General features: G+C 42.6%; 5 protein-coding genes across 7 annotated transcripts; 4 read left to right on the top strand and 1 right to left on the bottom strand.

Annotated features, from left to right (window-relative positions):
* The first annotated feature begins 47,667 nt into the window (after positions 1–47,667).
* Positions 47,668–62,348, top strand: osbp2a (oxysterol binding protein 2a). Its single transcript, XM_062478525.1, has 14 exons — positions 47,668–48,046; positions 50,635–50,840; positions 53,826–54,076; positions 54,285–54,453; positions 54,685–54,811; positions 54,948–55,014; positions 55,241–55,378; positions 55,472–55,717; positions 59,436–59,556; positions 59,811–59,914; positions 60,289–60,384; positions 60,555–60,739; positions 60,888–61,108; positions 61,201–62,348. Exons 1-14 carry the CDS (start codon positions 47,886–47,888, stop codon positions 61,341–61,343), a joined length of 2,235 nt encoding a protein of 744 aa, XP_062334509.1. The 5' UTR covers positions 47,668–47,885; the 3' UTR covers positions 61,344–62,348.
* Positions 62,349–74,328: 11,980 nt separating this feature from the next.
* On the top strand, positions 74,329–87,159 carry slc35e4 (solute carrier family 35 member E4). The gene is made up of 3 exons (XM_062478666.1): positions 74,329–74,473; positions 75,678–76,285; positions 82,527–87,159. Exons 1-3 carry the CDS (start codon positions 74,469–74,471, stop codon positions 83,072–83,074), a joined length of 1,161 nt encoding a protein of 386 aa, XP_062334650.1. The 5' UTR covers positions 74,329–74,468; the 3' UTR covers positions 83,075–87,159.
* Positions 75,681–94,933, top strand: smtna (smoothelin a). Of its 2 annotated transcripts, none has more exons than XM_062478668.1 (8): positions 75,681–75,811; positions 88,662–88,805; positions 90,295–90,370; positions 90,694–90,774; positions 90,958–91,003; positions 91,179–91,296; positions 91,416–91,567; positions 93,143–94,933. In XM_062478668.1, exons 2-8 carry the CDS (start codon positions 88,662–88,664, stop codon positions 93,288–93,290), a joined length of 765 nt encoding a protein of 254 aa, XP_062334652.1. In that variant the 5' UTR covers positions 75,681–75,811; the 3' UTR covers positions 93,291–94,933. The 2 variants fall into 2 exon arrangements, with proteins under 2 accessions (XP_062334652.1, XP_062334651.1); XM_062478667.1 differs by lacking the exon at positions 75,681–75,811 and adding an exon at positions 87,312–87,849.
* A 13,535-nt stretch (positions 94,934–108,468) lies between these two features.
* On the top strand, positions 108,469–112,003 carry LOC134033874 (FAST kinase domain-containing protein 5, mitochondrial). The gene is made up of 2 exons (XM_062478160.1): positions 108,469–108,630; positions 109,130–112,003. The coding sequence occupies exon 2, from the start codon at positions 109,138–109,140 to the stop codon at positions 111,583–111,585; it is 2,448 nt and encodes an 815-aa protein (XP_062334144.1). The 5' UTR covers positions 108,469–108,630; positions 109,130–109,137; the 3' UTR covers positions 111,586–112,003.
* Positions 112,004–114,413: 2,410 nt separating this feature from the next.
* LOC134034259 (inositol polyphosphate 5-phosphatase K) lies at positions 114,414–128,800 on the bottom strand. 2 transcript variants are annotated; one of them, XM_062478664.1, is made up of 13 exons: positions 121,620–122,254; positions 119,853–120,464; positions 119,302–119,409; positions 119,013–119,121; positions 118,749–118,865; positions 117,727–117,902; positions 117,531–117,642; positions 116,742–116,851; positions 116,402–116,612; positions 116,081–116,221; positions 115,916–115,981; positions 115,669–115,773; positions 114,414–115,523 (listed from the first exon to the last, which is right to left on the bottom strand). In XM_062478664.1, exons 2-13 carry the CDS (start codon positions 120,458–120,460, stop codon positions 115,074–115,076), a joined length of 2,313 nt encoding a protein of 770 aa, XP_062334648.1. In that variant the 5' UTR covers positions 120,461–120,464; positions 121,620–122,254; the 3' UTR covers positions 114,414–115,073. The 2 variants fall into 2 exon arrangements, with proteins under 2 accessions (XP_062334648.1, XP_062334649.1); XM_062478665.1 differs by lacking the exon at positions 121,620–122,254 and adding an exon at positions 128,778–128,800 and having other exon boundaries at positions 114,415–115,523.
* Between the last annotated feature and the right edge of the window lie 15,379 nt (positions 128,801–144,179).

Here is a 144,179-nt window from a genome sequence, read left to right as displayed (position 1 = left end):
TCACCATCTGGTACGCTGCTGCCACTGCCAAGGACAAGAGCAGACTGCAGCATATCATCCGCACTGCTGAGAAGGTGATCGGCTGCAATCTGCCTACCCTCGAGGACCTGCACACCTCGAGAACCCTGAGGCGTGCGAGGAAGATTGTGGCCGACCCCTCCCACCCTGGTCACTCCCTCTTCCAGCTACTCCCCTCTGGCAGAAGGCTGCGGTCCATCAGGACCAAAACCTCACGCCATAAGAACAGTTTCTTTCCATCTGCTACTGGCCTCTTCAACATGGCCAAGGACTCCCATTGACATTCATTCACTTATTTAACTATTATAAGTCCATCTAATGGCAATTCAGTATGCATAAGCCACTTTATCTCAGTATCCGATTGCACTATGCTGACCATTCACGCTGCTCATTCTATTCTTATTTTTATATATATTTTATTTTATATTTAAATTGTTGTATTCTTAGATTGTTTAGTTCTTAGAAATAGTTAAACTTTTGTACTTTTACTTAATTTAAGATCCGTAATTCCTGTGTCTTAGACTTCTTTATCAAAAAGCAATGCTTCGATGCGTTACACGGTTTATTAAAAGATTGTTACAAGATAGATAATCAAATAGGCAGATATTAGCTCTACTTACCTCTGATACTTTGGCGCTCGCTGTTGTCTCCAAAGCTGAGTGCGGCAAGACAGTAGAAAGAGCGGGAACACGCAGTGGTTGCTACTAGATGTCGTCATACACACGTCTTCAAATCAGATGTTTTTTTTTTATATATACAGTATACATGTAACAAACTGAGATTAGGAGCACTCCATTTAAGAATGTGCTCCTAATCTCAGTTTGTTACTTGTATAAAACATCTGTTCACAGAAGCAATCAATCAATCAATCAGATTCCAAACTCTCCACCATGGCCAAGACAAAAGAGTTGTGCAAGGATGTCAGGGACAAGATTGTAGACCTACACAAGGCTGGATGGGCTACAAGACCATCGCCAAGCAGCTTGGTGAGAAGATTGATGCGATTATTCGCAAATGGAAGAAACACAAAATAACTGACAATCTCCCTCAGTCTGGGGCTCCATGCAAGATCTCACCTCGTGGAGTTGCAATGATCATGAGAACGGTGAGGAATCTCCAAGAACTACACGGGAGGATGTTATCAATGATCTCAAGGCAGCTGGGGACCATGGTCACCAAGAAAACAATTGGTAACACACTACACCATAAAGGACTGAAATCCTGCAGCGCCCACAAGGTCCCCCTGCTCAAGAAAGCACATGTACAGGCCCGTCTGAAGTTTGCCAATGAACATCTGAATGATTCAGAGGAGAACTGGGTGAAAGTGTTGTGGTCAGATATGAGACCAAAATCGAGCTCTTTGGCATCAACTCGCCATGTTTGGAGGAGGAAGAATGCTGCCTATGACCCCAAAAACACCATCCCCAACGTCAATCTTTGAGGGAGGTGAAGGTGTGAGTTGCCAAACGTCAGCCTCAAAACCTTAATGACTTGGAGAAAATCTGCAAAGAGGAGTGGGACAACATCCCTACTGAGATGTGTGCAAACCTGGGGGGTATTCCAGGTAGCGGGTTTAACAAACTCTGAGATTAACCCTGAACTCAGAGTTGAGTTACTCTAACATGGGAAACTCCGAAAATACAGAACACCTGATATGAATTAGTTAATTCGACTCGGAGTACGTCAACTCTGAGTTTAGCGCGTGCACGAGTTCTACTAAAAGCCAACATCTATGGAGCTCCGATACTAGGATTCACCATGAAAAAAGGCGACAAAAAAATGGCGTCCTATTTAACCGCAATGGAATTGGAAATTTTAATCCGTGTGTATGGCGAGTCCGAGCACATATTTCAGAAAAAAAGTAATACGGCTGTAGCTGCGAAGGACAGACAATTGGCGTGGGAAAGAATTGCTGATCGAGTCAATGCGTAAGTTTGAATTTAGTCCATAAATCGAACATTTAATGTCCGTTAATATTACAGGTGAAAAAGTGTTGGAATTGTAATTTAATCAAATACAATGTTCATATAGGTGCAATCCCACAGGCGTGAAGCGCACTTGGCAACTGAAAATGAAATATAAAAACGTAATACAAACAGGTAAGGCATATTTAGCCTTTTGGCCTATAGGTTCATGATTGTAGCTTCCATCACTTTGGTATCATATTTGACATACAAAGTGAATATCCTCATTGCCTATTTTATCCTGTAGTGGCGGAAACACACAATGTCCTGTCGCCTGATATGTTGCTTAAATTAACACTGAGTTCAATTCAGCAAATAGAAAGAAGGCAGAGGCACGCAAAACGGGTGGAGGGCCACCACCAGCACCTCTGACCTCTGCAGAAGAGCTGGCTCTGAGCCACAACATTGGCCGTCCAGTGGCTGAAGGCATCCCTGGAGGAAGCTCATGTATGTGCGAGTATGTGTGTGAATGTGTTTTCATTTTCCACTCTGGTCCACTTCTAGTCACTGATGGTGTAATCTCAGTGGTGAAACCTCCTGCAAGCCTTTGCACAACGGTACCACTTGTAAGTAGGCCACTCAATACTCCATTATGCATAGTAGTGTTGACTATCCTGAAACAATACCTTTCATCACAGGATGAGGATGATGATGATGAGGAGGAGGATGAGGACACATTGACTGCTGCCACAGACGGGGTTGCAGTATGATAGTTCTCTCTCTGTGTACTTTATTTACAGTCTTGGGTGTAATTGTCAGTTTAAAATGTACACTGAAGTGATGAGAGTAATGAATGTAAAAACTAAATGCACAGTCCGATCCTGTTGAACAGAGCATGGATGAGCCTTGCCAGGAGAGGGGTCCATCAACCTCCAAAGCACAGCTACAGACAGTGAGATGTTCAGTAAATGGCAGGTGAATTCTGTGTGTAGAACTGGGATTTAATGTCACCCTAATGTATTCCCAGTTACCAGTTAAGGACTTGTACAAACTCCATTTGTTAAAACAAATGGAGAAAACTGACCAAGAGATGGTGTATTTGGGGCGGAAGATAAAGAAGACGGATCTAGAAATTGAATTGCTAGAACACCAGCTGCAGGTGGGTGCATGGTCACAGGTGAGTGAGTGTTAATTGTCAGAACAATATATTAATATTAATTGTTGCATTTCTATTTGTAGGCAATAAAGAAGACAAAATGAAATGGTAATGATTTGTCTTTATTTCAGTGTCAGGGTTGGTGGAAGTGTGTGCGGCACAGTATGTCTCTGACTTCTCTCCCATTTTGGACATCTGCAGGTTGGAGGGGATGGTCGTCCTCAGGGTCGTTTTGTACGGCAGGGTGTTGCTCTCCTCTAATAGTGGCAATATTATGAAGAACAACACATGCCACAATAATATCACATGCCCTCTCTGGTTTTACCCTCAGTCTACGTAGGCACTGGAACCGGGCTTTGAGAATGCCTATGGTCATCTCCACCCGGGCTCTAGTCCTGCAGTGGGCCACATTGTACCACTGCTGAGGGCCCGGCTCAGGGTCATGGTAAGGGGTCATCAGAGTGGGCTGGCATGGGTACCCTCTGTCACCAAGCAGGTGGCCATGAAACTCTCCTGTAAGTATATAGTGGGTATATTGTGAGTGTGGTAGAAGAGGGAGACAAGGGAATGTTATTTGTTCAAAGCTTAACTTACCATTTGCAACACTGTTGCTCAGGGTAGACTCGCGATATATCCTTGAGTCATGTACCGAGCCAGGCCATTTGGCCTCCACATTTGAGATCAAATGTGCTGCATCACATATAATCTTGCCAGTGCAGAGAAGAGATATTAGCTGCAATATTTTAAAGTTGTGCTGTAGTCTTTATTATTGTAAGACAGTAAATCTACCTGCACATTAATGCTGTGGAATTACTTCCTATTCACATAGTCTCCTTCATTAATGGATGGAGCTATGATGGGGATGTGGGTGCCATCAATGCAGCCAATCACATTGGGAAATCCTGCAAAATGGAAAGGATTTACTCATCCCAGTCTGAGATTGCAACATTGTCATTCATATGATTTCAAATGTCTTCATTGACTTAAACTGAATGTGTGCTACATCAGTCACCTGAAATCATGTGAAATTCCTCTTTGATGGTCCTTAGAGGTTTGTGCCCAGGAAAGACTACGTAGGTCTGCAGTAGGCCTTTCAGTGCCAGGGCCACTTTTCTTATGGCTCGGCAGACTGTTGCTTTTCCGAGATGTTCTGCATCGCCAATGTTGTATAGGAAACTCCCGTTGGCAAAGAAACGGAGAGCACCGCATATCATTTGGTCTGTTCTGAGAGCACGTCCACGGTGTGTTACATTAGCAATGTATGGATGGAGAATGTTGGTGAGATAAATTATTGAATGTGATGAAAAACGGTAACGTTCGCGTAGGTATTCATCGGGGAATGAAAGTACATCCAATCGCGGTCTTAAAATCCTCTCCTGGCGTAAGGCTATGCGAATTATATTTTGCTCGTAATCGATCAGCCGACCCAGGAAAGGACACCCCATGTCTGCAAACTGTTTCAAGATCCGAAAGTGGGTGGGGATTGCTAGGAAAACGCAGAGTTTTTCATAGAAAACCTGCTAGCGAGCAGGTTAGTTTCACAGCGTAAGTTACCATGGCAAGTTACCAAAAGGTTTTGTTACCTCTCTTTCTGGAACGTGGAACTCGGAGTATTCCTCTTTTCAGGGTTAAACAACTCAAAGTTTTCACAAACCCGCTACTTGGAATACCCCCCTGGTGGCCAACTACAAGAAACGTCTGACCTCTGTTATTGACAACAAGGGTTTTGCCACCAAGTACTAAGTCATGTTTTGCAGAGGGGTCAAATAATTATTCCACTCATTAAAATGCTAATCAATTCATAACAATTTTGACATGTGTTTTTCTGGATTTGTTTGTTGTTATTCTGTCTCTCACTTATAGACTGATCCTTTCTTTGTCAGTGGGCAAACGTACAAAATCAACAGGGGATCAAATACCTTTCCCCCCTATGTGGCCCACTTTTTAACACCCAGATTAGCCTTCATCGACTGTGCCACATCTTCACCAAGTGGCCAACATTTGATTTGTGATATTTGGGCCACATTCGCTGTTTAACATGTGGGCCACTTTAGGCTCACATGCTGATACACATTGCTAAGAGAACCGCATCTTTGCCAAAAAAGGCCACATGTGATTTGTGATATTTGTGCCACATTCGCTGTTTAACATGTGGGCCGCTTTAGGCTCACATGCTGATACACATTGCTGAGATGCACCGGATCTTTGCCAAAAAAGGCCCACATTTGATTTGTGATATTTGGGCCACATTCGCTGTTTAACATGTGGGCCACTTTAGGCTCACATGCATTTTGTCCGGGACAGAAAAAAGCCAGCAGTGCCTGAAGTGTCCCACATCCGTACGCTATCTGGGTATGATTGAATTCAATTGAATTGCTCCATAGCGCGCGTGCTCCAAATTCTCAGACTCATCCTGCCCCTTGACACTTACTGTAAGTCGCTCTGGATAAGAGCGTCTGCTAAATGACTAAATGACACTAGGGTGACCACCTGTCCCGCTTTGTGTTGTGTTGCACAGCATTTTCACCCCTTGTCCCGCACATCCCATATTGAAAATGCTGTGCGATGCAGCGCAAAGCGGGACAGGTGGTCACCCTACTTGACACATGCGCGAGCTTGGCGAGACGCACACACATCCTTTCTGGAAATTGTGTGCTGACCAAGCCCCCACCCTCGGTTTTTAGCTCCTATGTCATTTCGCTTCCAATCGCAGCTCGTCGTTACGAATATAAATTATTATTCGGCGGCCATTGTTGTTTTCAACTGGAATCGCCTGATAGTGTTGGAGGCAGCCACGTTCGGTAAGTCATATCACCTATTTTTACACATTTTAAGCTAGAATCAATGATTGGGTTCGTGAAAGTACACTACTCTTGAATTATGGTGAAGGTTTTAGCACTTTTAGACCTTTAATCATTTTGCATCTCGGCGAATTGTTCATCAAAAGGGTCGAGGAGGGCAGCCTGTAGGAGAAAAAGCAATTCCCCACAGAACTGTCGGCTCAGAATTTTGATTTGGGGCGTGAAAGTCTTTGTAATAAGCCTATGCGCCAGGGAGACCGCATAGGCTTAGGCGGCAGCCATGTTTTGGTCGGGTCATGTTGATAAGTTCACCATTTTACAGTTATGTCTACACAAAAAAGGTCGAGGAGGGCAGCCTTTAGGAGATGTGGGAATTGTGCTTTTATCCAGATGCTCCGATTATTTTTGTGATTTGTGGACTTGCAATTGGAGTGATACTGCGTCCCGGGGGTACATCGTTTTGATGTTAGCCTCAGAGTCAGACTCGGCTCGCCCACTGGCAGTGTGTAAACAATTTCGTATTTCACTCAATTATACTCCAAAAACGTCAGAGAGGACTGCTTTTTGTAGACACGGGCCTGCTAAAGATAGCCAGGATATCTGATTTTTCAAGGCGAGCCTGTTTCATTCGTCATATGCCCTGAGAAAGCGACCTACGTTAGCCAGGCTAGTTTTGCCAATTTCAGTAAGTCAGGCTATTTAAAGGTCTCTGACAGTCAGAATCACTGTTTACAGGCAAAGGTCGAGCTGGTCTTTTGTCAGATGTGTATATATTGACCAGTTTAGAGCTAAATACTCTTGCCAGAGCCTGGAATCGAACCTGTGTTTTGAGTGACTTTGCATGGGTCTCCATCAGGTCAACACATTTGGATTCAAGTTCAAGTAATGCCATTTCACAGTCAAAACTGTAGTTTATGTCAAGTGTAGATGGAAAAACTGAACTGACATGGATCTTTTCTTCACTTTTACAGGTCTGGAGGGTCATGCTCCAGACCTGGAGGCCTGGAGGCCTGCTCAACAGAGTTCAATAGAGGATGCTGAAAGCAACAACAGAGAATGCTGAGAGCATCACAGACCCCTTGCTGGACTATCCCTCTCTAGCTGGACAGCTTCATTCAGCTGCCCTGCCCCTGCCCTCCAGAGACAGACAATCACCCCACAGACACAGTAGCTCTGCAGACTGCTTTTTTGAGGACATTGATGAAAAAGGACAAACCAGCATTTTTTACTTTGATGAAAGTCTAAATGTTTAATCCTTTCCATGTCCCAGTATGCCAAGCTGCTGACTGAGTGTCTTAAGTGATGAAACCAGTTCAAGTGATAGACTTTTGACCTGAATCCAATGATTATTCATCTGAATAAAAACCACTCAAGAGAAGTACTGCTTCTTTATTAATAGTTTTTATGTATATATAATTGCGCAGCTCCCCCTGTCAATGATCTAGCACCTCCTCAGCACCTGTATTAACCCTTTCAAACGTACGTCCTAAATTTCTTGAGTGTCCCCCCAGCGTGAATTCTTTTTGCGCGTGAGTTTGGATCAATCTCAACGTTCCAGAAATTGATTATGACATATTAAAATCGAATTGCTATACAATTTCAGCATTTCTCGGTTTGCGTTTTCCATTGACCTAGTTGCACCCCGTATTACTGACGACTACTCGATTCATTGGTTATTTTGTTTATCCCACCTTCTCGTTACGTATTTCTTCCGCTTCAGGGGGCTGGCGGAATCCTTCAAAGTAGATATTTTGGCTATTATTCTGGTGACTGAAGTAATTGTATAACTCAAATTATATCACCCATATATATTTTGCACAATACTGAGATGAAAGCATGAACTGCTGTATTTCACGAGGTGATGTTTTTGCCAAACTAGCTAGCTCGTAGTGTAGTAAAGAGTCAAATCAACAAGTTAGCTGTTGCTAATTTACTAGGCTATGTTACGTTGTTTGTGTGGTCGGATTATAACGAATACAAAATAATTTGGATACATCCAGTCAGTCTAACTTGATTGCTATGCATCGTTTTGTTTTCTCTTGCTGGCTTCCATCTCGTAAACCTTTGGCCGTTGGCAACGCAGCCCGTGTTCACAAAATAAGTTACTGGATGGAAGCCAGCAAAACGAAAACAAAACGATGCATTATAATCCTAGTAACAAATTAGACTGACTGGATGCACTTGCATTATTTTGTTATAATCCTACTACACAAACTACGTAACATAGCCAAGTAAATTAGCAACAACTGTTGATTATCAACCAAGCGAGACTGGAACATGACTCCCAGACACCTCGACGATAGGCGATCAAGCAAGCTCATGCTGCTTGCTTGGTTATCTTCAAACCTTTTTGGTTGGCTTCAATATATCTGGGAAACTTTTTTGGTGATGAAGGATTGAAATTCTTTGTGTCTATTCCAATATGTAATGATAGTATTCAATGACACAAATCTGTGTTCTAGAAAGAGTGGTCTGGAGTCGCAGAGGTCCGATAATATCAGCTTTAATGCAGCAGTTGGAAATCAACAAGTACAGAGCTCTGGGGTTGTCTAAGTTTCCCTACCCGCAACAGAGTTTGGGCTGGTTCACGAAGTCCAACTGGCTATCTTTCCCTGCCCCAGCATATTATATACAATGCAATTGAAACACAAGTATCAAAAAGGGTTCAGCTTGTTCTCTCGTGCGTCAGGGAGTTGTTCTTGCCTACGCGTCCCACCTGCTCGGGTGCCATCTCCACCCAGTTTCAAGGTTGTTTCTGAAAATGAAGAGATAGAGACACAAAGAACAGCCTGCTTCCCACACCCTGTGTGAGACACCATGTTTAAGCCTGAGCACACTTCTCAGATCATAAGACAGAACTTTAATAAGCACAATGCATAACTTTACTAAGCACAATATATTCTTTAGTGAGTAGATTATTTATACCCACAAAATATACACATACCTGTGGCATGATATTGAGACGAAAGCATGACCTGTTGTTTTCCACTATCCACACGATGTTTTTGCTAGCTAGCTCATAGTAAAGGGTATTATTCAGGTAGCGATTACTAACTTGACATGTTTAGTCAAATTAAAGCAAACACAATAATTCAGACATCCATTCTATATTGATGGCTATGCTTTGTGATCTCTTGCTTCCATCTACCGTCATTCATTTACGTGTTGATAGAACATTTATTCCTTATTTATTGTCAGGCCACAGTTCAAGTATTGCAAAAATGAGTGGCAAGTGTGATTTGTTTGGAAAATCTGGGCTAGGGCTAGTTGATGGACGACATGTAGAATAAACCAGACTTTATGCTTATTCAATATAACAACCTATTGAAATGACAAGACGGTAATGTATGACTAATGTTTCATAGGGTAATGAACACACCTCTTGTCATACCACTTGATTGCCTGCTGTTGACCGTTTTCTATATATTGAACATCTCCCTTTCTAATTTTACAGGTGAATGCTGGCACGCACAGGCCCCGTTCCAAGAGACAGAAAATGTTGAAAAATGGTTGCACTGCTGTACAAATTGTCCATGTATAGTACATGGCCTTCTCTCAGGTGTCGAGCATGTAAGGTCAGCACAAAGTGACCATTCCTTGCTGAACATCAACAAGACCATCGAGCACCTAATTCCTTGATGTATCAGCAGCGTGTTTATTTTTTGCAAAGGCTGAAAGCCCATCTCCCATCCCACATCCTCACCACATTGCATAGAAGGACTATAGAGAGCATCCCGAGGAGCTGCATCACGGCCTGCAGAGGACAGTGAGGACAGCTGAGAAGATAGTCAGGGTCTCTCTTCCTTCCCTCACAAACATCTATACCAAACGCTGCATCCGCAAAGCCACGCGCATTGTGGACAAACCCATGCACCCAACACGCTCCTGTACATCATAAGACTCCACTGTGGTCTCTGCCCCCACTGCGTTTGCTGCACATGTGTAAGCTGCTTTACCTCTAAAGACATCCTCCTCACTGAACAAAATGGCCTCCTGACGCAGGGCTAAAAACTTGATTGTAGGATCCTGTCTAATAATTTTTTTAAATTCTCTACGGAGGGCCGGGTCCCTAACATTTTCAGCAAATTGACTCCCCACTGCTTGTTCCCCACAAAGTTCAATGCCATGATTACAACGGTTTATCAGTTCCGCTAATGACAACAAAGCATGGGAATATTCTCTCAAACTCTCCCCTTCTCTCTGCCTCCTGTCAAAAAAACGTTTCTGGGCCTGAGTTAAAGAGCAAGGGTGTCCATATGCTTCCTTCAAAGTTTCTAAGAGCCTCTCTGGATCCTTCCTCACCTCTTCTGAACAGTGCTTTATTTCTTGCTGTGCTTCCCCGTCTAGATGGTCATAAAGATAGGCTGCCTGTTCCCTAGGCTTATACCTGCACAAGTTCACAGAATTCTGTACATCATCTACCCATTCATAATATGTCATAGTACCCGCATGCCCAGAAAACCTAGCACCCTTCTTGTCTTTGGGTATATACACAAGTTCAATGGTAGGGACCACTGTTGTAGAAACTGACGACCTAGTTGGAGATGGGCGTTGTGGTTGCGGAGACGTTTGCGGTGGCATCTGTGTAGCCGCATATAATTTGGATGCCAGGTCTTCATTTTGGTCTTTAAGGAAAGCCATCTGTGTCTTTTCAGACGCCAACCTTTCCTTTAAAACTTGCAAGTCCATTTCCAACTCCTTGACTGTCATGGTGAGTCCGAAGATCTACCACTTCCCCGCTGAGGTCTTCAGCCTATGTCACTGTTTCCTTTCCGAATTGCCCTAATCCCGATCTACTGTTTGACCCTACTCGCAGCGCCAAACTGTAATGCCCAGTACACCCAGGTTTCCCTCACTAAAGAGGCACTGAGAATTACTATAAAAATATTGATTTTATTATAAGGCTCAGTAGTAGATCGGGTATTTAACAACAGCGTTTGACCACCCCAGGAAACAGTGACATAGACCACATCTGGGAAACAAACAATTTGAAATAAGACAAGGCAACAATACAGCACATATAGCAACCATACATAATTAAAATCATTATAGGCAAACACCCACCCATATCACACTTGGATAGGCTGGAACCAGCGCAGATGTTTAGTTTCAGTGATACTACATTACTTTTTTATTGGATTATTTTTTACATAAGGACATTCACTTGACAACAAACCATCTATGGCAGTGGTTCCCAACCCTGGTCCTCTGGGCACCCTGCCTGTTATAGATGTTTCCCTGCTCCAACACACCTGATTCAAATGAATGGTCATAAGCAGGCTTCTGCAGAGCTGGATAACGACCCTTTCATTTGAATCAGGTGTGTTGGAGCAGGGAAACATCTAGAACAGGCAGGACAGGGTGCCCTGAGGACCAAGGTTGGGAACCACTGATCTAAGGAACATCCCGAAAACAAAGCAACTAACGTTTCATCTCTGGCATGGGACAGTGCAACCACTTGATAGGACTGCTATAAACACCCACTATATTAACATGGGGTACACATCTGTCCCCACAACTCAAGCCTGGCATGTTCCATCCAAGACATAGGTATCAGCCCAAGAGCGTGCCTGCCTTATGCAACAAAAGGTAAATGAAAAACATAATATATTAATGAAACAGGTCTGTTTAATAAAACTTTATTTTTCACAGGTTTTGTGACATTTATAAGCAATAAATTCATAAGTAAAAACATGGAGGGGGAGGAAGCAATTGCGTGGCAATTGCGTCATTTCCCATTTTAAACTTCTAAACTGTCTACAAAGACCTGTTGTTTTTTTTTTAACAGGGGCCCTTGGAAGTTACTTAAGAGGACAAACACAGTCATCAGTTTGTGTCTCTCACCTCTTCAGGGCTGAAATGTAAATTGTAGGCCTAAAAGTGTAATCACAAGGGAAACATTTATTTCAGATAGACGGTCCTTGATGACAAAGCTTTGGCTGATGCCAATTAGGCCCTTAAAGGTGGTAGGCTATTACCTTTGTGGTGAGAATACATGTCAGTATTTCAATGTTAATAACTTTTGAGCTAGGCCTCCATACAGTGAGCCCAATAAAACTTGTGTAAGTGGGAAAGTACTTTGGAAACAAGGAGGCATAAGCTAGTTTATAGTTTCTCTTGAAATCAAAATTGAAAGTGAACCCAACATGAAAAATTGTAAGTTTGTCCAGGTTATACAGACCCTGCTGACAGTTGACTGACACATTGAAGCACACTGTAAGGTCTTGTACAGCTTCAAACAATTAAGAAAAGGGAAAAATTGGTCAATGGTTGCCAGAATGCGAAACCCTTGCCTTATAATGTCATCATCCCCTTTTTACTGTGCCTGACTCTACTCTAAAGTTTTTCTGCAGTGGGCTGTAAACACTGCTTTGGAAATCCTGTGTAAAACATGATGTTCTTATTGATACCCTGGAATCTTGAAAGGAGGAACTGGTTCTCTTGAAGCTCTGTTAATTCTTGATCATTGATGGTCTTGTGGACTTCCTCAAGTTGATCCTTCAGTGGCTGGGGCAGTTCAGCATAATCTGGGAGTTTCCATCTCTTCACTGGAGTGCAAGGGAAAGAAAATATTAAGAGACTCATTTTTAGGAGAGCACAATTTAAACTAGTGGTCGATCTCTAATCTGAGGTCATTCAGATAAATAAAAAAAAGATTAATCTTAACCCTAACCCCATATAGAATTATACCTGGATCTGATTTATGATTTCATTTATTTTTAAGAGTGGTGACTATAAATCCCCATAGTGGTCAATATAGGTTCCAATGCATGAAAATATAGTACCTTGATGTGTTATTATCATTGATCTTATATAGTGCTTTCTACTACTCAAAGTACTCAAGGTCGCTTTACAAAGTCCAGTATTGTAGTCCAGAAAAAATATTAATAGGAACTAAAAAGTACCAGCAAATAAATTACACTCAACTAAAGCATTCAAATAATATTGATGGTAAAAGGAGTAGGGAATTGGAGTAGACTCCTCTTCACATGAAAATCTGCCAATTCTAAATGTTTTACAGACTTGGATTTTAACTGCACAGAAAAGTACCTTGTAGTTTCTCTAACAGCTCTTCTGCCAGGCCTCACAGTAGATGAAGGAAAGTTGATTAGATAGTTGTAAATATCTGGATACTGAAGGTCAGGGAAGCTTTCCGTTTTACTTGTTAAGGTCGTAAAAATAACTCTGGGAGCATTATATGGATCACTAATGTTTAATCGATCAAGTTTTGCTTTATAGCTGCCTATGTCTTTTGAATTAAAGTGCGCAGTGAACTCGGACTGGTTTAAATCCGTGCTGGCGCCGTTCATTTTTGCCACTACTTTCCTGCCAAAATGACGGCAAAACAGTAAAGTCACGTGACGTCCGGAGCTCTGGTATTGAAAGTAATGGCAGAAATACACATCTGAATTGCCACAGCAGGTAATAGACATGTTTTTTAAAGATAATCGTTTAATGAAACTCGGAAACACTTAACATAGGCTACATAACCTACAGACACTTAACTACGATAATTAAGTTAGACAAAAAAAATACTAATTTAATCATAATTACCCACAAGCTGTCCATTACAATTCCAATACTTTTTTATTATTTAAACTGCACTACATAAGTCAAACATGCACAATTCAATATACATTTTAATATGGGATCTTCTGTATGCAAACCACTAGGCAATACATAAATATAGAAAATAATGTGTCACTTTACTCATATGGTAATATTGGCTTATTGCTATGGTTAATTGCTTGAAATCATAATACATTATAGTTCTCGATGGCAAGAGTTTAACAATATATGCTTTTTTTTCATTTTGCAACTTCTGTATTTCCGGGTGGATGTACTTTCTGAAGATATAGCATACAGTGCTGGAAGATTTGACAGGATGTACAAAAAAAAGGTAGGATAATACTAGGATAATAGTCTCCATCACTGACAGACCTGGCCGCAACATCGCCCCAGTCTCCGTCACTGACGCATCACCTCAGTCTCCATCACTGACAGCGCTGGCCGCAGCATCGCCCCAGTCTCCATCACTGACAGACCTGGCCACAGCATCGCCCCAGTCTCCATTACTGACAGCCCTGGCCGCAGCATCGCAACAGTCTCCATCACTGACAGACCTGGCCGCAGCATCGCCCCAGTCTCCATCACTGACAGCGCTGGCCGCAGCATCGCCCCAGTCTCCGTCACTGACGCATCACCTCAGTTTCCATCACTGACAGCAGTGTTTCCTCTAGGATTTTTTTTTGCAGTGGGGGCAGGTCTGTCCGCCCCCCCGGTGGACAGACCTGCCCCCCCTGCCCCCCGGCCGAAACAAAGTGCTAACCCTAAGCCTATATTTCGGAGCAGGTTAATGTAATAGTCTAATAGCTAATGTAATATTGCACATATTTTTGTCCTATTTCCCCTAAAGAAAAAGTTAGGCTACTTAATGACATCTTACAGTCATAAAGTATGTTCTAAATGGCATAAATGCTGCCAATTAATAATTGACGTTATTGTAAATGGTCAGTAGCCTAGCCTATCGATTAAGGGGCCACTCGGAAGCATGTACGCTGTCTGCTTCATTTGATCTTGATAGGCTAAGCATTCTGTAGCTAATAATAACAATATACCCACTATTTATTAATTAAAACTACTTCAGCATAATAATGCACCTAAAATACAAACGTGAGCAAGGGCAGCAATCGCTATCGAATCGACATGTGCAATTTCGCTAGCAGGGGGAAAAAAGCCTACAAACAACGAAAATCACCAGTTAACTTAATTTAAATTAGCAAGAACTATAATACAATAACAACCTTAAATTAACTGACAACATAAGTTATACGACTTAGCTCTACAGTTCTCAAGGACGCACACACGCAATCTCAACTGCGCTGTGAAGCGCGTGTCCGTGCAATCCTCCGATACGCTTTCTAACAATCACTGCTGATAGACGGCCCATCACTGACAGCGCTGGCCGCAGCATCGCAACAGTCTCCATCACTGATAGACCTGGCCGCAGCATCGCCACAGTCTCCATCACTGACGCAACACCTCAGACTCCATCACTGATGCAGTCTCAATCAAAATGTCTTCATACTTCAGGTTCATCGTCTACAGTTTTCGGTGGTGCATTTTATCGAAGAAAATGAAGTAGACGTGGCACCATCATTATGGTTGAAGAGGAGTAATGGGGTAAGGCGACTCATTGAAAGTTGCATAATATTTTCAAAATTGTTCAATGACGGTGTCATATACAAAAAAAGCATACACAACAATTGCAAATATCTTACACGTTCTGAATTGCTATTGGCCTCAGAATAATGCCAGCGTTCTGGCAAGACGCTATGCTCTGCCAGATAAAGCACAGTGGAAGAAGTACCAAGTCAGAGTGTTCTCTACAACAGGTAAAATGTGTTTCACCCTGTAATGACAAATAGAGACAATAGCTCTAATAACATAACTGATAGCATAGGCGATTTTACCACACGTGCAGGGGGTGCATTTGCGCTCTACTTATGATGAAAACATTTACATTTTCAAATTAATGTAAGAAAACATCCATCCATCATCTTCCGCTTATCCGGGTGTTGGGTCGAGGGGGCAGCAACCTAAGCAGGGAGGCCCAGACTTCCCTCTCCCCGGCCACTTCCACCAGCTCTTCCTGGGGGACCCCGAGGCGTTCCCAGGCCAGCCGAGAGACATAGTCCCTCCAGCGTGTCCTGGGTCTTCCCCGGGGCCTCTTCCCAGTGGGACGTGCCCAGAACACCTCACCAGGGAGGCGTCCAGGAGGCATCCTTATCAGATGCCCGAGCCACCTCAACTGGCCCCTCTCGACGCGGAGGAGCAGCGGTTCTACTCTGAGCCCCTCCCGGATGACCGAGCTTCTCACCCTATCTCTAAGGGAGAGCCCGGACACCCTGCGGAGAAAACTCATTTCGGCCGCTTGTATTCGCGATCTCGTTCTTTCGGTCACTACCCACAGTTCGTGACCATAGGTGAGGGTAGGAACGTAGATCGACTGGTAAATAGAGAGCTTCGCCTTTCGACTCAGCTCCTTCTTCACCACGACGGACCGATGCAGAGCCCGCATCACTGCGGACGCCGCACCGATCCGCCTGTCGATCTCACGCTCCATCCTTCCCTCACTCATGAACAAGACCCCGAGATACTTGAACTCCTCCGCTTGGGACAAGATCTCCTCCCCGACCCGGAGATTGCACTCCACCCTTTTCCGGTCGATAACCATGGCCTCAGATTTGGAGGTGCTGATTCCCATCCCAGCCGCTTCGCATTCGGTTGCGAACCGCTCCAGTGAGAGCTGAAGGTCACGGCCCGATGAAGCCAACAGGACCACATCATCTGCAAAAAGCAGCGACCCGATCCTGAGGTCACCAAACCGGACCCCCTCAACGCCCTGGCTGTGCCTAGAAATTCTGTCCATATAGGTTATGAACAGTATCGGTGACAAAGGGCAGCCCTGGCGGAGTCCAACCCTCACCGGGAATAAGTTCGACTTACTACCGGCCAGAGGTGGGACCAAGTCATTTTTTTGCAAGTCCCAAGTAAGTCTCAAGTCTTTGCCCTCAAGTCCCGAGTCAAGTCCCAAGTCAAGACAGGCAAGTCCCGAGTCAAGTCCAAAGTCAAGACTGACAAGTCTCAAGTCAAGTCCAAGTCCTGCAGTTTGAGTTTCGAGTCCTTTCGAGTCCTTTTGATCACAGAGTAATAATATATTTACACAGATCATGTATGCTTTTAAAATCTGTATTTATTTATTATAAGTACAAGTATAACTTGTATAAGTGCAATTGAAATTGCAGAAAAAAAATTGTGCTGACATTGCACTATTAACCAGTCATTTTTAACATTTAACTCATATTTTGAAAGAATATTCTTCATTTTAAACCACTCCTTTACAGAATGAACACATTTGAAAAAACAAGTGCAACTGTAATTATTTGTACAAAAGTGCTAACATTGTATTTTGCATTTTAACTAGTTCCACAGCAGTTTCTGTCCTGTATTTATCTCATCTCATTTATCTCACCTCATATTGTCTGTGTGTGTGTGTGTGTGTACATGTGAGAAACGTAACAAATACATGAACATAACAATGAACAGGGTTGTGCTTTTTATATGTCAGGGCCCTATGCTGCATTGCATTTGCAAAAGACCAGATTGGCCAAAAGTCTGTCAGTCATTTGTGCACGATGGGGACGTAGTATGATTCCACCATGGCTGAAAACTCGCTCCACTGGAGCACTGGAGGCAGGCACTGCCAGGACTCTGATGGCCACTCGGAACAGTGAAGGAAGAGTCTTCATGTTCAATGCCCAGAACAAAAGCGCGTTCTGTCCTTCGGCTATGTAAAGGTAGTGACTTAGCTGTAGTGCTGGAGTGGTCCCAACATCCGTCTTCTGCCTCTTATGGTATGCAGCAAACAGCCCTTCTCCTCTAAGGTCCTCTTGCTCTTCTTCATCAACAAGAGGCACAGGTTGCTCAGTCAATGCAGCATCATGCAAGATCAATTCTGGCAAAACATGTAAAAACAATAGCATAAACAAAAGAGCCCTTATTACCATTTGTGTTGGTGATGCAGTGTGTTAGACTGAAATACTTAATTATTGTTGCAGTCAATTATATCAGATTATGTGGGAAAAAGGTACACTAGACTCAGTAACATTTACCTTTAACCCTTGTGTTCTCCTCGGGTCGTTCTGACCCATCAGTCATTGTGACCCACCGTCGTATTGCGACAACTTTACCGCATACAAAAACAAAGTGAAGCATTTTCTTTTAACCGTCGGGCTGTCTCAGACCCCCCACATTGCGAAGGTTAAAAGAAAAGTATTTTTATTTGTTTTTGTATTGGGTAAAATTGGGTAAACACAATGATGGTTCGTTATGAACCTTTGGGTCATGTGACCCGAAGGCAGCACGAGGGTTAACACGTTGTACCACCTCTGTCTTGGCGTCACGACTGACCAGGACATGGGGCTCCACCCACAACAGAGAAAAGGCTGGATCCAAGGCAGCTGCTTTGAGGTAGACTGGATCTGAAAAGGGGGCAGTGATCCCATCTTGTGTCCTGGCCATTTTCATGTTGATGAAGATTCCAAGAAATCTTTTGTTCAGGGATGCCTGGAGACTTCTGACCAGGCCACTCAGGAAACAGACTTGAGGCTTCATCTTCTCAAGGTGGTGGTTGAGGGACAAGATGGATGGAACAACAGCACTGATTGTGATGACCTTCTCCCCCTGTGTCAAATCAGTCGCTTCTCCAAATGGCTTCAAGATGTCCACCAACTCCTTCAGCAGATTCCACTCCCGTGCTGTGAATGACAACTCCCTGTGCCCAGCCTTTTCTAGAACAGCACCAAGCTTTAGATGATTGCACTGGAGAACTGCCTTCACTTGCCTCAGTGTTGAGTTCCATCTTGTGTTGACTGCAGCAGGGATGCCTTTCTGTTCCCCAAATTCAGCATCAAACACATCTTTGAATGTTGTGCTTGTGTGCAGCAGTGAGCTGAGTTTTGATAACTTTGAAAGAGGAGATGCCACTTTTGTTTCTTTCAAACCATCTCCCACCACCAGCTGAAGAGTGTGCGCAAAACACTGCAAGCGCTGTTTCTTCGCCATAGCAACATCTACTGTTTGCTGATCTTCCAGGGTTAAGTCACACCAGAGCTCAGGGTCATCAAGATGATCTCCGTCATCCTCTTGTTCACTGGGGAAGCACACAGTGAATGCTTTTCGCATGTTAGCAGCATTGTCACTAATAATGTAGTCCAGTTTATCTTTAATGTTGTATTCATCACATATTGCCTCAAATTGGTCACATATTCTTTCAGCTGTGTGTGAGCCTTTGAAGCACTCACAGGCCAAGAGATTGGACTTTAGCTGTATCCTCTCTGCCTCTTTCTCTATCCAGTGCACAGTGACACCAAGGAATCCCCTCATCTTTCTGTCAGACCAAATGTCCACAGTGACTGAAACATGGTCAGTGTTGCTCAATTGAGTTTTTAATTTTGAACGTTTCTCTTCAGCGAGGTTCTCTGTTTTTGATGTCAGTGTTCTGCGACATACTGGGCTATACTTGCTGTCAAGCACTGTCAGAAAGTGCCGAAAACTCTTGTTTTCCACAATAGACAGGGGCAAGTTGCAATCAATAATCAAGTCGGACATTATTGCATTGGTGATAGCTTTCTGCTTTGGATGGCTCATGCTGTAATGCCCTACACGATTGTCCAGGAATTGCGAAATTGAGGGCTGCTGTGGTTCATTTGGGATGCTTTTGTTCATCTGGTATTCTTCAAATCTGTAAGAGGTAAGCATATTAAAACGGATGTCAGAAAATCCCTTATAGCCACAAATGAATTGTATTGAAACTACTCTTTATTACTCATATTATTAATATCAATCTTAACATTGTGTTAATATGAATTGTATTGTGTGTGTGTGGTAAACATCACGTTAGAGTTGCTGCTGTAGCAGATTACAGCACTGGTCATGTATTGTAAAACTTATTTCGGGATTGGTGAAGTTGGGTTGTATGAGGGACTACTGTTCTTTGTGCAACTTCAAATGTCAAACGAAGTTGGAAGTTGTTGCGTCTCCGTCTGAAATCTTCGTCCCGCATGTTTTGCAGACTGCACTTCGTTTTCTGTTGACCACCTCAGAGTTTTTATACCCGAACGAAACTATATTTGGTATCACTTTTTCCCTAACTGGCGCGTTGTTTGACAGTTGCTCTTCATTGGTTGACCTGCAGTTTGATTGGATGGATGCTGTCGCTTCAAAACAATGTGGATCTAATTTGATTGGATCTTGTGCCGACAGCACGTACACACACACACACAGACGCACACACACACAATGAAAGATACAGAGCATTCCTTAATAACATACTTTTTAATATTTGGGTTTTGGGGAAAGGAGCAAGTCTTATCAAGTCAAAAGGCTCAAGTCCAAGTGAAGTCACGAGTCATTGATGTTTAAGTCCAAGTCGAGTTGCAAGTCTCTTTACATTTTGTCAAGTCGAGTCTAAAGTCATCAAATTCATGACTCGAGTCTGACTCGAGTCCAAGTCATGTGACTTGAGTCCACACCTCTGCTACCGGCAATGCGGACCAAACTCTGGCACCGGTCGTACAGGGACCAAACAGCCCCGATCAGGGAGTCCGGTACCCCGTACTCCCGGAGCACCCCCCACATGAGCCCCCGAGGGACACGGTCGAACGCCTTTTCCAAATCCACAAAACATGTGTAGACTGGTTGGGCGAACTCCCATGCACCCTCCAGAACCCTGCCAAGGGTATAGAGCTGGTCCACAGTTCCACGGCCAGGACGAAAACCACATTGCTGCTCCTGAATCCGAGGTTCGACAATCCGACGGACCCTCCTCTCCAGAACCCCTGAATAGACTTTCCCAGGGAGGCTGAGGAGTGTGATCCCCCTAAAGTTGGAGCACACCCTCCGGTCCCCCTTTTTAAAGAGGGGAACCACCACCCCGGTCTGCCAGTCCAGAGGCACTGTCCCCGATGTCCACACGATGTTGCAGAGTCGTGTCAACCAAGACAGCCCTACAACATCCAGAGCCTTAAGGAACTCCGGGCGGACCTCATCCACCCCAGGGGCCCTGCCACCGCGGAGCTTTTCAACCACCTCGGCGACCTCAGCCCCAGAGATAGAAGGGCCCCCCCCAATGTCCCCAGACTCTGCCTCCACGTCGGAACGCATGTTGGTGGGATTAAGGAGGTCTTCAAAGTATTTCTTCCACCAATCCAGGACGTCCTCCATCGAGGTCAGCAGCACACCATCCCCACCATATACAGCGTTGACAGTGCACTGCTTGCCCCTCCTGAGTCGCCGGATGGTGGTCCAGAACCTTTTCGAAGCCGTTCGGAAGTCATTCTCCATGGCCTCGCCGAACTCCTCCCACGCCTGGGTTTTTGCCTCCGCGACCGCCAAAGCCGCATTCCGCTTGGCCTGCCGGTACACATCAGCTGCCTCTGGAGTCCTACCAGCCAACAAAGTCCGATAGGCCTCCTTCTTCAGCTTGACGGCTTCCCTCACCTCCGGCGTCCACCACCGGGTCCGAGGGTTACCGCCGCGACATGCACCGACCGCCTTGCGTCCACAGCTCCGGTCAGCCGCCTCAACAATGGAGGCCCGGAACATGGCCCATTCGGACTCAATGTCCCCGGCCTCCCCCGAGACATGATCGAAGCTCTCCCGGAGGTGGGAGTTGAAGCTCCTTCTGACAGGGGATTCTGCCAGCCGTTCCCAGCAGACCCTCACATTACGTTTGGGCCTGCCAGGCCTGACCGACGTCTTCCCCCACCATCGTAGCCAACTCACCACCAGGTGGTGATCAGTTGACAGCTCCGCCCCTCTCCTCACCCGAGTGTCCAAGACATTCGGCCTCAGATCCGACGACACGACTACAAAGTCTATCATCGAACTGAGACCTTGGGTGTCCTGGTGCCAAGTGCACATATGGACACCCTTATGCTTGAACATAGTGTTCGTTATGGACAAGCCGTGTCTAGCACAGAAGTCCAACAACAAAACACTGCTCGGGTTCAGATCGGGGGGGCCGTTCATCCCAATCACGCCCCTCCAGGTCTCACTGTCATTGCCCACATTGAAGTCCCCCAGGAGGACGAGGGCATCTCCGGGAGGAGCGCTTTCCAGCACCCCTCCCAGAGACTCCAAAAAGGGTGGGTACTCTGTGCTGCCGTTTGGTGCGTAAGCACAAACAACAGTGAGGACAGTGAGGAACCGAGGGGAAACAAGTATTCCCACCCCAGCTCGACGCCTCTCACCGAGGGCAACTCCAGAGTGGAAGAGACTCCAGCCCCTCTCAAGGAGACTGGTTCCGGAGCCGATGCTGTGCGTTGAGGCGAGGCCGACTATATCTAGCCAGAACTTCTCTACCTCACGCACCAGCTCCGGCTCCTTTCCCGCCAGCGAGGTGACGTTCCACGTCCCTAGAGCTAGCTTCTGCAGCCGAGGATCGGACCGCCAAGGCCCCCGCCTTCGGCCGCCGCCCGTCTCACACTGCACCCGACCCCCATGACCCCTCCTGCGGATGGTGAGCCCACTGGAAGGGGGTCCCACGTTGTCTCTGCGGGCTGTGCCCAACCGGGCCCCATGGGAAAAGGCCCGGCCACCAGGCGCTCGCCATCGAGCCCCACCCCTGGGCCTGGCTCCAGGGGGGGGCCCCGGTGACTGATAGTGATGGTAATTATGTGTCATTCATTGGGTGTGCTCAAGCCTTCGGCGAGAGCACAACCTTTGTTCTCTCACATATATATTTATTTATTTATTATTGTTTATTTTCGCCCCCCTAAGGATCAGTCAATATTTGGACTACATACACAACGGCGGTGTCAAAAGGTTCGTCTTGGTAGCGATTGCGTTGGTTGTATTTTTATTTACGTTCCGTTGCATGGTTTAAGTAGAAATTAAGTTTTTGTGGTGAAAAGTGAAGCTAACGGTGGCAAATTTGCTAGCCACAGTCACTGACGTTACTAACGTCACTACGTCACTAACGTCACGAAAACACACGTGACTACCTGTAGCAGAACATTCGTTTCACGTCTGTTAACATGGGGGATAGCTAGGCTAACTATAGCTTTACTGCAAGGCAGCTGCAGGAACGCCACAAGCAAAGAGGCCAGGGTGATAACTATTTACTCATTTTACTTTGTGATGTGAAACACAATTATGAAATGTAATGTACAATATTAGCTGATATTATTAAGGAAGGGGCCCACATCTACTTTTGGAAACGGTAGTCTACTATTTCACTGAAGCATTAGCATCATGATGCTAAATGCACCAAATTGGCCTCTGTTGCCCGGGCAACACATACTACAGTGGTCTATGATGCATCTGTTTTCAATCTTTAAAATAAACATTCCTCACAAATACATTTTCGTTGTAGGATTTATTATGACATTACATTACAAGTAAACGATTTGTGGGTGAAATTATCATTACCTGTGGTTTCAAACCAGTGTAGCTCACTGCAACGCTGTAGCCTACGCGAGACACTACAAAAACATCTACACAACATGTTCGGCACTCCCCTTACTTAAATCAAAAGTCTAACTACTAACCTGAACTTCATTGCCACAGCCTAAACTTTGTCAATCTGTTCATGAAAATAATTAATTTCAGCCTAAACCGTACAACTGAACGTTAAATCCAATTCAACCAACACAATCGCTACCAAGACAAACACAGCAGTAGTCTAGTACTATACTGTAGTAGTAGAATTTACCGGGGCAGCTTCTCCACACAGGGCTATATCGCATTTTGCGTTGTTACTGACAATGATCGCTACCAGTGAGCTTTTTATGAATGAGCGATTTTCCACTAAATAAATGTCAAGCTTATTTACGTTTTTGGGGGCATATTTTCAGTTAGCAGATGGTACTGTTTGAATCGCGATTCCATCTTCTACTGCCGGTAACGTCGTAGAATAATCTTCAAAGGGGGTTCTTTATTAATGAATGAATGCAATATGAGTAGGCTAAATGCCTGAAAATATCACGAGAAGGGAAAACTTAAAAGGACATTTAAGTCATAGAGATTAGGTCCATTTTTACACCGGTCTGCCAAATTTATTCGTTTTGATTCAGCTATGAGGCTACCTCTTGCAGGGGAAATGAGATCATATTTAATTCTACACTTCACTCGTATTTTCAGTTGTAAATGAGCAGCACAAAAAAATGCTTTTAAATCTATGTAATGTTTATAAATAATAAGTATGCATTTTAATATAAAATATACAGATATATCAGTTGTAAAAATGTCATTCAAAAACGGACCCCTGTGCAACCGACGCAAGCAAGCACACCCTACAATTTCCCCAGAAATTGTACCCTCTCTAGTTCATATATATTATTTCTCTGTTGAATATATTGTAAGACTCATGTTATTAATAGTTTTCTTTTTCATACATGTCTCCTGAAGATGAGGATGAAGTCATTCCGAAAAAGAAAAAGAAAACAGTCAAACCTAGAGTGTTGCCAAGAGGGCCTGCGTGTAAGTATATGCAATAGTAGCTATGGTTGAAAAACTAAAAAGTTGTTAAATTCTGTTTGCCAACTGTTTCTTTTTCTTGTTCAGTCACATCGCCACCTAAGTCCACCACACCTGTCAGGGCAGATGACGAATTGGAAGGTATGGCTGTAATTCAATCAAACCAAATGCACTTATAGACTCCTCTTCACACGCCTTGCATGGATTAACAGGCAGATTAACTCCATCCCCAATTGACCTTTCGCGTAATAGTAAAAGTTTGTTAGTTGGTAAAACTAGTTTGTTGGCAATTATTCAGAGCTAGGCTACCTAGCCTACATCACAAGACCTAAATGAACTATAACCCACCAGCTGGGACACTGATTTTTAAAAATAGATTTGCCATATAAAATGTCATTATTAAATAAACCATCAAGTCATCTTAAATGCTGATTCGTCACTCAGCTAATGTTAGTCCACCGGTAAATAAAAACGAATTTGCAGTACTTGACTCTACAAACTGTAACTCAAACACTAGACTTAAATAAGCAATATGTGAACCAATGAGCTGAATGAGTGGCTATCAATGCACATATTTACACTTTTATAGTATACACCACCGATTAAACTGCTTACCTTAACGGAGTACAAACGAGCGTTTTAAACAAGCGTGGCGACCTACCCAGATCAAGTACAAACTACGGTGGCTCGTAAGGTACAAAGACCGCCACCTAGTGGCCTTCTTTAGGTCACTACCTTACATCTGCCACTGTTATGAAATGAACATATTAATAATACACTTTTTTTTTGGCATAATTGTGAAATATTTTAGGTTGTACTCCAATTTAATTATTCGTTATCAGAAAAATACACTTCCACTTAATGTTCTTTGCATTTGCTCTGCAGTTACTCCATGTGAATCCTCACATACCTCACATACCTCCAGATCTGCTGAGGCCTTTCAAGGTACCTCCTCCATTAATACACACACATAACTACTTTTCTCACTATATAAACCTATTTGTACCTGATTCCAGTTTAGTCCTGCATTTACATTTTCAATGACTTGATTATTGAATCAATTTGGTTTTAGGGAGCCATCAAGATGGACCAGCTACGTTGAACCAGCTACGTAAAGGTATCTCTAAAAAAATCAACCCTTCCCATTGATTATTACAACGACTAAGGAAGCATTTTGTGAATCTTGATTGTAATGTTAATTATTATGCTTTTTTCAACAGAGATTTTTGGTTTCCTGGAGGGTGTTGAGAGGAGAATCGGGATCAAAATAGAAAGGATGCAGGAAGAGTTCAGGAATACCATTGGCCATGTGATGGAGGCTGTGGAGTCCAGGCCAATGAGACCTTCTGAGGCAGCAGATGTTGGAGTGTCCATGCAAAAATGTCAGAGACTTGGAGGACCTCTAATATGTACAACTTGTTAAATGTGTCAAATATGTTGTTTGAAATGAAATGGTTTTGAGGTGATTTTTGTTATTTTATTTCTTTAGATTCGATACCTGAGCCTTCTTGGAGGCAACAATATTGGAGATGGTGTTAGGAGAATCCTTAAAAAAATCGGGACTAATTAATTATGGAAGGGGTTTAGTTTGAAGGGGAGAAAGGGGAAGAGACCCTTCAACCATTTATTAATTTTTGATGTGGTGATACGTAAATTAAATCTCACACACACACACACACAAACTAAACATTCACTGTAGGCTACAATGCTTTATATAATACACTGGTTCACCTGGTTTCACTCAGGTGAAAGAAAGCTGTTTTGAGTTGAAATTCAAATCTGAGTCCAGGATTACACCGAGACTCGTCACTTCTGGTTTAAGACAGGGGGTTAAGCCTCCAAGATTCTTAATAAGCATCTCTCTTTTGGATTTGGGGCCACATAGTAGGACTTCGGTTTTGTCTTCATTTAATTTAAGAAAGTTATCATTCATCCATTTGTTTATTGCCAACAGGCAGTTGGTAATGGAATTGATGGCCGTTGCATCGTTGGGTTCAGTGGATATATATAGTTGTGTGTCATCCGCATAGCTATGGAAATCTATGTTATGTTCTCTGATTATGTCGCCGAGTGGTAACATATAAAGAGAAAAAAGCAATGTACCTAAGCAGCTTCCTTGAGCAACCCCCGTAGCAGTTCTCATGTTTCTTGGACCTATGGTCACCTAAACTAACATAAAACTTCCTTCCTGTGATATATGATTTCACCCAGTTCCATATACTATCCGTGAACCCAATAAGCTTTTCCAGTCTATTGATTAGGATGTCGTGATCAATGGTATCAAATGCTGCACTGAGATCTAACAGGATAAGGATAGAGACTTTATTTGCATCAGAGTTTAGTCTGAGGTCGCTAATTATTTTGGTGAGAACAGTTTCAGTACTATGATATTTCCTGAAACCTGACTGCGAGACTTCCAGGATGTTATTTTCTTCAAGAAAATAGTTTTAGTCCAATTAAATTATCTTTTCCAGTACTTTACTAATAAATGGAAGGTTTGATATTGGTCTGTAATTTACAAGTAGACTGTTATCCAATTTGGGTTTCTTTAATAGGGTCTTTACAACACCTGTTTTGAAGGCATCTGGGAAGACACCAGTTCTAAGGGATGTGTTTATAATCTCTAGCACCGGACCTGAGACACTATCAAACATTCGCTTAAAGAATGTTGTGGGTATAGGATCAATATCTGAGGTTGTGGAGTTAGATTCGTTGACAATTTTGGAAAGTTCACTAAGTGTGATACAGGTAAATGTGCTCATGGTTACGTTGCAGAATCTACTGATGTCAGTTTCGACCCCACTATTAATAATACTAGCTCTGATCAAAGTTATTTTGTTCTTGAAGAACAAAGCAAGCTCTTCACATTTAACTGCTGAGGATGGAGGTGGGGCAGGGACAGTGTTTAGCAGCTGGTCAATGGTGGAGAAAAGAACTCTGGAATTTCTGGCATTTTCTGTAATAATGTTGGAGAAATATTTTCTCCTTGCTAGACGGATGGTTTTGTTATAGGTGGTTAGTGTATCTTTGTAGATATTGTAGTGGATAGTGCTCTTTGTTTTCCTCCATTTTCTCTCTGTTGCACGGCATTTTCTTTTCGTTTCACTAACATTTTTATTTCTCAGCCATGGGGAGGTTCTGCTTGTGTACTTCTTTTTGGTTTTCAGTGGCGCAACAGGGTCTAACACAGATAATAGTGCATCATTGAGTTCTCCGAATAGGGTATGTAACATTGGTTGAGCTGAAAATGCCCCGGGTGCTGTTCTATGCCCCCTGATACATCCTCTGAAATTTTCCCGGGAAAAAACGCTAGTTTTTTTCCTTTTATGGTATGCTCATGAATATATAGATGAGCTGCGCGCTGATTGGTTGGTTTACAACGAGTGAAGCTGCGGAGCAAAGACGCAACACGGCCACATCACTCACTGAAACAACGAAGATGGAGACTTGAAATAAAAACGTACAAATAAATCTATTGTGTCTACACAACACTGTTTTCAACAGATTGACTAGATATAATTTCAAATGATTGTTAGTTGTTTCCACTTCTGTGGTCGAAGCAAACAGGATCGCCTTAGGTGGGTAATGTTAGCAGTACAGCTTAGCAAACAAACTATCGTGATTCAACTCAGCTTCAGTTAGCTCTAGCTATCTTTCTGAAAAATAGATCTGGACAAACATGCATCTTGAATTGTAGATTTACATGACAACACGGGTTATTTATTTGAATGAAACACAGTCTTCCTGTGTGATGATTTAGCCTAGTCTAGCCCCATTGCCAATAGACTAGGCTAAATCATCACACATTCTACCTATGCTCTTGCGTCAGCAAGCTAAACTAGTTTACATGCCTACAGTCTGTTTTCGCTATCTAGCATTCCTTGCAAATCAGCGTTAATAAAAAGCAGATGAGCTAGAGTCTAGCTAACATTGACTAGACGGGCATGGCTGATGTTTGTCTATACCGTAGCGTAGAAGATCCCTGTGCAGTTCGACCCTCGACACATTTGCACGAACCATTTCACCAAGGACGGGTTTGAAAACCTGGGACAATGTAAAGCAGGATTTTATGGGGTTCCATTTGTGCCAAAAAAGTTGATGCTTTTGTACAATGGATCTTGGCGATTGCTTTGCTCTCAGTCGTTTACTTTGCAGCAGTTCTTGTGATTTGCAGCGTACCATTTGTTCCAAAAATAAGTCGATGCTTTTCTACAATACGTCTGGTTATCTTGGCTATTATGGAACGCCAACAGGGTCAAATGTACTCGTAATTTAAACGCGTATTTTTGATTGGACACCCGTTTAGGAAGCGCCTGCAGCTGTTTCATAAGCGGCTGCAGCCGTAAATGTGCAGGCGAAAATTACACATGAATGTACGCGTTAGTTAACGCTTGCAGGCGTTAAATAAACGCCTGTATATTTACACTGCAATTGCAGGCGTTAAATAAACGCCACATGCAAATCACTGCCCACAATTTCCCTAGCTCCTCCTGCAGTTAGCTGGGCTAGTGTGATTGGATTCTTCCCTGCATTTTCAAGTACCAGCTCCTCCCCACTGTAGAAGCGGAAGATTTCGAAACAAGTTTAGTCCAGCACAGTCAGAAGTTTGAAGGAAGATGGCAAGAAGGAACTTCCTACGACACTGTAAGCAGACTCTTAATGACTGCACTCGGCTTTTGTTATCGGATAACACTGGACACAACGACCTTCAGTCCACGTTGACAAAGGTACAGTTTTTTCGAAATCATTATTTGTGACTTAATCGTAATCTTCGGCTAGCTAGGCTAACAGGGGTTTAACTTGGTCACTCGCTGTGCGGATAGCTTTTGTTTGTTTGTTTTTTATCAATGGATTGCTACTGTGATACTTCTGCATTGCTAGCTAGCCAGTCACTGACTAGTCTAGACTGTTGGATAAAGACTATCTATTTGCTATCCTCAGTAGTCAGTACAGTAGGCTCCAGTGCTGCACATTCTTGACATTCATTTTTTGTTGTTACCTAAAGTCGATTAGTCTAGCTAGCTGGTATTTTGAGGCAAAACCACTGCTGAAGGCAAGCAAGCTCAACCTTCAACCTAGGCGATGTATTCGACTATTTGTTCACGTTCTTATGAGATACATATGGTCGATAAATTATTACTGGTTTAGATACAACAACAAAAACTCTAGCCTTGTCTACTTTAACACCATTGTCTTCTTTCAGGCTGGAAACAATGCAGCGAAGCCTAGAGTGGGCAAAGGGGTATGCTCTTAAATGTTGCTTCAGCAGACGGCCTGATAGCTGAAAGATCCTGTAAAGTAAATTCCGTGTTTTGCTTCTAAGTACATTATATACGTGTGAAATGAGTTCCTGAAAGGATGTGCAAAGCGCTAAAACTTTGTCACACTGAAATGTGGAGTTAAACCGAAGAACAGTTTCTCTTCCGTTTTCAGATCAGGTTTTAATGGGTGGAGCCAAAAAATGCCCTATCTACGTCATTTCGCCCCATCTACGTCAGATCACTGAATGGCTCTCCTGCTGTACTGTTATTGTAGCTTACATCAGCTAGCTAGCTAGCTTCAGGATGTCTCCCACCACCTGCAACTGCATCTTGCCTGGATGCAAGAACTCCAGCTGCGCTGCAACGCCATTTAAGTTCCCTATTGATAATGAAAGGAAAAATAGGTGGATAGATTTTGTGAAGAGCCACGCTCATGGAAACTCCAACAGCCGCCTCTGCGCCGCTGACCATTTCACGGCGGACAGTTTTAACATGGACCAGAGACAGACGGGGTTCACCAACACACGGCTTCTCTTGCAGCGCGGAGCCGTACTGAGCATCGCCCCCCCGGCCGTTCATCCTCCGGTCGCACCTGGACCATCCACCGCCGCCAGCAGTTCATCACTCAGTTCTGTGTGCTTGTTATAATTATACTAGATAACTTTTCCAGAGGTATCTCTGCTATAATTAGTGCAAACCGCTAACTTGATATTAGGCTACTCGGTGTAGAATGATGGTATTTTGGTGAAATGGTAGCTAATGTGTTTGTGTGTGTGTGAAGTAGCCTAGTTGGAGAGCTCCATTTTTACTGCACAGCTCAGGGGAACATTTCATTTATATGCATCTGTATGTTTCACTCATTGAACAAATAAATTCAAATTCTATACGGTTTTGTTCGGCTTGACATAGCGTCCATTATCTGGGTCGGAGGTAGGCACTAGGCAGCGAGGGGCGGAGCTTCAGCTCCTTCAGGCGACACGCCCCCCCCAGTCTCAAGCAGAGAAGACTGCTGATTTTTTCACGATATCAAAGCCTAATTTAACATACTTGTCTGTGTTATTTTTTAATTCGAATTTGGATGGGTAGTTAATAAGACATTATTCTGTGGTGTGGCGAACTTAAAACTCATTTCCAGGTCCACTTTACAGGATCTTTAAGTGTCCGAGCTCATGCAGGAGAGTCGCACCCATGGTCGGCATGCACAACCAGGTGGGAACCATTTCAGTGGGGGTGGGTGCTCACAGCTCAGATAGTCCTTTGAGTTGTTTCACACATCGTTCACTTGCTGCCCATTGCATTTTCCCTTGTGTAGTATTTTTTACTGCCCTTGTTCAGTATTTGTTGTTAAATTGCAGTGGTATTTAACAGTGCATGCCTAGAGCTTGTGCAAGTTACAGTCTCTTAAATGTTGTAAGCACAGCATTGTATTATTGTTGCAGCCAGTTCCGGTTACCAGGCTCCATTGACTTGGAGTGGAGCTAGAGGTGCTCCTCATTATCACATCACCGGAGAGCAACTGAGGGGTCTGATGAAAGATGGCAGATATTCTCCACGTGTTCCATTCTACACTCAAACCACATCTAAGGTCAGTTGTGCTTGGGGTTGAATGCTATGAAATGCAAAGCTTTTAAATGCATGGTTTCCACAATTTTGGCATGAATGGGTTGTCAATAATCAAGTACTCTAGTGATACATTGTTTCATCTGAGCATTGTCAATCTTTCTGTCTTGTCAGGCACTTTGCATTAACCTGAAGGCAGCTGCCTTCCCATCAATGTTGCAGAGGCTGCTCTGAATTCTTTATAACACATCGATGGAAACTACAGACTGAAGGTAGATGCTCGCTCACTCACTCACTCACTTTCTTGGTATATCTTGGTTATTGAAACTGTAGGTTGTAACATCTCAAATGCTATCAGGTAGCTCACTTGTTTATCAATTAGAGCAAGAACTGACATGGATATGTGGATAAGAATAGTTTTATGATGTTGCTGCTACTTTGGTTATTGATACAGTAGTAGCACCTTGAAATATACATGCTTATAGTGACAAAGGCCAATGTTATGTTTTTTGTGATTTCAGGTGGAGGATAGTCATCCATGGTGGCATTGATGGTTACAGCTGCCTTGTGTTTCTCCACGCTTCCAGCAACAAGTGCAGCATTACTAAATGCTGAGGCCACACAGTCCATCCAGGCTTAGAACAGGTGATTGCCACCTATTGAATTGGATAACCATGGACCGGAACAGATAATCAATATTTTCCTGCAGTAGTGAATGTAGGTTACGGCTCGACATTAAATTATAACGAGAAGAAGAAGAAGTGAATGTAGCTTGTTTCATAACAACATAGGTTGATGGAGTGATATGGAGGGGTGATTGTCATTGTTTGTTTACTAATTGTTAAAAATAAACTTGAATGAATCAAGGATTTACACGTTTAGTATAGTATTCCCAACAGATGTGGTTACATTCTGTTAAAGGCACTAGAGATATTCCACAAACACAAGCCTAGCCTTTTAGTTTTTCAAGATGGGAATGTACATGATGCAGCAATGTAAGGGCAGCATCGTCTAGACTTCTACTCTTCATGGAAGCAAACTGGAGTTGATCTGCCAGGTTCTGGACTGTCTCTTGTAGTTGCAAAAGTATCAGACATTCAAAACTCTTCATCACCATTGATGTAAGAGCTACAGGTCAAACATCATCACATATGCTGACAAAGCCTCCCCTGCCTCATCAAGTGTGTTGTCAAAAAACACTGACCAGTCTGTGTTATCAAAAGCAGTCCGAGATATATGATTGTCTTTACCTAACAATGAGCTAATTGCAGTAACATACAATTGTTAACAACAAAGTTGAAGACAGAAAGTACTATTTGTGGGGAATACTGCTTTGGTCGCACTCTTTTTGGTCTTTTGGTGGTCGCGAAAATCTAGAAATCCTAGAAATGCGGTGCTGAAACTTCAGCTTCAAAATGTTGCTCTCAAGAGTGGTTAATGGGGTGGAGGGAATGATGAAGAGTTGGATGGAGCGATGCAGGTGTATTTGGTGGAGGGGTGGATGGATGTGATACTGCGATTGTTATTGTTTATTATTGTATATATATTTTAAATATATCCATATCTGAATAATCACATTTCCCAGAGTTTTCCTTGTTTCTTGCCTCTCAAACCCTTCAAATATCTTGTTGCGATCTAGTGACACTGCTTTGTTGAGATCTAGTGACACTGCCTTTCGTCATCCAATTCGCTTAATAGAGTGAAACTGCCTTTCGTCATCCAATTCGCTGTCAGGTAAAACTAGGGTCCTAGAACTGCGGTCCTGAAACTGCAGCCTCCGGTACTGCAGGCACATACTATTGATAATTCTTGATAACCACAGAAACATTACATAATATAGGCTTAGACCCTGCATTTCTATCACACATTATATATATATATATATATACATACATACATACATACAATTAAGTGTCATACATCTGCCTCTGACTGCATTTTTCTGCTGTTTTTTTTTTACAAAATTTCACGGCATTTCAACATCCAACATCCAAACTATTTGTGGGATTGAATCAATAAAGGAATAACTTGGTGTTAAAAGTATCAGACTAGATCAAGAGGTTTTATACTCAAATCTCATTACTTTGAATGCAAGCATCTGCCAAAAACCTACAAGAAAAAGACAACATAAAATACAAATTTATCATTCTTTATTACAAACAAAAAAATTCACAACAGAATGTTATCAGAAGGTGTAAATTACAACTAGAGAGGGTCCAATTTCTGGGGAAATTGTAGGGTGTGCTTGCTTGCGTTGGTTGCACAGGGGTCCGTTTTTGAATGACATTTTTACAACTGATATTTCTGTATATTTTATATAAAAATGCATACTTATTATTTATAAAGATGACATAGATTTAAAAGCATTTTTTTTTTGCTGCTCATTTACAACTGAAAATACGAGTGAAGTGTAGAATGAAATAGATGTCTTCTCATTTCCCCTGCAAGAGGCAGCCTCATCGTTGAAACAAAACGAATAAATTGGGCAGACCGGTGTAAAAATTGACCTAATCTCTATGACTTAAACGTCATTTTAAGTTGATCCCTTCTCATGATATTTTCAGGCATTTAGCCTACTCATTGCGTTCATTCATTAATAAAGAACCCCCTTTGAAGATTATTCTACGACGTTACCCGGCAGTAGAAGATGGAATCGCGATTCAAACAGTACCATCTGCTAACTGAAAATATGCCCCCCAAAACGTAAATAAGCTTGACATTTATTTAGTGGAAAATCGCTCATTCATAAAAAGCTCACTGGTAGCGATCATTGTCAGTAACAACGCAAAATGCGATATAGCCCTGTGTGGAGAAGCTGCCCGGTAAATTGTACTACTACGGTACAGTACTAGACTACTGCTGTGTTCGTCTTGGTAGCGATTGCGTTGGTTTAATTGGATTTAACGTTCCGTTGTACGGTTTAAGCTGAAATTAATTATTTTCATGAACAGATTGACAACGTTTAGGCTGTGGCAATGAAGTTCAGTTTAGTAGTTAGATAGACTTTTGATTTAAGTAAGGAGAGTGCCGAACATGTTCTGTCGCCGTTTGACTTCCTACAGTTGTGTAAGCTAGATGTTTTTGTAGTGTGTCTCACGTAAGCTACAGCGTTGCAGTGAGCTACACTGGTTTGAAACCACAGGTAATGGTAATTTCACCAACAAATCGTTTACTAATGTCAGAATAAACCCTACAACGAAAATGTATATGTGAGGAATGTTTATTTTAACGATTGAAAACAGATAACGCTACATCATAGACCACTGTAGTATGTGTTGCCCGGGCAACACAGGCTAATGTCATGATGCTAATACTTCAGTGAAATAGTAGACTACTGTTTCCGAAAGTAGATGTACTTCGTTAATAATATCAGCTTATATTGTACATTACACATCACAATTGTGTGTCATATCACAAAGTAAAATTATTAAATAGTTATCACCTGGCCTCTTTGCTTGTGGCGTTTCTGCAGCTGCCTTGCAGTAAAGCTATAGTTAGCCTAGCTATCTCCCAGAAGTTAACGAGCTGCTAAACTAATATTCTGCTAGAGGTAGTCACGCGAATTTTCGTGACGTTAGTGACGTAAGTAGCGTCATTGACTGTGGTTAGCAAGTTAGCCACCGTTAGCTTCACTTTTCGACACAAAAACGTAATTTCTACTTAAACCGTGCAACGGAACGTAAATCCCAATACAAGCAACTCAATCGCTACCAAGACGAAACTGTTGACACTGTCGTGGAAATTTTAGAATACAGTTATAATGTGTGTGTTTCATATATGAGGAACGGAAGTCTAAAGTTGATTAAGAAGAGTCAACTCCATTTGGTAGAGATGCCATTTGCAGTTTATGACACCTGGGGGGAAGAGACAGCTGGTCTGGAGACAATGTGGATTCAACTGTATTGTTATTGTGATCTGCTGCTCTGACCCTTCCTGTTGCATTGGGTGGGGTTAATCAAATACTTGTTTGAAGTGCCCACACAAAGGACAGTTGACCATTTGACTGGTGAACTCCTGTGGTTTTACTATCTACTGGTTTGGGAGAGAGGCCACATCCAAGGACTGTGGGACAAATGGTACAGAGATGTATTGTTTCAAACTGTCACTGAATTGAGTTAGCCAATCATAGACTTGGTTACATTGATGGATTGACCTTATAGAATACCATTTGATCTAAAGTTTATATAAGGCAGGGTTTTAGGGTTGTTCTGTATCACTCTGGCAAACGACCTGTGGCTAGCACCTCCTTCGTTATGACTGATCACAAAGTACTTTGTTAAATCTTGATTTGTACAAGCAAAATAAATTTATTGTAACCGCCATCTCTTGACTATTCAAATCTACACAGTGCCGCTAGAATTTTTCCATATCACTTGGTGGCCTGTGGGGAGATCCTCGTCTGCTCAGCGTATCTCCGACAAGTACTCCCTTAGAAAAGGTGATTTGATCAATCCGGCATAGCTTTACCTCTATCCAAAATTTTCAGAGAAAGCGGGACCGATTCGGGGGAGTGCTTGGCTGGTTGCGCTGTTGCTGACGCGGGATCCTGAAAGAACCGGTAAATATTCTTTTTTGGCTTCTGTGTAATTTGAGTTGTCTAAATGTGTGTTGTTTAGACTATGGTCAATAATTCGGTTTAGTTAGTAATAGGGCAGAGACCGGAGGAGAGCTGTGTCCTGTGCGAGCAAGTCGTACAAATTGGGAGAACGTTGGAACGTTGGTCCCGTTACATTAGAGTCGTACAAATTGGGGGAACGTTGGAACGTTGGTCCCGTTACATTAGAGTCGTACAAAAAAAGCATGCAGGAAATGTGCTGACGAGCGCATAAAGGGTAATAATTCACACGTGATATCGTGCTGTGTGTCTTTAAGGCCCTGGGAAATTGGGTCAGGAAATGTATTGATTTCTGAGTCCCAAGAGTAAAATGGTAAAAAGTATACTTTAGAGGATTGGTAAAGATTAAATTGGTAAAGAGTAAATTGGTAAAGATTAAAATTGGTAACCAGCTGTGTGTTTAAGAAAAAAAAAGGTTAGGAAGTATAGGCCTGTGAAATTTCAAAGTAGAGGATTTAAGTTTGCAACACGCGTGTTCATTTTTTGTTTTAATTGCAAGTTATGTTTTTTTGAGGTTAAAAGAAGTATGAGTAACTAATGGTGTCTATTATTCAACCTATATACAAATTACAAAAATCAAAATGTTAATTATTTTTCAAAACTTTAATTATTTTTCGGTTTGAATATTTGTAATTCATGATTGTGCAGTTATTTTCATTGAAAGTTGTGAAGTCGGAATTTAATTGTTTTTAGAAAAGAAAAGGGGTAATTGTGTCTTTATTTTCCGTCGTTGGTTATTGTTTATGGATTGTAATTCTAAAAATGAATGGTCTGGAGGCAGAATTGACCTGTCCAAACATCGATTACATGAAACAAAAGTATGGTAACGATAGTTTATTGCAAATGCAAATATGGATTGATAAATGTGGATTTTCGATAGTGGGGTCGTTTTGTTTTAAGGACCTTATTGTATTGCGAAATAGGTTCGTGGAGAGAAATAGATACACGGTTTTTTTTAAGTGGAGAAAAGAATAGATTTTAGCCTGATTGGAGAGCTTTTTCTGATTGGATGGAGATAGGTCAGATATCTTCTGACATCTGCCATCTTTATAAATTTGCTTTGGATTCCCGCAAAGATTGAAGCTTGTGCTTTGACTTGCAATTGCCTTTGTGTTTCAAAGAAGGAGAGGTTAAAGTCCTCTCCGGTACAAAGGGTTTGAGTCCCTGTTGTGTTTGGAATCTATGTTGGTCAAGGCTAATGCAGAGCGTGTTGACATGCTGTTGAAAAACATGTAGGCCAACACGAATTGCTAGGTCAATCCAAAATGCGTGCTTTAGTTGTGGGAATTTGAGCAAAATGTACGTGAATGTCCGGAGATGTGTCATCTTTGTTGAAAAATTTCTGGAAATTGTGAGCGAACTCTCAAATCAGAGGGGTTCGTGACCGGAAGTTGAGTTCCGAACTGGTGACGTACAATGTTTATCGGTTATGACACTGTTGGTAGAGGAGAGACGATTGACTTGTTATATTGTTTTACAACTCTGTGTTAACCATTATATATTTGATGTTAGACTTTACATCGGTCTGATTACCGCCAGAAGGCATTTGTTTTTGAAGACGGAGACATTCTGTTTTCCACTTGAAAAGAGGCGCATGCGCTTGAGCCTAGCGGAAGTTGATTCTTTCAGTGAAGCTCATTCTGCGTGCAGTGGCCCACACATGAGTGCAAAAAATAAATAAATAAATAAATAAAAAATCACTCATTTTATAGAGAATTTGACGTTGAATTGAGAAGTATATTGGTTGGAAAACAGATGTGTGTTTCTGTTTCTTTGTCAAACTTAATAAAATATTGTGATTTGCCATACTCTTGATTTGGAAATTATGTACAGACCGATTTTCTATATTATGAGCTTGATTCGTTATTGAATAATGCGCTGGAAATTTAGTTTTTGGGTAGGATAATTGGTAAAAGGCCAGTTTTGGCAACAAAAGCGATATTCATTTGAAGAATTACAATCCCGGGGTTATTGAAACTTTTATAGAAAGTTATGTGTTCAAACGGAAATGTGATGTTGTTTAAGGAATATTTTTGTTTATGTCTGGAATGTTCGATGGTTTTATTTTAAATTTTGTGGGAGTTCACAGATGTTACTGTTGTTTAAAGAAATATGTAAAGGGTTATGAAGAAGTGATTAGAAAGATTGAGCCAGTCCGAGGGACTGAAGTGTATACAAGGGGAACTAGTTAGAGAGACTGAATTGCGATTGTTGTTAAGGGCAAAGGTACTACATATGTGTGTTTATTGCTGCTGAGATGATTTGTTGAAATGTGTTGGGTTTGGTGGTATTCATATTTACCTATTTAAATGGACTTGAAGTTGAAGCTTTGTCCAACCAGAATGCTAATACATGGGTAAACTGTCATTCTCTGACGAGTGATATTAGGTGCATATGTAGATTTCGGAGCCTAATTTTTATGTGGAAATTGAAATAGTACTAATGGTTGATAGACTTGTAAAGAAAATCCAGGCTGTGACTGTTGGTTAATGGCTAATGGTGAAAACGTGGAGGAAGTGCATTTTGTTCTGTCCTGAGACAAAGGAGAGTCCAGGAAGTTAGATTTGCAACTATGGCAACGAAATTTGTAGCTAACAAACGTACAGACAGACTCAACAGCGATGGCGGCGGATACAGGCTAGTAAAGGAATTGCAGCTTGATATTTGAGATCCAGGATGAGTAACCGCATGACGCATGCGCAGATGGAAATTGAGAAATTGACTAAGACGAAAATTTAGAGAAATAGATACATTTGGAGCGAATTTTACATATTAATTTGGTTATTTTTGAAATATGTTGGGTGATGAGTATTTTGAGACATTTGCTAACAAGGTTTTGTTTGTTTGAGGACATTTTAAATGAGTTTCAGAAATTCCGAGGAAAGGTGGGGGCTACAAAAAAAATGTCCCGTTACGATGAGTTTTACAAAGGTGATCCCAGAGGGTGTAATTCTGCATACTTATGTGAGTATTAATGGTGAAAGATGTGTCCGTTTAGATGAATTCGAAGTTTGGTGGTTTACGAATGTATGATTTAACATTTGTTCTAAATTCCTAGCCAAACAGGGAGGTAGAAGCCTTTCAGACCAGAACTTGTATTTACGAGCGGAAAATCTGTGATGTGTGATGGTATCCATAAAAATGCAGAAATTAGACCCCTGGTTCATAAATGAGTTCTAATTGGATTGGAAAAGTTATACTTTAGCAAAATTAAGTGAATAGATGGTAAACGCCAACCATCTGTGTTGTTTAAAAGAAATGAAAAAAGGTTGAGAGTTTTTGCTTTGTTCAGAGGGCGCTGTTTGTTTGATTCGAGTTTTGAAATGCGCGATTTTTTATTTGAGTTGATTCACTAACAAAGAGTAATTGAGATAGCTGGTAAATATAGGAATATTCAAAGGTGTATACATTACATGCTTTGATAAAACTTTTGAGGAGTTAAAGAATAAGGTTTTGTTTTACGGGTTTATGTTAAATTGTGAATTTAAAGGTTTAAAAGAAAAAGGGAGAGTTTATATTTTCTTTTGTCTTAAGGGCATGGTACAATGTTTTGGGATAAACAGTTAGGCTGTGATGAGGTTGTATCATTATGGTATTGGTTCATAAAGAGGGTTATGATAATTTGGTTTTGAAATAATTTGGGAAGACTCATTAAGTCTGAAATTGTGGTGTGATGGTTGGAACGAAGTAGCTTGTTCTGGACTGCAGCCAAAGCAAGTTATGAAGTTCTACCTATCTAACCTATATAGAAATATAGATGGGGTATACGTTTGGTTAATGGTTACATTAAGAACATTTTATGGTCTATGTTTTATTTTGGAATCATACAGATTAAATTCTGGTTTAGGGTAGTGATGTTGGTTTTCTACATGTCTTGGAAAAAGAGAGATTTGATTTGGTGAATTTAAATACAGAAAAAATTAAAAGGGAATCTGAAATTTAAAGGTATTCATTTGAACTGTTCCTAAAGGTTTTTATAAGAAAAGATAATATGAGACTAAAAGATGGGGTAATTTGGTTGTTTTCTAAAATAGTTTTATTTCATACAAATTGGTTCAAAAGTTGGTTGCTTCAGTGTAAGCTTGTTAATTCATAAAAGGGAAAAGAGTTAAAATATTTACTGATAGTTAAATACATCATTGGTGTTACATATGATTTGGGGAAAGGTATGGAAACAGGAAGTTTCTTATTTTCACTTAGAGAACAACTTGCTGTATGCAAATGTGGAATTCACTCTAACAATTATGATTATTCCACAGGGAAAATGCTAGTGCTGATACTAGCTGGAGCAGTTTCTAGATTGCCTGAATGCATTGATGAACTAACTAGAATATGTTTTTGATGTTGATATGTTTACAGGAAGTGATGAGATGATGTTGCTATGTCCGGATGAGCCTAAATTGACAAATTTGGGCTTACAGGACTCTTTTGAGGAAAATTGTTGTGTGAACTTGATACAACATTTGTTACAGATTCTTTAAGGGAAGCGCAGGCTTCTTAGAGAGGAAGAGATGACGTTTAGGAATTTATGACTGACTGATGACTGACTGATCCAAACAGAGAGTGACTATGGGGGTTTTATGGTTTTATGAATTTAGTTTCAGTAGTTTGGATTTGTGATAGGATTGTGAGGGTTTGATATGATATTGCTGAGTTGAAAATATTGGACTGTATTTAACCCAGAGTGAGAATTTTGTTTTGTTTGAGTATATTTGATAAGAATTACAGAATATAGCGGACAGATGGAGAAAGGAATGGTGGAATGGAGATTCGAACTTGGACTAATCCACAACAAAATGCGTTTTGGAAAAAGGAAGGATATGAGAATAAAAATGGAGGTTGTATGGTCTGCATAAAACATTTATCTTGAGATTTTGCTAAGTTAACACATGGAAAGATCATGCCTCTACAGTTTGTGTGATATCAAGAAGAATGCATTATTTTAGCATACAAGAGGATTTGTAATGGATGCATAGTCATTTTTTGTCAGTTCTTCATATGTGGGACAAGTATTATGAGAAAAGGAATTTAAACACGATAAGCTTCACAGTTAAGGTTAGAGAAACTATTTGGGTATTGATAGATGGATTTTGTAGAGTTCAATTTTTGGAGAAGTGATACTGTTTAATGATTGTTGATGGGAAGAAGTTTTAGACTTCTCAGGGGCTCAGTGATCAAGCTTTTGTTAATTTAGATTATTTTCGATGGGATTTTTCTTTGAGGTTATGTAATGATAATGGGTCACACTTGTTTATGGAAGTTATTTTGGTGTTGATAGGATTCAACATTGTGTTAATCACTTCAGTTGAATGAGAGAACAGAACTTTGAAGACTAAGTCAGACGACAAGAAGTCAGTTACCTTTAACTGACCTCTGTGAGAATGTGCTTGTTTATCACTGTGCAACCTTTTTGGAGTCTTTTGTGTGAGATTCACAGGCAGGTGAAGGAGGCTATTCCTATGACTGGACCGCTGCATGATTTGATACCAGATGACTGGATCGTGGTGAAGGACCTGAAACGCCTGGTAAAACCCAAGGTGGACGGGGCCATACCAGATTCTCCTGACGACTAATCCGGCGGTTAAGATCGAGGGGAGAGCAACGTGGATACACGGTAGCCATTGTAAGCGTGCACCTTGTCTGGTGACGGAAGCAGAGGATACGCGTTCCGCGTAGTACCAAGGAAATTTCCGAGCTGTACGCGAAGTGCAGTGTCGTTGAAAGTTGCCCTGAGCAATTTGATCGTCGTTTGAAATTGGTTGGACTCGACTACACTGACTGAAAGAAGTTTGTCTACAAGCCAACTGAAGATGGCATCCGTTCCGACAACCTGGACTTTGTGGTGTACGGGGTACAATGGGTTTTGTCTTGAGACTAGCATTTCTTATGTTAATGTTTGAATTTAATTTTTCTTGATTAATTGTTTGGGTTTATGCTATTGTAAAACAAAAACAAAACAAAATTGTGGAATTGTCGTGGAAATTTTGGAATACAGTTATAATGTGTGTGTTTCATATATGAGGAACGGAAGTCTAAAGTTGATTAAGAAGAGTCAACTCCATTTGGTAGAGATGCCATTTGCAGTTTATGACACCTGGGGGGAAGAGACAGCTGGTCTGGAGACAATATGGATTCAACTGTATTGTTATTGTGATCTGCTGCTCTGACCCTTCCTGTTGCATTGGGTGGGGTTAATCAAATACTTGTTTGAAGTGCCCACACAAAGGACAGTTGACCATTTGACTGGTGAACTCCTGTGGTTTTACTATCTACTGGTTTGGGAGAGAGGCCACATCCAAGGACTGTGGGACAAATGGTACAGAGATGTATTGTTTCAAACTGTCACTGAATTGAGTTAGCCAATCATAGACTTGGTTACATTGATGGATTGACCTTATAGAATACCATTTGATCTAAAGTTTATATAAGGCAGGGTTTTAGGGTTGTTCTGTATCACTCTGGCGAACGACCTGTGGCTAGCACCTCCTTCGTTATGACTGATCACAAAGTACTTTGTTAAATCTTGATTTGTACAAGCAAAATAAATGTATTGTAACCGCCATCTCTTGACTATTCAAATCTACACAGTGCCGCTAGAATTTTTCCATATCAACACCTACGTTGTCTATGTAGGCTAAATATTGACTGAGTTTTAGGGGGGCAAAAAGAAATAATATTAATAATAATATATATGTGAGAGAACAAAGGTTGTGCTCTCGCCGAAGGCTTGAGCATACCCAACTAGAGAGGGTACAATTTCTGGGGAAATTGTAGGGTGTGCTTGCTTGCGTCGGTTGCACAGGGGTTCGTTTTTTAATGACATTTTTACAACTGATTTCTGTATATTTTATATGAAAATGCATACTTATTATTTATAAAGATGACATAGATTTAAAAGCATTTTTTTTTTTTTGCTGCTCATTTACAACTGAAAATACGAGTGAAGTGTAGAATGAAATGGATGTCTTCTCATTTCCCCTGCAAGAGGCAGCCTCATCGTTGAAACAAAACGAATAAATTTGGCAGACCGGTGTAAAAATTGACCTAATCTCTATGACTTAAACGTCCTTTTAAGTTTTTCCCTTCTCGTGATATTTTCATGCATTTAGCCTACTCATTGCATTCATTCATTAATAAAGAACCCCCTTTGAAGATTATTCTACGACGTTACCCGGCAGTAAAAGATGGAATCGCGATTCAAACAGTACCATTGAACAGATTGACAAAGTTTAGGCTGTGGCAATGAAGTTCAGGTTAGTAGTTAGATAGACTTTTGATTTAAGTAAGGGGAGTGCCGAACATGTTCTGTCGCCGTTTGTCGCAAAAATAAATAATAATAATAAATATATATGTGAGAGAACAAAGGTTGTGCTCTCGCCAAAGGCTTGAGCACACCCAATAATATATATGTGAGAGAACAAAGGTTGTGCTCTCGCCGAAGGCTTGAGCACACCCAATAATATATATGTGAGAGAACAAAGGTTGTGCTCTCGCCGAAGGCTTGAGCCACTGGTTGCAGAAGTCTGCCATGTCTCTGTTGATTCAAGGCAGATACACATAATGTCTATCCTCCACCTGAAATCACAAAAAACATAACATTGGACTGTCAATATAAGCATGTATATTTCAAGGTGCTACTACTGTATCAATAACCAAAGTAGCAGCAACATCATAAAACTATTCTTATCCACATATCCATGTCAGTTCTTGCTCTAATTGATAAACAAGTGAGCTACCTGATAGCATTTGAGATGTTACAACCTACAGTTTCAATAACCAAGATATACCAAGAAAGTGAGTGAGTGAGCGAGCATCTACCTTCAGTCTGTAGTTTCCATCGATGTGTCATAAAGAATTCAGAGCAGCAACTTTACTTTGCAGCGTTGCATTTACAATGTGCCACTTCACCTGTCGTTTGCTATGGAAGGAAATCGTTACCAAAATGCAAATGCATTTCCAGAAATGCATTTGCATTTTAAGAATGTGGCTGCACTATTTGACTCATAAATTAAATTAGTAATCAATCATCCTATTTGCATTTTAATTTTCTTCTTCAAGAGTGCTCAATATTTCACTTAATTAAAATGAAAAAGAAATAGACATTTGAGATTTAATTTTCAAAACATGCCCCAGCAAATAGATACCAAAATTCAATTTGAAATGTAAAATTTGAAAATTCAATGTAATGCAATGCAGATGTGCACACTGCCCCCTACCGAACAAGATGGGTAGCTCGGTCAGCAGGGAGCTGAAGAAGAGCGGCTACTGACGTCACTCTGCTGCGCCGCTCAGAATGCTTTTTCGTTCATTTTGCATTTCTGCAAATGCATTTGAATTTGAATTGTGGTCACGATTTTGCAGCCACGTTCTTAAAATGAAAATGAATTTCTGGAAATGCATTTGAATTTGAATTGTGGTCACGATTTTTCAGCCACGTTCTTGAAAATGAAAATGCATTTCTGGAAATGCATTTGAATTTGAATTGTGGTCACAATTTTGCAGCCACGTTCTTAAAATGAAAATGCATTTCTGGAAATGCATTTTAATTTTCAAATTTTACATTTCAAATTGAATTTTGGTATCTATTTGCTGGGGCATGTTTTGAAAATTAAATCTCAAATGTCTATTTCTTTTTCATTTTAATTAAGTGAAAGATTGAGCACTCTTGAAGAAGAAAATTAAAATGCAAATAGGATGATTGATTACTAATTTCATTTATGAGTCAAATAATGCAGCCACATTCTTAAAATGCAAATGCATTTCTGGAAATGCATTTGCATTTGAATTTTGGTAACGATTTGCTTCCATAGTTTGCTGTGGTCGTTGCTTTTGTCTTTGCATCTTGACGATCACTTGGATCCTTGCAGTTACGTAGCCTACTTGTTGCTTTTGACATCGGATTTCTTCCGCTGCCGATTTCATTGGTTTGCAGCGCTAAAACTATTTTTATTACGGGAGATACCCTTTCCAAAACTTGTAAGGGCGTAATAGTTTGTGAAAGACCCAGAAAAAAACAAATATCCGACGAGACAAAATCCCGGACAATTTTCGAATCCCTGCCGGACGCATTTTTTAGGTCTCGAAAAGAGGACATGTCCGGGTAAAAGAGGACGTCTGGTCACCCTAATTAAATGTTATTTGTCTTAGCCTCCAATCATCAAAAAAAAAATATGAGTTTAATATAACAAAAAAATCACCAGATTTCTTATGGATAATGTATGTGTTATGTATCATGTTACATTGTTATGTACACGTAGCCATACAGTGCTTATGTCAAGTTTTCCAAATGTTATGTTTCAGACTCATCTTAAAATTGTCTCAATTCATTTGTGAATATTTCAACAATTACACACAATACACAACAATAAACTTTGGAGTGTTTTATAAAAAGAATATGACTGAAAAAAGTATCCAGACAGAATATGAAGACAACCTGCCAGCTCCTAACATAAATTATCCTTACCTTTGTATTAGTTGATATGTGATATCAGTTTTATTTTATACTCAGGTGTAACTGCATAATTGAAACACTATTTGACTCAACAGTCAAAGTTTTTATTACAGCAAAACCATCCAAATCTAAACAGCTTTCAAATACTATGTTAACACACTTACTTAACATAAATTTTTTATTATAATAAAATCTGTTAAAAACAACTAAAAATGGTGACACTAACTAAAAAAAATCCACACAACTGTGGATTGAAGGGCAGATAATAGGTTGTAATCCAATTTGTGTACCCACAAATAATGCTGGTAATGATCTATCTAGACTTTGGACAAAAGTGTGTGGACATTAATACAGAGCTGAAGTGAAAAAACATTACTGGCCTGCACAGAGCCCCAACCTCAACACCACAAAATGTGGGATGAATACTAGGCTAGATGACAGGTCTTGTCAGTGCACGAATACACTGATGCTGTTCTGGCTGAATGAAAGCAAATCCCATATAGGGAGGAAGCTGATGTTCAGTTCCCACTTGAGGTCCTGGGAGAGGATAGTACCCAGGAAGCGGAAAGACTCCACAGTGTTGACTGGGGAGTCGCACAGGGTGATGGGAGTGAGTGGGGCTGTATTCTTTCTGAAGTCCACAACCATCTCCACTGTCTTAAGAGCATTGAGCTCTAGGTTGTTCTGGCTACACCAGGTCACCAGGTTGTCAGCTTCCCACCTATAATCAGACTCGTCCCCACCAGAGATGAGCCCAATGAGGGTGGTGTCGTCCGCAAACTTCCGGAGTTTGACGGAGTGATGACTGGAGGTGCAGCTGGGAGAAGAACAGAGGGGAAAGGACGCAGCCCTGAGGAGATCTGGTGCCGATGGACCGGGAGTCAGAGACTTGTGTTCCCAGCTTAACGCACTGCTTCCTGTCAGACAGGAAGTCTGTGATCCACCTGCAGGTGGAGTCGGGCACGTTCAGCTGGGAGAGCTTGTCCTGAAGAAGTCCACAAACAGGATCCTGGCGTAGGATGCCGGAGAGTCCAGGTGCTGTAGGGTGAAGTGGAGGGCTATGTTAACTGCGTCGTCCACAGACCTGTTGGCTCTGTAGGCAAACTGCAGGGGTTTCAGTAGAGGGTCTGTGATGGATTTGAGGTGTGCCAGCACCAGGCACTCGAAAGTAGTGGTAATGAAGTAGACCAGTACTATAGTTATATAAATCTGCAATGATTCTGTGTTCTAGAAGTGACCAGGGCAAGTGCTGCTCCCTCCAAGAAATGACGCAGTCAGCCAAAAAGAGCCACAGAACCTGGACTTCCAGTTCCTTCTCTCCTGCCACAGGATTATTTGACAATAATCAAATTGTTATTCGAAACAATTATTTGAATAATTGTTTATCTCAAATACTGTTAATGGAATGTTTCAGTGAAGCTGAACCACTAGGTAAAGCAGGTGATCAGGACGAATACTGACCGTCATCCTCTTACATTTTCTTTTTAGTTTATTGAAAGATTTTATTAAAATAAAAAAGGTGTGTTGTATGTTTAACATAAACTAAACTGACTGTTGAGTCAAATAGTGTTTCAATTATGCAGTTACCTCAATAAACCCCAATAAAACTTATATCAGATATCCACTAATACAAAAGTAAGGATCATTTATGTGTTAGGAGCTGGCAGGTTGTCTTTATATTCTGTCTGTATACTTTTTTCAGTCATATTCTTTTTATAAAACACTACAACGTTTATTGTTGTGTATTGTGTGTAATTGTTGAGGTAGTCACAAATGAATTGAGTCAAGTTTAAGATGAGTCTGAAACATTGTCTTTATAATCTGTCAGGATACTTATGAAAATTGATTTTTCAGTCATATTTACATTTATTAGATGCTCTTTTCCAGAGCGTCTTACAGGAAGTACAGGGACATTCCCCTGAGGCAAATAGGGTGAAGTACCTTGACCTAGGACACAACGTCATTTCTCCAGGCCTGGAATCGAACCAGCAACCTTCTGATTAATAACCTGACTCCCTAACCGCTCAGCCATCTGACCCCCTCTGTAGGCTACTTTTTTATAAAACACTCAAAAGTTTATTGTTCTGTATTGTGTGTAATTGTTGAGGTATTCACAAATAAATGGAGTCAATTTTAAGATGAGTCTGAACATATTTTTTTGAAAACTTGACACTGTAGCCTATATAGGCTGTGTGTAGGCTACATAACAATGTAACACTTACATTATCCAGCTATCTTGTGATTTTATACTGTTAAAATTAGTTTTTGATGATTGGAGGCTAAGACAAATAAAATCTAAATACAAAATAGTTTTAGCGCTGCAAACCAATGAAATCGGCAGCGGGAGAAATCTGATTTCAAAGGCAGCAGGTAGGCTACGTAACTGCAAGGATCCACGTGATCGTCAAGATGCAAAGACAAAAGCAACGACCACAGCAAACGACAGGTGAAGTGGCACATTAACGCAACGCTGCAAAGTAAACGACTGAGAGCAAAGCAATAGCCAAAGACAAAAACAACGACCACAGCAAACGACAGGTGAAGTGGCACATTGTAAACGCAACGCTGCAAAGAAAACGACTGAGAGCAAAGCAATAGCCAAGATAACCAGACGTATTGTACAAAAGCATCGACTTATTTTTGGCACAAATGGTACGCAGCAAATCACAAGAACAGCTGCGAAGTAAACGACTGAGAGCAAAGCAATCGCCAAGATCCATTGTACAAAAGCATCAACTTTTTTGGCACAAATGGAACCCCATATTTTTGGCACAAATGGAACCCCATACGACTCTTTTCATCAGCATTGTGAATGACTCGCGCTTATTTATCCTTGTTCGCGTGCTGGTCTCTGCATCTCTCGCAACAGTTCTGGATCTGTAGTCCACGAGCTAGGTCTAACTAGATACAGGGCTGCTGGCTGTTTTACCTACTTGCTGTGCTTCATGGTCGTTCCGGGTTCCTTGCAAAGCTGAATGACTGCTAGTCAGCATCAGCAGCATCCCTCCAGCGGTTTCTAGCAGCTACAGCTGTTGCCTCATCCGGCTCCGACCGAGACCGTTTAATGTGCGGGGCAAATGAGTGAACTAGTGAAGAGTTTACCGTCCCCTACTCTTTCATGGGTTCAGTCCCCTGGATCGGACACCTACAAAGGTTATCTCTTTAAATGGACCAACTACTTGAAGGGCTACCAACGTCGTTGGTTCGTCCTTAGCAACGGCCTTCTTTCATATTACAGGTAGGATACTGTAATTGCTTGCTAGCTAGCCAGCTAGTCGCATCATCACCATGCTTGCTGGCTAGCTAGCAATCTTTAACTGCTAGATTAGTAGTTATCAGTTTGAGTTATTCGGTGTGCTGACATAATACTGTATAATTACATTGTACTACATTAGCAGTACAGTAGGCTACAACGTAATGTTTCATTTAGGTGCATCTCATTAGCATTTTCTACACATGCCCGTACAGTCAGTAGCCTATCAAATAAAATATTTTGAAAATGTAAGTTCCGCAGCTTTGACGTGCGCACTGTCGCTTTCTAGAAATTGTTTGTGTTTTTCAATTGGTGCTTATTGTTGTGTGTAAACGGAGTATTATGAGTATTCACGTTTATGCCCACACCAAGCTTGTGTTGAAAAGGCATAAGTGAGGGCATTGAAACAGTCTAAGAAAGGTCTGGCAAAGCAAGGACTATGGCAACTGTAAGAAAATAAATTCAAGCAAATACAGTTAGGTCCATAAATATTTGGACATTGACACAATTTTCATCATTTTGGCTCTGTATACCACCACAATGGATTTGAAATGAAACAATCAAGATGTGCTTTAAGAGCAGACTTTCAGCTTTAATTTCAGGGTATTTACATCCAAATCAGGTGAACGGTGTAGGAATTACAATACATTTTATATGTGGCCCCCCCCTTTTTAAGGGACCAAAAGTAATTGGACAATTGGCTGCTCAGCTGTTCCATGGCCAGGTGTATGTTATTCCCTCATGGGAGTTCGTTATTTCATTGACAAGGAGCAGATAAAAGGTCTAGAGTTCATTTCAAGTATGGTATTTGTGTTTGGAATCTGTTGCTGTCAACTCTCAATATGAAGTCCAAAGAGCTGTCACCATCAGTGAAGCAAGCCATCGTTAGGCTGAAAAATCAAAACAAACCTATCAGAGAGATAGCAAAAACATTAGGTGTGGCCAAATCAACTGTTTGGTACATTCTTAAAAAGAAAGAACGCACTGGTGAGCTCAGCAACACCAAAAGACCCGGAAGACCACGGAAAACAACTGTGGTGGATGACAGAAGAATTCTTTCCCTGGTGAAGAAAAACCCCTTCACAACAGTTGGCCAGATCAAGAACACTCTCCAGGAGGTAGGCGTATCTGTGTCAAAGTCAAAAATTAAGAGAAGACTTCACCAGAGTAAATACAGAGGGTTCACCACAAGATGTAAACCATTGGTGAGTCTCAAAAACAGGAAGACCAGATTAGAGTTTGCCCAAAAACATCTAAAAGACCCTGTACAGTTCTGGAACAACATCCTATGGACAGATGAGACCAAGATCAACTTGTACCTGAATGATGGGAAGAGAAGAGTATGGAGAAGGGAAAGAACTGCTCATGATCCAAAGCATGCCACCTCATCAGTGAAGCATGGTGGAGGTAGTGTTATGGCGTGGGCATGTATGGCTGCCAATGGAACTGGTTCCCTTGTATTTATCAATGATGTGACTGCTGACAAATGCAGTAGGATAAATTCTGAAGTGTTTCTGGCAATATTATCTGCTCAGATTCAGCCAAATGCTTCAAAACTCATAGGACGGCGCTTCACAGTGCAGATGGACAATGACCCGAAGCATACTGCGAAAGCAACCAAAGAGTTTTTTAAGGCAAAGAAGTGGAATGTTCTGCAATGGCCAAGTCAATCACCTGACCTAAATCCAATTGAGCATGCATTTCACTTGCTAAAGACAAAACTGAAGGGAAAATGCCCCAAGAACAAGCAGGAACTGAAGACAGTTGCAGTAGAGGCCTGGCAGAGCATCACCAGGGACGAAACCCAGCGTCTGGTGATGTCTATGGGTTCCAGACTTCAGGCTGTCATTGACTGCAAAGGATTTGCAACCAAGTATTAAAAGTGACAATTAGATTTATGATTATGTTAGTTTGTCCAATTATTTTTGGTCCCTTAAAAAGGGGGGGGCCACATATAAAATGTGTTGTAATTCCTACACCGTTCACCTGATTTGGATGTAAATACCCTGAAATTAAAGCTGAAAGTCTGCACTTAAAGCACATTTTGATTGTTTCATTTCAAATCCATTGTGGTGATATACAGAGCCAAAATGATGAAAATTGTGTCAATGTCCAAATACTTATGGACCTAACTGTATGTGTCACACCTCAAACCTGTCTCCATCTATAACCCACTCTAGGCTCCAAGGGAGGGTCCACGTGCTGATAGATCACCTCAAACCCTAAGCCTAATGGATGACCTGTTGTGTTCTGGGCTGTTTTTATGCATGAGCATTGGTAGAATTAGTACAAAGCTTTTTGCCCATACACACCACTCATTAGGCCTACTTCTTTCCGCAGCGTGTTTATGTAACTTTACCAAATCAACATTTCATGCTCAGTCTAGCCTAATGCATGCAAACACTAGCACTTGCATGGATGATGGACAAGATAGCTACATTTTTGTTGAAACAAACTGTGAGAGCCATTGAAAGAAATACTGTGTGTGAAATGGAAATGCATGCACAGGACTAGGGAACACTATAGTTTTCAGCATATTTTCTACAACCTGTGTTTCTTAACCTGTATGATAGGACACAGGCAGAAATGGCACACACCTGCCGGGGCACCATCACCCTTGCAACAGCACACATCGAAGTGGGAGACACTTGCCACTTGGTGTTAACCAGTGGAGGACGCAGCTACCACCTGAAGGCCACGTCAGATGTGGAGTGTCAGCACTGGGTCGCTGCCCTCCAGCAGGCCAAGGCCAATGCCACCCACCTGATGCATCATTCAGGTGAGAAAAGAGATGACCACATTTCTGTTAACTCTGTTAAACAAATTGCTGCAAAACAATGTATTTAATTGGTCATCCTCTCCCTGTGAACAGAATGTCTAGAGAATGGTGGGTTTCAGGTACACCCTCTCACAAATGAATCAGAAGTTGCCTGGTTATTCATGGTCATTTTCAGACATATCACAAGGCAGCCTAAGGCTAAATTTCAAAAGATTGTAACCAGGCCAGCAAACAATCATGGTTGGTTGAACTGTTTACAAATATTTTCTTTGGTGGGACATTAAATGTCTTAAAATATCTGGGGCTATTTGGGCCTTGGTTATATTCAGAATTACATGACATTGTGGTACAGGATAACATTTTGAATCAACTGGAACCACTAATAATATGCTAATATGCTTTGTTAGCCTTTTTCTTTAACTCAAGGTTATGGTTAAATTATTCCAGTGAATGTTATCCATGCCAAGGTTATCTGAGTATTTAAAATGACAGACCACAAGAGGGTGCCCTTGTTTTTCTCTGACTCAGATAAACAAGGTTTAAGTTGAATAAATTGAAAAATGTATTCTATTGGATATTATCTCAGTCAATAACTTAAGGTTCTGCAGGAGAGACCTGTATTTGTATTCCTTTGCTCTACCTTTATATGCTATGATATAACCTTTATATGTATTGGCCCATTTTCCATCCCCCTATTTGCCATGAAGCTGGTTATTTGTCAAATTACTTATCAAATTACCAGAGTTTAGGTGTTGTACTGCCAGATAGTGCTAGGGTAGGCCTTGTGATGGTAGCACATTCTGTCTTTACACTTCCTCTCTATTTCTTTCTGTCTCTATACATCCATTGTTCTTTCTGCCTCCTTCCTCTTTCTACCACCCTCTCTTCCTCTCACACCTCTATAATTGTCATATTTTCTTACAAACTTGCTCCTCTCTCCTTTCCTCCTACTATCCCAGTTTTTTACTTACTATGATGACAGTCAGAGCTGACTGAGTGACCTTCCAGCATTTAGACTCTGCCTCCTCCCACTCTGCAAATGGGAGAGGGAGAGGGAAAGAGGGGAGCAAGCAAGTGAGGGTGAAGGAGCGGCAGGTGGAGAAAAAGAAAGAGGGAGAGAGGGCAACATTTTCCCTCCGCGGCACTAAGGATAAGAGAGAAAGAGAAATGATTGCTGCCTCCTTATTATCTTTTCCTTTGTAAGTATCAATTACCTGTAATTGTTCTGAAGATAGGGTTACTACTGAGCTAATAAATTATTTTAACTGTATAAAATAATTACGACAACACACTAGTCAATGAAAATATGTGGGTGAGTGTGTGGTCATGTGTATTGCCTGTGGGTATTTCCTCAATAGAGACGGCTATTGTTCATTTCTGTCCAGTCAGGTTCCTCAGTTTGAAGAGCTTGGCTGAGATTAGACTGTGTGTGTCAGTGTCTGAGTGTTTATCTGTTGCTTGTCTATCTTGTGTGACTTATTGACTGACTGACTGACTGACGATTATAAACAGCTTTAGTAGGCTATACTGTACTGTACTCTTCAGTGCTGATGTATTCGGGGACAACTGGAATTGTGTCTAACAACCTGCTTTCATGGCACATAAAAGACAGACATACACTGAGGTACCCTTGTGTGAGACTACTTGAGGGAGACTGACAGCCCCCTCCATATGACATTTACATTTAGTCATTTAGCAGACGCTCTTATCCGGAGCGACTTACAGTTAGTACAGGGACATTCCCCCCGAGGCAAGTAGGGTGAAGTGCCTTGCCCAAGGACACAACGTCATTTGGCTCAGCCAGGAATCGAACCGGAAACCTTCTGATTAATAGCCCGATTCCCTAACCGCTCAGCCGTCTGACTCCCTATATATGATCCATATATAGGTATATGGATCATACCCCAGCAGATGCCTGGAGGTGTTTTTAACGCTACATTTAATCCCCACCCCCCTGAGAGCTCATTAATCCAGTTTTTCCTAATTGATCCCCCTCCCCACAGAAGTCTCTAATAAATTATTTCGATAGTAAAGCAATGAGCAGCTCGGACACTGGCCTAAATCTACTACAAACAACTTGTTCGGAAATATTTTCTATATTGTCATAAATTCGGCGTTCAAGTCTGTACAATGTTTTCCAGCAATGTGGTCTTCTCATTAAGGGTTCTTCCATTCGAATTAAGCTCCATGTTTTACCAGAGAGTGTAGTCCCATCGATATTAACACTGTACAGTGTGCCCCCAAACACTGGGGTGTTAGTTTACACTTCTGCTTACTGTGAAACTGGTCTAAGGAGTACAGCTCCTCTGTATTTGTCTGATTTACGTATGGGTCCCTTGTGACGTTGATGATCTCTCAGTAGCAGGAGCCGGTCTACAAAGGATGTATCCCCTTGGTGGCAGATGCCTGGGCGTTCTTCTCCCTTCATCCCTTCCTCCACAAAGCTCCCTGAAACAAATGGTCCAGCTCATTCCAGCTCAGGAAAAGGGGCGGAGGGGGAAGTGAAGTGCGTCATAATTTTTTTCTCACACTGCAGCTAAAAAAAACCCTGCTTTCCCATTTGTGTGAGCCAGTGTTTCCATGGCAACCATTTTTCATTCACAGTTTCCTGCTGGTAGAGCGGATGGGAGCTTTGAGGAACTCTTACTTACTCTCTGCCTCCTGGTCTCTTCAGCTGCACATTTGTGCTGCTGGCTACCTTTTTATTTTATTATGTAACGGAAACTGGGTGAGAAGAATGACCACCATCACAAGAGCAGGAGAGCATCCTATCATACTTGCATTGAAACCTATACAGCACAGAGGCAGTATGAATTAAGCACTTACAGTCTGACTAATGAAGGTGTGTAATGTTTTCCCCCTGTCAATTTATTTATTTATTGAATCTAACCTTTATTCAACCAAGCAAGTCATTAAAAACATATCTTATACAATCATACAATCTTATTTACAATAGCGGCTTGTCTTTCCTGGCCGGTGTTGCAGATGACTCAGGAGACGAGTGTCCCGTGCCTCAGCAGGATCGAAACCTGACCCAGGGGGCCCTCAACACCCTGGCCAGTAAGCTGGACGACCTCAACACCTGCAACGAGCTCATTGGCAAGCACGGTGCTGCTCTGCAGCGCTCCCTCAGCGAGCTTGAGGACCTGCGTGGCCACAGCGACGGCACCGACAAACTCAAGACTGTCAACGAGCGTGCCACGCTCTTCCGAATCACCTCGAATGCTATGATCAATGTGAGCACTGCGGCTCTCAGCTGTCATTGAGTCGTTTTTATTGTTTACCTGAGTCCATCTTACTGTGTGACTAAAGCCAGCCAGCCACTCTGATCCTCTGATCAATACAAGTATAATATTAACATTAGGTGTACTTACTGTATGCTTTACTTTAATGTAACTGATGTTGCTTATTTAATCTATGTGTTATTGGCTTGCGGGTGTGCAGGCATGTCGAGACTTCCTGGACGTAGCAGAGACACACAGTCGTAGGTGGCAGAGGGCCCTGCAGTATGAAAGAGAACAGCGCCACCATCTGGAGGAGACAATCGAGCAGCTAGCCAAGCAGCACAACAGCCTGGAGCGAGCCTGGAGAGAGGCTCCCAGCGCACACACAGGTCAGACACACATAAGTCGGACACGCACAAGTTTGACACACAAATTCCTTCGTTTGACACACGTTCCTTCGTTCCTTCCTTTGACACACGCACACACCCACCTGTTGTAATTTTTGGTAATGCACTAAGATTAGTGGGATATGTCTTTCCTGAATATCAAACATGAATATAATCCAAAATTGTATTGTAGAAGTGCCGACTCAGTAAGTGTGTTTGCGTACATGTTTGTAGCTGAGGGAGCTGGGAGCAATCAGGAGAGGGATGACAGTGACGAGAATGAAGACACAGAGTTCTTTGACGCCATGGAGGACTCTCCCTCCTTTATCACAGTGACGGCCACTGACCACTCTCAGCACAAGTAAGTCAATAAAGAGGAAAGCACTGTCGATGGGCGCATCCAGTCATGGTTAAAGATCTCAGCTCCACTGATCCTTACAGGCATTCTTACTGTTGATATATAATTGACGTATATAACAATTGTGTATCGTTCCCAGGCGTTCAGGCAGTAACCAGAGTATTATGAGTGGAGGGGTTCCCACTGAATGGAGCCACGATGACAATGTGAGTCTGCATGATCATGATCTCAGCCAGAGCACTTCAACACTCAAGAGAGACAAGTCTGCAGAGGGATAAGACTCCTTCACCTCTCTCTGAGACTATATGAGCAGTAGCCTAGTCAAGATTGTGTACATTAACATACAGTTCATTTAGCAGACACTTCTATACAAAGCAACTCAAAAAATGGACAATATCTAACTACTGTTTCATTATTATGGATGTTTCGCAGGACTTGTCAGGTTCTAACCACCTGCAGCTACGTAGGACCCGACGCAGCCGCATCCCAGATAAACCAAACTACTCCCTCAACCTGTGGAGCATCATGAAGAACTGCATTGGAAAGGAGCTGTCCAAGATCCCCATGCCTGTGAGAAAAGACAGAAATGGACATGCTGTCATTCCAAAAAAATATAGTGCTATTTTTCATTCACAATGCAAAAAATGTTTTCCCCCCCTAAAGGTCAATTTCAGTGAGCCGCTTTCGATGTTGCAGCGACTGACTGAGGACCTGGAGTACTGTGAGATCTTGGACAGGGCAGCTCGCTGCGATTCTTCTTTGGACCAGATGTGTCTGGTGGCTGCCTTTTCTGTCTCCTCCTACTCCACCACTGTCCACCGCACTGCCAAGCCCTTCAACCCCCTGCTGGGGGAGACATATGAGCTGGACCGCCTTGATGAATACGGCTATCGCTCCATCTGTGAACAGGTTAGACAATCAGATGCACATACGTTTTTTGTCTGTTTCTCAAATACTGTATGACCTGCCCGTGATTCACAACACACAAAACATATTTACAAGTACATCAAACATATTTACACAGACACACACACACGTGTACACACACACATACACCGATCAGCCATAAACATTATGACCACCTGCCTAATATACCTCTGAAGGTGTACTGTGTTATCTGGCACCATGATGTTAGCAGCTTATCCTTTAAGTCATGCAAGTTGCGAGGTGGAGCCTCTATGGATCGGTGTTGTTTGTCTAGCACATCCCATTTGGAGGCCGATTCAAGGTCTAGTCAACACCTTCAACTCCTTGTTGGGTTCCTCAAACCATTCTTGAAACATTTTAGCTTTGTGGCATGGTGCATTATCCTGCTTAACCCTTGTGTTATCTTCGGGTCATTCTGACCCATCAGTCATTGTGACCCACCGTCGTATTGCGACAACTTTACCGCACACAAAAACAAAGTGAATCATTTTCTTTGAACCGTTGGGCTGTCTCAGACCCCCCACATTGCAAAGGTTAAAAGAAAATTATTTTTATTTGTTTTTGGATTGGGTAAAATTGGGTAAACACAACGATGGTTTGTTATGAACCTTTGGGTCATGTGACCCGAAGGCAGCACAAGGGTTAAAGATGTCACTGCCATCAAAAAATACAGTTTCCTTTGTGAAAGAAATTGGGATTTCCTGTGTGCTTACATTATTCAATAATCAATAGAACTAGTCATTGGATACTAGTTAGTATGTTCTCATGTAAGCTTGCTATTAATAATCCTTGTAGTCATGACAAGGGACATTTACCTAGTACTTTCTCCTGACCCCGAACATCTATTAACCCTGACACAGACACAATCTACTCTTATTAATATCAAGCTTACATGAGAACATACTAACTAGTATCCAATGACTAGTTCTATTGATTAGTGAATAATGTAAGCAGAGAGGAAATCCCAACTTCTTCCACACCATGAAAGGATTTTACATGGTCTGCAGCAATGCTTAGGTAGGTGGTACATGTCAAAGTAACATCCACATGAATGGCAGGACCCAAGGTTTTCCAGCAGAACAATGACCAAAGCATCACACTGCCTCTGCCGGCCTGCCTTCTCCCCATAGTGAATCCTGGTTGCCATGTGCTCGCCAGGTAACCGACGCACACGCACATCAAAGTGCTTCACCAGACCATGCCACCTTCTTTCATTGCTCCGTGGTCCATTTCTGATGCTCACGTGCCCATTGCATGCGCTTTTGGCAGTGGACAGGTCAGCATGAGCACCATGACTGGTCTGAGGCTACACAGCCCCAAATGCAACAAACTGTGATGCACTGTGTGTTCTGACACCTTTGTATCAGAACCAGCATGAACCTTTTCAGCAATTTGAGCTACGGTAGCTTGTCTGTTGGATCTGACCACATGGGCGAGCCTTCGATCCCCACGTGCATCAATGAGCCTTGCCTGCTCATGACCCTGCCAGTTCACTGCTTTTCCTTCCTTGGACCACTTTTGATAGGTATTGACCACTTCAGACCGGGAACACCAGAAAAGCTGCAGTTTTGGAGACGCTTTAAAACAACCTGAAATTACCCGGAACATTTAGTCCCAGAAACTTTTTAAAGGGACCATTAGGTTCTTCCAGACCTTTGTTGTCTGTGTTTCCATCGCAGTCTAAAGTACTGGGAAGTTAGGCAAATGGTCCGGTGACGTATGACTGCGTGCGACTGCTCCTTCTAGTTCAGGAGGGGATGGTAATGTAGAAGACTATACAACAACAATAATGTCATACAAAGCAACAGACATATTTGTGCAACAACAACAGAGACTTGGGGGGAAAAAAGGGTGGTGGAGTACTCCAAAAGTTCCTACTTCCTGGGCATAGTTCCTGTGGTGGAAACATGGCTTTTCATGCCTAATATATCCCACCCACTGACAGATGTCATGATAATGAGATATTCAGTGTTATTCACTTCACCTGCAGTGGTCAAAATGTTATGGTTGATCTCTACTCACACACACTTGGAACACTTACACACGCAAATTCACACACACATAAATACTAGGGGTGGAACGGTACACTGAAGTCAGGTTCGGTTCATAACGCGGTTCAGACATCACGGTTCGGTACGAGTTCGGTACAACGGAGGGAAAAGCAAAACAAACCAGGTTCATCTACGAGTGAATACGGCGCATTGAAGATGACATGTAAATTCCGATTGCGTGAGTAATTTATTTGGCCCAATTTCTATGTGTATCTAATGTCTGGTTAAGCACTGTAGGGAGAAGTTTTTTTTTTCTCGTTCCAGTGATTGGCACACCTGGGTGATGGCGTCGGATATTTAGCACACGCCAGATGCATTATATGCGTTAGCATGTTAGATGTATTTCCACTCACATACCCCACAACCAGTGACGTGCCGTGATGTGAGGCTAGGCACTTTAATGGGAAAATGTGTCCAAACTTTTAACTGGTACTGTACATGTTGAAGAATACAGGATCGAAGTGCGCAAGTGAGTTGTTCGCTTGTTGTCCGCAGTGAACGGACAGTAAAGGCACTGCTCCGGGAGTTGACGTCACGCAATCCCAGCATGCACCGGTCATCGCCATTTTGGCAGTAAAGTGGAGAGCCAAGTGGAGCGCCAGAGTGTACATACATATATACTTACATACATATTATACATAGTTTAATTTGCTGCCTATTTCAGTAAACGTTGATTTAACATGGTGGATAGCTGCTGTGCGCCGGGATGCCTGAACCATCGGGGAAAAGATTAAGGGAGAGCATTTTATAGGATTCCTAAGATCCAGAGAGAAGAACCCCATAATTCCTGACAACCACCCATGGCTTCAACTGAAGATCATTCAGTCTCTTGGAATGGCTTATCTGTAATGAATGTTATGGCATTTTTGTGATGAAAAGTGCACTGATATAATGAATGTTAGCCAAAGTTAGTAGCTAACCGTTGACGAACGTTACAGACTAGCTAACACTAGCTAGCTATAGAAGTTATAAAACTGACTGCATTAGCTAACGTTACACATAGCAATTTGTAGCCGGTAGACTTCAAAGCTGAATATTCATCACTAATCCCGCTGATTGCGTCCATTTATATCCCTCCAGGCTTTTGTAGGCTTTCAAAGATTCTCCAGAGTAGGACGAATGAAAGTTGATAGTTGTAAATATCTGGATACAGAAGGTCATGGAAGCCTTCCGTTTCACTCGTAAAGGTCGTAAAACCTTTACCTTGCCTACCCAGACTGCACGTCACTGCCCACAACTGCTGAACAACGCCGACACACAGTACTCGTCTTATCCACCACTCTCTCGCCTGTACTACTGTAACTTAATAGCAAACCAAAGTTTTCCCAAACTTGCAATCTTAAAAAGGCCGGCGGGTCCTCTATCTCTCTTGGGTCGCCATACTCGTCCTTAGTGCTGCTAGCTAGCCTATCTCTGACTCACGGCGGCGCTAAACCGGAGCTTCAGAGCTACAGATTATATGTCCCGAAAGAACACAAGTATCTAACAGTAGTTCCGCATTACATTAATTAATTTGCACGCGAGTTTTATTTATTTTTATACCGTGTATTCTCCGTGTAATTTCATGAACCGTACGGTTCGGTACGAATACATGTACCGTTCCACCCCTAATAAATACATATGCATGCTGTGCTTATGCTACCGCTCAGGTCAGCCACCACCCACCAGCTGCTGCCCACCATGTGACATCACAGCGAGGCTGGACCCTGTGGCAGGAAATCACCATTGACAGCAAGTTCCGGGGAAAGTACATCTCTGTCATGCCATTAGGTGAGCCCCAAACATCATCCTTTTAACATCAAACACTGATTATATCCAGAGGTACAAGTAGCAATGTGAATAGGCTGTTTGATACTAATAGAGTTCTTTGTTATGGTTGATACCATACCAAAACCAGTTATGCTGATCATAGGTGCAGTTCTATGGAAAGCCCTCTGTGACATTGCTATACATGCTATAATGAGGGCATACAAATAAGATTTGATTGTGTTCTACTTCTCTTTCCTGCTCTCTTCTCTCTGTAGGCAGCATCCATCTGCAGTTCCACTCCTGTGGGAACCACTATGTGTGGAGCAAGATCACCTCCACAGTGCACAACATCATTGTGGGCAAACTGTGGATTGACCAGGTGTGGGCGTATTGCACGTTAAGTGTCTGTTTGTTTGGTCCACTCTGTCTGTTTTGTCAGCCCGTTACAAGGCAGAATCAGCGTAGTGGCTTCCCCCAGACGGCATGGGTTACCCATGACTTATCAGTTCACCGTGTTTGACAGACAACCAATCCAATATGGGTGTCTTATGCTTAATTTGTACTGCACTTTGTCTCTTAATCTCTTTCTCTCCATCTCTTACTCTTTCTTACTCATGCAGTGACCTCAACAGTACTTAGCAGAACGATGAATAACAAGTTGACCATGGCATTTAGTTTTTCATAGCATTTAATGACACCATGAATGTTTTATGTATGAAGGTAGTTTTTAACTTGAGATCTCTTTTTCTTCAGTCTGGGGACATTGAAATTGCCAATCACAGGACCAAGGACACCTGCCACCTCAAGTTTTCTCCCTACAGCTACTTCTCCAGAGACGTCCCTCGCAAGGTACATTGTGTACTCTCTATTGGACTCAGGTGTACCTTTCTGTATCCTCACTGCGGAAAACAAGTTATTCTCTTGTCTTCCTCCTATATTTACCTATCCTCTTCTTCCTCTTTTTGTCTCCCTCTCTCACTTCCTCTCGATGTTGTGTCTTGTATCTCCCCTATCTCCAGGTAACAGGGGTAGTGGCCAACAGCGAGGGGATAGCTCACTACATCCTGTCAGGCACGTGGGATGACAAAATGGAAAGCGCCAAGATTGTGGAAAGCAGTCGGGGGTGTGGAGGATCAGAGGGTAAACAGAAGACCGTGTACCAGACCCTCCAACCCAAACTGCTGTGGAAAAAATACCCTCTTCCGTAAGAACAGCTGGCTAGTCACTCCAGCACACTCACTTTAGGCTTTCTGTAGACCACCCAGCCATTAAGTATTATCAGATATGCTGTCAATCTATATTTCCACTCTCTCTTATTTTTCCCTGCTCTTCTTCTCTGTCCACCGCAACAGGGCTAATGCTGAGAACATGCACTTCTTCTCTTCCCTGGCTCTGACACTGAATGAGCTAGAGGACGGAGTGGCCCCAACAGACAGCCGCCTGCGGCCTGACCAACGCCTTATGGAGGCGGGGTTGTGGGATGAGGCCAACACCCAGAAACAGCGTCTGGAAGAGCGTCAGAGACTAGACAGAAGGAGAAGGGAGGCGCAGGCCAACCAGGCTCTAGAGGAAGGTGAGAGAAAGAGAATTACAATTACACTGTCAAAATAGAAAGTATAATTTTATGCATGTTGATCAATCTCTGTATGTGTCTGACGCCCTCAGGCCAGGAAATAGAAGGCTACCAGCCACTGTGGTTTGAGAGGAAAACAGACGATTCTTCGGGAGAGAGCAGCTACGTGTACAGGGGAGGGTACTGGGAGGCCAAGGACAGACAGGACTGGAGCCAATGCCCAGAGATCTTCTAAATCCCCCCCCCAGACAGTGTGGCCCTCCCTGAAAACATTTAAGCACTGAGATAAACACACTTTCTTCTTCTTTGTTCATGTACCACTCAGAACAAACTAACTTTTTTTTTTCTTAACACCTGTGTATGAAGGTCAATTTGTGTCAAAATTCATATTCAGTTTTAAACTTGCTAATCTTTTTGACACTTATTAACCTTCCTACAAGTATGTTTCCCCTAGCATCGCCTTAATGAGTACTAAGTTTGTGTGTTTGAGATCGTTTGTGTATGTGTGCGTGATCAATAGATTGTGTGTGTCAGAAAGAGAGTGTCAGAGGAACACATTGCATGGAGCCAATATCTATTTCACAAGGTTCCTTTGGGATGTCAGGTGTATCAGTAGTCATTTAACAAGTGAATGCAACTCTTGTGTTTTAAAGGCTGATGGGCTCAGTTAATTGGTTAAGATAAGTAGTCAAGCCTTTTAACTGGGGGCAGTGTATGAGGGAGGGAAGGCTGTGTGTGTGTGTGTGTGTGTGTGAAAGGTGGGTGGGTGAGGTTGATGTTCGGAGCCAGTTTAATGTCCTGTTCTTGGTTTTGAACAAAATGTTCCTCCTACCGGAGATTTCAGAGGTTTGCATTAACTCTGCATTGTGACTGACCAGAGCAACTACTAGAAGGCAGAAAAACAATATATTAAAAACATAAAAAACTACAGTAAAGACAAAACTACAACTTGAATGGCTCCTGGACATAGTAATATACATAGCAAATATGTCACATGAATGGGGTGTGTTTTGGGAAACTCAAACTTTGGTGAGTGTTCCAATGCAGCGTGAGTGCACTCCTGGTGTTTTTGTTCATGGTGTTTTTCCTAGCTGAGCATGAATAAGCACATGTGTGATGGAGGCTGCTAACACCAGATGCACCTTTGGTTCAGGACTTGTTCAGTTCAAAATCATTACATGAGTTTTGTGGAGAATATATTAACTTGTAACCCACACAATTGGTAAAGATATTGATTGTGTTACATCTGTTGACTGTGTTCCTATTTGGGGTTGTTTAATTCTGTGTGTGCCACCCTTAGTCACACATCCTAGGTCCAGGTTCTTTTGTACAGATGTTCTTTATTGCGCCGACAAAGACAGACACCAAAACACCGTAGAACTATGCAGAAATTAATAAAATACATACAGCAATCAATCATACGTTCATAAACACTCAAATGTCATTAAAATAATAACCAAACAAACGCAACATACCACTTTTGCCTGCTTGTGGACTAAGAGTGGATGGATATACAGCTTGCACCGTCTTCTCCAATTAGCTCAACCTTAGCTAACTTAACCCTTGTGCTGCTTTCGGGTCACATGACCCAAAGGTTCATAACGAACCATCGTTGTGTTTACCCAATTTTACCCAATACAAAAACAAATAAAAATAATTTTCTTTTAACCTTCGCAATGTGGGGGGTCTGAGACAGCCCAACGGTTAAAAGAAAATGCTTCACTTTGTTTTTGTAGGCGGTAAAGTTGTCGCAATACGACGGTGGGTCACAATGACTGATGGGTCAGAATGACCCGAAGATAACACAAGGGTTAAACACGCGGACATCAATTATTTTATACGCTCAACAGGAAGTGACATGCCACATGTATGATAGCTCAAGATGCCACATAGTGGAGAAACAATATAAAACTTGTGACCGCAATTACACTCCCACCATCACACAAGGTGTGATCTTAAATACCCAAAGGTTAGTTCAAACATATAATTCTTCAGTTAACAAAACACAGTACATGAACACATTTCAGTTGCATTTGAGAAACATTAAACTTTCACTTAAATCAGATTCAAGTAAAGATACTGTTTTGTGTATGGGTCTGTCTAGATATACTGGCTTAGTGGTGCGTGCACCTTTGCTGTCTAGTGTTGCATCACTGACCAAAAGTTTGACCTTCCTGACCCACCCATCAGATCCTGGGAAGACTTCAACCACTTTAGCAAGCTTCCAACGGTTCCATGGTGCCAGGTCATCTTGAAGTAGGACAACGTCATTGACATTTACGTCTTGGCGATTCTTATTCCACTTACTCCTTTGTTGCAAATTCAAAATATACTCCTTCTTCCACCTGGTCCAGAACTCATTAGCCAGGAATTGAACTCTCTTCCATCTCTTCTTTAGATAGAGATCTTCTCTAGAGAACTCTCCAGGTGGTGGTGCAATAATCTCAGACTTCATAGTTAAGATATGATTTGGCATTAATGGCTCTGGTGCCAATGGATCGTTGAGGTGTTCAGAGGTCAAAGGTCGACTATTCACGATTGCCATGGCTTCGTACATGAAAGTTCTAAGTGAAGAACTGTCCAGGGTTCTGGCAGACTGATCCAAGATGGCTGTCAAGACACTCCTCACTGTTCGGATCTGTCGCTCCCAAACTCCGCCCATGTGACTGGAGGAAGGCGGATTCAGGATGAAGCGACAGCCTAGCTCTTTCACGCGCTCTTGAGTGAATCCTTTCATGAGTTCCATGAACACTCTCTTCGCACCGACAAAGTTAGTGCCTTGGTCGCTATGAAGCTGACTTACATTGCCACGGATGGAAATGAAGCAACGCAATGCATTAAGAAATGCGTCAGAACTGAGATCATCAAGCACTTCAATATGAACAGCTCTAGAACACATGCAAGTGAACAGAAGGCCATATTGTTTCAACTCTTTTCTTCCATCCTTCACATAGAATGGTCCGAAACAGTCCATTCCACTGTATGTAAATGGAGGGGTAGGTTCTAATCTTTCAGGCGGTAGATCATCCATGATTTGTTCTTGAATGCATTTACGATACTTCCTGCATTTCACGCATTTGTAGATGATGGAGGACACTTCACTGCTACATCCCAGAATCCAAAAGCCATTAGAGCGGATCTCATTCATGGTCATGCCACGACCTTGATGGCAAATCCGTTTATGAAAATGCTTGATGAGTAGACGAGAAACATGATGTCCCTTAGGAAGAATAGCGGGATGCTTGACATAGGGATGGAGTGCTGCGCGAGTCAATCTTCCTATCACCCGCAAAATATCCTGGTCATCCACAAATGGACTTAACTTGTGCAGTCTGGAAGACTGGTTTGATTTCACCTCTTTCCTTTGCTTAAGAGCCTTGATTTCTTCCCTGAAGACTTCTTCTTGGACTAAGCGGATTATGAATTGTTCAGCATCTCTTCTTTCATCAAGTGATGTGGACTCTGATCTTCCTTCCAGCCCTTTCATATTCCTTGCACAGCGCTTGAGTCTTGCTACGGCCTTCGCCATTTTACTCCAGTCTGATAACCTTTGCAAGCAATCCAACAGAGATATCTTCTCCGTTACTTTGGTTGTGTGGACTTGGCCCTTTTTGAGCTCTGGGTCACCATCACTCACTTCCACCTTGACCTCTTCTTTGGAGAGTTCTCTTTGCCACAGGAAACTTGGCCCAGTGAACCAATTTGACTCCATGAGCTCCTTTGCTGTGAGCCCACGAGAGGCATGGTCAGCTGGGTTATGTTCTGTAGTCACATGCCTCCATTGATGAGGTTCTGTGCTTGACTTGATCTTCTGAATTCTATTGGCCACAAAGACATGAAACCGTCTTGCCTCATTGTTAATGTAGCCCAGAACGACCTTAGAATCGGTCCAATAGTATTCACTGAGCTGACTCAATTCCAGTTCTCTTTTAAGCAGATCACCTGTTCTGGTGGCGATGACGGCAGCAGAGAGCTTTAATCTAGGGATGGTTGTCACTTTCGTTGGTGCCACTCTGGCCTTCCCCATGACAAGCGTGCAATGCACCTCACCAGATAGGGTCACAGTCAGGTAAGAGGTAAGAGCAGACTCCATAGCCGGTCGTGCTGCCGTCAGAAGAATTGTGCAATTCATGACACTGAACATCTTTAAATGTTGGTGGCACATAGCAGCGGGATATCTTTATTGCTGACAGATCAAGGAGGTCTTGAAGCCAAGCTTCCCAATGAGGCTTGAGGTCATCTGGAAGTGGCTCGTCCCAGCCCACCTTGTCTCTACACATGGTTTGCAGTATTCTTTTCCCAACTAGAATGAAGGGTGCCACAAATCCAAGGGGATCAAAAATTGAGGCCACTGTGGACAGAACGCCTCTTCTGGTGAATGGGTTTTCCTTCACGGTCACTCGGAATTGTAATGTGTCGGATTCCACACACCACTGTACTCCAAGTGCCCGTTCTACCTTGGACTCTCCTAGGGTAAGGTCAAAGTCAGCTGCACCTTCAGCACATTCTTCTCTTGGGAGAGAAGCAACCACCTGCTTACTGTTGGAAATGAACTTGTGCAGGTGGAGCTTCCCAGACTTCTCTCGAAAGCTGGATAGTCTCGGACTCTGTCGACACTTGTCAGACCGTCGTCGACATAGAAGTCGCGTTGTATTAATCTTACTGCAGCTTGACTGAACTTGCCCTCACCTTGAGCAGCGAGATACTTGAGTCCAAAGTTTGCGCATCCAGGCGAGGAGGCAGCGCCGAACAGGTGGACTCTCATTCGGAATACTGATGGCTGAGCTTCCAGTTCACCCTCTTCCCACCACAAGAATCTGAGGTAGTCTTGATCTTCCTGTGTGACATGGAACTGATGGAACATGCGCTCTACGTCGCACATGATGGCCACTTGACCCTTACGGAAACGACACAGGACTCCCACAAGGGTGTTTGTGAGGTCTGGTCCAGTCAGTAGATGTTCATTCAGGTAAGTACCATGAAACTTTGCAGAGCAGTCAAAGACACTGGCACTTTGACTGCTGGCTGGACCAGACACTGGCAATATCCTACACGGATATTGCCAGGCTTCTGGGGGTGATAAACCCCATGGTGAGGGATGTACCAGGCTGGCCGACTACTAATCTCCCACTCCGGAACCTTTTCTGCATTGCCTCTGGCAAAAATATCCGCCATGAAGGCCATGTAGTCTTTATAGTACTGTCCATCTTTCCTGAAGCGTCTCTTTAGACACTGAAGTCGATGTTCTGCACAAGCCTTGTTGTTTGGCAGAATTGGCCTTTCTTCTTTGAAGGGCAGTGGCATCACTAAATGCCCGTTCTTCTGCTTGATACCTTGTTTCAGCATGGCTAAAAAAACACAGGTCTTCTTGGGACATGGCTACATCTTCGCCAGTCCTCTCTGTGAAATCCGACTCAAAGATCGATGTCTGCTGGAGTAAGTATTTCCTTCACTTTAGTCCGGCACACAAAGTGGACCTCAGTCTGAGAGGTGGTTGAGTGGCTGGAAAGACTTCTCTTGAGATGATTCGATGACTGACTCCGATTTCATCTTCAAAATCACCATCAAAATCACTGTAGCCAATGATGCTCCACCCCAACACAGACTTCTGGGCAAATGGCTGGCCTTCTCCGCCACTGATCACATTTCTTGGAAGCAAGACTTGGGGGCAGTTATAGCCAATCAGCAATCCCACTTCACAGTCAAGTTCAGATGGCATCTCATCAGCTAGATGTTCTAGATGAGGCCAACCTTTTGCAGTTTTGCATGTGGGTATGTCGGATTTATTGGCAGGTATGTATTCTCTGGTGTATGTTACTGGGAGCTTGATTCTTTCTTCAGACATCAAGCCTCTTACTTGTAGTCCATACAACTTGTGACTCGACACAACCTTTGTTCTTGACGTGATTGTGGAGATCTTGAGTCTCACAGGGTCTTGCTTGACGTGCAACAGATCAGCTATATCCTTTAGAATAAAAGTGGTGTCGCTCTGAGTGTCGAGAAAGGCATACACCAAAACCTCTTCCTCAAGATTAGCTGCTGTTGACACGTACAAAGGAAGGATTGACGAGGTGTGAGTGCTTTTCTTCTTCTGAATGACTCTGTTGGAGGTTGCTTGCTGCGTCTCTAGATGGTCATTGGGTTGCTCAGGCCTTCTTTCTGCAGACCAAACACCAGGGGCTGTGTTTGGTGAGTTCTGAGTCTTGGGTTTCTCTCCCAATCTTGATGCAGACAGGTTGGATGACGTTTGTTGCATTTCTCACAGACGCTTCTTGAGATGCAGCACTTGGAATTGTGACCGATCTTGAGACAGCCAAAGCACAGCTTCTCTGATTGAACAAATTTCACTCTTTCTTCAACTGGCTTTTCCATGATCTTTCGACATTTATGCAAAGTATGTCCATGCCTTTTGCAAAAAACACACACAGAGTTGCTCTTCTCACTTGAACTTGTGGTAAACGTCTTGGCGCTTGAGTTACGATTTCTGTGAAGCTTGTGATCTGGATCGCTTTGTCTAGACCCTTCTTGTTCTGTTGGCCTTAATGCTTGCAATGAGGTGATAGGATTACAGGCAATCCTGGCTTCTTTGTTGAGAAAATGAACGAAGTATTTGAAGTCAGGAAAGGCTTTGCGTTCATCTTGAAAGATTGTAGCTGTTCTGTTCCAACGGGAACTCAACCAGTCAGGCAACTTGGCGATGATTCTCTGATTTTCAACAGTCATTCAGAGTTTGCAAGCCCTGAATATAAGGCATGGCGGTTTCAACGCTCATTAAGAAGTCTACAAACTCACGAAGATCCTTACTGTCTTTAGAAGCAATCTTATGCCATGACTGTATTTTGTCTCTGTATGCTTTGCCAACTATGAAGGGATTTCCAAAGCGGTCATCAAGTATGTCCCAGGCATCACGATAGGCATCTTGTGTTCCGATTAGGGAATATCCTTCAATAGCTCGTTTGGCCAAGCCGCCTACGTACTTGCGTAGAAAAAATAGTTTTTCTTGGGCAGGCAAATTCTTACGATCTATTAATGTCTGAAAGGACAGCTTCCAGTCTGTGTACTGCAAGGGATCTCCGAAGAAGACAGCAGGTTCTGGAATCGGAATCCTGTTAGCTGTTATTGCCTCTGCAAGCATTTTCACAAGGTCATTGGTAGCTGAAGGTGCAGTAGCTAGTATGTCTGCTTGAGGTACAGCTGCTGCATGACTGGGGCCTTGTAGGAGGGGAGAGGATGGTCTAATTGAAGGGACCCTACCTTGCACGGACACAAGTGGAGGAACAAGAAGGCCAGGCAAGTTGAGTGCGGTGACACGACTGCCTTGTCTATCTAGAGAGGCTAAAGCAGGGAGGTCTTCTGGCTCTTCCCCAGCATAAACCTGTAGTCTGGCCTGTGCAGCATTATGCTTTTTCAGTTCCTCCAATCGCTCCACTTCTTTTCTCTTTTCCTCCAATCTCCTTTTTCTTGCAGAGCTTTCTGCTACAAACAGAGCTTTTTGCCTTGAATTCTCTCTCTTTATTTGCCATGAAAGTTTGCACAGACAAGGAATTTACTTTGGCTGGAGAGCCTACCTAGGCAGCCATTTTCGGCGCCAACTAGAAAGTTACAGCATAACATGAGGAGAGAAAAAGGCAACCCCCAGACAATGCTCCTAGAGGAGTACAGTGTGGGAACAGACAAAAACCTCAGCACATAAGCACAAATTTACAAAAACACGTGACTTGCAACGGGGAGTGGGGGGAGGTAGACAAGCAACATCTGGACCTGCAGCCATGGTAGGCGCTGGACACAGACCCGCCAGCCACCCTTGGGAAACAAGCAGGCGAAGGCGTTTGATGGGGGTGGGGGGGTGGTGATATCTGTAGTAGGTGAAAGTTAATGTGTGAGTAGGTCTGGGTTGGCGCCCTTGACCTAGGCCACAATCAGTATGATTTAATCTATGCAGATTGTGTTGGCCAGGAGACATCCTTGGTCATGACCCGGGCAGAGACCAAGAATGACGTTAACATCAACTTGATGGGCATTAAGGGCAGTGACAACTTCAGAAATAAACTCTGGAGCTTCTTTGTGTTTAATGGATCTTTTTAATCCATTGATATGTTACTTCCACCTTGTATACATGCATCTTCAAGTCTCTTCTTAGATCATTCAGTTTAGCATCTTGCAACACCTTTCCCTTTTCAGTGAGTGTGCGTGTGCGTTGACTTTTACGAACGCCTAGGGTTTCAACTGAATCATCAACATTTGGGCTTTTGTGTGCCTGTTGAATTTGTGTACTCTTCAATTTGTTTATCTTCGTCAACTTGTTCCTTATTCGTATCTTCTGGATGAGGAAGATTTGTCTTTTCACTAGTGTCTGAAATGTTAAATTACTATCTGGTATCAAAATTATGCTTGAGGATTAAGCTAATTTGCTATTAAAATAGCCAGTGAAATGTTGCATCAGTATTCAGTAAACTGCAATGTTAGTGTTTGAACATTAAACTTAATGTGTCAGTTAAGGCGAATGTGAATTGAAATCTAAATGATATCAGAGTTAGAATAGTCTATAGGTACAGGAGCAGTGTTAGACTAGGTTACAATGCAATATCAAAATTGAGATGTTAACCTTTAACATAGCATTTAGCATTTAAGTCCGACTAGGCTACGATGCAAGTCAAGTGTAACACAGCAATAGCAACTAGCATTCAATATTCACACAACATTAATCAATGCAACTTTCAAATGGGCAAATCCTAGAAATACCCTTGAAACAATTCGATGAATTCGATGTCCATAAATCTTTAGAACGCACGGGAGGACGTGAGATTGAAAGTTCCAAAAACAGTTCACAGAGGCTACTTGCGCGACTTCCAAGACACCAACTTTAAGTGCTTGCTTGTTTGCTTAGCCTTACTTGTCTGCTAGCTGCTTTACGCCTGGGACACACCGGACCTGGACGCGCCGCGCAGCGCCACGATCGGCTACGATCGGCTACAACTGAGCAAAAGCTGTTCACACCAGACGCGCATTTCTCTGCGCCGGTCACCAAGCCTTTCAGCTACTCTGAGCTTTCCTTTACGCTGACATGGTACATAAACATGGCATTGGCTATATCCCAGCATTGATCCTTATCTACGTTGTCCTTGTAAAATTGTTGCTGACATACAACAACTCCCTGTGCTTTTCGACTTCGAGAATTCATTTGATGCTGATTTTAGAAATCTACTTGGGGGTTCTCTCTCGGTAGGCTATGTCTGCTTGTGTGTTGTGTGCAACGCGTGACAACTCGTTTCTCTCAAACAAACAAAACAACTACGGGCATGCTAGCTCAACGGATCTATCCGTTTATTTTCATTCGTTTTCATCAGGGTAACCACATGTAAAGGATGTTCGTTACCAACATTGTGTAATTATAAAGTCTACAACTTTACAAATGTTCACCGTAGTCTACAATTAATGGAGTAAAATCTTAACATGTTTTTTTATTCAAATATATCAACTAATATGGTGTATTTCATCATCCTGCAGCCGATTTCGCAAAAATTAGACCAGCTGCCGAAACAATCGCTGCAGATCGCAGGCGATCGCAGGTGATCGCAGGCAATCGCAGCGCTTCGCAGCCAGTGTGGTCGGTCCCATTTGATAACATGGGCGCCGAAAGAAAAAAGGAGGCGCTTCCAGGCGCGTCGCAGCAGATTGCAGCCGATCGCAGGCAGTGTGTCCCAGGCGTTAGTCCTTCAAACGAAATCGATCCCGGAATGCGTTACTTCTTTGCCGAACACGAAAGGTCTCTTATTTGCTTGCCGACCTCAACGTGCAGGTAACTTCTGGTCCTCGACTTCACCGATGCAGCAAGTGTTCTACTGTGCCGCCCTTAGTCCTAGGTCCAGGTTCTTTTGTACAGATGTTCTTTATTGCGCCGACAAAGACAGACACCAAAACACCGTAGAACTATGCAGAAATGAATAAAATACATACAGCAATCAATCATACGTTCATAAACACTCAAATGTTATTAAAATAATAACCAAACAAACGCAACATACCACTTTTGCCTGCTTGTGGACTAAAGGCCGAAATATGCTTCTGCGTCTCCGTTTACGGATGGGCGGGCGCACGGATACGCACGGATACGGACGGATAGACTTCGTTTATGGTTCTCCGTAGGCTGTGGGTGCTGAAAACAATTCACAGCCAGAAGAGTAGGTGGCGCAACGTTTTTTTGTAAGTCGTCGTGGAGTGTTTATTTACCTAGGTTATCGAGAAGTCGGAGCAAATTTACAAATTAGCCGTTTCATCAATAAAATACGCACATTTTCAGCAACTACACTGCCCATTTCTCGTCACATTTTAATTCAGATGCTGATTTACATGTACAGTTTAGCTGAAATATGAATTGTAAAAACTTACAGCAATGGCGGTCAAAGGATTCTGTTCGTCCTGTTTATCACGGCAACCCCGCCCCTGACGCAAGCGGTTCTTAATACTGACCAATCACAGCCAAGGGGGTCTACGTAGCTCTCCGTCGCTCTCCGAAATTACGACGGATAGTTAGAAAATTCAGGAGGTGCACGTTGAGCTCTCCGGGGCTCTCCGAGGGCTGACGGAGAGCTCGTAGAGGGCGTTCCACGGAGACGAGGGCGTTCCCATGTGTCCGTTTTTCGAAAAACGCAGAAGCATATATCGGCCTCAAGAGTGGATGGATATACAGCTTGCACAGTCTTCTCCAATTAGCTCAACCTTAGCTAACTTAAACACGCGGACATCAATTATTTTATACGCCCAACAGGAAGTGTCATGCCACATGTATGATAGCTCAAGATGCCACATAGTGGAGAAACAATATAAAACTTGTGACCGCAATTACACTGTATGCAGAAATAATCTTTCAGGATGTAAACCCTGTCTAATGAAATAACATATATGAATTACAGTATGCAAAGGTTTGGGCAAAATGTATGTTTCTGTGAATAGTTAAAAGTGATTAGAAGATTATCTGATCTTCCAAAGGCATATAGTTGAAGATGATACATTATTTTCAACATTTTAGGCAAGATTAGTGTATTATTTTGGTTTTGTACAATTTGTGAAAAATGAGTTCACAATTAGTAAAATGAAGAAAGGAGCACCATGCAAAGGTTTGGGCACCCTCCAAAATTTGAGCTCTCAGATAACTTTTACCAAGGTCTCAGACTTTAATTAGTTTGTTAGTGCTATGGCTTGTTCACAATCATTGATAGGAAAGGCCAGGTGATGCAAATTTCAAAGCTTTATAAATACTCTGACTGCCTAGCTGCCTAGCACTCTGAAAATAAAAATAATCCACAAAGCAGGTAAAAGGATATAAGAAGATAGCAAAGCGTTTTCAGGTAGCCATTTCCTCAGTTCGTAAGATAATTAAGAAATGGCAGTTAACAGGAATGGTGGAAAACCAAGAAAACTTTCATAGAGACTGCTTTAAGGTTTGCTAGAAAGGCGAATCAAAACCCCTGTTTCACCTTCAGGAACATTTTGCAGACTCTTGAGTGGTGGTGCACTGTTCGAGCAACACCTCAGTCATCAGAAGAAAACCTTTCCTGTGTCCTCACCACAAAATTCAGCATCAGAAGTTCGCTAAGGAACATCTAAACATGCTGGAATGCATTTTTGAATGCAATTTTTTCCTGTGGACTGATGGAAGTTAAAATAGAACCTTTTGGGCACAACAAGCAAATGTATGTTTGGAGAAAAAAGGGTGCAGAATTTCATGAAAAGACCCCTTGTCCAACTGTTAAGCACAGGGGTGGATCAATCATGATTTGGGCTTGTGTTGCAGCCAGAGGCTCAAGGAACAATTTACAGGTAGAGGTAATGGATTCAATTAAATTCCAGCAAATTCTGGAAGCAAACATACCATCTGTAAAAAAGCTGAAGATGAAAAGAGGATGGCTTCTGCAACAGGATAATGATCCTAAACACACCTCAAAATCCATAATGGATTACCTCAAGAGGCGCAAGCCCAAGGTTTTACCATGGCCCTCACAGTCCCCCGACCTACACATCATTGAAAATCTGTGGATAGACCTCAACAGATGGCCCAAGAAACTCACAGAACTAGAAGCCTTTTGCAATGAAGAATGGGTGAAAATCCCACAAACGAGAACTGGCTACAAAAAGCGTTTACAAGCTGTGATACTTGCCAAAGGGGGTGTTACTAAGTACTGACCATGCAGGGTTCCCAAACATTGAAACTGTATAAAATGAAAATAATTAAAAGTAATCTTGCCTAAAATATTAAAGAAAGTTGTCATCTTTAACTTCAGGTCTTTTGGAAATCAGGTAATCTTGTTTTGTTCGCTTAGCAAATGAGTTTGATGTGTGTTTAATTATAGTACCGTATTTTTCGGAAAATAAGATGCATTTTCTATAAACCGCACCCCACCAGAATGGGAGCTTTGAGTCTGTAAATCTGAGTATAAACCGCACAGGAATATGCCGCACTTGATACGGGAACAATGAAACCAAGCAATGCACGAGTATGGGCGATCTTACAGCATGCCTTTGCAACACACTTCAAAAACTAAAGTAAGTGCGTAATGTATGTTCTATATTGCCCGGGACCGAAAGAACGAGATTGCGAATACAAGCGGCTGAAATTAGTTTTCTCCGCAGGGTGTCCGGGCTCTCCCTTAGAGATAGGGTGAGAAGCTCGGTCATCCGGGAGGGGCTCAGAGTAGAACCGCTGCTCCTCCGCGTCGAGAGGGGCCAGTTGAGGTGGCTCGGGCATCTGATAAGGATGCCTCCTGGACGCCTCCCTGGTGAGGTGTTCTGGGCACGTCCCACTGGGAAGAGGCCCCGGGGAAGACCCAGGACACGCTGGAGGGACTATGTCTCTTGGCTGGCCTGGGAACGCCTCGGGGTCCCCCAGGAAGAGCTGGTGGAAGTGGCCGGGGAGAGGAAAGTCTAGGCCTCCCTGCTTAGGTTGCTGCCCCCGCGACCCGACCCCCGGACAAGCGGAAGATGATGGATGGAAATAAAGTCTTACTTACTTACTCATTTTGCCTACATATGAGTTCAGTTACCTATTATTATCATGTTAGAACTTCCTGTTGATTGAATACTTAATTCCTGTAACAATTTAGGCAGCTAAATAGTTCACCTTATCTTTACCCTTAGGTTTTTTTGGTACCTGTGTCTGTTAAATTTGACAATGTCCTTGACTAGAAACTGGCAAGGAGTCATCTTGACCTGTCCCAGTGACTGAAAAGAGAATGCGGTGACGTAGTAGCCTCATGTCATGAGCGGCAGGGCACAGCTGATCGAGTGATAACGAGGCGGTGTGACACAGGGACTGTCTGCGTCGAAGTAACTAACAACGACGGTAGCAAGACAAAGATAATTAATGAGGTAAAGGCGACATGCTGTTGTTTAAATGGGAAGAATGTTATTGCTAGTCGTACTGCTTGGGCCATCGCTTAGGTTTTACAGCATCTCAACACAAGAACAGTACGTTAGCTAGCTATACAGAAGCCAGTCGACAAGAGCTAGCTACGATTTAGTTTGGGGATAGCTAGCTTCGCAGCTAGCAAGCCAACGTTTCAGGAAAAGCGAATCACGTTTGGTTGGACTGAGGTAATTAAATAAATACAGACCACGTCCTTAGCTGACTGTTTAGCACACTACGTGCCTTTTTCACTGAGAGGTATAGCAAAACAAGTATCAAAGAAAAACTATCTACTACAATAACACAATGCTTTTCATTCTAGGTTTACTGACTGAGCGCAAGCGAGGTTTCGGCTCAGGCAGTGCGTGGTTTCCGCGCAATCAAACTGGGGCCTAGCAAGGCAGCTTGGTATTACTTTCATGTAAACAATATCAAGCTGTCGATGTTGGGGAATTAAGTGAGGTCTTTAGCCTCCGAAGAAGTTGAACAGGTCGCCATAGTTGCATTGTTAAATGACATGTATGCAGAAAGCTTAGGCTTAGACCAGGTACACGGACTTGTTGTATTTGCAGGGCAGTCAACTTTGTTATTGTTTATTTTCCCCTCGATGCAAACCGATAACCTTAAGACATCACCAATCAGTGGCCAAAGAGCCTATATATTATATATGTGTGGCCTATTGATATACGTTAACGGACTACCTGAAATTCTGTTTTAGATTGTATATGGCTAGTCTTCATCTAACTATATTTTCGGAATGACTCCATAACCAATCACAACAGGCTATTGCCTGCAGTTTCCAGCCTCCTCCTACCCGCACTGACTGAGCGAGCCAGTCAGCCGACTCCTCGTACTTCCTTGTACTCGGGTTCTAGCTTGCATCTGTCAGGTTACTCGTGTGGGTGGATTACACAACCAGACTGGTCTGATGTAAAACACGTGTCTGTGTCGTCAAGGAAAGTATGCAACTAGATAGAAAGAGACAACACAGAGCCGAACTAAGTACATTTTAGGCGAGAAATGGCTGGATAGGGATATCGAAATTCTACATCGTTCTATTTGAAACATATCCATGAAAATCTAGCGAGTCAATCTTCAGTGGTATTTTACTTGCATACATTTATGGTTGATGCAGCGTTACGAGTTCAGGATGTGTTTGCCTTACAGAAGTGAGGATGAAACGAACATGACCAGCACCGATGGCCTCTCTAAATGCGAGGCGACCCGGCGGGAGACGAGGAGACGGGCACCTGCCGAGATGCTTCACCTTATGTTCGCCGTCATTGTGTGGCTCGTGACGGGTACTACCATCTCCAGTCTTAACAAATGGATTTTTGCCGTGTATAATTTTAAGTATCCGTTACTACTGTCTGCTCTCCACATGCTGACAGCTATAGTGGTGGACTATGGTCTTATAAAACTACGAGTAATCCGACACAAAGGGGCTGGCGAGCAGGACTTGACCACCAGTGCCAAATGCAAGGTTTTCCTATTGAGCTTGACGTTTTGTGCTAGCATTGCTTTTGGTAATGTGGGTCTGAACTATGTCCAGCTGTCCTTTGCTCAAATGATCTACACCACCACGCCAATCTTTACCCTTGCCATTTCCACTCTAATCTTGGGAAAGCAACACCATATTCTCAAGTACACGGCTATGATGCCCATCTGTCTTGGAGCCTCCTTCAGTATCATGGGTGAGGTCCAGTTTGACCAGATTGGCTGCTTCTTTGTATTTGCCGCTACCATGCTGAGAGGAGTCAAAACCATCCAGCAAAGTGAGTACAGTCACAGTTTTCAACCCTTGGGAAAGCTTATTCAAATATGTTTTATTTCATGGAGGCAACATTTTGAAAATGTACAGTTGGAAGTGTTTTATAGCTTTGGAGAACTTGTATTGCTTAATGTTCTTTTCCCCCTCTGGAAAATGAGGTTTCGAAGCAAATGCCGATGAGATCCTAGTATATTTTGGTGTTACTTTCCCTCTAGTCTCCTAATGTGGCACATATATCTTATTAAACCACTTAGGGAATTGAATAGTTTATAAAGTTTTGATGCGCTTGTACATGTAGTAGTATTATGTGTTCTAACATATCTTTTCTAAATTTCCATCAAAGTTTGTACTCACAGGTGAACGGTGCGTGGCAGTTTATTGATCTCCAAAACTATTGTCCATTACAAGTCAGGGCTCGACATTAAGGCTTGTCCGCTTGTCCGGGACAAGTGGATTTTTTTGTAGGGCAAGTGGAAGAGAAATGTACTTGCCCCACTGGACAAGTTAAAACTCAAACAAAATAAAATGCCATTTTACTTTGTTATGTGCCAGTCATTACGTCTATTTTACTGATTTTATTTTACGGAATTCTACATTAGCAAAACACAAAGTGGCTTTGTCCCAAGATCTCTACAGACTGTGCAGCTAATTTAATGCTCAACACTTGAACGGGGGCTTATTACACGAGAGGAATTGTTTACTGTGTTGTTTCAGTTACACTATCAGGGCTTGGAAATACTGTGACTTGCTAAAGTAGGCAAATGGCTAGTAGAACATAACATTTCGTAATAATTTCTGTAAATCAAACAGCTGCAAGACCCAGTGAAATGTTTTAGCTAGCAAACTAACGTTAGCTAGCATCGCTAACGACATTGGCTAACTCAACTTGGGTAGGCTATCCTCAGTATTTGCAAGCCAGCTAAACTTATACTATATCTAAAATAATTTTGTAGACATAATGGATTTTACCACTAAATGTTGGTGTTAACTTTTAATTTTTTCTACAATTTAGCTTTCTACCTGGCAGATGCTGATTTACCAAGGGATCCTTTACAAGGTGTATACTTGACAGTTGAATATTAGCTGTTATTTAACTACGTACATTTAACCGATACAAATGCTGCTAATGCTTGCTAGGTACACAGCTGCGACGCTAGCAAGTTAACGTCAACACAAAAAAAATATCTAAAATGATCAATCTTTACCCGGACAAGTGACTCAAAAATATGGAAGCAAATCGTTACCAAAATTCAAATGCAAATGCATTTCCAGAAATGCATTTGCATTTTAAGAATGTGGCTGCATTATTTGACTCATAAATGAAATTAGTAATCAATCATCCTATTTGCATTTTAATTTTCTTCTTCAAGAGTGCTCAATCTTTCACTTAATTAAAAAAGAAAGACATTTGAGATTTAATTTTCAAAATATGCCCCAGCAAATAGATACCAAAATTCAATTTGAAATGTAAAATTTGAAAATTCAAATGCATTTCCAGAAATGCATTTTCATTTTAAGAACGTGGCTGCAAAATCGTGACCACAATTCAAATGCATTTCTGGAAATGCATTTTCATTTTAAGAACGTGGCTGCAAAATCGTGACCACAATTCAAATTCAAATGCATTTCCAGAAATGCATTTTCATTTTAAGAACGTGGCTGTAAAATCCTGACCACAATTCAAATTCAAATGCATTTGCAGAAATGCAAAATGAACGAAAAAGCATTCTGAGCGGCGCAGCAGAGTGACGTCAGTAGCCGCTCTTCTTCAGCTCCCTGCTGACCGAGCTATCCATCTTGTTCGGTAGGGGGCGGTGTGTGCACATCTGCATTGCATTACATTGCAAATGTGCCGGGAAATTGATTGAATTGCCGGGTCTTTAGAGCAGCGTTCCCCAACCGGTGCCGGTACCGGTCCGTGGGTCACTTCGTACCGGGCCGCACAAAAAAGAATTAATAACATTATTTCCTTTTAATTGATTATCAGAGTCTGAAAGACGTTTTATTCTGAAAAATGACCTGATTCTCTCCTTCTCCGTGGGCCTTTTCCCCTGAGCAAAAAAGCTCTGCAAAGACGTGTGTTTACTCATTTTTTAGCAAGTTTGTGGGCTTTATTGAACGGTATCATGCGCGTCTCTTCCTCTTGACACATGACAAGTGATAGTTACCACTCAATGAAGCCTGTTTGAGACAACAACTCTTTCGGTGTTTTGGATGAAGGCTATCCTGAGATCGCCACTAAAGCACTGAAAACCCTGCTTCCATTTCCAACATCAAGCGGGATTTTCTGCCGTGACAGCAATCAAACAAAATTTTGGAATAGGCCTGAACTGGATATAAGGAACGCACTTCGGGTGTCACTGTCGTAGCTTATAGTCACACACAACAGTGGGACTGACACATCGAAAGCTAGCTAGTAACAATATAACGATGGAAAACCAGGCTAAAAAGATGGGTCAATTGAAAAAACGGCTGTTTATTTTACATAAAACTCCAAAAACGACATAAAACTTCCACACCTAATGCGAGCGCACTCCGCGCGCTCGCATTAGGTGTGGAAGTCACTAACTAGGATCACATCAAACCCGGAATGTGCATGCATTAGCAGCGCAGCTGTCCAGGGCCTATCTTTCCTCCCAGTCCGTCCCTGCCGGTCCGTGAAAATAAGTCTTACATGAAAGCGGTCCGTGGCGCAAAAAAGGTTGGGGACCGCTGCTTTAGAGGACGCATCACAGATCATGGCGCTCCCTCAAATTGTGCAAACACTGTTAGAATTAGCTGAGCAGGTAGAATCTAATAATATATCTGAGTCTGATGCCCGTGACCGAGTAGAACAAGTCATAGAGAGCTTGGCTGCATACTCTGCCGTCACAGATTTACACATTAATAGTAGCTCTGCCACTGTTTTAGTCATTGTTTGACATCAAGTTGCTCAGTCTGTGATGCGTCCTCTAAAGACCCGGCAATTCAATCAATTTCCCGGCACATTTGCAATGTAATGCAATGCAGATGTGCACACCGCCCACTACCGAACAAGATGGGTAGCTCGGTCGGCAGGGAGCTGAAGAAGAGCGGCTACTGACGTCACTCTGCTGCGCCGCTCAGAATGCTTTTTCGTTCATTTTGCATTTCTGCAAATGCATTTGAATTTGAATTGTGGTCACGATTTTGCAGCCACGTTCTTAAAATGAAAATGCATTTCTGGAAATGCATTTGAATTTGAATTGTGGTCACAATTTTGCAGCCACGTTCTTAAAATAAAAATGCATTTCTGAAAATGCATTTGAATTTGAATTGTGGTCACGATTTTGCAGCCACGTTCTTAAAATGAAAATGCATTTCTGGAAATGCATTTGCATCTGAATTTTGGTAACGATTTGCTTCCATACAAAAAGTTAGTCGAGCCCTGCAAGTCAAAATCCAAAGAAAAAAACAACGTCCAAAAGAATCCTTTTCTTTTAATAAACATAAAATCCACTTCAGTCTTTGCTTTATATTATGTATACATACAGAATGATGTTTTTTTGCTTCCTTCTAATAACAGTTTCCTTTGTTTTAGTATTTAGTAAAACCATTACTAAATAATGTTTGTATAATACAAAATGCTCATGTGCCGTAACCAATGACAGACACCAATCATAATAATCAACTAAAAGCATGGAATTAACTTTACTTTATCCAAAAATTTCACAAAATTATTATTTTCTTATCAAAGCACAAATAATCAATACAAAATTACCAATAATTTAGATTATAACTATAAAACCAAATATTACCATTGAATAAACAATACAAGGTATTTGTCTTTATACCCCCTTTCCACCAAAGTGAACCAGGAGCTGGTGCTAGAGTCGGTTCAGAGCTGGTTAAATTTGCGAGCCTTCTAAAAGAGAGAGAGAAAAAGATTTCCCATTAATCTGTCACATCAGAATTTTGATTTGGATCACGAAAGTCTTGAAATTTGAGTGAGAATGTCGCCCGGTAGACCGCATAGTCTTAGACGGCAGCCATGTCTTCACGTCATGTCACAAAGTTCATAACTTTACAGTCAATTCTACACCTAAAAAGTGGAGCAGGGCAGCTTTCAAGAGTTATGGGAATTCTGCTTTTAGCCAGCTGGTCCGATTATTTTTGTGATTTGTGTAAAACTGGCAATCTGAGTGAGATTGCGTCCCCGTTACACTGGTTTGACATTGTTAGCCTCAGTCAGACTCGGGTCGCTCACTGGCAGTGTGCACAATGTTGTATTTCACTCCATTCTACACTATACACGTCAGGGAGGAATGCCTTTTGTAGATACAAGCCTGCTGAAGATAGCCAGCATTTCGGATGTCTTTAACCAAGTCTGTTTCATTCATCATTTGCCTGAGAAAGCGACCTCCGTTAGCCAGGCTAGTTTTGCCCGAGCCAGCCTAGTTTTGCCTGTTCACTCCATTCTACACAAAAAAACGTCAGGGAGGACTGCCTTTTGTAGATACGAGCCTGCTGAAGATAGCCAGCATCTTGGATTTCTTTAACCGAGCCTGTTTCATTCGTCATTTGCCTGAGAAAGTGACATCTGTTAGCCAGGCTAGTTTTGCCCGATCACTTGGTCAGGCTATTTAAAGGTATCGGGGTCAAGTGACTTTTGTGCATGGACAAATGAAACGTAAATGTACTTGTCCAAAGGACAAGTGCCACAAAAAGTTAATGTCAAGCCCTGAAATTCAGTGGCCAGAGATATATAATGACCTGATCGACGCTCCAAGCGTATTATACCCGGGAGAAGTTCGTCTTTTGCATCCGACATGCGCAGTTGAGCATGCTTGAAAGTCGTGTGATGTAGGGTGATAATTGGTCTCATCTCATTTTTCCCATCAAGGCTAGCGTGGCAGCGCCAAACAGAAAGCAGAGCACCCGTTCTAAAGGCCGTTTATCAATCCGAAGAACGCTAAAACGCAAGGTTGAGATGCGTGTTTTCTTGGCTACTGCGCAATACCCTGGACTTGCAGAAGTATGACAACACTGGCATTGTCAGCGCAACATTTTATAAACTTTTGCTGTATAGTGCTTTGTCATTTCACTCATTTGATAGGATTATGATCAAATGCAGCAACTAGTGTCTGCACTGCGATGCTAACTAGGTTATCTAAAAGTCGGAGCAAATTTACAAATTAGCCGTTTCATCATCAAAATAAGCACATTTTCAGCAACTACATTGCCCATTTCTCGCCACATTTGAATTCAGATGCTGATTTACACATACCGTTTAGCTGAAATATGAATTGTAAAAACTTAAAGCAATGGCGGTCAAATGATTCTGTTCGTCTTGTTTGTCACGGTAACCCTGCCCCTGATGCAAGCGGTTCTTACTTGGTTCATACTTACATTTTTAGCTGTTTGCTGATTCACTGCTGTAGCACTCTTTCTACTTGCTACTTAAATTGTTCCTACACATACTATATCACATGTTGCTGAATACTTAAGGTGATCTCTCTGCCCAGCTAACCGGTTTTGTTGACTTTGTCAGCTGGGTTGTGTTAAGTAGTACCCTCACTGGAGTCATTTGGCCAATGTTCTCAGTAGCATGCACAGACGGGAAACATTTGACTCAGGGCTGACCACCACATATTTCCTCTAAGGGTGGTTTGCCTGTAAATTCCGTGCTGGAGATTACTGATGTCATAAATCCACATTATGAGATAATTGTTTAGCAATGCTGAAACCACCCAGTTAGTAGAGACCTTCTGAAAATAGCATATGTTCAGAAAAAGTGCTGTACATAACAAATGAACAGATGCTAGTATGAACAAGTGTGTTCTTAATTCTTGTTCAGTATTAAGTTCTTGTACCCAAAGCAAACTCAACACTACTGGTACATTTACCAGATGGAGATTTGACACACACAATTCGGATGTAAGATATAGGGTCTGGAAGTGTCTCCTCACCACCGCCCTGAAATGCCAAACTAGTTCAACTGTGCCGTGTCCTGTTTCAACAGGCTATTTTCAACCTCTCCCTTGTAGTCGTAAAGGGCCTACCTCAGTTGTTTACATTATCTGACACACATCGGCTGTGCACATGCTCTTGTTGGATTTCCAGGTAGCTTACTACTAGTTTGCAGTCATCCTACCGTTTTCTCTGTGTGTAACATTATTTGTACAGTAGGTATCTTATTTTTGAAAGTGTTAATCAAGTTTTATTTGTGTGTATTGTTATTTTGTCTCTTCCAAATGCACTTATCTCTCTTTTTTTCTCTCTTTCAGGCATCCTTCTCCAGGAAGAGAAGATTAATTCTGTGTTCCTTCTCTACTTGATGTCCATCCCCAGCTTCCTCATCCTGGCTGTGGCCGCCCTGACCTTGGAGAACTGGGCAATGCTAGAATCTCCACTGCACTATGACTGCCACCTGTGGCTCTTTATCCTGCTCAGCTGCCTGGGCTCTGTCATGTACAACCTCGCCAGCTGCTGTGTCATCACACTGACCTCCGCCGTCACCCTGCACATTTTGGGGAACCTGAGCGTGGTAGGGAACCTGCTATTGTCACAACTTCTCTTCGGCAGTGAGCTGTCGGCACTCAGCTGTGCCGGTGTGGTGCTCACGCTCTCTGGCATGCTCATCTACCAGAACTCTGAGTTCATCGCCAGCTACCTGGATGCATGGGGGACCAAAACCAAGATGGCAGGTGAGACAACAGAGGCCAGCAATACTGTGGGCGGCGTAGTGGACCGAAACAGCGAAGGGTTGGCGGACCCTGTCCCGCAAGATCTGCCAGAGAGGATAGATGGAAAGAGGTTGGACAAGATTGACTGAAAGAAGGGAGAGAGTGATTCAGAGAATGAGACTGTTGACACTTATCCTGAATAAAGGGAATATGTGTCAGGTCAGCCTGGACTGTGGAGAGGATCAAGATATGGTCTGGGACATGAGTGCATTGTCTCTGGTGATGTGACCGAACCTGTTGTGGTTTGGTCTGTTTTTTGCCTCTTCTCTGTGCCAAGTTAGTTACCTCAGCCAGGGTCTCTTTAGAATGACGGAGGGGTCTGAATGATGGAGAAAACAGATGCCTTTAAAGAATGTGACAGTTTAAATCCTATCCTTTACCAATACATGCACATACATACAGTACAAAGCCTCTACTGAAAAATGCATGCATGAGCATACAAACAATTTGATACCTCCTGAGATCACGCACTATCACTCACAATACTCCACTGTGAAAATGTTCTAATTTTGAGGGTGCTTAGTGAGATGGCTGGTGTGGCTGTAACAAACAGCTTATGCTATGGATAGCCCACGTCTTGGACAGGACAGGGAGCATCCTCCTAAAATATAGATGGGCACAAATGGAAAAAAGAAAATTCTAGTTACTGTTACCTAACCCTCCCCTGGTCTAGTTATCAGAGGATAAGGGTATTTCTGGCAGCTTTTTGTGGGGTGGACTGAGGTTAATTGTTTTTTTAAATGGGTATGCTGTATTTGTTTCTATAGAGTAATAGCTCTTGTCTAGATGACATGTACAAGGACTGGGAGATATGAGCAAAATATATTTAAAAAAATGCCATAGAAGCCGTTAATTCAGTTTTGTAGGAAGACACTGCTTTGTCCTGTCTAAGGTAGTCCATGACCTTTTCCTTTGATCAGAAAATTATTCACAATTTAGGATCTTTGATTTAGTCTCTCGACTGAGCTTAGTTACCTCCTCTTCTATGTAAAATGGTGCACACTGCAGCATACCTCTATTAATATAGTCCTCTCTAAGGAGTCTCACTCATATTTAGCATGGCCTTTTCCCCATGGAAAAGATCAGAAAATTGATTTAGCCTTCTTCCTCAATGTCTTTAGTTTACACAGTGGAACTGACTCGCCCTGTCCCCCATTCAACAGGGTGCTGCATTTTGTCTCTGTTAAATAGTTTTTTTATAGTAGACCTGCTGGACAGTGCTATTTTAACTCCATGTATGTTTAGTGGTTAAGTTTTTTATATATTGCAAAAGTTTTCGAAGATTTATTTTATTTGGTCAAATTAATATTTATTTAATCATTTGTGAGGGGAGGGGGTGAACTTAATTATTTTCTTTTTTTTATAGAAAGAAGGGTATAATTGTCACCATTAGGGATGCTCATAATTAACCGTGTAACCGTTAGCCGACAGTACGAATGTTTACCGGTTAATACTACTGGTTAAACAGTGTTACCAATCTAGCAACAATGTCTTTTCACTTTCAGCAACTTTTCACTTTCCCTAGTGACAAAAAAAGTTGAATCGAGCAACTTTCTGCTCCTTTGGCAATCTCAGTATTTGTTGAGCAGCAGCAGAATAACTAATTGTACTTCCATGTTATAGCCATGCTGTTTTGTCAATCTGTTGTTGTTTATGCTGCTGCTATAGCTTAGCTATGCTACTATTTAATTAATCAATCCCTTATGGGGGTAAAAAAAACATTTGTTGTATTGTTTTTTTAGATTTTATGGGTCACAGACACTCCATTCTATATTTTTTGTCCACGGTTAATGGTCCACGGTTAATGGTCGTTAACGAGCATCGGTTATCGGTCAAATTTGTATTTTCTAAATGAGCAGCCCTAGTGACGAACCATAATTCAAATTAATGACAGTAAAAGTCAATTGATCTATTTACATTTACATTTATTCTTTTAGCAGACACTTTTATCCAAAGCGACTTCCAAGAGAGAGCTTTACAAAAGTGCATAGGTCCCTGATCATAACGAGATAGCCCCAAAACATTGCGGGTAGCCAAAACATGAAGCATACATTGTGAAAAGCAAATAAGTGCAAATGGGAAGAACCATAAGAGCATGTAGTTAAACAAGTTACAATTAAACAACATGAACCTCAAAAAGTGCAAGAGTGTACCTGTAGAAAAAGCAAGCAACAATAATATAATTCACAGCGAGTACAAGAAGTTAAATGAGTTACAACTAACCAACAAGAGCAACAAGTCCCTCAATAAGAGTCATTGTGTTCCTGGAGGAAACTAACATCAGGTCCAGCAAATCATTCCTAAGTACCGTTGTACTCCCGGAACAAGTCCGTCTTAAGCCTTTTCTTGAAGGTTGGGAGACAGTCAGTGTCTCTGATGGAGGTGGGGAGGTGATTCCACCATTGGGGGGCCAGACAGGAGAAGAGCTTGGGTTGGGAGCAGGTGCTCTTGAGAGGTGTCAGTCTTGAGAGGTGGACAGTTGTCAGAAGAAGACCGTAGGTGGCGGATGGGGGTGTAAGGCTAGAGGAAAGACTTGGATGTAGTCGGGTGCAGTCCCGTTCACCGCTCGGAAGGTAAGTACCAGGGTCTTGAATCTGATACGGGCCATGATGGGAAGCCAGTGGAGGAAGATGAGAAGTGGGGTAACATGGGAGCGTCTGGGTAGATTGAAGACCAGGCGGGCTGCTGTGTTCTGATTCCTCTGGAGAGGGCGGGTTGCGCATGCTGGGAGACCGGCGAGCAGCGAGTTGCAGTAGTCCAACTTGGAGAGGACAAGTGCTTGGACAAGCAGCTGGGTGGAATGCACAGACAGGTATCTCCTGATCTTCCGGATGTTGTAGAGGGTGAATCTACACGACCGGCAGTGGTAGATAATGTGGTAGATCCATGGTAACCTCAAGGTTACCATGGATCTACCACATTATCTAAGTGTCTGCTATCTATCTACTATTGCTCCCAACTGGAAGAAAGGGAAACAATTTTCCGCTGTCACTGTCTGCAGGTCAGGTTATACAACTGTCCAGCCCAGGTGTGGGATTGCATGCAAGACTTCCCAAAGGAACTTATGTTAGTGGAAGTCTTTAATCTTCCCTGCTTACTCAAAGGGCCTATACAGGTGCCAAACAGTGTTCGCTGAGAGCATCTGATAAGGATCCAATCTCTCACATTACAATAGGTCTTGTTCTCTCTGTCGCTCACACACAGCTTCAATCGTTAAAGCTTCAATGTCAGAATCTGACTAACCAGGTTTATTTGAGATTCATTTAATTACTACAACCTGCCATGTTTTCTGTATTGTGCCACAAGCACAGCAGTAAGCACAGTAGGATGTGCTGCCAAATGAGTGGAATGGCAATAAAATAATTTGTTGCCAGTACCAAGAACTTTTCTACAATTTACACAAGAATTCTAAAGAAGTGTGTTGGAGTTATTAGTTGAATACCTCAGTTGACAAGGCCTTCAAAGCCCAATTGTAAAAAAATAAAAAAAATGGATTGAGTAAGCTGCTAAAGATCAAGCAGCTTTTTGTGCTGTCTACCCACAAACAAGGTGTGCACTAGTCCCTTCAAGAGTTGAATTCTAGTGAATGATCTCAAAAGCTTAATTTGAATCGATCATGGATTGTTCTAACAATGCTTTTTATTTACAGGGACCAGTTCCGCATCAAGTTTTGGTTGGTTAGACTGAGTGACCGTTGTTGGGCACATAGTTGAGGGTGGTGGAACGACGCTCTTCTTGCACTGAGTTACGTAAATGCTGCCTTTCAGTCATATTGGCCCCTATATACAGTTTTTGTTGTCTGCAAAGTCAGGTGTAAATTATTATTTTATTATATTTGTCTTTTACAATCATGGAAGGCTTGCTTAAATATATTGGTTCAAGAACTCATGTTTCCTGTTTTATCTCAAAATGAAGAACAAACTGAATATTTTCATGTATACACATGGACAGAATAAGCAAATCAAAGAGTACAACGATCCATCTCAACGTTGCTAGAATATTAGTGCTATTTTTATTTGTATGTCCTGTGAAGCCTGATTGTGAACTGACTGAATTAACTGTCAAAAATATATTCGCTTTTTCTTACCACTAGGTTGAGCCATTACTCCAACTCCATGTTTGACCTCGAAATGCACCAGTCTTAACTTTGTAGCAAATATTAACTCGATGACAACACACTGTTTTGTGGAATCCCCTACTCTGCCATATATGTGTGTGCGCAACTGTGTCCTGCTTGTCTCCATACAGGGTTGTCTGCTCCCTCTAAACAAGCTGATGTCGAAGTGCTAGGCAGCTTTTTGCCTGAATAAGGCAGTGTTGTTTACCTCCCCCCTTTTTGCCGAAAGCTTAACCCTTTCCCTTTTGTACCAAGTCATTTGTGTGTAGGGCTAACTCTCCAGGAGAAGGAACAAAGCTTGTGTCAGAACAGTGTAATTACAAAGACAGAACTCCCCACAGCCACGCATTATCCTCGTTCCTCGTGACATCATCTAAAGTCAATGGTGATGGAGAGTGTTGAGTAAAGAAGTGAGGAGAGGACAGATTGACTGACCTAGGATTCTTCCCAACCCTCCCAGAACTATGTCCCTTTTTCCTCTACCTTCCTATTTGTACGCAAACAATGACTGGTCCTCTCCCCCGCCATCCCCAACATCTCTCCAGATACTCTACTGAGGTAGGGTGGGGGCAGGGGTGTGGTTCTAGGCTACAACAAACCACTCTCAGAAAGGGGAGAGAGCTGGGAGGAACTGCTCATAGGCTGAGCTGACATGTAAATCTGAATTTTGTTGGGAGACAACATCCTTGGTAAATGTACTAAGCCATAGTGTTGTGAGGACACCCACCAGCTGCACCCAGGAAACAGGTAGGGGACACTGACAGCATATCATACATTACTGTAACTTATAACTCTTATCAGATCTGGTCCTTGTTTCCTTACTAATTAGTTTCTAATATAGCTATCTGCTACTGCATAATATTTGTATGTATACCTTTTTATGAGTTTTTATGAGGATTTTCTCTCAAAAGTTGTCTAGTTCTAAAGTTGAGGTTCTGCATGACTATATTTGTACGTGCTTTAGGCATTTGTGTGGAGCAACTCAGCCAGATGCTGACAGAAAAAGAGGGACACTTCACTGTTCGCACAAACATGTTTTGGAGGAGCATGGTTCAGTCAGTTTACATTCTTGACTTTCTATTTATATTCAAATTACTCAACTTGACGTATGAGTTGAAGACAAGCCATTCCAACAAAAATAATTTTTAAAAGAATGACTTAAAATCTTCGCTGTCCTTGTTTCATGGAACAAGTGTAACTACATATATGGGTGATGGTAAATAGAGATTATTATTTATGACAACTATCTCCTTCCCCCTTTGGCACATCTACACATTCCTAATCTCCCTAAAATAAACTGAATATTTCACACAGACATCTGTTATCCTTCCCTTGTCCACTTGTTTTCTGCCTCTCTTCACAGTAAAAAATGAGGATCACATGTTTTTGTGTATGTAGGTTTAATGTATGTGTGTAGAATTGATATGTTACATTTCGTTGTGTATAATCAATAGAGGTGATGTAGCTGTGCCCATGTCCATCACCATGAGTATTTCAAAATATTTAAACTACAATAGTTACATACTTCCTTATCTCCATCTGATTTATATCATATTAAGATGGAGGTTGGACCAAATGAGCAGGGGGCGGAGCCCACATTGACCCAAGAGACTTCAAAGATGACCCCCACGGAGAGCCTGTCAGACCCACTGACCAGTCAAGCTCTGGCTGCTATAGAGGATGAAGCAGAGCTGAATAAACTGGTGAGATACTGGCTGTCAGACTGTAGTAATTTGCTTGGTTGGTGTGGCCTCTTGGAACAGTTTATCTGAAATTAGACTTGAAGTATCAGTGTCTTAAATTAGCTTTAAAGGAGACATGGCATGCTGTTTTTGGATGCTTTTATATAGGCCTTAGTGGTCCCCTAATACTGTATCAGAAGTCTCTTTCCCGAAATTCAGCCTTGGTACAGAATTACAGCCACTACTAGCAGTCCCACAAGGAGCTTTCCTCAGAACGCGCTGTTTTGGTGTCTGTAGCTTTAAATGCTAATGAGGAGCGGAGGGGCGGCACCATGCGCTAATGTTTACAATGGATGTATCGCAATGGCTGTAGCCCCGTTGCTGTGAGGTAAGATGCCTCGAATTTGCCCATTCTCATCTGATAACCCTGGTTTGCAGAAGTACACACTCAGTCATTTCAATTAGGGGAAAGGCGGATATCGCGCGCGCCATAACACCAACAGCAGAACGGTAATCCATGTGTATGTGTGTGTTCACACACATACTTGATGCTATCTACCTTTCCATTAGCGACAGTAACTCAGCTGTTCGCTGCAGAGCTAATGTTACAGCCACTTGATGCTATCTACCTTTCCATTAGCGACAGTAACTCAGCTGTTAGCTGCAGAGCTAATGTTACAGCCACATTCTAAGGGTATCAAGCTAGGTAACCATATACAGTAAAGCTACACAATGATATAGCGTTAGTTAACTTACTTGTCCGAGGTTAGTAGCTGGACGAAGGAGAGTTAGTACTGATCCAGAATTTAATTTCAGCAAGGCCAGTTTTGTATTAGCTCAAGTTGAGGAAACAGTCTTGGCTGAAGTGTTTGGCGCAGACATTCAAAACAAATGCGCCTACAACAGAAGTTGTGTAGGCGCATTTCCAGAGAAAATAAAATTAAGATACTGGGTCTTCAGAGGCTCGGATGAAGGAACTGTGAAAAGATTTTTGTTTTCCTTTGTACATCCAAACTGAGCAAATGTAATGCTTCCTTCGTTTGCAAGCCATGATGTCTCTCGAGGATAAAAACACTTGCACGGTCATAGGTCAGTTTCTTATCGGCGGGCCAGTATATCTGGGCGGGCAAAGCAGAGAGAGGGGAGGTAACCTTCCTCCTTGTGACGTAACAAAGAGGAGATTTTCAAACAGAGCAATTGAGCTTTCATTTTCTGAAAGGCGGAGAAGAACACCCATTGCTTGGTTTACACCGATCGAAAATTCTAGCCACTGGGGGACCAAAGGCAGGCTAGGGGAACTCATATTAATGTTAAATAACCTCCTAAAGTGAAGTTTTCATGTCATGTCACCTTTAAAACATGCCTAAACAACTCTAAAACTGCCTTTTAATCTCTGATCACATGTACAGTGTGTAATCTCTACTGTTTTCCATGTATTTTAAAATTAAGTATACTGTTTACTTGAATGTAAAGAATTTTGCGACTCTTAAAAAAAAGTTATCTCTGGCAGCTGGACAAGGCAGTCAATTTTGAGGAGAGGCAAATGATCCGTGCTGCTTTGAGAGAACTGCTCAGGAGGAAGCGAGGTAAGATGATCTAATTAAAAGGGCAATGGTCCCTCTGATTAACAGTCTTTCTTTAATGTCTTGTGACTGTACTACCATAAACAGCGATACTGCTATACTGACAATCATAAACTCATCATTGTATATTTTTTCATGTTCTTTGAAATTGTTGTTTGTCACGTATTGTTTGTTTACATTATATTATGCTACATACTTTGTATCTCTCATTTGTAAATTGAATGAACAGAGCTAAAAAAAAAAAACTAGTTCACTGTATTTATTTCCTTTCTCTCCCTTTCATGTTCCTGTCATTCACATCTCTTTTTTCTCTTATTTCGTCTTAGAGAAGCGGGAGCAGGAGCGTGTGCCCAGGCTGCAGGGCTTGAGTAAAGTTGGCACAGCAGGGATGGGGTTGAATAGAGGAGGTCAGACCGGCTTCATAAACCACCTGCTGAAAACACACATCAAGTTCTCACTAACTGCACACACATACACACGCACATACTTTACCACTGCCTCTCTCTTATTTTCAAAGACGAATGGTGTTTGATTATGTATGATTTCCACTCTGCTTCCTTCATTGCCTATTTATCCCTGGGTTTTCACAGAAGGGACAATACACAGCCAATTCTCAGAACCCAAGACAGGAGCCAGGTGAGTCATTCACCCATGTGCCAATGTTTAGCCCAGAGCAGTTGCTGCCCTCTTCCAAACCACGCACACAGCCCCTCTATCTCTGCCAACATGATGAGATTCTCTGTGTTTACTCTAGGCCATCTTGTTTGTGAGGAAAGTGTAATGTTCCAGCAAGCTTGTCCTCTGTCCTCAGTGTAATGAAACCCTCTGTGGCTTCTGCTCCCCACTCCCCTGCCCCTGTCACACCTAATACTAAAAACGTCAAGCAGATGTTACTGGATTGGTGCAGGATCAAAACAGAGCCATATGAGGTGCAGTAAAAGTTCCCTCTCTCCCTCGAGATAAACTTGTGTTATCTTGAGTTAACAGCATGATACCAGTACCCTTACTGGTTCAGTATACCACTTCATTTTGCCTTTACTCTATACAGGGGATCAACATCAAGAACTTCTCCTCCAGCTGGAGTGATGGAATAGCTTTCTGTGCCCTGGTTCACCGTTTTTTTCCAGACGCTTTTGAATACTCCATTCTCAATCCTACCAAACGCAGGGAAAACTTTGAGCTGGCTTTTAACACTGCTGAGTGAGTTCTTTCTCGACCTTTGACATAGAACATTCAAACATAAACAATGCGTCATTTGACACCAGTGTTGCCACAGTTACTTTGAAAAAGTAACTTAGTTACGTTACAGATTACTTGATTTTAAAAGTAACTTAGTTAATTTACAAGTTACTTGATTTTAAAAGTAACTAAGTTAGATTACAAGTTACTTTATTAGTTACATTCAGCAGCTGCCGACAACACCCCCGCCGCCTCAACATAAAAATAGGTGCGTTCGACTTCATGCAGCGCCGGCGCCGCCTGCAGCCGCCTGCAGCTGCCTGCAGCCCGGCTGACTTGAAGCAGCCAATGGCATTCTCAACTTAAAGGCAGCCGGCTGCACCCGGCTCTCAGCGCCGCCGGTGCTTCATGAAGTCGAACGCACCTATTGACAACCGGCTCTATAAGTTTGACTGTGCAGTGCTGCGACTCCAAATGTTTCTTCAAATTTGACGTCGTATTTTTGTAGCTTGATAGCACTTTGTCGCCACCAGCACAGAGTGTACAACGAACCTTGATATTTCCATCTTTAGCTGACAAATACTCAAAATAGTGATTGTATTTCCAACTCGAAAATGCGCATCTCTCTTTATCCTGCTAGCTAGCTACATTGTTGTTTGTGTCGCTGAGTGGTAGGTCTATGTATATACACTACCGTTCAAAAGTTTGGCGTCACTTAAAAATGTCCTTATTTTTCAAAGAAAAGCACTGTTTTTTTCAATGAAGATAACGTTAAATTAATCAGAAATACACTATACATTGTTAATGTGGTAAATGACTATTCTAGGTGGAAACGTCTGGTTTTTAATGAAATATCTACATAAGTGTATAGAGGCCCATTTCCAGCAACTATTACTGTATGTGTTCGAATGGTACATTGTGTTTGCTAATTGCCTTAGAAGACTAATGGATGATTAGAAGGATTAGAATTAGAATGCCAAAGGTCTGCAATATTGTAATTGCTGCAAATGGAGCATTATTTGACGAAAGCAAAGTTTGAAGAACAAAATTTATATTTAAAATAAAAATAATTATTTCTAATAATAATAATTAACCTTGTAAATGTCTTGACTATATTTTCTATTCATTTTTAAAGTTATTTGATAAATAAAAGTGTCATTTTTCATGGAAAACACGAAATTGTCTGGGTGACCCCAAACTTTTGAACGGTAGTGTACACGTGACCCTCGTGCTGAAAACGTGACTTAATTGTCGCATAGGCTTAACTCCCAGAGACGCAAGAACAAATCAAATATATATTTTACTATTAATGACAAAATAGTAACGCACAGTGACTTGGACAAGTAACTTTAATCTGATTACTGGTTTGGAAATAGTAACGCGTTAGATTACTCGTTACTGAAAAAAGTGGTCAGATTAGAGTACCGGCATCACTGTTTGACACTAACAAAAACTGTATTTCCTGCAGTGTCTAAATACATAATCCAGGCCAGAGGTTGATTAGTTTTGATTAAACACACTTTCTGCTGTCCTTTGCAAACCAGTCCACATCATTCTCTTGCTGTACTTCTCTTTCTTACTCTCCCTGGACTGTAGGAGGTTAGCAGACTGCCCCCCTCTGTTGGATGTTGATGACTTGCTGCGAATGGATGAGCCTGATTGGAAATGTGTGTATACCTACATCCAGGAGTTTTACCGCTGTCTGGTGGAGAAAGGCCTGGTCAAAACCAAGAAGAGACCCTAGGTTAGGACCTTATACAGAGATGTCAGATATCACCTTATCAGGAGAGGTGTAGTGCAATAAGGTCATGCATGTATCACAGAAAAATACATGTTTTGCGTGTTTGCCAAAACCATTGTAAAATAGATAGTACATGTTTTCAGTTTGAAATTGTCTACACTTGTCCACATTTTTTATGCTTCTAGTGCTGCATATGCCCACAGAGCATGTCTATGTACTGGTTGTATGCGTTATCAAATGCTTATCTGTGTATGTGTTTGGAGAGGACAGCTGGCACTTAGGATCAGTATATTGCTCTGAGATTACACATCGGCATTAAATCAGAAACACTGAGAATCATGCTGTGGCTTTTTCTGGTGCACTGTATGAACTTTGAAATTACCTTTTTATGTACTGTATAGCGGTATGACAGGGACTTCCCATATATGTGTGGCAGCCTGCGGAAACCCTTCACATGGTGAAACTTATTTGTATTCAGGACAGTTTGTAGCTAGTTTCTAAATATGTATAATACCCAGAAGGTCAAATTTTCACAAAACGGTTAATTTCAACGGTTTTTGGACATGTTAGCTAGCAAGATGTTCAAGCCATGTCAAATCAAATTATGAATCAAAGTGGAATCTTTGATGATGTAACTTCATTTTAAAGTTGACCTGTGTCAAAAAGTGATAAGGGAGAAAACTGCATTCAAAGATTCCACTCCGATTCATAATTCGATTTGACATGGCTTGAACATCTTGCTAGCTAACATGTCCAAAAACCGTTAAAATTAACCGTTTTGTGAAAATTTGACCTTCTGGGTATTATACATATTTAGAAACTAGCTACAAACTGTCCTGAATACAAATAAGTTTCACCATGAAAGTTTTACATTAGTAATCATATACTTTTTGTACATTACAATGAAGTTTAGGGTGTTAACTATACAAAACATCAAAAATCTCAATTTTGACAGAAAACGATGTTCGATCTTTTATGGCAGGTTATAGCCAACAACAGGCCGCGACATCCGACGGGTTTCCGCAGGCCGCCACATATTTGTTTTTGATATTTGATGTTTAGCCTCCTCTGTGTACCCTTTTTGTAAAATCATCATTTAGAAATGTCTACTAAGGCCTAGTTATCTCTGCCGCTTTCATTCTGAGTGAGAGGGCTACTGCCTAGTCAGTAGCCTACTGTATTTTTGATTCATATGATAAGACAAAATTAAATGGCTATTTTGTCTGCCTCAATGACATCGTCAAAATGTGTACACGGGTAAGAACTGGATTGATAAGGCTGTCATTATGGTTTATGGTTGGTTGGACAATGTCAAACCGCACTCTTCTGAGCTTGCCAAATAGCCACTGCAGCACGCACACAGAAGTCCAGGTGTAGGACTCGGCACACAAGTCAGAATTGAGGTAGGCTAAGAAAACATTACAAAACTAGAGGGGGTGGGGTGTGCTTGCGTCAGTTGCAGATGGATATGTTTCAGGGATGTGCGCAGGTACGGGCTATTGTTGCCCGGGCAACAGCCCGTTTGCCCTGATTGGCTGATCTGCCCCTCTGGAGAAACTTTTTTTAAATTATTTTTTGGTGGCTGCATCAATAAGATAAGCCCATCTTTAGTAAAGTGAAATAAAATAAAATTGCGATATCATCCAGTTCTGTGTTCATTTATTTAGCCACCATAACGTCAGCGTTGCCCTCTGCCTTTGGACCAATCCTTTCAGATTGTTCAGAGTACCAAGGATGCAGGTCTTTAGGACTGAACCAGGAGTTCATTTAGGGCAGGGCATATGCCAGCTTAGCTACTATGCATTTTAAAGGATCATAGCGTTTAACGTAGAATACAGATGGGTCACACCATATATTACACACACATGTTGTCCCCCTCAACTTGTGTCGTTGTTGTAATTGTGCCAACACAAAAGAAACTGAGGAACTGGAAGATAACTGTCCTGACACTGACAGCGAGGACTGAGTGTCCTTAATCTGTTATTCCTTATAGGCTATCATATTTCATATTTTTCATAAAGATTGTTTTTATGGTTGATCAGTGTTGTTTTCAAGGCCGTAATCATAATATATGGGGGGGACACATCCCAAATCTGGTCAAAATGTCCCCCCCAATATATTGATATAAAAATATAAATGTTCTACTCTACGACAGGCAACCATGCACGCTGTCCGAAATTCTTATTTAAAAAATGTATTCGTCCCCCCCAATGTTGACTCCATGGCTACGACCTTGGTTGTTTTCATTTGTGGAAGAATGAATGAATTGAATGTTACAAAACAGGAACATCTGCCTGTCTCACAGGCACTTCTGCAGCCGCAGTGTATCATAATGCAAAACACTGTCAGGGGCCGAATTTCTGGTCATCCAGGTGACGTGCAAGGTCCCATCCTCTATTTGCCAACCATATCCACCCATGTTGACAAAAAGCAGCTACCTTATTGGTGTACAACAATCACGTGTCGAACCGTGCCACCAAAATCCTATTACGCTCTGAAGAAACTAGTTCCACATAAAACATAGACGCATCGACAATCGACTGGAATTTCAGCGACAAACTTTTTTTTAGTAGGTTAGCACGACTCGTTCTTTTTTATGAGCTAAAGATTGTGTAGATGCCAGACTGTGGAGCGGGAATCATTTTCTAAAAGACTTTTTGTGGTTTACCTTGCGGCCTAAGTCAACACTCTAGGCTCTCACATACACACCCATGGAAATCTCAGAAACGCTGAAGCAGCATTCCAATAATTACATTTACATTTAGTAGACGCTCTTATCCATAGCGACTTACAGTAATTACAGGGACATTCCCCCGAGGCAAGTAGGGTGAAGTGCCTTGCCCCCTTTGTCAGTAATCAGAAGGTCGCTGGTTCGATTCCCGGCCTTGCCAAATGACGTTGTGTAAGGACACAACGTCATTTGGCAAGGCCGGGAGGTAGGCTAAGAAATCTGATTACTGACAAAGGGGGCAAGGCACTTCACCCTACTTGCCTCGGGGGAATGTCCCTGTAATTACTAGCCCGATTCTTTAACCGCTCAGCCACCTGACTCCCTATTTTTTACAATTTCTGGGGAAATTGTAAGGTGTGCTTGCTTGTGTCGGTTGCAGGTGGGTCTGTCCCCTTAAGTTTTTCCCTTCTAGTTATATTTTCAAGCATTTAGTCTACTCATTAAAAATGTATTGTGCTTATTAAAGTTCTGTCTTATGATCTGAGAAGTGTGCTCAGGCTTAAACATGGTGTCTCACACAGGGTGTGGGAAGCAGGCTGTTCTTTGTGTCTCTCTCTTCATTTTCAGAAACAACCTTGAAATCGGGTGGAGACGGCACCCGAGCAGGTGGGACGCGTAGGCAAGAACAACTCCCTGATGCACGAGAGAACAAGCTCAACCCTCTTTTCATCTTTCTGTTTTTAATAGCACTGTATAAATATATGCTGGGGAGGGACAGATAGCCAGTTGGACTTCGTGAACCAGCCCAAACTCTGTTGCGGGTAGGGAAACTTAGACAACCCCAGAGCTCTGTACTTGTTGATTTCCAACTTCTGCATTAAAGCTGATATTATCGGACCTCTGCGACTCCAGACCACTCTTTCTAGAACACAGATTTGTGTCATTGAGTACTATCATTACAAATTGGAATAGACACAAAATAGATCAAATCCTTCACTACTGATCCTCCAGCGACGGTTGTAGGTGTGTTCCGACATTGGTTGCGGCTGGATGGACCGATCGGCAAGAGTTGCCGCTTGCAGTCGGAGAAGGAGTTGAAAACGGCTCCGTCCAGTCGGAAATTTCCTGCATGCTTCTGGTGGTTAGCTGCGTTTACATCAGTCAACGTGGCCGCAGATAAATTTGTGTTCGCTTGCCTACTTTATGGCTGACAAACTGGACGCGATAGAAAATGCTTTAACATGTCTGCTACATGTGAAGAGACGGACTAATCACTTCAACAATATTATTTCAAACTGTAAATAACGGCTATATTTAAATATTCATTTAATTAAATTGCACAATTCTGTCCAGATTTCATTATTAGCGGGAATTTACGTTGTCAGAATTAACACGAATCACGTGATGGTTACAATATTATTTCAAACTGTAAATAACGGCTATATTTAAATATTCATTTAATTAAATTGCACAATTCTGTCCAGATTTCATTATTAGCGGGAATTTACGTTGTCAGAATTAACACGAATCACGTGATGGTTGTTGTGCCTGAGTCTGGCCATAGCTGTGTTGTCATCAGAGCATGGGTTTCATGTGGCGTCAAACGGTCGCGGCGCCATCTTAAAGACCGAATTGCAAGATGCCGTCTATCTGCAGTGGTGTTATGGAAGCAAATCGTGACCAAAATTCAAATGCATTTGCAGAAATGCTTTTTCATTTTAAGAATGTGGCTGCATTATTTGACTCATAAATGAAATTAGTAATCAATCATCCTATTTGCATTTTAATTTTCTTCTTCAAGAGTGCTCAATCTTTCACTTAATTAAAATGAAAAAAAAAATAGACATTTGAGATTTAATTTTCAAAACATGCCCCAGCAAATAGATACCAAAATTCAATTTGTAATGTAAAATTTGAAAATTAAAATGCATTTCCAGAAATGCATTTTCATTTTAAGAACGTGGCTGCAAAATCGTGACCACAATTCAAATTCAAATGCATTTCCAGAAATTCATTTTCAAGAACGTGGCTGCAAAATCGTGACCACAATTCAAATTCAAATGCATTTCCAGAAATGCATTTTCATTTTAAGAACGTGGCTGCAAAATCGTGACCACAATTCAAATTCAAATGCATTTCCAGAAATGTATTTTCATTTTAAGAACGTGGCTGTAAAATCCTGACCACAATTCAAATTCAAATGCATTTGCAGAAATGCGAAATGAACGAAAAAGCATTCTGAGCGGCGCAGCAGAGTGACGTCAGTAGCCGCTCTTCTTCAGCTCCCTGCTGACCGAGCTATCCATCTTATTCGGTAGGGGGCGGTGTGTGCACATCTGCATTGCATTACATTGCAAATGTGCCGGGAAATTGATTGAATTGCCGGGTCTTTAGAGCAGCGTTCCCCAACCGGTGCCCACCGGTCCGCGGACCGGTACCGGTCCGTGGGTCATTTCGTACCGGGCCGCACAAAAAAGAATTAATAACATTATTTCCTTTTAATTGATTATCAGAGTCTGAAAGACGTTTTATTCTGAAAAATGACCTGATTCTCTCCTTCTCCGTGGGCCTTTTCCCCTGAGCAAAAAAGCTCTGCAAAGACGTGTGTTTACTCATTTTTTAGCAAGTTTGTGGGCTTTATTGAACGGTATCATGTGCGTCTCTTCCTCTTGACACATGACAAGTGATAGTTACCACTCAATGAAGCCTGTTTGAGACAACAACTCTTTCGGTGTTTTGGATGAAGGCTATCCTGAGATCGCCACTAAAGCACTGAAAACCCTGCTTCCATTTCCAACATCAAGCGGGATTTTCTGCCGTGACAGCAATCAAACAAAATTTTGGAATAGGCCTGAACTGGATATAAGGAACGCACTTCGGGTGTCACTGTCGTAGCTTATAGTCACACACAACAGTGGGACTGACACATCGAAAGCTAGCTAGTAACAATATAACGATGGAAAACCAGGCTAAAAAGATGGGTCAATTGAAAAAACGGCTGTTTATTTTACATAAAACTCAAAAACTATTTTTCCTTCAAATCAGCTTAACTATTTTTCTCGCGCGCTCCGCGCGCTCGCATTAGGTGTGGAAGTCACTAACTAGGATCACATCAAACCCAGAATGTACATACATTAGCAGCGCAGCTGTCCAGGGCCTATCTTTCCTCCCAGTCCGTTCTGCCGGTCCGTGAAAATATGTCTTACATGAAAGCGGTCCGTGGCGCAAAAAAGGTTGGGGACCGCTGCTTTAGAGGATGCATCACAGACCATGGCGCTCCCTCAAATTGTGCAAACACTGTTAGAATTAGCTGAACAGGTAAAATCTAATAATATATCTGAGTCTGATGCCCGTGACCGAGTAGAACAAGTCATAGAGAGCTTGGCTGCAGACTCATACGTCACAGATAGACACATTAATAGTAGCTCTGCCACTGTTTTATTCATTGTTTGACATCAAGTTGCTCAGTCTGTGATGCGTCCTCTAAAGACCCGGCAATTCAATCAATTTCCCGGCACATTTGCAATGTAATGCAATGCAGATGTGCACACCGCTCCCTACCGAACAAGATGGGTAGCTCGGTCAGCAGGGAGCTGAAGAAGAGCGGCTACTGACGTCACTCTGCTGCGCCGCTCAGAATGCTTTTTCGTTCATTTTGCATTTCTGCAAATGCATTTGAATTTGAATTGTGGTCACGATTTTACAGCCACGTTCTTAAAATGAAAATGCATTTCTGGAAATGCATTTGAATTTGAATTGTGGTCACAATTTTGCAGCCACGTTCTTGAAAATGAAAATGCATTTCTGGAAATGCATTTGAATTTGAATTGTAGTCACGATTTTGCAGCCACGTTCTTAAAATAAAATGCATTTCTGGAAATGCATTTTAATTTTCAAATTTTACATTTCAAATTGAATTTTGGTATACGCAAATACGCGTAACACAACATGGAAACATTCGTTTCCTATGCGATTTCGTGTAGCCTATGGCTGAGTGTTTCTTCTCTATATCTTTTGAAATCAATTCATTTCATAATTGTATATTCTGAACAAATGTAGTGAGCACTACATTACAGCCATTCACGCCATAATAAATGGAAGCTAAGAAAGTAAAATATTCGAGTGGGATTCGATCCCACAAGCAAAAACACATGCATGGTTATAATCCGTCGCATTACACTGCGAGCTACTGAAGCACCTGAGTGTGTTGGGAATTCAATCACAAATTTCCAAACTATGTCGGCCTTCAGGCAACATGTTGTTTTGGTTCTTCTGAATCAACTAGTAACCGTAGACACTACCCGAATGTAGGATACTCATCACGTATTTGGAGTTGTATCAAGGCAATATTAACCACGATATCACAGACCCTTAATAACACCACATATTGCGAAGCACTACTACTTATGTGAAGCACTACACATGTTTGTATGAAGTAGCCTATAAACAACTACATCTAACATCCAGGTAACTTTTGGGGTTACTTGGTTTGGGGTTCATCCAAAACAGCTGGTTACCTGTTAAGGCCGAATTATACTACTCCGACTCCGTTACAGACAGACGGACGGACGGAGACGGACGGAGTCGGACGGATTGGTTGAATTTATAGTACTCCGAAGGCTGTGGGTGCTGAAAACACTTCACTGCCAGAAGAGTAGGTGGCGCTGCACTGCGATGCTAGCTAGGTTATCGAAAAGTCGGAGCAAATTTACAAATTAGCCGTTTCATCAATAAAATAAACACATTTTCAGCAACTACACGGCCCATTTCTCGTCACATTTTAATTCAGATGCTGATTTACATGTACTGTTTAGCTGAAATATGAATTGTAAACTTACAGCAATGGCGGTCAAAGGATTCTGTTCCGTCTTGTTGGTCACGGCAACCCCGCCCCCGCCCCTGACACAAGCGGTTCTTAATACGGACCAATCACAGCCAAGGGGTATCCGTAAAATGACGGACGGACGGATAGTCAGGAAAATCAGGAGGTGCACGTAGAGCTCTCCGAGGGGCTCGGAGAGGGCACGGAGAGGGAGTTCCTCGTCGGAGAGGGCGTTCCCTGTGTCCGTCTCCGTAAAAACGGAGAAGTATAAATCGGCCTTTAGGGTTACCTTGCCATGATTATCAGAAGTAGGATCATGTCTGTGCCCACGTTTCTATATCATGCAGCGACGATCTAAGTATTACTTCGCAATATGTGGTCTGCAGCCTTACACCCCCACCCGTCACCTACGGTCTTCTTCAGACAACCGCCTGGTGGTCCCACCGCTCAAGACCGCCCGGTCCCAACACAAGCTCTTCTCCTGTCTGGCCCCCCAGTGGTGGAATCAACTCCCCACCTCCATCAGAGACACTGACTGTCTCTCCACCTTCAAGAAAAGGCTCAAGACGCACTTGTTCCGGGAGTACAACGGTAGTTGTTTCCTCAAGGATCACAATGACTCTTGCTTAGAGACTTGTTGCTCTTGTGGTTAGTGGTAACTGATTTAAATTTTTGTACTCGCTGTGATATATGGTTTTTATTATTGTTGCTTGCTTTTTCCACAGGTACACTTGCACTTATAGCGGTTCATGTTGTTTAATTGTAACTTGTTTAACTACATGCTCTTATGGTTCTTCCCTTTGGCACTTACTTTGGTTGTTCACAATGTGTGCTTCATGTTTTGGCTACTCGCGATGTTTTGTGGCTATCTTGTTGTTATGATCAGTGACCTATGCACTTTGTAAAGCTCTCTCTTGGAAGTCGCTTTGGATAAAAGCGTCTGCTAAATGAATAAATGTAAATGTGGTGTCATTAAGGTATCGTTGTTAATATGGCTATTGCCTTGAGACAACTCCAAATACCTGATGATAGCCTACATTCGGGTAGTGTCTACGGTAACTAGTTGATTCAGAAGAACCAAAAAAACTACGTTGCCTGAAGGCCGACGTAGTTAACAAATTTGTGACTGAATTCATGAAATACTCATGTGCTTCAGTAGCTCGCAGTGTAATGCAACGGAGTATAACTATGCATGTGTTTTTGCTCGTGGGATAGAATCCCACTCGAATATTTTCTTAGCTTCCAGATGTTGTGGAAAATACGGCTATTGCCTCTAAACAACCCCAAATACGTGCATAGTAGCCTACATTCGGGTAGTGTCTATGGGAACCAGTTGATTCAGAAGAAGCCAAATCAAAATGTTACCTGAAGGCCAACGTAGTTAACAAATACGTAACGATTTAGCTTAATTTTGTGAGCTGGTATAGCTTGCGGTGTAAATCAATGGACTTTAGTGTGCATGTATTTTTGCTCTAGTGCGATCGAATCCCACTTCATGCGAGCCTGCAAATGTTTTATTTTGTCTCCATTTATTTTGTCTTGCCTAATGTAGTGCGCACGTAGCCTATAGGCCTACTTTCATATTTGCCGCAGCAAATATGAGATCCGACTTGAAAATCGGCAGTAATATGTTGTAATATGAATTTGTGACGAATCTGATGATAGAGGCAGATAGGTGCACGCACAGCTGGGGAACCAGTTAAATTGGGAACCAGTTGGGACGTAACACCGGTAAGCAAGCACACCCCACAATTTCCCCAGAAATTGTACCCTCTCTAGTTCTATTAACTCCAGTCAACATTTACAAAACTATCTCCCCGAATAATTTTTGTTCGATTCTCGAACTTGGCTCATACTACTAGCTTTTTCATAGAATAATTTTTCCTGATTTTTGCTAAGTTTGAAACCAATCCGAAATGGGTAAACTAGCACCCCATTTATTTGCTTACGTCAAGAAAAGTTGCCTTGAAACGTGCTCGCGGATTCATGGGTACTGAAGACGTCACTTTCGTGAAGCCTGCCGCCATCTTTGTGTCCAACTCAACCCATTGTATTTGTACCCAATAGTAGCTAGTTAGTCATATATATTAATATATAGTAATAATATAATAATAATAATAGAAATATAATAATAGTATTGTTTTCTATTGATAGGTTCTTCAAATTTAGACTTTTTAAAAGTAGTATTGTCTAATTCTAGTGGTTAGTTAGTTAGCTTTCATAGTTAGCCAACGAACAGAGTCATGACTACGAACATAGCACATCAGAATCAGAATTTGGTTTATTCGCCATGTATGTTATACAAACACGGAATTTACTGTGGCAGGGAGGTGCAAAACACTAAACATATACAGATCTTAAATTAAGTAAAAGTACAAAAGTTTAACTATTTCTAAGAACTAAACAATCTAAGAATACAACAATTTAAATATAAAATAAAATATATATAAAAATAAGAATAATGAGCAGCGTGAATGGTCAACATAGTGCAGTTGGATACTGAGATAAAGTGGCTTATGCATACTGAATTTCCATTAGATGGACTTATAATAGTTAAATAAGTGAATGAATGTCAATGGGAGTCCTTGGCCTTGTTGTAGAGGCCAGTAGCAGATGGAAAGAAACTGTTCTTATGGTGTGAGGTTTTGGTCCTGATGGACCGCAGCCTTCTGCCAGAGGGGAGTAGCTGGAACAGGGAGTGACCAGGGTGGGAGGGGTCGGCCACAATCTTCCTCGCACGCCTCAGGGTCCTCGAGGTGTGCAGGTCCTCGAGGGTAGGCAGATTGCAGCCGATCACCTTCTCAGCAGTGCGGATGATACGCTGCAGTCTGCTCTTGTCCTTGGCAGTGGCAGCAGCGTACCAGACGGTGATGGAAGAGGTGAGGATGGACTCAATGATGGCTGTGTAGAAGTGCACCATCATTGTCTTTGGCAGGTTGAATTTCTTCAGCTGCCGTAGGAAGTACATCCTCTGTTGTGCTTTTTTGGTGAGGGAGCTAATGTTCAGTTCCCACTTGAGGTCCTGGGAGAGGATGGTGCCCAGGAAGCGGAAGGACTCCACAGTGTTGACTGGGGAGTCGCACAGGGTGATGGGGGTGAGTGGGGTTGTATTCTTCCTGAAGTCCACAACCATCTCCACTGTCTTAACCCTTGTGTTATCTTCGGGTCATTCTGACCCATCAGTCATTGTGACCCACCGTCGTATTGCGACAGATTTACCGCATACAAAGACAAAGTGAAGCATTTTCTTTTAACCGTTGGACTGTCTCAGACCCCCCACATTGCAAAGGTTAAAAGAAAATTATTTTAATTTGTTTTTGTATTGGGTAAAATTGGGTAAACACAACGATGGTTCGTTATGAACCTTTGGGTCATGTGACCCGAAGGCAGCACGAGGGTTAAGAGCATTGAGCTCCAAGTTGTTCTGGCTACACCAGGTCACCAGGTTGTCAGCTTCCCACCTATAGTCAGACTCATCCTCGTCAGAGATGAGCCCAATGAGGGTGGTGTCGTCCGCAAACTTCAGAAGTTTGACAGACGGATGACTGGAGGTGCAGCTGTTGGTGTACAGGGAGAAGAGCAGAGGGGAAAGGACGCAGCCCTGAGGAGATCCGGTGCTGATGGACCGGGAGTCAGAGACTTGTGTTCCCAGCTTAACGCACTGCTTCCTGTCAGACAGGAAGTCTGTGATCCACCTGCAGGTGGAGTCGGGCACGTTCAGCTGGGAGAGCTTGTCCTGAAGCAGGGCAGGGATGATGGTGTTGAAGGCAGAGCTGAAGTCCACAAACAGGATCCTGGCATAGGATGCTGGGGAGTCCAGGTGCTGTAGGGTGAAGTGGAGGGCCATGTTAACGGTGTCATCCACAGATCTGTTGGCTCTGTAGGCAAACTGCAGTGGGTCCAGGAAAGGGTCTGACAGGGTCACATCTGAATGAAGCAGAAAGACAACGATATTTAGAGGAAACGCTAGAGGATAGCTAGAGGAAACGCTAGAGGGAACGATTCGTTAATTTCCTGACTCGGTCTTTCTACGAGTCTTTGGATCATTTTTCACGTGACCTGCATAGGCTCTGTAGTGGTAGCTAGAGGAAACGAACGATTCGTTCATTTCCCGACTCGGTCTTTCTACGAGTCTTTGGATCATTTTTCACGTGACCTGCATAGGCTCTGTACTGGTAGCTAGAGGAAACGAACGATTCGTTCATTTCCCGACTCGGTCTTTCTACAAGTCTTTGGATCATTTTTCACGTGAACTGCATAGGCTCTGTACTGGAGGAAACAAACGATTCGTTCATTTCCCGACTCGGTCTTTCTACGAGTCTTTGGATCATTTATCACGTGACCTGCATAGGCTCTGTAGTGGTAGCTAGAGGAAACAAACGATTCGTTCATTTCCCGACTCGGTCTTTCTACGAGTCTTTGGATCATTTTTCACGTGACCTGCATAGGCTCTGTACTGGTAGCTAGAGGAAACGAACGATTCGTTCATTTCCCGACTCGGTCTTTCTACAAGTCTTTGGATCATTTTTCACGTGACCTGCATAGGCTCTGTACTGGAGGAAACAAACGATTCGTTCATTTCCCGACTCGGTCTTTCTACGAGTCTTTGGATCCTTTTTTCACGTGACCCGCATTGTATTTTTTAGTAGAGGAAACCGTTTCCTCATTCCCTTTTGCTTGGCCGCTGTTTTAGTAAGACGTGAATGATATTCGCTCAAGTCATCATACTGACTGGTTTTGTTATTTTCACTTTACATTTACACTTACAGTTTTAGTGCAGTGTAATTGTTTGCCGTGATAATTAAATGCTAGTGTGATAATAAATGACCAAATCATACAAACTGTCATGATACATTATTTTAATGCAGGAATTTCTTAAAAAATAGTATCTGCTGGTGCACATGTCATGCACTAACCTACATGAGAATATGATACGTGTTTGCAGTGGACGGATAGCCCCCCCCCCCCCGTTGAAATGAACGAATGACTCGAAAAAAGATTCGTTCATTTTACTGACCGAGATTCAAAGAACCGAATCAGTAAAATGATCCGAACTTCCCATCACTAACAGAGGCTAATGTCAGAGAATGTCTACTTAAACCATGCAACGGAACGTAAATAAAAATACAACCAACGCAATCGCTACCAATACGAAACTTTTGACACCTAGGTTGTCTATGTAGTCCAAATATTGACTGATCCTTAGGGGGGCGAAAATAAACAATAAATAATAATAATATATTTTTGGTTTTGGTTTGCTAATGTTGTTGCTAATGTTGCTAATGCTCTGACATTCTGGTTCTGCTTCCGATGCCATCAAGCGGGATCTCTGGTCGTAGTCAGTCCTTCACTAACCAATCAGAATTTGTTAGCAGAATGCTAGCGTGTTATGGGCAACAACGACTTACCCTGTAAGAAATCGAAAGGACATAAGTACTCGTTCATTCAACTTTAGACCTGTAATCCATGTTGAACATGCAAAAAGTACAATCAAATCTGAGATTCCTCAATGACAATCAGGTTAAAGAGACTAATTTAGCCGTTTAGCTCCATAGACTCCCATTCATTCTGCACTCGACCGCGATCACTCCCAGTGGAACTCTGGTGGAACTGCAACAAAATTCGGTACAACGGGGCTTAACCCTTGTGTTATCTTCGGGTCATTCTGACCTATCAGTCATTGTGACCCACCGTCGTATTGCGACAACTTTACCGCATACAAAAACAAAGTGAAGCATTTTCTTTTAACCGTTGGGCTGTCTCAGACATTGCGAAGGTTAAAAGAAAATTATTTGTATTTGTTTTTGTATTGGGTAAAATTGGGTAAACACAACGATGGTTCGTTATGAACCTTTGGGTCATGTGACCCGAAGGCAGCACAAGGGTTAATAGGAAGTGGCCAGGCTCTCCTTAAACAGGCTCTGCTAATGTCATGATGCTAATGCTTCAGTGAAATAGTAGACTACCGTTTCCGAAAGTAGATGTGGGCCTACTTCCTTAATAATATCAGCTAATATTGTACATTACATTTCACAATTGTGTTTCACATCACAAAGTAAAATGAGTACATAGTTATCGCCCTGGCCTCTTTGCTTGTGGCGTTTCTGCAGCTGCCTTGCAGTAAAGCTATAGTTAGCCTAGCTATCCCCCAAGTTAACAGATGCAAAACGAATGTTCTGCTACAGAACATACATCATGCGTGTTTTAGTGACATTAGTGACGTATTGACGTTAGTAACGTCAGTGACTGTGGCTAGCAAATTAGCCACCGTTAGCTTCACTTTTCACCACAAAAACGCAATTTCTACGTAAACCATGCAACGGAACGTAAATAAAAATACAACCAACGCAATCGCTACCAATACGAATCTTTTGACACCTAGGTTATGTAGTCCAAATATTGACTGATCCTTAGGGGGGCGAAAATAAACAATAAATAATAATATGTATGTGAGAGAACAAGGGTTGTGCTCTCGCCGAAGGCTTGAGCACACCCAATTATAGCCTAATATAATTAGTTATAATATCGTGGCATGTTACGGCGTCATTATAGATTGTTGACATGTTATTATAGAGCAAAGACGAAGATTAATAAATCATGTCTGATAACCACAATATTGTTATGGTCGTTATATTGTTAGAACTTTGTCAGTTAACACCACAACGATGGCATTAACAATAAGCTAGTAATAGTAAGCAATACTCATCATCATTATAATAGTAACATAGGTAGCCTATAGGCTTAATTAAGCTTGCTTTGCCGAGCTAGAACAACGACGGAGCCAGATATTCAAGTTTACAGTTTCTTTAATCCGACACAATAGTTAAGCAGTCAAACTAAAAACACGAAGCAAAAAGAACAACATATAGGCCCTGCACGTATAATACTACAGTACCAATAGTATTGATTTTCGAAGTTCACATGTGCTTAATTCTTGATCGGACTTGTACCACATTCTGACAGTTTTCTGCAATGCCTTAGCTCAAGCTCACAAGCTCGCGACTGGTTGTCGCAAGGTATGACGTGTACAGCTAGTTGCAAGCGTGCCCGAAGGTGTGTTCGACTTCATGCAGCGCCAGCGGCGCCGACTTCCGGCTGCAGCCGGCTGCCTTGAATCTGAGAATGCCATTGGCTTCTTCAAGTCAGCCGGGCTGCAGGCGACGCCGGCGCTGCATGAAGTCGAATGCACCTACTGTTTAACGCTAGACCGGAAGAGCCGGAACTGGAAAGATGGCGCGGTCCGCAATCGCGCTCTCGCTTGCCTCACTGCGCCACTGAGCACTTTTCATAGAAATGAATGGGGACGCCATCTTGGAAGACAAAAGTAGCTGCCTCTAGTAATATAACTCTATGGCGTGAAGCCTCGAAGTGAAGCATCTTCTTTTAGCTTAGTGTTCGTTCTCCCCAAACAAGAGTATTACAATTACAATACATTTTCTCAGTAGTACATGTTACATTAATCTTGTGTTTTGAAACAATGATTTGGAGGAAATAAAATATGTATAACTGTAATTAAAGCATGAGATCATGTTTTGAAAGAATGACTAGCTGTCTTACAAGTGTGATCTGTTTTGGGTTTTGTACCAAGAGTTTTGAAAAATTACGATTTGGGAAAAAAGTACCAAAGCAAAAAAAACAAAAAAACTGTAATAGTCATCAGCACAGTCGGGTCAAGCGAGCCCTCTATTGGACGAACTCGTGTTTCTTCCGTTCGTCAGCGTTAGGTTTGTGCGTACGCAGCAGCAGTAGGTCAAACAGGAACTTTATCGAAGCCTGTCCCACATTAACCAGAAGCATGTCTTCAAAATATCACAAGACTTGTCATCGCCAGTAAATAAGAGTGCCTGAAGGTGAGATTACCTACCCCAAATCGATCTATTCCAACTCAAATGAGCCATAGTCTATACTTTTCGTTGTTGTGTTGAACTCCAATTTGCTAAACGGCAGTTCTACTAGCCTAATTGTTAAACCTAGTTGGCTAGCTGACAATATTTTTCTCTCACACTATTGTCAATCATCTAACCCACTATTGGAATATTTTTGTGTTTGTGAATAGCATTTTCACTCCTTGCCCCTAAGCTACTTATTAGTTAATTGAGTAGCATGTGTGAAACTGCCTGTTAGAATGAGCAACTATCAAATATTATATTAGATCGAACTTAAGTCTGCTTCAAAAGCAGTATTTAATTAAACAATGGACTCTTATTCACTATTAAGTACATTTGATGAAATGCAGCATACAGTCAATTATTCATTGAGTAGTGTGTAAGCAACTCTTGATACTGGCCTACCTAGTTAAGAACTCTCTGGTCTTATTCTATGTCCTTACTGTTGTTTCGATTGTTTCAGCCCTGTGGATGTATGCCAGGGTTCTGTATCAACGTCTGGCCAGGTTTTGCCACCCATCCCTGGCCGTTTACAGGGAGGTATTCTGGGCACAGCATCGACATAGAACCGTGGCTGTTCGTAATGAGGAGGAGGGGAGAGATGTGTTACTGTTACCGCAGCGAGCAGATTGCAATGTGGGTTACACATTGCAGTACAACCCTTCCTCATATCAATATCCCCAGCATGACTCTGGGACCTCCTTGAGCAGAGTAGAGGTGGAGGAGGAAACCGACCAGACTACCCTCATCCCTCCCTTCAGACAACAGATTAACCACTACAGTGTCAGCTCCTCACGTCATCTGTCTAGCTCCAAGAACACACTGCTAGACCTGGCTTTTAACAGAAACTCTGGTGGTAAGAAGGCAGGAAATGCTTCTCAATATCAGACTGAAGCCCTAACCCCTGATATCAAAGGCAACCCACGTGCGTTTCAGAGATGTCGCCCCGAATACTCCGCCATAAGCCTTGACCTCTCCCAGCGACCTCCCCCTATCCAATCCAAACAGGCCTTTCTCCTTCTCCACAAAGTTACCATCCTCAAAGGCAGCATGGAGCCTTCAAATGTGACTGACTTCCTCTGTAAACTAGGCCACCTGCACCATGACCAGACCCCATTAGTGAGGGGAGACACACGTTTTATAATGCTGCTTCGCTATGCTGTAGAAAACCTGCAATACTTCACCCATACCCAGCTACTTGAAGTACTGCAGTCCTTTGTGTGGCTTGGCCTTCCCTCAACGCACAGCATGCTAGGGCTGTATGAAACAGAGTTTGCCCTTAGGGCAGGGGAGATGACTGTCCACCAGCTACTACTAGCTGCAGACCTATGGCGCAGCCTGAGGAGGTCTGTACCTCAGTACCTGGAGCGCCTTTTCCACTGCATTAGCCTGAACTTAAAACAGGTTGGTGTACCTGAGCTAGTCCAACTGCTGTATATCATGGGGGAGGGCAGGTGGTGCCCCAAAGAGTTGGTAAATCCCATAGAACAGCTCCTGATAAAATATGTGGAAATGCTAGAGCCCGAGGAGATAGGTGTGGTGTGCTTGAGTCTCTTTAAGTCCCAGACATCACTTTCGGTTGGGGCGGTGAATCGCTTGGTGGATAAAGCTGTCTCTGTGGTGAAAGACATGAGCGACTTTGCCCTGGTCAATGTACTGAAGCTGCTGCGGTTTAGTTACTTGGATCACAGGGCATGGCTGGAGGCCATGGAGCAGGAGGTTCCTTGTCGCACCCCTGGAATGGGCGTCCAGGGGCTAATGCATATAGCACTGGCCTGCTCAGCCTTGCATTATCGCAATGACCACATCTTATTAGCCATAGCCGAGAGGCTACCGTTCTTGGCGTCACACTGTCGGAGCAAAGATTCCGCCAAGCTGCTTTGGGCCTTTGGTACTCTGGGAGTTCAGCCCAGCCAATGCCCCAGTCTGTACCCCAGCCTCATAGAGGCACTCAGACAAAGAGAGACTGAATTCCAGCATTACCCAGAGCACCTCCTGACAGGCCTCCTAGGCCTAGCCTTTGTTTGTAAATTTCCTGAGGACTTGTTAGTGTTAGCATTGAGCCCTGAGTTTGTTAGCTTAGCAACCAGATCCAAGCAGCTGGACCTGAAGAAAGACTTGTTTACATTAGATGGTACAGTAGCTCTTGAGTTTCCTCACTGGACTGGGCCCAGATTGAGTCGACAATTAAAGGAGGAGGTGAAAGAAATGCTTTGGAACTTTGCCCAGTCTGACGTTTGTAAAAAATATGAAGTTTTAGAGGCCGAGAGTGTTCTAGGAGAATTACTTGGAGGGGAAGAATTTGTTAAAAAACGAATGATTATCCCTCACACACGCTCCATTGACCTCGAAGTCCATCTTGACTCTACTGGTAAACCTGTGGTCTTGGCAACAAATAATCTCACATCTTCTCTGGAGAGGAGCACACCCTTTTCCAAATGTTCTGCAGGTTGGGAGAGAATCAGCACAGGGGTTACACTTACTGAGGACCTCTTGGCTCAACTCACTAACAACAAAAAGAACAAACAACTCAAACCCGCAAATTTGACACCCCAGAGGTTCCCCTTTCGAAGGATGAAACCTGATGAGGGGGGGCGGCTGTTCAGCATTGACGTGGAGTTGTCCGATGGCCTCGTAGAGTCTCTTACCAAACCTGGTAGTCCAAGTTCCGCCTCCAGAGACTTGCCCTTGCCTAAAGGGACCCCTGTCAAACTGGCCATTCAAGTGTCCAACAGGAACCATTACTGCTACCGCTCCCAGCAGCTGTTGGGACTCCATACCATGAAAAGGAGGCAGTTGGAGCTAGTTGGGTACAGGGTGGTTGAACTGCCCCATTGGGAATGGTTTCCATTGCTTAGGAGAAGCCGTGCTGAGAAACTGGCCTATCTCCACTGCAAGGTCTTCAGTAGACTTGAGTGACCTAGACTGGGATTACAGTGAACAAAAAGTAGCAAGCGTGCAGTTATGTATACTTTGGAACCCTCACTGTAGGGTTAATTACATTTGTCCAACATTCTGGTATCAGAGCTCCAATGTTCTGTGTTTCACACAGTTAAGAATAATGCTATGACACATTTTGATTATGGTTATACTGAATTTATTTTGGGTGGGGGGTGTTTGATGAGTATACTATTATTGGCTAGGTTAACATGGTTTTGAATACTCATAGTGACTGACAGCCATTGTTCAATAGTTTGTGTGTACATGGCAAATAAGGGTTAATGTAATAATTAACTCTTGGAGAACACAGTACAGTATATAACTTGCGGTTGTCATGCAGTCTTCTTTTTTGTGTCCTATTGAATATGCAACATGTAAATATAATGACATATCACCAGCATTTGTCCTTCTTATTCTTTCTTTCATTCACCCCATACAGAATAAATGTCAATTTATTTGCAGAATATTGAAAAAAAAAAAAACCTTTGAATCAAGTAGTAGTGCACCCTCTGTCCAACCAGTTGCTCAGAAGGTTTGAATTCTCAAACATTTATTGTGGATTCTAATATCAATGATAGTAGGTCATATATAAAAAAAAATCTACCCATTTCTATCATGATATGTTAACCATTCCTGTTTCTAAATCCCACGATGCATTCAGATCTGTCTCTTTTCAACAGACAACTCGATGTAGGCCCCATTTAATTTCCTGATGAACCTCTAGGACCAATAAATTATATAGGTGAATTTGAGCTATGAGTTATGTCTGCCTTTATGTCAGATATAACAGAATTTGCGCTGCGCTCTCCGGTGGGTTTAGTGCGAAATGAGGGGAGAGAAAAAAACACAAGCCTGTGTGGCGTAAGCCATTGGAAATAGGTGTGTTCGACTCATAGACCTATATAACTACACCAAGCTACGGAGGTCTTTAAAGATGGCGTCACCGTTAATTTCTATGGAAAGTGCAGTGAGGAAAGTGAGAGCGCAAAACAGACCGTGCCATCTTTCCAGTTCCGTGCCATCTTTCCAGTTCCATCTTAATTTTTTGACCCTCCAGCCCGGCATGTCAAATCACACACCTATTGGTCAAAAGCTGAATGACTAGTCCAGCTCAGCAGGCAGCAAGTATGCCTATCCAATTCGATAAACTAAGTACTGCCATCTCACTCACAAATCTCAAGACAATTATACAATTAATTTAATCTCAAGGCAGTGTATGGCTCAAGACTGGCAATATATTGTTCACTTAAAATCACCCAAGCAGAAAGCACACCAGTGATTCTGAAATGTGACTGACAGAAGATGCAACACAGATGAGTGCTAAGTAGCAAAAGAACAGTCACTAAGTGAGCAGGGCAACATACTGCAAAATACTTACTGCACTTGTCAAACTAACTCTCACACAGGCCTATAGCAGCATCACAAAATAATTATGCAATACACCTGTTATGCAAAAAGCATATCAAATAAACTCAGTAAAATACATTATCTGGTCACACAATCACAACAGATTATCTGTATTAGCCTACTCAGTTCACAGATAGCATAATAGGTCTTACTTTAGAAGTTCGTCTTTTTCTTTGCAAAGTCGCAGATCAAGTTCAGCTCCCTCATCAGCTTGGACTTTATGGCCATCAAGGACAGTGCAGAAAACCTCTTCTGACTCCTTAGCAGTGTCGGGGTAATGCGTTACTGTAATTAGTTTACATTTGTCTGTAACGCAGTAATGTAACGCATTACTGTTGATAACTTCAGTAATCGCATTACTGTAAATGACTTAACAAGCATTCCAAGTATTGTTCAAGTATTGAACAATCCAAGTATTGTTCTTTGAATATAGTGTAATGGTGTGACTGTAATGTAAAGGAGGAGTTTCTATTTCCCCATACCCTTATCATTTTACTCCCTCGCTATGTGTTGCAAATAAGATGAAAGCTTTAGCGAGTATTGAAAAGAAGGACAGTCCCCCAGGCCACCAATGATTTGTTTTGTATTTTTTATGATTCTACTGTCACACTGAATAGTGCCTAATGTGTTTTTGACTACTGGTATTCTATCAGCACTTATGTTACTTCGATATTGTTTCTGTTGAATAGTTACAGCAGTGTTCACAGTATGAGTTGTGGTGAGATTTTGTAAGTCTCACAGGGGGGAATGTTGTGGAAAAAACATCACACTGTTGTAATTATGAACATGGGTAACGATTATGGATTATATGATTGAAAATGAACCCCTTAATCATTTTTTTACCTTTATATGCCATATTACTGAAAACCACATGCAAAGCTGTTGACTGATGAGTATTGCCACTAATATGTAGAAGATATTAAGCCCAAAAGTGCAAATCTGGATATTTAGGGGCTGAGGGCGAGAGAAGATGGTGTGTATGCTTCTTCCATAGAAAACTACAAGGCCCAGATATCATGGACTACAAGGCCCAGATATCATGGGACAGATTTACGACTTTACACTCAGCAACCCAGTGCAGCTGGTCTTCAAGGCCAGAGCAAGCCTAAAAAATAGGAGTTTTCTATGCACCTGTAATCTGAAGCCTTTAGAGAGAGAGACCAATAGAGTGTAAAATGCATTATGCATCTGTGACAAACAGTAATGTACCAATAGCAAAATTACAGAACTGATAAGGTTTTGATATAAAAGAGGAATGTCCGGAGAAAAATTCCAGTCTGCTCCCAGGAACACACACTTGTTTAGATACGTTTGTGTCTGAATAAACTTTTGCATCAAACTCTGAGTTCCAGTGCACCTGTTTGGACTTAGGATCTAGCCCTTCACGACACTTAGAATTATTCTTCACTTCAAGACGTAGTATATTTCACAATATAAGGGAACTTACAAAAGTATTGACATCATTTCAAACATTGAGAAATTGATAAAACGTAGTACATATTTATCCACTTCAAGTACCGCACCTATATAACTGACAATACAGAGGAACACAGAAATAATGTGACAGAATACTTTTTTTAATGAAATATGCCTTTACTAATGTGATTCAGATCCAGTCTGAATGTATTAAAACAAATACCCTTTCTCACATGAATAACAAAGGTACCATCCAGCTTTGGTTGTACATGTAACAACATGTCTACATATAGATAAGTCAGTAAAAGCACTGGGGGTACAACACATAGATGTTGAATGTTTGTAATCTGTCATAACCTGTCTCCAAACTACAGTGTTTCTGGGATGCAGTCACTGTGAGCAGTCACGGTAGATGTTTCAGAAAGACCGATGACTGGCAGACTATCAAATAGAATGTTGCAAACTGCAGTGTGAGCCATAACTTTATTAGCACAGCAACAGTGTGAGGTCAGATCGGCATCATAATACTTTATGGGACAGCCCTTGATTCTCTCATCATATGATCTTTAATGTCTGTGTTAGGATTGTGTATCAATTGCAATGCAATAATTTAACAAACACACACCTTGTCTTGGTATATGTTCTTATAAACTGGTCTCTCCAACCTTCCCTGCTGGGATGCCCCTGTTGGGGGTGTGTTCCCCTAGTATGGCAGCAATGAGGGCCTCTGGGGCTGTGACCCCACCCCCTGGAGAGACAGGGCTACGCGGACTAAGGGGGCTGATGGAGGGCGATGGCAGTGGGTCAGGTGACATCAGGTGCTCTTTCTTAGCTGCAGCGCAAGGGGAGTGGCTGTGTGAGTGGGCATCTCTGGGGTGAGGACACAGGCTAAGGCCCTGTAGGGATGACAAAGGGGTGGTAGAGAGAGTAGGCACAGCAGGGCTGCGACAACGGCGGTGGCGGCGGTGTTTGCCCGTTCCAGGACTGGGGCTGCGGGAGTTTGGAGCGAGCAAGACTAGCGTGCTGTCATCCTCTGAGCTGGCATCTGAGCTGTCTGAGCAAAACACCGTTGGGCTGCGTACTGGGATCTGGATCTACAGGAGATTGTTGAGGTATGGCAGATGTTTAAGTTGTTGCGTGTTTTAACAAGAGAAAGGAAGAGAGGTTGACGAATAAATGGACAAGGAAACAGAGTGAGATCAGACAGACAGACAGATAGGCAAGATTGAAGAAAGAAACCTTGAAGGCCGATGTCACTCCAACTATACTGTTCATGTTGTTGCTGTAGTAACCAAGTATGTACTCCCCAGCATCCCTGGGTAAGTCTTCCTCTGCAAATATCACCTTGAAGGAAAATGTAGAGCAATATAAAGTAGAGAGACAAAGTACAGCTTGAGACAAAACGACTTTGTAAATAATATCTGAATTTAATAATCAAATTTGATTTAAATATCTAACATACTACATGTCTTTTAAATGCATATACCTGTGTCAGATGTTCTCCCTTAGCCCACACATAGGCTACATAGTCCTTATGGTGTTTAAATCCAAGCTGTGAGGACAAATCAGAGAGCAGTCTCAATAAATGATAGCAGGACACTAAATATACCTTATTGAGCTCAATGGTGAAATAAATTAACTAATTTCATACCTTATATATGGCTACCCAGTCCCATGAGCTGCGTTGGTAGGTTGATGCCACAGTGAACCTGACTGTAGCTTCAGAAGCGTTAGTCCATTCCCTGTCAACCTTCTCGAATGCCACCAGGGGAATGTCCACCCTAAAAGGGAACTGGGAGTGACAGAGCATGAGAGACACAAAGAAAAGGGAGGTGGGGGATGGTGGTTGTAGTGTGCAGTAGACAGCACAAAGAAAATAGATAAATAATATCAGGCATTATAGACAGTAGGTCAGAGGTCAATGGGCAAGGTCAGAGTTCAGTGGCAAGGGGGGAAAAGAAACAGGACTCACATGTAATGCGAAAAGGGCGGAGACTGGCTTATGGTCGCTGATGGTGTAGCCCATGTGACTGCGGTAGGCAAGGTGCGTCACCCTTGTAGCCCCACCCAGCCATAAGGTCAGGCCACGCTGAAGAGCAGCATTGTGGGAAGGCACAGGGGATCCAGTGCGACGCCGGCGCCAGAGGATACGGTCTGTCCAAGCAGGCTTCCTCTTCTTTCCACTAACAGAAGGGGAGAGACAGAAAGGAGTGGAGGTGGACGTGGAGTGAGATTGGATAAATAAAAAACACTTCATGTTTCAAAAGAAAGGTTCTCACACAACTCCCATTTGTCTTGTGGAAATCAAGTACCTGGTGTCATATGTATGTGTCCCCACATCAAACTTATACGTTGGTGGGAAATTTAGAGGACCTTCGTTAAATCCCTCCAAGATAGATTCACAGTTTTTTGCCATGTTGAGCTGTAAATGTGACAAAGACAAAAAAAAGAGACATGGAAGAGGACAAAGATGACATACCGTATTAGTTGGAAATAAAACCTCAGTTTATAACCCGATTTTACATTTTTCTTGTGGTGGTGCGCTTTATATTTCAAAGCGGCTTATGGAACGTTTTTATAACAAAGCAACAGTAGAAACAGTTTCAGACATCCCAACCTGCAGAAACTCATTTCTGGGAGGAGGCTTGAAATGCGGGAGACTCCCGGAACTTCCGGGATACTTGGGATGTCTGCATAATAATAATAACTTGCGCTTTGGGGACCGTCGGAAATATTTAGAACTCACGCGTCTAAAGGTAAATATTAGTTAATTCCCGGGCAATAGAAAACATACATTACGCACTTACTTTCATTTTCAAAGTTTGTTACACAACCGCATGCTGTAGCCTACTGCCTATACTTGTGCATTGCTTGGTATCATTGTTCCCGTATCAAGTGCGGCATATATTCCAGTGCGGTTTATAATCAGATTTACAAACACAACACTCCCATTCTGGTTGGGTGCGGTTTGCATTTGTGGTGTGATAGCGCCCTCTATAGGCACCCAATTGTCACTATCTGTCACTTCTGCTAGATGACTTACAGAACATTTCCATTGTCCTTGGTTCTTGACAAATGATTAAACTGCACAGTTTTCTCACCTGGTCTCTCTCCCACAGCAGGGGGAGTTTATTGCTATCAATAGCACTCTTTACCACGTGAATGTCATAGTCTTCGATACGGAAGTTAAGGTCCCCAAACCAGAACACCACACTAGAAACAGAACACAGAAATTTTATTGAGCCTTTCGGAAGCCAACCGTATGAAAACCCATTCTACCCATTATTACCCACTCACTCATGGTCCAGCACACCGGTGGCAGTGCCGCCCTCAAACTGCTGCTGCTGCAGGATACTCTCAAAGTCCTCCATACGCTGCTCCAGGTTCCGCATATGAGCTGGCAGGTGACAGTTGAGGAAGCACACTGGGTGTCCGAACATTGCCATCCTCGCACTGACACCCCCCTTATTTCCCTGCGGATGGGGGGGAAAAGGCAGAACGGAAACTAATTCTGTCTAGGTCAAGCTGCATTGTTCTGTAAATCCATTCAACCTTTTTACTATCACCACCGTGTTTGTGGACCAAGCATGGTATGGAGTGACAAACGTGTGTGAGAATTTAGTCTTTTGATTGCAGTGATTCACATACAGGTGCATACAGGTCTAATTTGTTTGCATTCTCTCAAATTGTTTTGGTGAGCTAGGCTACTACTGATTCAGTGAGCTTCTATGGACCCAAGGCAGACCATAAAAGCCACTTGGTTTGATTGCTGGCAAGCTTTAAATTGTGTTTTAGGACCAAAATACAAATATGCATCAAATTAATGTGATTGGAGCAAAATTATTGTATAGTTGTATTTTCCTTGTGTATAGTGCTGGTAGTAATGTAATTGGCCATGTATCAGAAGCATCACCCATTTCAAGATGACCCCTTAGCTGACTGTGTTGGAAATTGGAGGACTGAGTTTAGCAGGCTCTGTATCCGAGCTCCAGACAGCCAGACAGCCATGCTGCTGCACTGACCTCAGAGAGGAGACTGCACCAGGAGCCCATAGTGATGCTGACATCAACACGCTGAGGAAGGTCACAAACTTGTGCGTGCACGCACATCACATGCACATATGACAAGCAAAAGCACACGTATATTTTTCACACACACATTCATGTTACTTCTATTATTTCTATCATCTCCCTGTCTGGCATTTCAAACTTAGTCAAATCAATCAATTCTAATACAATCTGCATTTGAAAGGAAGTGTTTGGTTTCTGAGTATATTGATAGGCTACTGTATAGTAAGGACTTGCGGGGGTGACACCTACCCAGTATCCCCCAAGACCGGTGCGTGTGCTCTCTGTCTGCACACCTTGCAGGAATGGAAGATGGCAGAATTTAGAGAAGACCAGCAACAGCACCCCCTGCATACGCTGGGAGGCCACCTGAAGAGATAGAGACAGAGAAGGGGCATGAGAAGCAAAGAGAGACAAACAGAAAGAGTCACTAGACCCATCAGCCACAGTCTACATTGAGATCTAAACCAAGTGCAACATGCTATTGAGACAGACTTGGATTAACCATTTACTGACCAGCACATATCCATAGCAACTAAGTGTGTCCATACAGAGCTCACTCCACTGATCTGTGAAAAGGGCATCCTTCAAACGCTTGTTTATCATGGAGTTCACTTCCTGTAGCCTGGGAGAGGGTAAAGAGAGGAGAAAAACTCAATTGATTTTTATCTTAATTTTGCAGAAGGAGGAATGACTGTGAAAGATACATTGAAGCAGCTGGGAGAAGGTAGATTTAAATGGAAGTAGAGAGATGATTGAGAGGACACATCCAAAGCTGAACCTCAGGTTGTGAGGAGATGCTCACCCAATGATAAACATGTCTACGCTACAGTCAGCAGCGCTTGGCCCAAACAGGGAAGTAATGTCATCTGGGGGCACGGCGGAACCTACGTTCCATGTCACAATGTGGATCCTATCAGAGTGCAAGAGGAGTATAAAAATAAGATTTACATACAAAATCTAAATATAGTGCCACTACAGCATCTTTGTGTACATCTATGGTTCAGGTATTTTGGCTCAGGAGTGACAAGAAAAACATGCATTTTTCCTGATAAGTAAAATGCTGTCTTAGGACTTTGGCCTATAAAATGTGTTGAATGTATTGAATGAAACAGGCTGAATGTATTGTATGACGTATGATTCATGTGACAGACTGATTTACGTCAACCATGCTCTGATGCAAATGGATGCTATCACAGGTTTCTGCTCTACCTTTTTTATATGCCAGGGATGAGTAAGGAGAGAACTATCTCCATGGAGACAACTCAACATGCTACTCAATGTGTGATGTGGTAGGTGAAAAGAAACATTAAAACATGTATCCAGGTCAATTACATTATTGGTTATGTGTCTTACTTGAAGCCCTCTGATTCCTTGCATGTCTTGTCAGCCTGTGGTTGGTTCTCCACTGATGCCCCTCCAACTTTCTTCTGTGGCTGAGGACTTAGTCTTGATTTGGGACTGAGACTAGATGGTGGGGTAGGGTTAGGAGGAGGCTGAGCCAGGTTTGCCTGAGGGCTTAGGTAAGGCTGTACAGAGTAAGGCTGACGGCTGAGAGGACTCTGAGGGCTGTGAGGCAGCTGAGAGGCCAACTGGGAGATTGGGCTATGTAGATCTGTAACAAAAGCTGGGATGGAAGCCTCCTCCTTGACATAAGCTTCAGGGATTCTGGAGGTCTTCCCTGCAAGTTTGTTCCCCAGTGCAGTAGGCCTTGGGCGACTGATATTAAGTTGCAGAGCAGAAGTGGACCCTGGATTCACCAGCTCTGATTGCACGTGGTCTGACACCTGGGAGTATAAACCTGCAGCCTGCATTGAACTCACACCAGGGATTTCCCCCCAAGCTCCTGTGGGGCTGACAACGGGGGCTATGTGGGCCGTTTGTCGCCCATGTGTATTCTGCACAGGCTGTCCAGATTGTATTGTAGTGTCTGAGGTACTTTGTTCCCGCTGCATCTGATCCATCAACCTGTGGGAGAGGAAAATAAATACTGAGAGAAAAATTTGGGAAGACCTCAGGGTGCCTACAAGGAACCAAAACAGAATGAGATATGTAACCTGTACTTGTTTTGTCCTTCAAAGCACTCCTTCCTTTGGTCACAGACAGTTTACATTCATCACCAGGTCCAGTGGTCGAGGGGAGGTCGAGGTAGGTGAGAGTGAGAGGGACTGGGCTGGGGGGGAAAGGTGCCAGCTAATACCTGTGAAACTTCTCTGTCCCTGACATCATCGCTGATGTCATTATACCAATCCATTCAGGCAAGCAGTGAGGATCAACCATTTTGGACCCTCTGTCTACCCCCACCCTGGTCTTATTTTCTGTTGCTTAGCAACAACTGTAGCCCTACCCCCATACCGAGCCTCTTTCCTTGATGACCCTATAATTCTTCAGGTCTTCTTTTTCACTAACATTGACTTATTGGCATGTTTGAGTTTGCAAATCTCTATGATGTGGCAACAAATGGATTAAGGAAAATCTGTCTCTCCCACTAATGCAACCAACACATTCCCTTCAACATCACCACAGTAGAAGAAGGCGAGACAATGTATGCATACACTACAATGTCAACAGATTTGTCATATCAATGCATGAAAAGAAAATCCCAGAATGCCACGCATATGACTTCACTTACCAACCATATTGTCTGTCTCCCCCAACTCAAAAATAAAATACTTTATGCTTTTAATTTATTTATGATTTAGATCCACTGGAAACTGATGGGCACCAGTCCCCACTCACTTAATGCAGATCTTAAGACAAGGCCTATATGTATAGTGGCTGTATTCCTATTACATATCCCGAGGGGTCAGGGTATGCTACAGTTAAAAGGGAAAGAGGCTGACCACACGTTGCCATTTGCGGGTGCATACCAGCAAAAACAACAACAAAAAAGCACATCTGAACATCTGTTACAACTCAGAAATTCAGCAGGTCTAAGTGAATATGTAATGTTAATCTATTAATCTCTATTATCACCCAGGTTTTAATGACTAATTAGGTGCCGAAATATCTATAATTAAGCCAAAATTAAACGGGTTTCCGCTTAGAAATTGGTGTGATAATAAATCGAGGGTCAGCGCTGTACAATGCAGACTACAAAAGTCTACGTCATATAGAACTTACCTTTCATTCGTCGCAAGGTGAAACGTTTCGCCGGTGCATGAGAATACTATCTCACATTAACGAAGAGAAAAACATCATAATACATAGAGGAATTTGGCAGATCAATATAGCGTCATCATTTTCAGGGTTCCATTTCCTAAATCAATGTAACAGTTTACCGTACCGGTATCCTTGCATACCGCAAGGATGGCAACTGTGCAAAGATGTAGCCTAAAACGTCTGTACCATGGACAGCGAATGAGAATCCGTCACGCTCGACCTGTCACGGAAAGAACAATTGATCTTCAACGAAGCGTTGCACTTTATGCTCCCAAGTTTCCTCACAGGCTAAACTATGCGACGCACCTTCAAAAATGTCCTCTGGTAGATTGACGTTCTCGCCTAATGAGTGTCTGCCATGCAGCCTGGTTTAACGGGACAGCAGTCGAGCATGCTGTTTTCAGGATGGGATGGCTGTTGCAAAAAAAGGAAAACATCACACACACCTTGGCGACGTATTGTGAAAGTAGCATCTCATCCTCCAACCAAGTGGTTGACCGGTCAGGTCACCACAAACAAACTGAGCAGCTGTCGTATCAATGACGTATTAATCCCAGAACGTAAACTCACCGGCGAATCGAGAATTAAAATGTCAGGCAGTACGGTGTTCATTTTAGGACATATCAGATCTCAGACTCAGGTGTCAGACTCAAACGAAAAGGCATCACGTCTTGGATGAAAAGGCATCGGAGTAGCCTAAAAGTCAGTCAGTCTCAGAAAAACCTGTCATCTTCAGAACAGCATTAGTTCTCGGAAAAAACGGCCTTGGACCAAAAGTTGTCAGTCTCAAAAAAATCTCCCTCAGCTGAAACTGCTTCAAACCAAACGACCTCAGCGTTAGAAAAACCTCTGTCAGCCTCAGACAAATTTGTCAGAAAAAAAGTTGTCAGAACGTTGCCCAGATGAGGACTAGCTTTCAGAATTAGCTGAAGTATATGGCAGCTTTTACAGTGAATACCGCTGTGGTGTTGGTAGGCCTATCATTTAGCAGGGCTCTCAAGTGTCACGCATTGAGCGTGACAGTCACTCATTTAGGTCTTTTGTCACGCCCTCCCGCCACATATTGTATTTCTCACGCAGAAAAAAAATATTTATAATATATTTAATATGCCGCAGTACCCAACCAAAATTCCTCTGGCCGCGCCGCTCTCACTATGGAACCGGCAGGAATCAAGCGCGTCTCCCCTGGAGTTCTTGTCGAGCATGCCACTTATCAGCCGATCAAAAAAAAGAAAGGGTCTATGCAATAGCCAATCGGAAAATAGCACCATTGTATCTGGGTAAGATTTAATGCAACAACCAATGGAAAAAAAGCATAACCTGTAATTTTTCGTGATTCTGCTACAATGTCTTCTGAAAGTTTTGTTCACCTACAAAGCAAACCACTGGAGCTCGAGCATCACTTTGAGCACAGTCATGATCTCCTGTTTTACTGTTACAACATATTCACAACTTGTTTGACACAAACAATGACAACTTGACTGCAGTTAGAAAATGTTTCCCAGATAATTAGCATCAGTTTTTCATGAGTGTCTTAACCAACAGTTTTACAGCCTGTTCACTGACAACACCTGCTCAGAACAAGTAGTTCATAGATGTAGCCAGTGTGTATCGGTGAAACTCACTCCTCAGGTATGTAATAGGCCACCCACATCAACGGGTTGCCAGCTTTTCGTTGGCGTAGTTGGTAGTGGTGGCGCTGAGGATGTCAGAGGTGGCAGGTTCGAACCCAGTGTGGGGCGAACATAGGCCCGATACCTCTGACGGAGCTTGCAATACTTTGTCTGTTATATATAATTGGCCTAGTCTTATTTTCGTTATCACACGATGACTGACATATTGTCACATTATAAACATCTCTTTCCAAATAGGCGTAATAATTTTATTAGCACTAAATACATTTAAGTGTTTTGCATAGTCGATGTTATAGGTCACTTTTAAAATAATGTCATATTTTATCATTATATCTTGGCCATGGATGCATTAATCATTGCTGCCTTTCAAAGATGTCAGGTAAAAAGCAATTAATTAATAAATTTATTTTGACCCCCTGACGACGACGATGACGACGACGACGGGGGGGGGGGGGGAGAATGTCACTCTTGCCTGTCTTCAAAACTTGAGAGCCCTGATTTAGATACTTTCTTCAGTTGGCTGTGTGATAACGAAAATAAGAGTAGGCCAATTACATTTGTTCTTAAGAAAGTTCCTAAGAAAAGTCTACGTGTGATTCATGACGTGTTCCTAAACAGCAGAACTGTTCGCAGGTTTGATCTTAGAATGATGAATCCCAATATGTCGTAAATTGAAAGCTTGTGCCCCGTTGCTCCTATTAGGCCGCAAGGTGAACCACGAAAAGTCTTTTAGAAAATGATTCCCGCTCCACGCTCCACAGTCTGGCATCTACACAATCTTTAGCTCATAAAAACGAGTCGTGAACGAGTCGTGCTAAGCTACCAAAAAAAAGTTAGTCGCTGAAATTCCAGTCGATTATCGTTGCGTCTATGTTTTATGCAGAACTAGTTTCTTCAGAGCGTAATAGGATTTTGGTGGCACGGTTCGACACGTGATCGTTCTACACCAATAAGGTAGCTGCTTTTTGTCAACATGGATGGATATGTTTGGCAAATAGAGGATGGGACCTTGCACGTAACAGAAATTCGGCCCAGTGTTTTGCATGTGATACACTGCGGCTGCAAAAGTGCGTGTGAGACAGGCAGATGTTCATGTTTTTCTGCAGGACTGTGTTGCACAGACTTATGTCGTTGTTGTAATTGTGCCAACACAAAAGAAACTGAGGAACTGGAAGATAACTGTCCTGACACTGACAGTGAGGACTGAGTGTCCTTAATCTGTTATTCCTTATTCTGTTTTGTACAGTTTTATATATCATATTTCATATTTTTCATTACGATTGATCAGTGTTTTCATTTGTGGAAGAACGAATGAATGAATGTTACAACAACGACATAAGTCTGTCCCCCCCGCCCCCCTAGGTTAATGTAATAGCCTAGTTTAATAACTAATGTAATATTGCACATATTTTCGTACTATTTCCCCTAAAGCAATAAGGTTAGGCTACTTAGAGACCTTCCACTCATGAAGTATGTTCTAAATGGCATAAATGCTGCCAATTATTAATTACGTATTAATAATTGACGTTGGTCAGTAGCCTAGCCTATCGATTAAAGATCCTCTAAAGTAAATTCCATGTTTTGCTTCTAAGTACATTATATACGTGTGAAATGAGTTCCTGAAAGCATGTGCAAAGCGCTAAAACTTTGTCGCACTGAAATGTGGAGTTAGACTGAAGAACAGTTTGTCTTCCGTTTTCAGATCAGGTTTTAATGGGCGGAGTCAAGAAATGCCCTATCTACGTCATTTCGCCCCATCTACGTCAGATCACTGAATGGCTCCTCCTGCTGTACTGTTATTGTAGCTTACATCAGCTAGCTAGCTTCAGGATGTCTCCCACCACCCGCAACTGCATCTTCCCTGGATGCAAGAACTTCCCTGTTGATAATGAAAAGAAAAATAGGTGGATAGATTTTGTGAAGAGCCACGTGGAAAGCTTCGGATAAACTCCAACAGCCGCCTCTGCGCCACTGACCATTTCACGGCGGACAGTTTTAACATGGACCAGAGACAGACGGGGTTCACCAACACACGGCTTCTCTTGCAGCACGGAGCCGTACCAAGCATCGCCCCCCCCGGCCGTTCATCCTCCGGTCGCACCTGGACCATCCACCGCCGCCAGCAGTTCATCACTCAGTTCTGTGTGTTTGTTATAATTATACTAGATAACTTTTCCAGAGGTATCTCTGCTATAATTAGTGCAAACCGCTAACTTGATATTAGGCTACTCGGTGTAGAATGATGGTATTTTGGTGAAATGGTAGCTAATGTGCTAGAAGTAGTTGGAGAGCTCACTGTCTGCTGTCTCTGCTGTAAATGTTTACTCCTGTGTTACAGCTCAGGGGAATATTTCATTTAAATGCATCTGTATGTTTCACTCATTGAACAAATACATTCTAATTCTATACTGTTTTGTTCGGCTTGACGTAGCGTCCATTATCTGGGTCGTAGGTAGCTTGAGAGAGGTGGTGCCTTCCAGCGAGGGGGCCGAGCTTTAGCTCCTTCAGGCGACACGCCCCCCCAGTCTCGAACAGAGAAGACTGATGATTTTCTTACGATTTCAAAGCCTAATTTAACATACTTGTCGGTGTTTTTTTTTCATTCGAATTTGGATGGGTAGTTAATAACACATCATTCTGTGGTGTGGTGAACTTGAAACTCGTTTTTAATTCCACTTTACAGGATCTTTAAGGTACTCGAAAGCATGTACACTGTCTGCTTCATATGAGCTTGATAGGCTAAGCATTCTGTAGCAAATAATAACAATAAACCCACTATTTATTCATTAAAACTACTTCTGCATAGTCATGCACCGAAAATACAAACGTAAACAAAGGCAGCAATTGCTATCGAATCAACAGACGTGCAATTTAGCTAGCAGGGGAATAATACAAACAACGAAGATCACCAGTTAACTTAATTTAAATTAGCAAGAATATAGACTAATACAATAACAGGCTTAAATGAACTGACAAGTTAGCTATAAGACTTCTCAAAGACGCACAATGTCAACTGCGGTGGGAAGCGCGTATCCATTCTCCGACATGCACTCTAACAATCACATAGACGTCCTAAAATTTTGTACAGCCCTATTTCTGATACCATGGCGGCAGAAATGTAGTCGTGGCAGGCCGCCACGGCAAAATAAACATAGAGGAAACACTGTTAAACGTGGAAGGACCCATCCTCTATTTGACAACCATATCCATCCATGTTGACAAAAAGCAGCTACCTTATTGGTGTAGAAGGATCGAACCGTGTCACCAAAATCCTATTACGCTCTGAAGAAACTAGTTCTGCATAAAACATAGACGCATCGACAATCGACTGGAATTTCAGCGACAAACTTTTTTTTGGTAGCTTAGCAGGACTTGTTCTTTTTTATGAGCTAAAGATTGTGTAGATGCCAGACTGTGGAGCGGGTTGAAACGATAACAGGGTTCACCTTACGGCCTATCGGGGCCGCATTTGTGCAATGGGCAGGAGGGGCTGCTGCCCCGGGCCACGGCCACTAGGGGGCCCCGGCACGCGAGTTAAAAAATAAAATAATAATAATAATACATATTTTTTATGCATTTACCCACCCGTAGTGAAGTCCACGTTCTCTTAGTATCACGTGTCGTTGCCGGTATCAAAGTATGCAAGACAACAATGGCTTCGCATGAAGGTGATGTCAAACGAGTTTGACCTGCTTCGCCAAATTGACTTCAACGATTTGATTCGTGACTTTGCCTTCAAAAAAGTAGACGAGTGAACTTAATGTCAGTTGTGAAAAATGAAGCTTTTTCCATCTACACTTGATACAGACTTCAGTTTTGACTGTGAAATGCAGTGGCAATACTTGAACTCAAATCCAAATGTGTTGACCTGATGGAGACCCATGCAAAGTCACTCAAAACATTGGTTTGATTCCAGGCTCTGGCAAGAGTTTTTAGCTCTAAACTAGTCAATATACACATCTGACCAAAGACCAAATAACATTTGGGGACGTTGGCCCCACACGGAGCCAACATCTTGCCACACCTGAAAAGTGATTAAATCACATCAGACAAACCTAATCAGCCCTTGTGACACCCTCAGTATGCTGATTACCCACCAAACGCCAATGCAAAGGAACTATAGAATTGGGGGAGGACCTCCCCAATCTACCTAATCAGCCCTCCTGCTAGCTTGCAAGCTTCAAAGGGCCTGCTTGAGACAACACGTCTCCAGCAACCATTTGCTATCCGTTTCGGCGGCGATTTGAACAAAGAACATACCTCAGAACTTTTGAGGAAAGTTTTTGAGACTTCACCTTTACCACAAGAGTACAAGGTGGAGAATTATGAGAGGGATAATTGTGTCATGTTTGTTACTTTGTTTTAATGTTGTGTTCACTGAAATCTTGATTCTAGTAATAACTCCTTCTTCCTGAAAGATAACCACGTCATTCTTGGTATCTACACAAAGCTATCATAATAAAACAATCATTCAACTATATTTTGTAACTGTACCAAGATCAATATTTGAACAATCTTATGAACCAGCCAGAGATCAGATCACACCTTTCGTAGGTGTGGAGGAAGGAGGGAGGAGTTGAGAACCCAGCTCCCCCCAATCAACATCTGACCCCAGACAGGTCCTCCCTCGAACTCTGAACTGTATAAAGCCCTAAGATGACCGTCAATCTCGGACTCCAGCGAAACCGACCATGGCATGAACGCCATCAGGATTGGCGTTCCAAGGACGTCACCAAGCTTCTCCTGAGATTCAACTTTTGTAGTGATCGCGACACTATCTGGACGTTTCAACAGAAGAACCAACAACGCAATTCTAATTGCGACTTCACTGAGATCCCGCAGACTCAGTCACATGACCCAGCGCAGCCACGCTTTGACTTCAGATTCTTCAAATGGACCTTTGTCGCAAACTTTTACTTTATAACCAATGTCTCATATCAAACCCATAATCTAACTTGTTCATAAGATCCAGGGCTCTCAAGTTTTGAAGACAGGCAAGAGTGACATTCCCCCCCCCCTCAAAATTAATTAATTAATTAATTGCTTTTTACCTGACATCTTTGAAAGGCAGCAATGATTAATGCATCCATGACCAGGATATAATGATAAAGTATGACATGATTTTAAAAGTGACCTATAACATCGACTATGCAAAACACTTAAATGTATTTAGTGCTAATAAAATTATTAAGCCCATTTGGAAAAATATGTTTATAATGTGACAATATGTCAGTCATCGTGTGATAACGAAAATAGGGGTGCTTCAGCACCCCTAAAAAAGGTCTAAAATCGCCACTGCCTAGACTACTTGTTCTGAGCAGGTGTTGTCAGTGAACAGGCTGTAAAACTGTTGGTTTAGTTACAGACACTCATGAAAAACTGATGCTAATTATCTGGCATGTTCTAACATTTTCTAAGTTGTCATTGTTTGTGTCAAACAAGTTGTAAATTAGTTGTAACATTAAAACATGAGATCATGACTTACTCTGTGCTCAAAGTGATGCTCGAGCTCCAGTGGTTTCATAGGTGAACGAAACTTTCGGAAGGTGCCTTCGACTTCATGCAGCGCCGGTGTCGCCTGCAGCCGCCTGCAGCCCGGCTGACATGAAGCAGCCAATGGCATTCTCAGCTTCAAGGCAGCAGCCGGCGCAGCCGTCTGTCGGCGCAGCCGTCTGTCGGCGCAGCCGTCTGTCGGCGCAGCCGTCTGTCGGCGCAGCCGTCTGTCGGCGCAGCCGTCTGTCGGCGCAGCCGTCTGTCGGCGCAGCCGTCTGTCGGCGCAGCCGGCTGTCGGCGCAGCCGGCGCTTCATGAAGTCGAACGTATCTGTTGTAGCAGAATCACGTGAACAATTCCAGGATATGCATTTTTTCCATTGGTTGTTGCGTTAAATGTTACCCAGATACAATAGTGCTATTTTCTGATTAGCTGTTGTGTAGACCTTTTCTTTTTTTGGATTGGGTGATAAGTGGCAGGCTCGACTAAGAACTCCAGGGGAGATGCGCTTGATTCCTGCCGGTTCCATAGTGAGAGATGGTTGGGCGCTGCGGCATATTACATTTATATTATAAATTGTTTTTCTGCCTGAGAAATACAATGTGTGGCGGGAGTGCGTGACAAAAGACCGAAATGAGATAAAGATATTTTGACGTGCGTGTTCACTGATGTTACGATTGGCTCTACACTTAGAACGAATTCATTCCTAAAGATGAGACTGATTATTACATATTAAACATAGGATTCCTTAATGTCCTAAACCAATATTAGGGTGGTGCCCGAGACTTTATGATAAATTAAGTATTTCTATCTTTAAACGAGCAAACTCCGCTACAGGACTTTTGAGCTAAAGAATTCCTTATAGATTTTTTAAATGTATAATGAATATTCATATGACTAATTAAGAGGGGAAGATTGAGTCATTTTATGTCGTGTATTTACATTTTTAAATATCTTTTTAATTATGAATATGCTACGGACACCAGAATTGTCATGCCACGTCATTGACCCAGATGCAGGTTTTCGCAGATTGGTGAACCTCTGCCCATCTTTACTTCTGAGAGACTTGCCTCTCTAAGATACTCTTTTTATACCCAATCATGTTACTGACCTGTTTGCAATTTACCTAGTTAGTTGCAAATTTTCCTCCAGTTGTGTATTTTTAGTAACACTTACTTTCCCGAGCCTTTTAATGCCCCTGTCCCAACTTCTTTGAGAAGTGTTGCAGCCATCAAATTCCAAATTAGCTTATTTTTTCTTTAAAATTGTACAGTTCCTAAGTTTAAACATTTGATGTTTTCAAATTGAGATCAATCAAATTATTGTATTGTTAATATTTTCATTTTACACAGCGTCCCAACTTTTTAGGAATTGGGGTTATTAGCCTATCGATCAATTATATAATTTCTAATAATTAGAGACACGGACAGACTTTATGGCCCTTTACTTAAACTTGAGAGCACTGGGTATAGGCCTAATAATAAATGAGCAGGATTCTCAAGTCTCACACATTCGCTGTAAGACTCACGCATTTCAACCATTTCTCATGCTCTCACGCAACATCTTGTAGCCTATTTCTCACGCATTTGAACCATATGTCACCCTGAGAAGTAAGGGATAACTTGTCCCGCTATAGGCCTATACAATTAATGGATGAGGCGCAGGTATACTGATGGAAGATTTCTGCCAAGTTTACAGTTGTCTTGAGTTATACAGAGTTATACAGAGAGGGGCCTTGTTGTCCTAACAATAAATGAATAACATGACAAGTTTTTTGTTGTTGTTGATCAATGGTCTTTTTATAGATTTTTCCCATCTCATTGCAAACAAGACATGTATAGACAATATACAATTGAAATCCCACCACCTCCCCCACCACCCACCACCCATCCCCCCATCCCAAACAAAACAAACACCCAAAGAAACAATACAAAAAAAAACTGACCAAACTTAATCTCTGTTGTGTTCAAAATCAGAAAAGCCACAGTGCTCGGTAAGGTAAACCATCTATTATAGAGGACTAGTCCTCAATTATGTCTGAAGTGCTGACACTGTCAAGAAAAAGGCTCCAGATCTTATAGAATGTAATCACTGATCCTCTGAGACTATATCTAATTTTCTCTAATGAGAGAAAAGACAATATATCTTTGACCCAGTGGGTGTGTTTGGGTGGGGCAGCTTCTTTCCACTTCAACAAGATGGAAAGGCGTGCCAACAGTGAAGCAAAGGCCAGGGTCTTACGTTTTGCCACAGGTACATTTACATTTTGTCATTTAGCAGACGCTCTTATCCAGAGCGACTTACAGTAAGTACAGGGACATTCTCCCCGAGGCAAGTAGGGTGAAGTGCCTTGCCGGTCAGGGTCAATCTTGTGGTTTAGAACTCCAGAGAGTCTCAAATATTGAAAGGCAGAAATTTTCTAGAGAGGGGCAGGACCAGTACATATGACTTAGGGAGGCATCTGCACTTCTACATTTATCACAATTGGGAGAAATATTTGGGTGTATTTTAGAAAGTTTTACCTTAGACAGATGGACACGATGCACAACCTTAAACTGTATCAGGGAGTGGCGTGCACACATAGAGGATCCATGCACCTGTCTAAGAAGGTCGCTGGTTCGATTCCCGGCCGTGTCAAATGACGTTGTGTCTTTGGGCAAGGCACTTCACCCTACTTGCCTCGGGGGAATGTCCCTGAACTTACTGTAAGTCACTATGGATAAAAGCGTCTGCTAAATGACTAAATGTAAATGTCTAAGAATTGACTCCCAGCTACTATCTGGAAGGCAGTGACCGAAGTCCTGCTCCCAGGCTGCCCGGACTGCAGCCAAAGGTGGAGAGTTCAGACCCGATATTAATTTATACAACCTTGAAATATATCCCCTAGCAAATGGGTCAAGAGAGAGAAAGGCATCCAAAGGGTTCACAGGTGGCATAGATGGGAAGGTTGGTACTTGACACTGCACAAAATGCCTAACCTGGAGAAATCTGAATATATTTTTTTTTTGGCAAGTCATACTGTCTTGACAACTGCTCAAAAGAGGCAAATGTCTTTTCTATAAATAAGTATTTAAAACAGTGTAGCCCTAGTTCATGCCATGTCTTATCTTGCATCGATGGAGCAAATAAGTGGTTCAATGCTATGGGGCTTAGTAGGGATACTCTCTGAAGGCCAAATGTCTTCCTGAACTGAAGCCACACTCTAAGAGAGTGGTCACCAGTATAACATGCACCGTATGTTAGCTGCCCAGTAGTAGTATTTAAAGTTGGGAAGAGCCATGCCACCCTGGTCTTTTGGTCTTTGGAGAAAGGCCTTACGCAGTCTAGGTTGTTTGCCATTCCAAATGAATGATGAGATAATGGAATCTAAAGATTTGAAAAAGGAAACAGGAAGAAAGACAGGTATGCACTGGAACAGATACAAATACTTGGGAAGAATGGTCATTTTAATTGAGTTGACCCAGCCAATGAGAGTCATGTTCAGAAGGGACCATTTTGAGAGGTCTTGTTTAGTTTGTTCTAACAATTTGGCAAAATTAGCCTTGAAGAGGTGATTGTAAGAGCTTGTAACATTAACCCCTAGGTATGTAAAATTATTCCTAGCAATCTTAAAAGGTCCATTTAAGCGTAGTTGTGATGCCTGATGATTAATAGGGAAAAGTTCGCTCTTGTGCAAGTTCAATTTGTATCGAGAGAATTGGATACATTTATTAAGCAAGGACATAGAAGCAGGTAATGACACACCTGGATTAGAAATATAAAGCAAGAGGTCTTCGGCAAATAAAGATACACTGTGCTCAGATCCTCCTCGCACCACACCTGTGATTTTGTAGTGGTTCAATAGCACGGGGCAAAGAGTAGAGGACTGATAGGGCAGCCCTGTCGGGTGCCAAGGTGTATAGAGAATGGAGTGGAGTACTGACTATTGGTTAGGACTGATGCAGAGGGTGCGCTGTCCAGGAGATGAAAACTGGGCCAAAATCAAGCGGAACTGGTTCATGCGGGGGACTCCGAGACCTAGCAGGGTATATAGCAGGGATCCCAGCACTTGCATTGCTGATGCGACACAGACAATCTCAGTCTTCCTGTGGGTTCTCGTGTCAAACGATGTGTACGATCGATCTGGTTCCTAGGTGGCGTGAGCATAATGTGTCAGGTTAGGACGTTGGCCTACTTGGTGGATTCTGCTGTGTGGGCTGAATCTTTTAGAAATGCTTGGTCGAGTGTGGGAATGTGGTCGTGATTCTGCGGGACACCATGGGATATGTTTTGTCTGTGGTTAGCATGGCGTTTCCGCAGAAGCTGCTCTATGTAGCTAGGGAGGACATACCTGTTTGATCGTTTCCTGAACTACGTTTTAATAGTTATTCTGGGGAATTTATGGAATTCAATTACATATTAACGATTCAAAAAATACTTGTGCACAATAATATCAATGGTATTGCTAAATGTAGACGTTTTTAAGGGTTTTTTATTTACTTGATCGAAGCTACTATAGCTGGTCATCGACGTCTGGGCTGGTCCGTGTTGGAGTGCGTTGGCGTGTTCTGCTGAGGTTGTTTCTCCCTTCCTACTAGGCTGTGCCCTCAAACTGTGTCTTCAAGTGGGTGGTCCTCCGCACGATATGCAACTGGTCTGGCATCTTGGAGCATTGCTCGTCAACGCTGGTGTCTACTACGGGTCCCCTAATGTCGTATCTGTATGTATTTCGCTGGGGGGTAAGCATACGTGAATGCACGTTCCTGATTGTAGATTAATTCACATTTGCAGTCGGTGCTGCTCTGTATCATCCGAGGTCGGCCTTCCCGCGTCGGTCGACCGGCGGGCGGGCCATGAATGTTAAACATCCTTTCAACGCCTTTGCCGTTGGTCGTCTTTCTAAACCCCCGCGCTGACATCCCGAACGATGTTTTGTGATCTACCTCAATGGATGCGTGCGGTTCACCTATTGTATTCGCTGTGACTTATGTTATTGTTTCTTGCTTTCTACAGGTACACTCTTGCACTTTTGAGGTTCATGTTGTTCTATTGCAACTTGTTTAACGGCATGCTCTTCTGGTTCTTCCCTTTGGCACTTATTTGCTTTCACGATGTCTGCTTCGTTTGTTTTGGGGCTGTCTCGTTGTTTATGGTTATTGACCCGCACTTAAACTCTCTCTTGGAAGTCGCTTGGGTAAAAGCGTCTGCTGAATGAATGTAAATATAAGGGATTTATGGCTGGGTCAAAATGTCTGCTCAGTGTCACTTGTGTGTGCTAACTGCTATGTGCTTTCAGGATCCCGACGTGTCGCTAGGCAATCGCGGATGTCTTCTTGCTCTCTGGCTTCGGTGTCGTGGCAGGCGCGCATTTCGCATTCTGTCCGAGTCCTGTGTGGGTCAGCTGGACGGGTGCAGGGTGCGTTTCTGCTGCACCTGCCGGACGATTTTAGTGATCGATTTTCAAGGTTTGCATACTGTATTGTGTATTAAGTATTCTAATTCTAGCTATCAGAGGTACACTCTGTCTGAGTATTTATACGTTATGCAGGTTGCTTTGCGTGGTCTTGCCCTAAGGAATTCAGGGCCCAGGCTGGCCGTGTGGTGTTTGTGCATCGACAATAAAGACTTGAATGTGAACTTATATCCTATCATTGTAGCTGTGTGTCGTGGGGTAAATATGGTGCGGGAAGAGGATCATGGTGTCTTCTGATAATGAGGCACAGTGAATATAATCAACCAGGGTAGATCCTCTGTGGCATTTGATTATCAGGTAGTGAGACATCTTACAAGCTGGATGTGCATCACGGGCAGTGTTTTGCGGGCTGCATTCATTCCCGGGTTAGTAACATGTAGCTGACGTCATCTGTCGGTCGAGCACATTCCAACCTTGCCCAATCTCGCCCTGGCGACTTAACCATAGCCACATACGCATGTACACAGGGGTACTTAATCATAGTAATAGCATGAAGCTGGTGTGGTACTCTTGTTACATGGCAGATTAATTCCGCTTTCTGTCCCCTCTTTTACATGGTGCACTACCTCCGCTGCATGCCATTCATCGACCGCAATGAGCGAGCCCCTGTTCCATCACCGATGCTGGGGAAGCTTGACTACATAACGGTTCACGGGGAGGCTTGGAATCCTGTGCCGGCGCTGTGGTCCGGACCCTAAACAACGTTGCCGTCTCAAGTGGTCTCGGCTTCACCGCTCAAGCGTTGGGTCCTTGGTCATCTGCAGCGGTTCAATGTTACATTAGACCGAATGCAGTGATGTTCTGGAAGGCCAGAGGAGGATGGCGTCTACCCTCCCTACCGCCTAACAACCTAGTGTTCAATCTTTTATGTTTCAGGTTTGCATGCTAATATTCTCTTATTAATGTTTTGTCAGGTCGTCGTGGAGCGTCAGGGGACTCAGTCACCGTCAACGTAGGATGTCAAGGCCGTGCCTCAGTTGGGATGTCGAGGCAACGCCTCAGTGGGCATGTCGAGGTGTGCCACAGTTGGCATGTCGAGGACGTGCTTCAGTTGGGATGTCGAGGCAACGCCTCAGTTGGGAACCAGAGTAACGCCTCAGTTGGGATGTCAATGCAACGCTTCAGTTGGCATGCTGAGGCCGTGCCTCATTTGGCATGTCGAAGCTGTGCCTCAGTTGGGAATCGGAGTAACGCCTCAGTTGGGATGTCAATGCAACCCTTCAGTTGGCATGCTGAGGCCGTGCCTCATTTGGCATGTCGAAGCTGTGCCTCAGTTGGGAATCGGAGTAACGCCTCAATTGGGAATCGGAGTAATGCCTCAGTTGGGATGTCGAGGCCATGCCTCAGTTGAATGTCGAGTCCGTGCCTCAGTTGGGAATCGAGGGCCTCAGTTGGGAAGTAGAGGCAGTGCCTCAGTGGAAGTAGAGACAGTGCCTCATAGAAAGAAGAGGCAGTGCCTCAGTGGAAGTAGAGGCAGTGCCTCCGTGATAAACATGTCCCACGTACCATATCAATAGATAAAGCTTAGGGGCACTGTCTGCTCTGAGTCACACTCGTGTAGGGTAACCATGGCTAGATAAAGCTTAGGGGCACTGTCTGCTCTGAGCTACACTCTCATAGGTAAGCATGGCTAGATAAAGCTTAGGGGCACTGTCTGCTCTGAGCCAACCTCATAAGTAAGCATGGCTAGATAAAGCTTAGGGGCACTGTCTGCTCTCAGCTACACTCGTGAAGGTTGAGCATGGCTAGATAAAGCTTAGGAGCACTATCTGCTCTGAGCTACACTCGCGTAGGTATGCATGACTAGATAAAGCTTAGGGGCACTGTCTGCTCTGAGCCACACTTGAGTAGGTCAATCACGTAAGCTTAGGAGCACTGTTTGCTCTGAGCTACGCTTGTATAGGGTAAACATGGCTAGATAAAGCTTAGGGGCACTGTCTGCTCTGAGCCACACTTACTTAGGTAGCAGGGCAACTCTAACTCACTCGCGTCACTCACACACAGATACAGCTTGGGACGCGTCTGCTCTGAGCACACCCTTGAGGGTAAGTAAGGCGAACACAACACTCATATCAGTCACATTTCGTTGCACCTTCATAGGCTCCACATACAAGCAGCAGTCTCATACATTTGTTTCGTGGCATGTGGTTTGTGTTGGGGAATGCGTTCGCTGCTCTCTGCCCGGATGTCGAGACGGTGTCTCAGGAGGCGGTGTCTCAGTTGGGTGCGGCAGGGAGCCGCTGTGAGCACAACCATATGCCAAATTCAAGTATTACAATAATGTATTGTAACGTGTACAATAAAGTATCAAGTAAATACTACTACTGAATCCTCCTGCCTGAATCAAATTTCTCTGAGACAGCTTTTTCTGCATCCATAGAGATAATGCATTCTGGAACAGATTCTGAAGGGGAATATAAAATATTGAAAAGACGACGAATATTAAAGAATGACTGTCGGTGATTAATAAACCCAGTCTGGTCGTGGGATATTACGGAGGGGAGGACATCCTCAAGCCTTCTTGCCAACACCTTTGCTAAAATCTTCTCATCATTGTTTAACAGGGAGATGGGTCTGTACGATGCACAGTCCATTGGGTCCTTCCCACCCTTAGCTAACAGTGAAATGCAGGCCTGAGCCATTGTTGGTGGTAGAACCCCCTTCTCAAGGGACTCTGTGAGAACAGGGGTTAGATGACTAGAGAGCTGAATAAAACAATTCTTATAGAACTCTACAGGAAAACCGTCTGGACCGGGAGATTGAGACTGCATAGAGAATATAGCTGATATTACCTCTTGCTGTGTAATGGGTTGTTCAAGAAGTTCCTTATAGTCTGAAAATATAGCTGGGATTTTTTAACTGCCAAGGAAATCCTCCATTTCATTACTATTCACTGTAGAGTCAGATGTATACAAGTTACTAAAGAACTCTCTAAATTTAGAATTAATCACGTGGGTCAGAGGTCATTTCTCCATCATCAAGTCGCAAAGCACTAATAGTCTGTTTTGCTCTTGCCCCTCTTAATTGGCTGGCAAGAAGTCTGCCTGTCTTCTCCCCATGTTCATAAAAATCACTTCGAGTCCTCTGCAAAAGGTGAACTGTTTCTTGGGTGGAAAGTACGTCAAATTCAGTTTTCAGTTTTAAACATTCCCTGTACAGGTCTGGCGTCGGGCTGGTTGCATATTGCCTATCTATATCTTTAATTTGATTTATAAGGTGTTTTTGCTGATATTTAAGATTTTTTTCTCTGTTGGCTGTAAAGGAAATAACCTGTACTCTGAGAAAGGCCTTAAGGGCCTCCCAGACAGTTGCATTTGAAACTTCTGGGGATATATTGATGCTTAGAAAAGAGCTGATCTGTTCAGAAATGAATTCAACAAAATCTAAGGCCAGAGGGGCATGATCAGAAATAACAATACTCTGGTATGCACAAGAGCGAACCTTTGACATCATAACATTCTCAATAAGGAAATAATAAATCCTTGAGTATGAGTGATGAACATGTGAAAAAAGGAGTATTCTCTCTCGGTGGGGTGTAAAAAACGCCATGGATCACCTATGCTGTACTCTGAAAGGAAGTTGCGAATATAGGAAGCAGACCTACTCACCACGCTGGGTCTTGTAGAAGAGCGATCCAAAACTGGATCCAAGCAACAGTCAAAGTCTCCTCCAATTATAAGAGGGTGGGAGTTCAGACCAGGAAGCATGCCCAGGACATGTTGGAAAATGTTTACATCGTCTATATTTGGGGCATAGATGTTCGCAAAAGTAACAGAATCAGAATGGGTTGAAGAGGCCAACAGCGGAAGGGAAGAAACTGTGCCGTGTGGTATTGGTCCTGATGGACCGCAGCCTTCTGCCGGAGGGGAGTGACTGAAACAGGGAGTGACCAGGGTGGGAAGAGTCGGCCACAATCTTCCTCGCTCGCCTCAGGGTCCTCAAGGTGTGCAGGTCCTCGAGGGCAGGCAGATTGCAGCCAATCACCTTCTCAGCAGTGCGGATGATACGCTGCAGCCTGCTCTTGTCCTTGGCAGTGGCAGCAGCGTACCAGATGGTGATGGAGGAGGTGAGGATGGACTCAATGATGGCTGTGTAGAAGTGCACCATCATTGTCTTTGGCAGGTTGAATTTCTTCAGCTGCCGTAGGAAGTACATCCTCTGTTGTGCTTTCTTGGTGAGGGAGCTGATGTTCAGTTCCCACTTGAGGTCCTGGGAGAGGATAGTGCCCAGGAAGTGGAAGGACTCCACAGTGTTGACTGGGGAGTCACACAGGGTGATGGGGGTGAGTGGGGCTGTATTCTTCCTGAAGTCCACAACCATCTCCGCTGTCTTAAGAGCATTGAGCTCTAGGTTGTTCTTGCTGCACCAGGTCACCAGGTTGGCCGCTTCCCACCTATAATCAGACTTGTCTTCACCAGAGATGAGCCCAATGAGGGTGGTGTCGTCTGCAAACTTCACGAGTGACGGACGGATGACTAGAGGTGCAGCTGTTGGTGTACAGGGAGAAGAGCAGAGGAGAAAGGACGCAGCCCTGGGGTGATCCGGTGCTGATGGACCGGGAGTCAGAGACTTGTGTTCCCAGATTAACGCACTGCTTCCTGTCAGACAGGAAGTCTGTGATCCACCTGCAGGTGGAATCAGGCACGTTCAGCTGGGAGAGCTTGTCCTGAAGCAGGGCGGGGATGATGGTATTGAAGGCAGAGCTGAAGTACACAAACAGGATCCTGGCATAGGATGCAGGGGAGTCCAGGTGCTGTAGGGTGAAGTGGAGGGCCATGTTAACTGCATCGTCCACAGACCTGTTGGCTCTGTAGGCAAACTGCAGGGGGTCCAGTAGAGAGTCTGTGATGGATTTAAGGTGTGCCAGCACCAGGTGCTCGAAAGACTTCATTTCCACAGTGGTCAGGGCGACAGATCTGTAGTCATTATGTCCTGTTGGCCTTGGCTTTTTGGGCACAGGGATGATGGTGGAGGACTTGAGACAGGCTGGCACATGGCATGTCTCAAGGGAGGTGTTAAAGATGTAGGTAAACACCGGAGACAGCTGGTCAGCGCAGTGCTTGAGGGTGGCTGGAGAGACAGAGTTCGGCCCAGCTGCTTTGCGGGGATTCTGCCTCTTCAAAAGTCTGTTAACTTCACCCTCCTGAATATAGAGTCGTCACTGTAGAGGGGGGGAGGTGGGAGGCCTCCTGGGTGGGAAGGGGTAGTTCTACCCCTACCAGACTTACAAACAGCTTTTCCCCCCAGGCTGTAAGGCTTCTGAATCAGCAACTTTGATCCACTGAACAGTCGCCATCACCATTCACTTTCTGCTCCCCCATTCATACAACCACACTTCCTACATATATTTGCACAAACCTGTTCTTCGACTCCTTGAAACTGTCTCTGTCCCCACTCCTAAACGTGGCCTCTTTTGCTGACCTCAACCTTCTGAGTTTAGCTGTAAACCAGGGTTTGTTAGTTGGATGTAACAAAGGTGTCAAGTAGTTTACCATAGACAATTCTGAACCTGCCATTTTTGTCTGCTATAACTTGGCTTGGGACAAACGTCACAGCCTTATCAATCAGAATAGCTACCCCTCTCGCCTTCGCCGGAAAAGATGAATGGAAAAGCTGCCCCACCCAACTTTTGTGGATGCGAGAATGGTCACTATGTGGTAGGTGAGTCTCCTGTAAGAAAGCCACACCGGTCTTTAACTGTCTCAGATGAGAAAGGACCCTGTTTCTCTTCACTGGATGGTTTAAACCCTTTACATTCCAACTTACAAATCTAAGGTTGCAGCTCATCAGAATTACTATCAAGGACATAAGAGCCTAATGCTTTGCAACCATTTATCTCGTAAACAGAGTGGCTAGAAATCATGTGTAACATATTTAAAGTAAGGTCAGTAAAATTAAGGTCAGTAAAACTATTCCCTCCCTTCTCCATAGCACCCTTATTCTCTCCCTGTAACCCTCTCAGAATCCAAACAAACACCCCTAAAGCTGCTGATGCAAACAGCAGCAAGCTACCAAAGACATTCTTTTGTCCACCTAAACTCATTGGGTGTGCTCAAGCCTTCGGCGAGAGCACAACCTTTGTTCTCTCACATACAGTTAGGTCCATAAATATTTGGACATTGACACAATTTTCATCATTTTGGCTCTGTATACCACCACAATGGATTTGAAATGAAACAATCAAGATGTGCTTTAAGTGCAGACTTTCAGCTTTAATTTCAGGGTATTTACATCCAAATCAGGTGAACGGTGTAGGAATTACAATACATTTTATATGTGCCCCCCCCCCCTTTTTAAGGGACCAAAAGTAATTGGACAATTGGCTGCTCAGCTGTTCCATGGCCAGGTGTATGTTATTCCCTCATGGGAGTTCGTTATTTCATTGACAAGGAGCAGATAAAAGGTCTAGAGTTCATTTCAAGTATGGTATTTGTGTTTGGAATCTGTTGCTGTCAACTCTCAATATGAAGTCCAAAGAGCTGTCACCATCAGTGAAGCAAGCCATCGTTAGGCTGAAAAATCAAAACAAACCTATCAGAGAGATAGCAAAAACATTAGGTGTGGCCAAATCAACTGTTTGGTACATTCTTAAAAAGAAAGAACGCACTGGTGAGCTCAGCAACACCAAAAGACCCGGAAGACCACGGAAAACAACTGTGGTGGATGACAGAAGAATTCTTTCCCTGGTGAAGAAAAACCCCTTCACAACAGTTGGCCAGATCAAGAACACTCTCCAGGAGGTAGGCGTATCTGTGTCAAAGTCAAAAATTAAGAGAAGACTTCACCAGAGTAAATACAGAGGGTTCACCACAAGATGTAAACCATTGGTGAGTCTCAAAAACAGGAAGACCAGATTACAGTTTGCCAAAAAACATCTAAAAGACCCTGTACAGTTCTGGAACAACATCCTATGGACAGATGAGACCAAGATCAACTTGTACCTGAATGATGGGAAGAGAAGAGTATGGAGAAGGGAAGGAACTGCTCATGATCCAAAGCATACCACCTCATCAGTGAAGCATGGTGGAGGTAGTGTTATGGCGTGGGCATGTATGGCTGCCAATGGAACTGGTTCCCTTGTATTTATCGATGATGTGACTGCTGACAAAAGCAGTAGGATGAATTCTGAAGTGTTTCTGGCAATATTATCTGCTCAGATTCAGCCAAATGCTTCAGAACTCATAGGACGGCGCTTCACAGTGCAGATGGACAATGACCCGAAGCATACTGCGAAAGCAACCAAAGAGTTTTTTAAGGCAAAGAAGTGGAATGTTCTGCAATGGCCAAGTCAATCACCTGACCTAAATCCAATTGAGCATGCATTTCACTTGCTAAAGACAAAACTGAAGGGAAAATGCCCCAAGAACAAGCAGGAACTGAAGACAGTTGCAGTAGAGGCCTGGCAGAGCATCACCAGGGACGAAACCCAGCGTCTGGTGATGTCTATGGGTTCCAGACTTCAGGCTGTCATTGACTGCAAAGGATTTGCAACCAAGTATTAAAAGTGACAATTAGATTTATGATTATGTTAGTTTGTCCAATTATTTTTGGTCCCTTAAAAAGGGGGGGGCCACATATAAAATGTGTTGTAATTCCTACACCGTTCACCTGATTTGGATGTAAATACCCTGAAATTAAAGCTGAAAGTCTGCACTTAAAGCACATCTTGATTGTTTCATTTCAAATCCATTGTGGTGGTATACAGAGCCAAAATGATGAAAATTGTGTCAATGTCCAAATATTTATGGACCTAACTGTATATATTATTGGGTGTGCTCAAGCCTTCGGCGAGAGCACAACCTTTGTTCTCTCACATATATATTATTGTGAGAATGCTGTTCAGCATTCTCACTATTGTTTTTCAACTTCTTAGTTCTTCCGCCGTTTTTTGGCCTTTAACTCGTTCTGCGTACTTTAACCGATTCCTACAACTTTTGTATCAAAACGTTCAGCTCCTTCAGGAGATGATGGCTATGACTTTTGGTATTTCTCACTTTTATACTTTTTAAGACATTAAGGTTTTTGTGCAAATTATTCTCCCATTAAAAGTAATGGTAAATCCTTTCAAATCATTAAAAAGCTTCCTCCTCTTTCAAACGTAACTACTTCAGCTTACTTTCAGCTAGAGACACCATTCAACCTTTAAAATGTTCACAAGACATTCAGCTATTCCCAAATGATTCAGCTTTTTCAAATGTTCAGCCAATTTTGAATTATGACAGTTTGAAATACATTAAAATGTTTGCTCCTTCTTGATTTTTATGAATGAGCAGCAAGCAGAGTGGCACACTCTGCTGGCTGCTCTTTTTCTGATATTCAACTAATTTGTCAAACAAATTCCTCTAACGTTCATATAGTTTAACTTACAGAAACAAGTTATACCTTAAAATGTAGGAAAAATTGTCCTCTTTCAGCCAATGTAACTACTAAAGAGCTCACATTTACAGATTTTCAGCTATGAGCCTTGAAGCGAGAGCAGCCTTTCAAATTCTCTCACTAACTTCAATGGAGAGGTGAGTAAAATCAGTCAGAGAAAGCAAGAAGGAACAACATTTTGAAACTGCCGATAGAGTCGTATTTCTGACCGCACAGACATATAAAGGACATCTATGGTTTCGGCAGAGTCTTGGGTCTCGGAAAATATCCTTATATTTTGGATTGGACGTATAGTTTTGCGTCTAGGTCAACTTGTTTGAGGTGTGGATGCTAGGTAAATGTTCGTTTTTCTCTCTGCCTAGCTCGTTAGCTATCACAGCTGCGCCATCACCGTGGCAACCAAACAAACAAGCACCAGGAAAGCAAAAGGAACACGTTTTTGAAACTGCAGGTAGAGTCGTAATTCTGACTGCACAGACATATAAAGAATATCTCTGGTTTCGGCAGAGTCTTGGGTCTCGGAAAATATCCTTATATTTTGGATTGGACGTACAGTTTTGCGTCTAGGTTATCTTGTTTGAGGTGTGGATTCTAGCTACATTTCTCTTATTCTCTGCCCTCAGCGCGTTAGCAATCATAGCTGCACCATCACCGTAACGACAGACACGCACCACTCAGTCTCTCACACAGGTGATTGGTACGTTTACTTGACCATGAGAAACACGATTACTAGCAATTGTCGGTTTATGCCAATAATACGATTACTCCGTTTACATGTGTAATTAGTTATGCGATTACTCAATAAACGCGTCTACATGATTCTTTTTTATTAATCGTTGTATGCTCCACGGACAAAACTTGCACCATCATCCTTCTGCAACAAAGTGTCGCCGTGTCTTCCTGTATCGGCTCTACTGGTGTATGTTTCATTCCATCAACACATTGAATCCTACTAAGAAAGCCGAGTAAACGCACTCAATGGTAGGCTACATCTGCTACTGCTATTACTATCCCAACTATAATTTCAGCTGTTAAAACGATAATATTCTTGTTCCGACTAGCTAGCCTACTTCTTCTGTTTAACAGTTCAGCTTTCAGCTTCTCCCGCATTGTAGGCTATTTTAGCTCTTAGCTTTGTTAAGATGATGCAGATGATGCAGTTCAGCTTCCACACTGCCTCTTTTGTGTCACTCACACATTTTTGAAATTCATTTCAGCTTGCGGGTATTTTCTCATTTCTCACTTTTATACTTTTTAAAATATAAAGGTTTTTGTGCAAATTATTCTCCCTTTAAAAGTAATGGTAAATCCTTTCAAATCATTGTTGGAATGCTGCTCCAGCCCCTTTCAAAAATACCTTTCGGTTGCTTTGAAGCTTCAGCTTATAACTTTCTACTAAATTTTCACTATTTTCAGCTTTTTTAGCATGGTCAGCTATCCCCATTCAGGTTTTCAGCATTCTCACTGCTGTTTCGCAGGAACAGCCTTTTCTAGTTTTTTTTTATTTTCCTCCCACTTTTTTCCGTTGCCTACTCCTTTCACATCGTTTAAGCTAGAAACACCGTTC

The sequence above is a fragment of the Osmerus eperlanus genome, chromosome 14, assembly GCF_963692335.1.
Source record: "Osmerus eperlanus chromosome 14, fOsmEpe2.1, whole genome shotgun sequence".
In the NCBI taxonomy this organism is placed as follows: Eukaryota; Metazoa; Chordata; class Actinopteri; order Osmeriformes; family Osmeridae; genus Osmerus; species Osmerus eperlanus.
The sequence above is the reverse complement of the archived record's forward strand: the minus strand, read 5'-3'. Positions and strand labels throughout refer to the sequence as shown.

Bases quoted from the DNA above. Each gene is read 5' to 3' on its own strand.
- osbp2a (XM_062478525.1), top strand. From the start codon at position 47,886: ATGAGTGAACTAGTGAAGAGTTTACCGTCCCCTACTCTTTCATGGGTT. The intron at 54,812-54,947 runs GTAAGTCAATAA...TATCGTTCCCAG, and splicing joins ACTGACCACTCTCAGCACAA to GCGTTCAGGCAGTAACCAGA. The intron at 55,379-55,471 runs GTGAGAAAAGAC...CCCCCCCTAAAG, and splicing joins TGTCCAAGATCCCCATGCCT to GTCAATTTCAGTGAGCCGCT.
- slc35e4 (XM_062478666.1), top strand. The intron at 76,286-82,526 runs GTGAGTACAGTC...TCTCTCTTTCAG, and splicing joins AGTCAAAACCATCCAGCAAA to GCATCCTTCTCCAGGAAGAG.
- smtna (XM_062478668.1), top strand. From the start codon at position 88,662: ATGGAGGTTGGACCAAATGAGCAGGGGGCGGAGCCCACATTGACCCAA. The intron at 90,371-90,693 runs GTAAGATGATCT...ATTTCGTCTTAG, and splicing joins ACTGCTCAGGAGGAAGCGAG to AGAAGCGGGAGCAGGAGCGT. The intron at 90,775-90,957 runs GTCAGACCGGCT...GGGTTTTCACAG, and splicing joins GATGGGGTTGAATAGAGGAG to AAGGGACAATACACAGCCAA.
- LOC134033874 (XM_062478160.1), top strand. From the start codon at position 109,138: ATGTATGCCAGGGTTCTGTATCAACGTCTGGCCAGGTTTTGCCACCCA.
- LOC134034259 (XM_062478665.1), bottom strand. From the start codon at position 120,460: ATGGATCAGATGCAGCGGGAACAAAGTACCTCAGACACTACAATACAA. The intron at 117,643-117,726 runs GTGAGTGGGTAA...TTCTGTTTCTAG, and splicing joins ACCGGTGTGCTGGACCATGA to TGTGGTGTTCTGGTTTGGGG. The intron at 116,613-116,741 runs GTACTTGATTTC...CCCTTCTGTTAG, and splicing joins ACACATACATATGACACCAG to TGGAAAGAAGAGGAAGCCTG.